Below are 121,896 nucleotides of genomic sequence, written 5' to 3' on the forward strand. Positions count from 1 at the left end.
ACTTGCACCGACTACTCTGTTCCAAGGCGGCAGCATTAAGGATGCCGTTCGGCTGAAAACCAGGCCTGGCTGTCGGCACAACAATAAACTCTGGAATGGTCGAGAAGGCCGTGAGCGTTGTGTGCCCCACTATGTATCTGCAGCCAATACGGTAAGGAATTGAGGAAGTTAACATAATTAATCAATTAATTAAGAGGAATAAAAAGACCTGGGGTATGTTCAACATCATGAGCCGATTCAATTCGTGCCCGAAGTAGATTTCATTTCTGAAATTTTGGCTCAAGTTACGTGGGACTTTCATGGTAATGCGCTGTTAGTACCGCCCTTAATCTAATCTCTTCACCTCAACATTATACAATACTTTATAATTTTTTTGACGAAAGGATAAGACATTTCACAGCACGCAGAAACGTGCTAGGATATATGGAATACACGAGCCTACGTTACAGGAATTCGTATCACGTTATACCGAGTGTTTCAGAGACGTCCGCCACTAATTTTTTAAATTAGGCATTTGGCGCTACACAGGTAGCCTTTCTTTTTTTTTTTTTTTTCAAGATATGTGGACGTCAGAAAACAGCTTATTCATGTTAACTTGTAAGCTAGTAACTAAATTATAATAGTTGCCTTTTAGCTATTATCGATAAGTGTCTGGCTGCAATTACAGATTTTCGGGTGACCACATCCACTTTTAGAATTGGGAAAACGCGATGGCACTTGGCGCTCTAACCCAAAAAGTTTGATAATTTATCGCGCAAGAAGAAAAATCGCACGCCTGCTCTGTGCACACAGCAATGTCCATAAATCTGCGTCACATTGTGGCACGTATGGCGTGGAGTGAAGTTTCGACCATGGGCATTGCTTTGCGCCCAACGCGGGGGCGCGGCTTTCGAGTCTTGCGACTAGTGGCCGAAATACGTGCAGCCACAGAACCTAGGGCAATTGTGTTTCCGAAATTATAAAAACTGATATGGCTACCGCTGGCGGCTGGCTGTATATGTGTAATTGCAGCCAAGTTCTCATCTGTAATACTTAAACAGTAACTATTAAAATTTACTTAACCGGCTTAATTAGTGGTTGACAACACCCACGTCTTTCCTGGCGTCCGCCAGCACTTGTATTGCTACGCTGTATAGGACACATTTTTATATTAAAAGGCGTAGTGGCAGACTTCCCTGAATCACATGGTATACAGAACACGAGGAAGCTACAGAGGTTGCCCATTCCCGGCAACAGTATTGATCCCACTCCGCAACTCTGGACTACATAGCGAGAAAACGTTTGTCCCGCCTACTTGCGAATGTAAAAACGTGCTTCCCACTAACGCGCAACGCATCTGTCTGGGTTCTTCCGCTCCCACGTGGATGCTTAAAAGGGCTTCCATTTTTGCTCCACACACTGATAACTGAGCCAAAGTTATCTCATTACTTACAACAAGTGTTGTTAGAGCTTACGCTAATGATAGTACGTATATTATCGTTCGTCCAGAAAGAGGACAACCTATAAAAGAATATTCACTTCATGTGATTACTGTTGCATTCACTAAACTTAATACTTAGCGCTGTATGAAGAAAAAAATCACCTTTTCTGAATGTGCAACACAGAAATTTTGGTGGTCGAGTTGCATGGTCTCTGTGGGGGAAAAACAGTTGCACGAGTCCTAGCGGACTTGCTCTTAGCTCGCATCACTCAGAGGCCACAACGTCTTCATTGTGTTGTACGCTGCATGCCTTTCATGCATGTTGTGTCGTATGTTAAGCGTGGCGTGAGTAGACGGACTGACAAAAAACTACTTAACTCGACCAATAACTGACTGCCCAAAGAGACAACCAAACTTCCAACTCAGCACCGTCTTCATCGCTCAAGCTTCATAGTAACGCAATGATCGCATCTGTTAGAGCTCCAGTGCTGCATTTTATCCATTTCCTGGTCTTCCTCTAGCCCGACAGTGGCAGTGAACGAGCTCATGAGCCTTTCACGCTTTACATGAAGCGGCGTGTTGCCGGTGCTCCCATGGATCTCTTACGGAGTGTTATCGAAAGATGTGCAAGACGCACCGTAGTCTCCGCTAAAACTTCCTGATGGAGTCCACACGCAGATCCTGCTTAAAACGGGGATACAAAAAAAAAAAAAAAGACACGCAGTGGAGTCTTTTTGTCACAGCATTCAGGCTGAAATCAAAAGTCTGAAGTGAAATTAGTTGGTTCAAGACTGTTTGCAAGCAGAAATGCATTTTTCTTATGTCCGTCTAGCCACGCCAGCCTCGCAATTCGCCGTGAGAGTGCACCTCACAGTGTTTTGTCAATCGCATCTTTAGAGGTTAAGGTGTCCCTCACACTGGCACGGTGTATGCGACATATGCTGAGATTCACTGCACCAGTGACGTTAGCGAAGTCCCGTGCCACATCAGTAACACAAGATGAAGCGTTAATGAATGTGGGCCTTTCGTGTAAAACCCTACCCTCATACTTGCGCTGAGCTGTCACCTCTGGTATGCCTTGTTTTTACCCAAAAGGATGAAGCTTCCAGTGTCCAGTATGGGCATTAGTTGCTATGGTAAAGACCATTACCTGCAACGGGCCAAGAGACGAATTAAAATTACAGCGCACAAAGAACGCAAGATCGGTAGAAACACACGAGCGCGACGAAGATTAGCGTCGTGTTTCAGTCGTGCCCAAGAAGTTCTCGCTTTTTCTGCCTGCTTCGTCCTGGTAACTTTCTCCTACGAACAGTCCGCAACTGGGTGCCACCAATACGTTCAGTAATTAGAGTCGGGGAGAGGACGACGAGTGAGGCGTGCATTGCGGCTAACCCCTATGCCGGCTACGTACAAGGGCGGACATAAGAAAACGGAGCACTCTGTTCTAAGCCAAAACATGACTGTCCTAGCAGAAATCACGAATCACGGCGGGTTAGCAGCCACGCTAACAGCAATGCTAACAGCCCGTGCAGACCATGTCCCAGTTTATATCACGTAACGTGGTCAGTTTACTTATGCGCGCACGTGTACATTCGTAAGTTAGACCGACTGCGTGCGAAGAGGTGCAACCAGCTCTCAAAATCTGGCTCAGAAAATGGTCATATGCCTCAGACTTGCTCACGCATCGGAATAATTAGCAGATGTCTTTGCAATGATCATGCTTCCGTAATCTTTTCCCCAGTGCCATACTTCCTCTATCCCCATTCTGTGCTTATAATCTCTCGCAAGCAAGGGCCACCGATCACCAAAAACTTTAATACTCCAGAGGACACAAAAGGATTTACTAATGCTTCCTAAGCGAACGTTATTACTGTCTGTATTTTAGGCGCTGCTGTAGAGACAGTGATACTCATGCTCGCCGCCACAAAGCCAGCTGCCTAAATATAGAAAGCGGAGAATTACTGCAAAGGAAATAAGGGGCAGCCACATTAGTTGCCGGAGCATCAAGGACCTGATGAGTGCAAAAATTAGAATGGTGTCCATATACCTGTAACCCACTAAGCATTCGATAGGTGCCTTCTGGATTGCCCGTCTCTACTATTTTCATTCGTATTTTCTTTACGCTGATTGTTGAGTCGCTACAAACGGAAAAACCGTCAACAATAAACGTTAGGAAAATTTGGCTCACTCAAAAAACCATATTAACGCACAGAAGCTCCTTACTGCTCAACGCAAGCATCTATAAAGCGAGCATCATACTTGATTACAACAGAGAAAGCGCATGGCACTCAAGTTTTTTTTATTCGTTCATATCATCAATGCGAATATTGTCATTCGAATTGACGAAACTGGTGGCCGGGTTGGCGCAAGTCGGGAGATCAGTAAGTGAGGACTTTGTCCTGGCCGCTGCTACCTATGACGACAGTCATGATGGTAGGCTGTGGAAGTTGCTTCAGTGAAAAGTTCAACAGCAGAATGCTAAAGGTCGATGCCAATGGTTTCGTTTCACAGACGTTATGCAGAGTAACCATCAAATGAAGAGACAGCACACCTGGATGTATTATGTAAGTGATTACTTCTCAGTGCTAGGACCTCAAACCACTGTCATTTCTAAAAGCTGTTTTATGCAGTGGTAGTTTCAAAAGCATGGACGAACAGTAAGTTCACGGCAGAGGTGTCAGAGCACACACAGAGCACTGTTATTTTATTGCTAACATGAACAAACCAAGTTAAATTATGCACGGGGTTGATGGCTCAAATATTTATCAGAATAGTTTGCGATGAGTTGTTAAAATAGCACGTAAATGGCCATGACAATATCCAGGAGATACACCTCGCTCCACATGATTCTGATCAAACTTTTAACCGAAAAGAAAATAACTGCATTAATAGTATGTGAAGTTTAGTTTGGGCTGAAGAATTTTCGTACCGCTGCTAGTAAATATTTACGGTAAGATTACACAGACGTCGTCAGAGAAGGGGAGTATACCGAAGCGAAACTATTGAAAGCAAATTGTTACCGCATATGAGGGTTACATGACCTCCTGTGTAAGGCTTTCAGCGATTTTTCGCTCCCGACACTTGCTTTTCTTTTTTCTTCTTCAATGAAACTGCTGAAGCCATAAACCTTCTTGCACATTTCGCTTCTGCGGGTGCACATTTGGCGGTCCAAAACCAGAGACTTCAAATTAACAGTGCGTGTCGGTGATTACGCGTGGTAGATCAAGCTACGATTTCTTTCTCTTTTTTTATTTAACTTCGCCATGGCACACTGAGCCTCGCTATCGCGCAATGAAGCAGGGCTAGAAAAGAAGCGTGGACGTTCCTCCTCTTTGAAATAATCATCCTCTTCTTTGCTTACTTCTAATATATATTTAATTTATTTATTTTTTTTTTCGTTTTTATCCCATATGCTGGCTATATTCGGCTGGTGGTTATTACGCTCCGAGTGAGGAAAATGAAATGAAAAGATTGCTACTCGAATATCACGTGCGTTTGACTCTTGGTTGCATGTTTATTTACTTTCATTCGGCAATGGCAAGCAAGCAGGTTCGCAGTTCATGTAGATCATAGCGTTTCTGGACACTACACTGATTATAAAAGCACCGAAACAACACGTAGACACGTCACGCTCATATTCACATATAGTCGCAAACCCTGATGGGGTGATATTTTGGAAGAGTCTCTAGAGAGGACTCCGCGGCGCGTCAACCTCGCTCAGCCAGCGCTCCAACGATTGCGCGCAGAGAAATCGCTGCGACCGTGGACACTCGACATTCTGCTGGGGACCCCTTGTTTTGCGTTCGGCTGTGCCATGTGCCCTTCCCTTTTCTGTGGGCAAGTAGAAAGAGCGCGCTGACGTGGTCGCAGGAGGGCATCCCCTTCGCGGAGTGGTCCCCAAGCGGGTGCTGCTGAGGGGAAACCTGAAGCGGGAGCAGTCGTTCGACTCCTTCTACTGGGACCTGCGCGCCCAGTCGCCCAAGCACGAAACAGCCGCAGACGACTTCCGGGCCGCCGGCAAGCCGCTGTCTCCGTTCGGCTCCCGCGAACACCTCCAGCTGACGGGTGGCGCAGCCGTGTGGAATGGCGGCCTGGGCCGGGGACCGCGTAGCGCCGCCCCGCCGCATGCCGGTGGCGCAGGCGACCTCGGCCTACAGCCCAAGCCCAAGCTGCCCAAGCACAAGATCCTAAAGAAGCAGCAGAGCATGTTCGCTTGCTTCCCCGAGTTCACGCAGCAGACTCCGCCCACGCTACTGTCACCCGTGGCGCCCAAGGAGCTGGTCGAGAAGAAGGAGCTCGCCAAGACGGGCCGCGCCACAGCCGTGCTCCTGCCTCGCACTAACAGCGTCGAGGAAGCGCCTGAGCCGGCCGCTCGGGACCCAGGCCCCGAGAACACGGTGACAGATTCGGCCGTCTGCGCGCTCATGTGAACGCCCCCTTGGCGTACCTTGTTCTTGGCCCGGACGCCTCGTGAACGAAACAAATTGGTGTGCAGCAGCCGTGAAGGCTGCGCCTTTCGATGGGAGTGAGCTCGGCCCGCTCTGAATTGTACTACTCGCCCACCTTCTACTGCGCAGCACAGTGCTTCGTCGTCACACGCCGGCTGCCGGAAATCAAGCTGTCTGTCTGGCCGGCGTAGAACATAAGCAATAGAGTTCCCCGAGGACGAGCAGTGGGAGCGTCCGCCTCATTCCTCCCGCAATGCCGACAGGCAGCTGGGCACTTGGGCTCTCGCTCGCATTTCTGTTAGGAGCCACTGCCAAGAGCTGTTGAGAATAGCGCCTGCCGTGCGCAGATGTCACGCTGCTATAGATCCTACCTTAAATGTATTTTTTTAGGCAAAAGAAGCAGCAACTGAGAGCAATTCGAGCCAGGCACTAATCAACAGGGGCGGGCTGAGGTCACTGTTCCGAAAGCAGTTCTCTCAAAATAACAGCAAGGCACTCTCTTCTCGGGCATTTTGCTTATCGAGTGCGCATTTCGCTAATAATCAGGAGGGTATTTTGTGACAGTGCGATTGCAGCTAGCTTCATTGACCTAACCTCAAAGTTGGCCTCTCCTGTACCCGCCTAAAGAAAACCACGCCCTTGTGTCCAATTCCAGAGCCTTCAGAACAGACTTGACAGTATTCTCAAGCAGATCTGAATTTAATGAAACCTTTCGGAAATCATTTTAGTACTTCTTGTGCTTAGTTTCTTTTTTATTTAGTTATAAGATCTGAAGCAATGAGCTTTAGCAAGTAGCCGCAGCCTCCGTGTGAATGCCAGGTGTCAAGTGTTCCAGTCGCCGCTTATCGGAGTGTATCCAGAACTCTCCAGTGAATCCCATCTGACACGTTGTTGGAGTGTGATAACTATATTTCGGTGTGAGCACCTGACCTTGCACAGCAAATGCTCCGGCTCGAGCACATTTTCACTATGCACACTCTGTTCACCACTGCACGCTGTACGTTCCTTCAACAGCCTAAGCACAAATTGTTGTCAAGACAGTGTCCTGCATGTTAAAAGAAAGGGGGGAGGGGTACTTGCTATCCAACAGTAACCCATGCTGCGAGCTTTGACAGCAGTGTAATGTATTATAGACAAGTGAAACCTTTGTACTCGGATGCCTTCCACGTTCCTGAAGATAGACATTGTCACACTGTAAAGAAGAAACCACACACACTGACACAAACAAGTGATGCAATTTTATAATTTCAGCTTCATATGTCAATGCCTGTAGACAGATGGTGGCCAAGTTGTTTCCCGAAGGTTATTTGATTTCCACGGTGGTTGTGTTCTCCTCGCCCCACCTCTTTGACCACTAGTCAAACATTTGCTCAATGTTTGTCGGGCGCTGAGCTCCACTGAAAGCGAACCTTTCCAGCAAGTACTAAACGTAATTTTTACACTCCTTCGCTCTTTGCGTAGACAATAAATAGTTATGTTTCACATAAATACGTATGAGCTTCGGTCCACTGTTTCTTTTTTGCGTTATTACACGCGAGAGTCCTAATCGGATTAGAGGTCGGAGCACCGTGATTCTAACTAGGGGCCGGAGGCCAGTGTTTTACCTCTCTCTCGCTTTCCATTCTTTGTGCACAACGCGCAAAAGAAGAGAGTATTACATGCCCTCGCCTTAAAATGTATACGTGTCCATTTTATGTTTAACTAAATGCTTGCATATGTTAATCCATGTGGCATATCATACTTATTGTGCAATTTTGTGACGTATCTGTGTCAAGTGGTACAACTGATCATGCTATGTGAATTTTTAGGGCTGTGTGTGGTGTGAATTGGTCGCCTGTGATTCACAAAGGTGCGTTGGAGATGTTCCATTTCCGAAGATAAAGGAAAGCGCATATGCGGAGCAACGAGCGTCGTACGTTGTGTTGCAGTGTACGTAGCGCATTTCTCCGCAAGTGCTTGTTCTCAGCTAGCGTGCTTTCCCCCTTGTGGACAAATTTGTCCCTTTTGTTTCGGGCTTTGTTTTTGGAGTTAACCTGAACAGCCTGTTCGCTGAGCGTGTTGTACTGCGGCCCTGTGCATGGAGCTACCCTAGCCGCAGCACGAACCTTCCATGTCCTGCTTTGGGAACCATTGCAGTAGTCGTTTGCATTTGGTTGTTTCCCCTGACAGTACCTGACGTTTTTCTCTTCCATTAATGCGTGTGTTTCGATACGAGTGTTTCGATGCGGGCAGGATATTCGTGCTAAGAGGCTCCCGGCCCGTTGTTGGATACGGGACAAACCCATTAGCGATGCCACGTCGCCGACGCCGCACGAGCAGGCTTCCTCTACCTGAGTGCCCCGTGCACAGCCTGAGGAACGGCGCCTTCAACTAGACGCGTCCTCAGGTTTTCTTCCAGCCTTCCTTTTTATTGCACCTTCTTTCTAAGTGTATTTATCTCTTCCTTTCCTTTTTTTTTCTTTTTTTCTTCTTTCCTTTGCCACTTCAGTCAACGTTTGCCCCTAATTACTGGAGATCATCAACATCATCTGATTTTCTTCAAGTGCGTGTTCATGTGTGCGTTTGTGCCCTTCAGTCGCCCAGGTGCCCGCCGGCGATTGTAGGCCCTGTGCATACGTATCTCTTCGTCACACAAGCATCTTCCCGTGGGTGCCACGACTGTGACAGGCAAAATGCCCAAATCTACGCGCAGGATGGTACCCCTTCCACATCGTGCCACTATGCTCCCAGTGGTGGTCAGATGTCTGCTGTCGGGTGCCATGTGCCGTGTTCCGTAGCCTGCGGGCCCAATAGCGTACCTGCGAGGATTTCCGCAGACTCGCAGATTCTAGTTTGCCAGACCTATCGTTCTGTCACCGCCCTCTTTGCTTCTCGGAGGCACGGCACGCAGCTTCCTCGTAATCGAGACGCTACAGCCACGCATCCCGTCATGAACCGTTCTCCCACACAATGCCGAAAAGCCACTTAGACCAGTAAGCCCTGACAACCTGTGATCGCGCCTTAGAGTTGTCCTTCTACTTTCTCTCTGTCTGTCTCTCTCTCTCTCAGCGGCCGCACCATGGGGAAGGAAGCGGCGATTAGCCAGTACACGGTCACTGTGTACCACGCGAAAGGCCGCATGTTGTTCGCGCACGCCACTTAAATGAACATAATTGTTTCCCCACCTTCCCGTTTTCTCTGTCGTGTTTTCGTACATAGGAATGAGCAAGCAAAAACAAGAAAAGAACAAGCGGCTGCGTTTTGCTGGTTTTTAAAATGCTCAAAAGCCGCCGGAAAGCTTATAATCACGCGCTAAATTTCTAAAACGCCTTGGGACCACCTGCGAAGTAGGACTAGCATCTTGAATTGCTTACAAGACACTATTTAGATTCTTCCTAATCAGTCCGTGCACAAATCACTGCTGCGTCACGCACATGCGCAACCACTGATGAACACGCATTTAGACGATTTGCAGTAACACAGTATTTGGACCACGCCATGATATCACGTCGCTAAAGTGGCCCCGTGGTTTACAAGGACATTCACCACGCCACTGTAATGACTTCAGCGGTCCGCAAGGACGAGGTAATACCCTCAGCGTGGTCAAGTTTACGACAGCATCACTCATGAGGCTCATTCAATACGTGGCTTAATTCTACCATAAGTGTTTCTTTTTACCTTCTCAGCTGCTTGAGGCTGCGCGCCGCAATCGCTCAAAGAAACAACATGTTCACCTGTGCAAACCACCCCAACAAATCTGCCAGCTTGGTGAGGTCCGATGTAGCTGAAGAGGTGGGTATCTGGTAGCACTTGTGCATGCACCACAACACTAATGTGTGTGCCTTTACTGCCAACCTTCCGAACCGCATGGACACCGGTGTAATTAGGTTACAAAAATAGCGCAGAAATCTGACGCACAAGACGACAGCATTTCACAGAGCACTGAGCTTAAAGTCGGGTACATCCGCTTCTTTGCCTCAAATATTTCGTGTTCTTTTTTTTTTATTTTTTACGGCAAAATGCTGTTCTACGGAGCTCACCTGTGATGGCCACGAGAGTAGAATCCTGTATCACACGCATCTTTTCTTATTTTGGTCGTGCAGCTGGCATGTGCCGTGCATTGCGGCATCCTACGTAGAGAGCCTACGCAGCACGGAAGCGTGGCGCCCTATGTGCACAGCAGCGGGAGCTAGCGCATGCCTCGTTTATAGCGAAAACAAATGATGTAATGTTACGTCCGTTTTCCGTCAATGTAATGGCTCTAGTTTCTCGTTAAAATTGAACGCTTTGAATTCGTTTGAAAGTAGGCTTGAACGGTCAACGCAAAAGCTAGAATTTCTATGGTCTAGGTCTATTTACAACGCGTATTTCTTTCTATAACTGGCAGCACTAAGCAGCGAGCTAGCACGTCCGGGATACAATGAGAGTGAACATGTCGGTTTTTTTAATTGACCTGGCTGAAGCACTACATAAAACAGTACTTTGTGTCTTCGTAAGACTTAGTAACGTTGTAAAATTGATTTTCTTTTGTTTGTTTGTTTTTTTTTTATACCGACAAAAGAGGCGCTTAAGTATGCTGCCTCAAAAACGGCATTTCAGCAGGCTCAATAGATTTTTTTTTTTTTTTTTTCCTGAAGAACTGGTCCTAGTGACGTTTATGATGTCACAAATTCCAGCAGTGGCACGCAACAGCCGGCACAGTGAAATGCAAGGTGGTCGCTTATAGCCTACAAACATTGTAAATTATATTCTTTAGTCTCTCATCGATTGATTCGCTTCTTCATGAAAGCAGTAGCGAATATACGACCCCATCAGCCTACGACAAAAACCCATCACAGTGTTATTTTTTTTTTCTTCGGCGTTCACGCTGTATGTGCGTTCTGTATTGTGTGCTAGTTTTCTGCGTTGTGTCTGTCACTGAGGTCCGTCAGTTTACACAGACGTCAGGCTTTTCCTGCGCGGTATACGCGAGCCAGCTGTTGGGCGGCGGCGCTGGTTTAAACTCTCATAGCACGACTTTTTGCTAGTTCTACGCGCGCGTAAAATATGCTTTACCAATTGACAGACGTAAAAAAAAAAATTAAACTGTTGCCTTTCAAGTAAGGGCTACAAAAATGAACCGTATGCGAAAGGCACTCGAATAACTGTGGTGGAACGTCTTTTGGCTCGTGGTCCCGTCTTTTCTGACGAAGCGCGTCGATAGTGCCCGAGCAGTGCCCTACGGAGCAAAGAAGGCGACACCAGAGCGCATCCGCTGGATTCTGAGCCGGCCGATTGTATGATTTCCGTGTTTGTGCGGCTGTTCTCGCACACGAGCACTTTCCGTGGATACCAACCAGATGCGAACCGATTTCGCCTTCATTGCTCCCGCATCTCTCGCGCGCACGTTCCGCAGCAGCCAGCACGGGAGCTGTCGCACTCAGTGCAACCTGCAACGCGCACTTGGTGCCCGCTCGCAGATTAGAGCAATTGAATACTATATAATAAAATACATCCAAATAGTAAAAGTCACTTTACGGGAACTATGTTCTCCGTGATTCGCTACTATAGATGCAAGACTTTAGCGCGCGAGGGAGCGTGTACTGCTTGCTCCCAGAAAATATTGTGCTGCAGGTTATACTAAATGCGACAGTGTACGCAAGCTTGAAGGCTTGCTTAGAGGGTTGCAAAGCAGGGTGTCTGGTCAGCTTAGACGAATATCCCAAAAGCGGACTAATCCAGCGCATTGTTTCTCCGTAAATGGAGCGCATGATGTAACCCTTTCCATGGAGCGACGTGTTGACCGAGAAGTATAAAAAAGGAAAAAAAAAACAGTTTGTATCCAGCCAAACTGCGACACGGCAAACAGCTATAATGGAATTATAAAATTAGCCGGCGATTATCCGAGTTTAACCATAGTAGGCTTCTCTTTTTGTTTCGTTAACGCTGGCTGACACGCGATGCACGGACTTCTCTATGCAATGTTTGTTACAGCAGTGTGGCTTTTTCGAATTAACTTTTTCGCACTAGAAGAAAGGTCGTATTGCAGCTGTTGCTGGCCAGTAAAAGAATTTCGATTTACCTAATATTGTCATTTCAACTGGGCACCTGACATCGCAGTATATAAATTTCGCCACATTTCGCAGCAATAGACTTTGCCACTATCGCGAAGGTCGCTGTATAGCGTGCAACGTTACTTCTCGTTTTGTTCTGCATAGCGGAGGAGCCGCTGTTTTTCGCAGTATATATATATATATATATATATTATATATATATATATATATATCCTTTTTTTTTTTTTTTTGGGGGGGGGGGGAGGGGTTGTTATCAATTTGCAAAATCGTGGTCGCCTCTTTGACGCGGAAAATTCTACGTAGCTCCGTGTATTGTTTATAGCTGTTTTCCCCCTGAAATTGTGTATACAAGAAATAACCAAAAAAAAAGTACGTGGCTTTACGGTTGAAAACCCGCGGTTGTTCGTTTCCCGTGTATGCGGTTCGTTAACCCTGATGTAGCACGCACGATCCTTAAACATTCATACGCGACGCATAGTAGAAGCCATTGAAATGCACCTGAGAGCCAGGTGGTTGACATTTTCCACGTTTATGTATAGCTGAACCCTTGGTAAATGGAGTAATAAACAGGATGTTTCTACAAAAAGTGGCTTTTGCTGTTTCATTTACTCTAATTATGTGTACGTGAGCGCACATGCGCGCACGCGTGCGCTCGTGTGTGTGTGTGTGTGTGTGTGTGTGTGTGTGTGTGTGTGTGTGTGTGTGTGTGTGTGTGTGTGTGTGTGTGTGTGTGTGTGTGTGTGTGTGTGTGTGTGTGTGTGTGTGTGTGTGTGTGTGTGTGTGTGTGTGTGTGTGTGTGTGTGTGTGTGTGTGTGTGTGTGTGTGTGTGTGTGTGTGTGTGTGTGTGTGTGTGTGTGTGTGTGTGTGTGTGTGTGTGTGTGTGTGTGTGTGTGTGTGTGTGTGTGTGTGTGTGTGTGTGTGTGTGTGTGTGTGTGTGTGTGTGTGTGTGTGTGTGTGTGTGTGTGTGTGTGTGTGTGTGTGTGTGTGTGTGTGTGTGTGTGTGTGTGTGTGTGTGTGTGTGTGTGTGTGTGTGTGTGTGTGTGTGTGTGTGTGTGTGTGTGTGTGTGTGTGTGTGTGTGTGTGTGTGTGTGTGTGTGTGTGTGTGTGTGTGTGTGTGTGTGTGTGTGTGTGTGTGTGTGTGTGTGTGTGTGTGTGTGTGTGTGTGTGTGTGTGTGTGTGTGTGTGTGTGTGTGTGTGTGTGTGTGTGTGTGTGTGTGTGTGTGTGTGTGTGTGTGTGTGTGTGTGTGTGTGTGTGTGTGTGTGTGTGTGTGTGTGTGTGTGTGTGTGTGTGTGTGTGTGTGTGTGTGTGTGTGTGTGTGTGTGTGTGTGTGTGTGTGTGTGTGTGTGTGTGTGTGTGTGTGTGTGTGTGTGTGTGTGTGTGTGTGTGTGTGTGTGTGTGTGTGTGTGTGTGTGTGTGTGTGTGTGTGTGTGTGTGTGTGTGTGTGTGTGTGTGTGTGTGTGTGTGTGTGTGTGTGTGTGTGTGTGTGTGTGTGTGTGTGTGTGTGTGTGTGTGTGTGTGTGTGTGTGTGTGTGTGTGTGTTTCTGTGTGTTTCTGTGTGTTTTGTTTGTTTGTTTGTTTGTTTGTTTGTTTGTTTGTTTGTTTGTTTGTTTGTTTGTTTGTTTGTTTGTTTGTTTGTTTGTTTGTTTGTTTGTTTGTTTGTTTGTTTGTTTGTTTGTTTGTTTGTTTGTTTGTTTGTTCTACCCCTCCATGGCTCAGTGGTTCCGAAAGTGGAACATATTTTCAAGTGTTTTTGTTTACAATGCATATGTAAGGAATGTTCAGTCATGTTTCTGGAAATCACTGTTGCCCTACAAATTGCAATGTTGCCTGGCCACCATTTTATGTCTCACTTTTCTTCATTTTCCAAGCTTGATGGACTAAGTCAAGTGTGAGTATATTTGCAATGCAGTTCCTGTGGGCCTACTTGGCGACGTATTCTATTATTAGAATGTAATTTTTTTTATTTCTTTTTATACAGGGTACACAAAATAAGCCCTCAGGTGTCATACAGTTTCTCGATGTCTGTCACAGTCTAGAAAAAATTTGGAGCGATATGTACGCCGGATACAACTAAAAAAAAAAGCGACGTGCTCTTCAAAGGAGACCTTTCAGCCAAAGGCGTCAATTGGTTTTCATGATGCCGCAGTTATTTTTCACTTGCACGGCCTGCGTTGTCACGCTTGCAGGCATAAGTGAATTATCCAAGAAGTGCTAATCGGTCCACGCCACTGGAATCAATGGGGTGGGGAGGTAAAGGATATGCAAGAACTGCTTTTTTTTTTTTTGCTTATGATCCGAGTATAGTTTAAAATATAAGGGCCGAGCTGCCTAAACATGCCAAGCTGCATGTAATCAACTTTTAAATCAATGTAAGAACACTCATTGCGCTTTGCCTTCCATGCAGTGAAATATGATAAAAGTCTCGGTAAATGAAAATGTCGCAAGAAATGATGACTTGTCGAACCGCAAACTTTCCATAACTAGAATGAATAAAATATTAACAGCCACTGTGGCAAAGAAAATGCATGCCTATAAGAGTACTTGGCAGCTTTAGACCAAACGTTAACGAGCACAATCTCCTTCTTGAGAGCTTGCAGCCCTTTCTTCTGATTAAAAAAAGCGGCTGCTTGAGGGCAGCGAGGACCTGTCACTCAACAAGTCTCGCAGTACGGCCTTGATTCATGGACAGAAGTGGCGCTCTAGAAAAAAAAAAGAATAAAAGTAAAAATAAAACAGGGAATGCGAATCAAATGTTCGCAATGAAGACAGTGCGTTTTGAGCGTGCCTCTCTGTCACGCGCTCGGTAATCACCGGAGGTCATCACCGAGACGTGACAGAAGAGGGGGGGGGGGGGGGGGGTCGTTCGATGCCCGGCGCAGCCGGTAAGCAAACGTGGAGAATGAGACGAAGACGCGTTGACTTGAAACAACAATAAGAAGACGTTTATAGGCTCAGAACGAGGAATACACAAAACATTTAGAGAGCAGCAATTAACATTCTAAAAGGCAACGACATGAGTGAAGAAACAATCTAATTAAATACTTCGAATTACGTATACAGGGTCATGCTTTTCCGGGATGGAAGTAACAATTCAGGTAACAGCAAGGGAAAGAAAGTTCAGAGCAGTTTCGAACATGCAATTGACCGGGGAATGCGACGGCAGTCCATCACTGGGGCGACGCCGACAGGCGGCACTCGAAGGCGACGGTCCTTCCGGTGCAGCTTGCGGTCTGAGGATGCTGGTGCCGGCGGCGGCACTCGGGTACCCCCCGGGAGCACGCGGCAGCTCGGGTTTCCTTCTTCAGGAGCGAACTGGGCGGACTGACTTTGGTGCCTCGGCGGCTCTTTTTTAAACCCTCGTTGACGATGCCTTGTGCGCAGAATCGGAGTCCGAAACAAAACACACAACTTAGAGCGCACAAAGTAGTTCACTCACAGAGGAAGGCGCGCGTAGACACACCACACTTTAGCACTGCATGGCCGCCATCTTAGGTTTGAAAAACATAACGCACAACAAAAACAACAGTCACGTACACCCCCAGCTTCGGTTCTTCTGGGGGTCACATTGCCAGGGAAAAAAGAATATACGGTTATACAAAGGAAGCTCTATACTTTGGACATAGTAGGGGTGACTTTGAGTGAGGTACCTACGACAGAGGCAGCACGTACCCTTCTGCTCGAGCATGGAGAGAGTTGGAGCTAACACAGGGAAAGCTATACTGTTCCGAGGCAACGTGCACGTAAGCGTTCTTGCGCGCCCGACCGATGGTCACATATACAGGTCCCGTGAACATATGAAGTTTACAGAACAACAATTCCGCGTATGTATAAATGCAACATGGGCACATTAATGGATGTCGCCTGTTCTGTGACATTGTCTCTGCATGCGGATGAGTGCCACAGCTTGGCGAGCAATGCTTTGGCACATGGCGCTGCCGCTCGTGGCTTGCCACTGGAAGCACTCTTATAATGCAAAAAATCACAAGAAGCTAAAGCTTGCCAAAGCATTTTTAGACTTTCCTTCCCCTCCCCTTTCCGCGCCTTCGGGAAAAACGTACTACACTGGTCGTCCGACCGGCCGACCAGCTAAAGCTGATGGACCAGACCCGGCGCAAGGCAGCATCCAGAGGATTCTTGGACCAAGCAGTCCTCCCAGGAACCTGCCGTCAACTTCCACTTTATTATAATAAAGTTTATCCTTCCTCTTCCTCCATTATTACAATGTGTGAAATGATATCAGGCGCTGCCCTCAAACCTGTGAGTGTGCCGAAGCTTCAAACAAACCAAACACTGACCAGCAATGGATATTTCTTGAGAGCTCGCAGCCCTCTCAGCGCGGTCCAGAATGCGGTGGTGGTGAACTCTTTTATTGCGCCCAAAAACAGGGGACCAGTCAAAGGGCCGGTTGCGCTGACTTAGAGGAGGTCGGTGGGGATCCTTTGGGATGCCGCGGCCTCCACCGCGCGTTGGATAAGCCAGCGTTGGTCTGCTGGCTCGGAAGTACACAGGAGAGACTCCCACGTCTCTGGGGTGTTTGTGTTGTCTGTGTTGTAATGTGTACAAGTCCACACCATGTGTATGAGTGTGGCCGGAGTTGAGCAGTGTTTACACGTGGGGGCTATCTGATCCGGAAAGATCCTGCTGTATAAGAGGGGGTGTGGAAAGCTGCCAGTTTGTAATTTGCGCCATTGGACGGCCTCGCGTCTTGTTAGATCGCGGTGTGCGGGAGGATATGTGCACCTTTGGAGTCGGTAGTGCTGGAGTATGTCCGTGTAAGGGGTGAGTCGAGAAGCGCGTGATATATTAGTGTCAGCGGAAGCAGGGTGGCTGATCATACTCTCGGCTCGGCAGCTGAGATCTCGAGCGAGAGTGTTTGCCTGGGCGTTTCCGCTGAGCGACTCGTGGGCTGGAGCCCAAAGAAGTAAGCGAGATGTGGAAGAGGGTGCTGCAGAACGTAGAATGTGTAACACCTGGCAAGAGATACGGCCAGCATCGTAATTGCGAATAGCCTGTTGAGAGTCACTGATGACGACTTTGGTATTAGGGTCGGCTAGCGCTAGCGCAATGGCAACCTCCTCAGCTGCGGTGACTGTTTCTGCATTGCGCCGCAAGTGATCGCCCCGAACTAATATCTCTCCAGGAATGCGAAAAGAACACGAAACTTGCCGGTTACAGTACATACCTATCGGAACGAGTAAAACCTCGAATAGCTACTCTCGTCAAACGTAATCTCACTGTCCTTCAGCACAATTTAGATCCAACTTTCCCCGAATACGTCTTCTTAGAAATATTACCTCGACCCTCGCGTAAACGTTGCACTAGTCTGTTTATAAATAATGTCTACAGCCCTCCCCGAGCTCATAAGGATATTTTCGGTCCGCTTTTCCTCAAAGCCCAGCAGCTGGCGCAGGGGCAACCTCTCCTCATTCTCGGTGACTTTAATGCGCATCACCGCGCTTGGGGCTACCACTATGACTCTGCTAAAGGTCGACGCCTTTGGAATGACTGGCATACACACCAGCTGACCCTTATCACGGACGTGTCCTACCCCACTAGACACGGTACGGGCCTACAGCGTGATACAACGCCGGATCTTGCCTTTACGACCTCCGGAGTTAAAGCGACTTGGTGTCACACTCACGAAAACTTTGGGAGTGATCACTTCGTACTCGAAATCGTAGTACACGAGCCCACCAGGCAATGTACGCGGCCGGCTCAGGTGATTGACTGGGACTCCTTCCGGACGCACAGGAAACAGCAGGACAAACCTCCCGCTATTACTGACATCAAGGCGTGGACAACCGAAATTGTCAAACAAGTGGCCGACGCCACTCAAACCGTCGAGTTAGAGGACAGTATCCCACACTGCGACCGCTACTACGCCCATCTGTGGGAGCGCAAGAAGTCGCTCGAAGCTCTACTTGCCACTCGAAAATGGGACCGCAATGTCCGGCGTAGACTGGCGCGCGCACATACGAATATCGAGAACTATGCAATAGAACTCACTCGACAGAGCTGGCACAACATATGTGACCAGATGAACAAGACTCCAAACGCTCGTAAGACGTGGAACCTCCTTCGACATTTACTCGACCCAGCAGGAGGCAAGCTCCAGACACGCCAACAGCTCGAGCGAATCTTCCACCAGTATCCTGGCACGTCTGATGAGCTCAAACAAGAGCTTATAAACACTTACATCCGCCTTGAACCAACAACCAACCTCCCCTTCTATCAGGGCGCGGACAAGCTCTGTCTAGACGCTCCAATCACTTTTGCGGAGGTCCGAGCAGAACTCAATCGCCTCAAGACGACTTCGGCGGCCGGCCCTGACCGCATTTCAAATAAAATGCTTAGGAATCTAGACGACGCATCCATTCATGCTCTTACCGACTATTTTCAAGAATGTTGGGCCAGCTGTACCATCCCTCAAGAGTGGAAATGCGCCAATCTAGTCCTCATCCCCAAGCCGGGCAAACCACCAACCTTGGCCAACCTCCGTCCCATCTCTCTCCCGTCCTGCGTTGGGAAGCTGATGGAACACGTTATCCAGACCAGACTCTCACGATACCTTGAAGACAACCATCTTCTACCAGACACAATGTTCGGCTTCCGCCCTCATTTAGCGGCCCCGGACATTATGCTTCTTCTCCATCATCAGGTAGTCATGAGACGTACACTAGACACGAAAGTCATCGTCGGCCTCGATGTTGCCAAGGCATTCGACAACGTCCTCCATGAAGCGATTCTTCAACAACTTCAAGCTCTCGGTGTTGGACATCGCATGTATGCGTACATACGAAACTTTCTCACCGACCGCACAGTGCAACTTAAAGCCGGCACTGGAGATCCTTCCATCATCTCTCCGGGAAACCGTGGCACGCCGCAAGGCGCCGTACTTTCGCCGATGCTTTTTAACGTCGCACTGATAGGCCTGCCGAAGCTACTGGCCGACATCCCCCACCTGCATCACAGCATTTATGCTGACGACCTCACACTTTGGATCACGCGCGGCAGTGACGGCCAGATTGAAGAGACTTTACAGACCGCGATCGAACGGATTGGAGATTATCTAAGTACAGTTGGCCTCACTTGCTCGGCGACAAAGTCCGAGTATATCATCATCCCATCCCCGGGACGACGCCCTTCAAATATACTTCAGACATCAACCTCCAGGTGCAAGGAAACCCGATTCCTCGAACAGACAACATCAGGATCTTGGGCTTGCATCTACAGGCCAACGGTAGCAACAACATCACGATCCAACGCATCGACCAGTCGGTTGTACAGATCGGACGCCTCCTTAAGCGAATCACCAACAAACATCATGGCATGCGAGAGTCCAACCTCCTGCGCCTCGTTCAAGCTTTCATCTGCTCCCGCATCACCTACTCTGGACCCTACTTACGTCACACTCGTGCCGAAAGCGAACGGCTAGAGGCATCACTTCGAAAAGCATACAAGACGGCCCTAGGTCTTCCCATGTCCACAGCTACCCATAAGCTCATGGCTCTCAGAATCTCCAATACCGTGAGCGAACTGATCGAGGCAACCCTCACCGCCCAGTATGAGCGGCTCTCACTCACACACGCTGGCCGAGCAGTACTGCAGCAAGTTGGGATCTCCCCGCCGAGATCGGCCCCAAGTTACGCTGAACTTACACCGGAATATCGCCTAAATCTCCCCATTCCCAAACTGATGCACCCGGAACACCACGCCGAGAGACGGGCCGATCGGGCTCGTCAATTTGAGAAACGCTTCAGTGGACGTCCGGACGTCACGTATACGGACGCCTCTTACCATCCATCGAGGCCAGCGATGGTGGCGGTAGCTCTCGCCCCTCACCGCAGCTGGTACACAGCCTGCAGCAGTCCAGAATGCGGCTGTTTGGGAACAGCGGAGACCTGTCACTGATCAATACTATCGTGGTACAACCGTGCTGCATGTACTGACATGAGGCTGCAGGAAGAATCAGGAAACATGAGATAAATATTGAGTGTTAAGATTCCACGCATATCAGCGCGCACACCTCTGCATGCGGATAATCCTCCTTAACAAATACTGTCGAAGGTTCAGCAGAATAAGAAATCATTGTCATAGAAACAAGAAACTAAAAATCTGAAGTCTGAAGATGGGAAGTTCCATAAAGAAAAAGTATGTTCTAGGCGTCTATCCTCCTCAAGTCTAATATTTCTTAAGGCACAAAAATCTACATGCCCTGGCCAGTTCGTATTTCGCACTTAGGCACACATTTGCTACAGCTATTTTTGCGAGCCATGTGTGCCCATGCAAAGTCCATGAAGTAGGTAATACACTATCGGGGACAAAAGTCTATGGACCGTACGTCTGGCGATTTCAGACTAGAAGCACAATGTAAACGAATTAGCGCCTTATTTTTCTAGCACACATGAAAGAACGAAAGTCCAACTTTCACATCGACAAGTATTGTCCGAGGCTACTGGCCAATACAGAAGTTATGCGCTTTGGTTTCACATAATTTTGTCCCCGATAGTGCAGTGCACTGGCAGAGCTCCTCAAAAGGTCGCTTCACTGCTTATGCCACATGTATGGTACAACTGCATACGTGTTTAAGGCGCTGAATAACTGCATGCTCGACTAAAAGCATTAAATGCTTCAGTAGCGTTCAAACAAAAGTTTCTACTAGCGCGTGTGTTGACAGGCTATCATATATATAGTTCAATGGTACAATAATCTAATCTAGGAAAGTAATACAACATTGGTCGAGCTTCTTCCGCATCCCACGGGTTTATTGCACTTTCAGTTTCTAGCTTGCTGTTCCTTGTGATTTTATGTGAAGACAGTCATGTGAAGCATTACCACACTGGTTTACTTTTATCCAGTCAGAACAGTGTATTGATAGGCATGAAATAAATGGTTCTGACATAGTAGGACAAATAGAAATACAAATGACTATATTCAGATTTTCACAAAAAGATCCATAATAATGCGACCATTTTTATAATGGAAATATAATGCGAGATAGTTGTGTATGTTTCATAAGCCTTTAGTGTTTGTATACTGGGTAGGTTGCACGACCTGCGCAATAGTTTGAAAGCCAACGGAGTATTGTTTTTCTATGTACAATTATTGTACCATTCCACTATTGTACCATTCCAATTATTGTACCACATGACAGCCTGTCATCTCAAACTTGCGGAAACCGTACAATAAAAAAACGTGCTGAAAGAGCGAAGGGTGTGGATTTCATTATGGGCACAATAACTAGCACCCTACTATCCCTCTGTGATCTATCCCCTTAACCTATAGAATCATTTCATTCTAAAACGTGCCAGTTATGGCACAGATGTGACTAGAGCTATGGATCACAACCCCACATTCACAGAATGCTTCCTAAACACTCCTAGAAGCGCACTGACAACGGGTGTTTTTTTTTTTTCATTTTTTTATTTTTAATGAAATAATTATATACACTTTATTATCTCGTCATGGCCTATCATACACCAAACAGCCATCAATCACTAGAACAAAGCCAGCACTGACCAACGTACAACCTGTGAATTTTTTAATAATACCGGGCGAGCGTCGACTGGACGCAAGAGATGACAAGGCAAGCGAGGGCAAGATATGCCCTCAATTCCTGCTGCTGCAGGGAGCCTCGCCTGCTAGGCTGCTCTAATTAGTGCAAAGCAATCCCTGCTCACAATCGGCTGGTAGGCATCGGTGCCCGAAGAAGCTGTCACTGCTTGTTTTCGTCCGCCATGTGTGCATATAGTGCGAATAGTATTTTGAACGTACACACATTTGCAATAAAAAAACTTAACATGCCCAATAATTATTTGCAAATCGTTACCTTTGCCAAATTATTATCGAGAACATTCAACTTTGCTTGCCGCCGCACGAGCATTTGTTGCCTTTTCTGCATGATCCCACGAATACTTTGAGGCTCTTTATATATATATATATATATATATATATATATATATATATATATATATATATATATAAAGAGCCTCAAAGTATTCGTTTGTTTTTTTGCCTTTACAATTTGTAGTGTTTGTGTTGATTGTGCCTGCCTTCATCAAGATTGTATTTACCCCAACTGTAGCCCCTCCTTATGTAATGCCCTCGGGCCCTTAAGGATGAAATAAACGAAATGAAATGAAATGAAAATATCGTCACCTTGGTTACTTCCAAAAGAAGCCTTCTCGAGACAGTAACCGCAGATGGAACCAAGGACAAGTAATATTAGGAACGTTACAAGTTAGCGCCAGTCGGAGCCACAAGCATAGAGCAGTTAGAACTCGCAGAACACGGGCATGAAACTCGATCATGAATAGGCGCATCATAAATAGGCACAAGGGACTGAGCGAGGACAACGCCATTCATATGGTCCACGATTTTTTGTACTCTGTCACATCACATACGTGGCTGCAATGCTCAACTGAAAAAAGGAACATCAGAGAAGGCTTGAGGTACACATACGCCGAGCTTTCAAGACAGCGTTGGGGCTCCCCGATAATGCCTCCACTGAACTACTCTTACAGCTAGGAGTGCACAATACCCTTGCCGAAATCATCGAGGCACAGCACACGGCACAGATTGCACGCCTATCAAGCACCAAAGCGGGCAGAGAGATTCTCGTTAAGCTCGGCCTGAACACCATAGTAGAAAAGGACAACGTCCTGCAGTTACCTAAAGTCGTGCGAGAAGCAATCAAAGTGTCCCCCTTCCCAAGAAACGTACACCCGATCCACAATCAAGGAAGAAGGCTCGCCCGCGCCAAAGCCCTCGCTGCGGACGCGGCACAGTTCCCCGACCAGACAGCTTTCGTGGATGCAGCGTACATACCGGGAAAGCATGCCTACTCGGTAGCAGTAGTCGACGGACACGGGCGTACGCGCAACTCACTCACACTTTACACCAAGAAGCCAGAGGTAGCTGAACAAGCAGCGACAGTATTGCTAGCTCTAAAAGACTCGAACTTCACAACTGTATGCAGCGACTCTAGAGCAGCCACTCGAGCTTTCGCCAAGGGCGGGATAGACAAGACGACGCTACGGATCTTAGGCGGAAGTAACATCACCGATCACTCCATCGTATGGTTCCCGGCACACATGGGCAGCTTAGGGGGCGGACTGCGGAACCTCAATGAGATCGCACACGAGGCGGCGCGAGGACTCGTCGACCGCGTCCCTCCGGTTTCCCCTGATACTCCACATATCGAGTACAGAGATCAATTATTCACGTACAACGAGCTCACTAAGCACTTTTATCTAGGCAAACGAGCATTTCCCCTTCCGGATAAGAAATTAACCCGCAGCCAATTAGTCACGTTACGCTTGCTCCAAACGAACTCATACCCCAACCCCTGGCGCATGAAGCACATCGACCCAGACTACGATGGACAACATGTGTGTGAACGGTGCAGTGACCGTGTGGACTTAAACCATATGCTGTGTGGTTGTGCATCGAGCGACGCCTACGCCAAGAACAAGGAACATTGGGACAAAGTGTTAAAAAGTGCTTCACTACATGATCAGCTTCGGGCTGTCCAGGAGTCCCGCGCAGCGGCGGCGAGCTTCGGTCTCTCTGTGCCGACGTGGGAGCTGCCCTCTACACCTGGCGCCTAGCCGAGTGTCCTCCAGGACCCCTACTGTGGAAAATAAAGTTTTACCAAACCAAACCAAACCTCCAGCCGTACAGCAAACAAAAATGACGCGATGCTTGGACTAGAGGACGGTGAACTAGAGACACGCAGGCGCTTTTTCAGCGCCGCTTGTATACGAGCTGCAGCACCGCAAAGCAGCAGCAGAAAGCGACGCGTTACGTGACGCATCTCATCGCAGATGGAAGCGGGGAAACTTTGAAGAATCAAAACTACATAACTACCGTCGTAGACGATAATTCACAGAGTAACGGACCAAATGAGCGGGCGTGCAGGCCACGAACTGGCCGTCATCGACACCGATTACATATGCGCTTGCGCTTTGGCCGTACTTGTCACTCTGCCGCGGTTCAACTCACGTAAACCTATCATCATGCTATCACGTAGTCTATCACCCATTCTAGGCTACATACGGCTGCTGCTACAATCACACATCCGGGGATCTCGGATCCGTACGGGGTTTCCCACGTATCCCGGAGAAAAAACGCATCGTGTCCGTCGAACGCAAACACCGCCGATCGGGTCCGTCCGCCGCACCAATAGAGCTAATACAAAAACTCTAGAGGGAAAGCTGCCCGTTCAGCCAATGCATTCGAGTGGTGACCGCGTGATTGCCGCCATCATCAAACTGTTTGATGGTTGCCAGATGACTTTTGCTTGCTAAACCTGGCCGATGAACGAGGTTTGAACCTGGCAACATAGAATGTTGGAAGATGGCGGCGCGCAGCTAATCGAAGGCTGCAGGAAAGTAGCTGCTGTAAACAACGGCAAAATCTTCGCATCTGAAACTTTTGTGATAGTATGTTGTGTCGCGTATCTATTGTAAGGTCTTATAGGAGTCAAGATTGTTCTGTGTTGCTTTCTTAAGGCCAGCTAGCTCTGTGATTGCTACGCGCTTAGCGTGCATTTTGGCCGTCGAGCACACACGCATCTCACCCTGTTCCTGGCTTATTCTGGATGGCCAGCACTCCGCACAGCAAACGTCGGAGTGATCGCGTGTGTGTGTTTACTATTCACTTTACCTGCCCTGTGTTCTTCTATAAATGACGGTTGAGAATGCTGTGAGCAGAGCAGCGTGTTTTGGTCTAAATGAGACGGGGGTAAACCCGTAGCGTTGAACCAGTCCAGAGGTTCTCGCAAGGAAATCGGCAAATAAAAATAAAACGCTCACTTCGCTTGCTGTCATTTCTCTCGGAATGTTTTCGTTCACACGCCTTGCTATCCATAGTTCTGGTATAGCTCTCGTAGTGGAAAGAAAAACTTGCCATGAAATTTCCAAATGTAAGTTCAATGCGGCGCGTTTGCTTACAAGAGCGTGAGGCGATATGGCGAATCTTTTTAGAGCTTTGGCCTTCCATACAACGCATGAAAGTTCTATCAAGATGCATGAGAGCGCAAGCGCCCCTTTGTTACGAACAGCTTCTTATTTTGAATGCTTTGATCTTGCAACTTGAAGCTGAAGAGGCAGCAGAAAACCAAACCGAAACTCGGAGCGTCTCTTCGGGAATATGATCCACAGTTGTCCTATATCAACTCCTTAAGCCCCAAACTTTGTCTGAAAAGTGTTCCAAAACTTGAAAAAGCGCGTGAATATTTTGTAAAGATGCATTATCTACCGCAGTTTTTAATAATAATAACAATAATAATACTTTATTTTTCCTTTACTACAAGGAAAGGAAAGGAGCAGCCGCTAAAAAGCTGCTTCGAAGAGCAGCTTGACGGGGCGGCTGCCCCTGCATATGACGGCATTTCACAGCAGAGAAAGTCACGCCCACACAGTGAATAAACAATCAATGGAGAAATAATTCGACTACAAAAAAGCACTAGGTAAATCAGGAAATATACATGAAAATAAAACAGAAATGCCGCAAGACAGAACACCTGACTTAAAAATATGTATTTATAGAAACATTTCGCGGATTAATTTAATGGGAAGAAGAGAGAAATCTTATTAGCAAAGTATTGATTTAATATGGCAGGAAGCCTGAAGCGAATCATCTGCCTGCCATAGTTCGTCCGGCACGCTGTAACGTGCCAGTGCTCCGGGTTACGGGTGTCGTATGTGTTTATGTTGTCTTGAAGCGCTGCTATGAGTGTTAGTGTGTTGTCCTTTTTACTGATGCCTTGTTTATATAATCGCAAAAGTCTGTAGTTATACAAAGATGTTACTTTAACTATTTTTAGCTGCTTAAATATTGGTCCTTTATGTTCGAGGTAAGAAGCTTTAGTAATATTTCTTATTGCACGTTTTTGAAGGAGTAGTAACTTTGTAATGTTTTCTGCTGTTGTTGTTGCCCATACTAGCAAGGAGTAGTTCAGAATAGACGAAAACAGTGAATTATAAAGCATAATGTTAATAGTAAGTGGAAATACGCGAAAATGTCGGCGTAGAGAACCTATTGTGCGCGATAATTTGTTGACTAAATATTCTATGTGAACGTCCCATGTCATGTGCTCTGAGAAGTACACGCCTAACGTTTTCACAGAGTGAGCAGTTTCTATTTTCGTGCCACTGAGTACAAGAGAAGGCACCTCGAATGCTTTATTTCTGGGATGGAAGAGAACTGCTTTTGTTTTACTGACATTGAGTTTTAGACTGTTTTGACACGCCCAGTGTTCAATTTTTTCCAAGGTTATGTTAGCCCGACTGGATAGCTCTCCAATCCAAACTTCGCTCTTTTTTGACATCGCAGGGAAAAACTGTGCTGGCTACAGTGATTAGTTTGATAATAGCGGCACTACAGTGGCGGCACTACATGAGGGAACTTCTTTTTCGTCTCAGCGTTACCCCTCTGGCCGTATCCCTGAAAAATATTTCCCGGATCCGTCCAGCTTTTCCGGCGTATCCCGAAGAAAAACGCACCGGTTAGTATCTTTAAAATCTTTGATCGGGTCCGTCCAACGTACATTAGCCACAGCCTTTCAGAAATGCTCAGGGTGAATATCTTGTTTGTTCTGTGGGGAGTCTGCAAACAAAATAAATACAGTTTGTAAAAAAACTTACACATACAAGGAAAACACTACTCATCTTCGTGAGGCGTGGAAACTTTGCTCTCCACCTCATCCAGACCTTACCAGAAAACAGGCCAGAAACCTACGTAGAGCCCAAACTGGGACGGTCATGACCCCCATTCTTCGATCGAAAATTACCAAACAGCTCATCGATCGCAACTCCTTACTCTACGGTCACAAAACAGTCGAAGAACCCTTCCTATGGGACTGTAAGACCTCCTACCAGTACCCTCACAGGGAGCCTGGCAGGCTACTGAGGGAGCCGGACAAGGACACACAAGCCGAACTTATGGACTGGGAAGGAGAGGTCGCCTTTTGTTAGAGGGCCACTAGTCCCATCGTATTGATCTGCTTGATCAATAAAGTTTCTCCAATCCAGTCTTATATGTTTCTTTTTTTTTTTTTTTTTATGGGCTCGTGATGACATCTCGCGCTGCGCATCCGTTCCTGTCACTCCGTTACAATTCCGCGCGCTGCCTGTAAGGTCACGTGGCGCATAAATGACGCTAGCTACCACGCCAAATCCAAAATACTTACATTGATTTGATCTAAAGCTTCTTATTGCACATTCAAGTTTGCAACACACGCCATGGCGGAAGCAGAGTGGTGAAGGTTGGATTTAGCGGTTTAGCGGTACCGCAGCATAGCCACAGGTCGGGGGGCCAATCTTTGAGATTAAGAAATTATACTACTAGAAATAAAAAAGTATCAATCAACATAAAAAGAATGGACATTTTGATAGCTTTGCTTGTGAATACACCGCTCCCCTGCCGACTTTCACAGGTGAGCTGATCTGGGGGTTGCACACAGACTCAATGTATGCTCTGTGGTAAGCACGTTTGTTGAGGCTAAAGTTGTCCGGACTGGTGTAACCTTGAAATTGCCTTGAAATCTGCTGTATTATTTCTGCCAAAGAATTTAAATGTGAAGAGTAATCCCTGTGCTCTATGCTACACGTGTGCCTTGGTGCACCTACTTTCATGATATTTTTATTTCAATTGCAGCTGTCATAACTTTGTTTTCTGCACATGCATGTTTCTTATCTGGTGATGTTTTGTGGCAGGCAACGACGGTGGTTTTTTCATCATTTTGTGTTTTTAGCTGAATTACATTCCTCGGCATGTCCTGACTCCAACACAAAAAAAAAAACGTCTTTTTTTTTTTTTTCAAAATTCAAATTACAAGTATTTTTAAAAAAGAAAACCAGTAAATCGAAACCGAAACTGCTTTCACGGCCAGAAACGACGTCCCAGTTGACGAAATGGTGATGTCCCACTCAGTATTACAAAAACACTCGTACGTGCGTTGGATGGTGAAAATAAAATATTGAAATCATGACTCACTGCATAAAATGTCTCAGGTAGTTCTATATAAGCCTCACAATTTCATAATCACCCGGGAAGTGAACAGTAACGCCGGTATTAGCCGGGGGCCCTATTCTCGACCACGACCGGTCTCGAGGTACAGTCGCTAGAATACTATTCTCGCCAGTGTACTCGAGGGAGGGCGCGCGCTCTTTCTTACGGCCTTCTCAATCACCTCGGGAACAATAGGAACGTTTCTCCTTGAGTTACGCTCTCCGCCACCGCAAGGGGCGCGACCTGCTCACTGTTCGCTCCGCGTCTGCTTCAGCGGCGGCGGGTGGCTTTTGCCTGGTTTCGCGCTGTCGCTCGCAAGTTTCGTGGTGAGTGCAGCCCCGAAATTAAAGAGCACAGAAGGTAGATGCTGCAGCGGCATGTCGTCAACGTACTACACACGAGAACGGATATAAAAAACACTGTCGTTCAGCAAACGTTCGACAAGCATGACATACATTGCGGCATGGTAGCTACTTTTGTTCATTTTAATCCGAATTTTTCCCAAGCCTGTACAAGATAGGAACAAAAAAAAAAAAAAAACTGAATGAGCAGTGATGACATCGAAGCTTCTTTAAGGCTAACATGACAGCAATTCGTCTGCAACAGCAAAACCGTCTTTCAGCGCTAGATGCGAAACCATCCATGTAGCACCGAAGATGAAAATAATTTCATAAAAATGTAATGTAAATTGTACAATGTTTGTATGATATAAAGTATTAGTATAACAGTCAAAGTAAACGTTGTAGGGTTGAGTTTTAAATGACATTACAATTCATATATTAGCCAATGTGTGGCATTATAAACATTATTTTAATTTTGCAAATAAACAGTGTTTTAATAAAATTTTTACATGATATTTAGCTTATTATGAAAACAATCAAACATGATTTGGTATTTCTGACACCACCTGTGCTCGAAGTGGTAAAAAGAGGCTAAAAAATGATGAAGGTGATACTCGATGCAGTGACTTACACATGAGTTCACCTGCTATATCGAAAGTATGCAAGAAACTTCTAAAGCGTTAAAGGACACACTCACTGAAGACGAATTTCAAGCCCTATATAGCGTTCCATTGAGGCTCTCTTCGGGAAAGTAAGGTTAATGTGCGGAAGGGAATGACATATGCTAGACGCGAGGGCCGTAACAGCTAGCGGCACATGACTACATTGTCAAGACTGACGTTTCATCTGAGAGCAAAATCAAGGCACTGAAGGAAGTGATGGCATCTCCTACCATCCCATTTCCCCCTGTCACATATTCCGGTTTACCTTACGTCGCTGGATATATCGTTTAGTTAATCAACTTTGGGTGTGACGCTTGCGCTATTCTTCTTGAAACTAGCAAAAGAAGCTGCCCCATGTAGTACACTCTTCTACGAAGACAATATTCTCGTGGACTGCATTATCCGAAACCAGAGCTTGTTGCCCTATTGGACAAGCCTTTTTTTTTTTTTTTCGAAAAAGCTGCCGTGCACCTACTACACACAAATGTTCTCAAAGTACTTAAGATCCTGATTGTCAGCATTTCAGAATTAAACACTGAGTTGCCCGAAAGGAATTGACAACAGCTATGTTATTAGGTCCGCTTCTTTGATATTTGAACAATTTCACAGAATTCTTCTTCTCAATTAATTATACCAGGAAAGTGACGGAGAAGACCGAGACGCCAACTCATTATGTGCAAAAGCCGTGCAGGAAGATTTTGAGACTGAATTTCCTAGACGCAGGTCGCATTTTGATGAATTGACGAATATCTAGTGCAATGTGTAACTTTGAAGAACAATTTTTTTTATTGTCTGCCGCTCTTTTCAATTCTACTTAACTGTTTATGCCCATTTCTTTGATTAAAAGTAGTCGTGAGACTGCATATACATCTTCGGTCTTTCAGCCGACTGATATGATCTGAACCAAGCTAGAACAGCCCACTCCACTAGAGAAGTTTAATTTTTACTATATGAGTAAATTTTTGTTCTTTACTCTGAATCTGAGGCGCGCCATCAATTGTTGCCGATGCCTCTTCTGATCTAAACGAAAACGGTAGCGGTTGACAGAATCTCCACCCAACAGTTCACCATGCACTCACGTCAGGTCACACTACCCCTGCTTAAAACATTCAAAGGCACATTGCATAGCCTGGTAAATTTATTTTTGTACAAAACTTAAGGGTAAATATGTTGAACTGTACCCGAAGCTTCATTCGACCGTGCACGGCCGCACTGACGAAGGCACGCGCGCGTGAGCAGATTGTTGACTGTATCTTATTCCTCGTACACGATAAATGTTGGATGCTGATTGCGGCCTTTGTATTAACCATAAGGAGCGAAATGTCAGGACCTACCGGTTGCAACTGACGCGGGCGAAGCTAAAAGCGAGCGCGTGTTTCCCTTGCGCGGTAACGGCTGTAGCGGAGGAGCAGCAGTGGGGCGGTGGCGACCCCACCGAGGCGCGGCGGGCGGTGGAAACAGACCCCATTGGAGAAGCCGTAAGAGAAGAGAAGCGCGCTCTCCCTCGAGACCGGCCGTGTCTCGACCACGGCCCATCGAGCGGTGGTCTCGACACACTTGGCCGCTGTTCGGCTCCATTTTGTTTCTCTGATTGGTTCTCAGAACAATCACGTGTTTCAATTTGTGGCGCGAAATTTCGGTGTGTCGAAATGGATGATGATGATGATAACAACTTTATTTTGCACCAGATTAGGAGGCGCCCAATTCCCGCCCCCGGCACGCAGGCCTAAGGGACGGGAGCAGAGACCTCCGCGATCAGAAGCAGGCAAAGAGGTCTTGGCTCTTCGCGGCTTCTTCCACCAGGCGGATGGTTTGTAGCTCTGGAGCAGGGACCTCGCGCCGCAGCAGGGCTTCCCAGGCTTCTCTACAATTTATATTTGTTTTAGCCCCTGGGGAGCTAGTACATTATCAGATTATATGGTCGAGGGTCCCTCTCTCCCCACAGTGCTTGCATTTATCGTTTCTCCTATCTTCCATTTGGACATAATATGCCCAGACCGGGTTTACAAAGTCCCCAGCTTGCAGGCGGTAGACTTTTATCCGGTGGTGGCACCAGTCTCCTGCTTAACCTGTAATTTTGAAGAATCTCCGTATAATTTTGCAGACGCTCGTCCATGTTCCGGCAATCGGGCGGCTCCACAGTTACCCGGAAGTAGAGAGCTCGGGCTAACTCGTGGGCCGCTTCGTTGCCAGGAACGGACGTGTGTGCAGGGGTCCAAACTAGGCGAATTTTCCTGTTTAGTCATCTACTGGCCAGAATCCTTGCCGCTTCCGGCGAGACCCTACCCTATCCAAAATTCCAAATAGCCGTTTTGCTATCGCTGATTATGAAATTGGCTTGTGTTCCGACGCAAGCTAGCGCTATTGCAACTTGTTCAGCCGTTTCGGCGTTGCGGCCTCTAATGGTGGCGGCTCATACCGGGGCACCTCGGCCGTCGACCACCGAGGCGACCGCCGCCCTCGTTTTGCCACTTGCCGCATCCACGTACGCAACCGACTTGCTGTCCATCGAATCGAAGCGTCTGATAAGTGCTTCTGCTCTCTTCTCCCTCCTCTCTGTGTTGAATATGGGATGCATGTTACGAGGGAGGGAGGGGGGGGGGAATGATTAGATTTTCTCGGTAGTCCTGTGGGATACTTGATTTTTCTCGTAGTCCCCTATATGTCTGCAGGCCCACCATTTCGAGTATAGCTCTGCCCGTGGTCGTTCGACTTTATCTTTCCAGCTGCGAAACTCTGACAGCCTCCGCTATTTCGTCCCAGCTATTGTGCACTCCCATAGAAAGGAGCTTCTCTGTGGATGTGGTAATTGGTAAGCCCAGGGCCCTCTTTATGCACCGTCGAATGAGAGAGTCTAACCTCTTCTCCTCCGACCTGATATTTAAGAACGGCGTGGCATAGCTCACGCGACTTATTAGGTAAACTTGGATGAGTTTAAGCAAGCTTCTTTCCTTCAGGCCTCGTCCTTTCAACGCGATTCTTCTAAATATTCCAATGGCTTGTGTGGCGAATCCCTCTAGCTTTCTGATTGTTCCATCATTATATCCGTTTTCCTGGATGAATAGTCCTAAGATTCTGATTTGATCTACCTTTGGAACTGGTATTTCTTCTACTTTAATGTCAAATTCCCAGCTGCGCTTGCATCGGATTGACTTTGGGTTATAGACGAACAATTCTGATTTTTGCGGCGAGCATGATAGACCCCTACTGGCAGCGTAGTCTACGACAGTGTCCGCCGCCGCCTGCAGGCGCTCCTCAATGCTCGCATCACTACCCTGGTTAACCCAGAGATTGATGTCATCCGCATAAATACTCAAATTTAGCCCATTTATGCTCCTCAGAGCTTCTGGGAGGCCCCTCATCGCCACGTTGAAAAGGAACGGGGAGAGAACCGAGCCCTGCGGTGTCCCCCTGCTCTCTACCTTCACTGTGGGGGACTGAATGTCTTGAAACTTTATGCAGGCAGTTCTGTTTGACATGAAGTCCTTGATGTACTCATATGTTCGCTCACCTACTCCGATTTCTTGGAGACCGTGGAGGATCGCTTCATGTTTAACTTTGTCAAAAGCCTTTGTCAAGTCCGGGCCGAGAATCACTTCTAGAACGCAAGTCGATTATGTCGTACTTGAGTCGGGGCATCACGTCCTGCGTGCTCAAACCCGGTCGAAAGCCGACCATCTCGTGCGGCCACAGGTCGTGTTTCTCCATAAAGCGCGTCAGTCGTGTCTGGACTACATGCTCCATCAATTTTCCCATGCATGAGGTTAGAGAAATAGGTCTTAGATTTTCTAGTTTCGGGGGTTTGCCCGGTTTTGGGATTAGAATTACGTTTGCCGACTTCCGCTGCCGAGGCAGGTGCCCTTTAGTCCAAATTTCTTGCATATACTCAGTTAGAGCGCTGATGGAATTATCATCCAGGTTTCTTAAAATTTTGTTAGTTATCCCGTCAGGGCCCGGGGCCTATTTTGTTTTTAGTCCCAATATTTCTGCCCTGACCTCCGCCTCAGTGATGGGTGCGTCCAGCTCCTCGTTGGGAGCTCAGTCATACTCTGGAAGGGGGGCACTATGAGTATCGCCAATGTACATGTTGACTAGTGCATCCATAAATTCCGCGTCTGTACCCTTAAACGCGTGCCTGGCTTTTGATAATCTAATTCCTGACTGGGATTTTGAGTTGGTCGGATCTAATAGGTGTCTCAGCAGACCCCACGTTCTGGAAAGGCTCATGCCCCCTTCCATCTCGTCGCATCTGCTACACCAATTCTGTTCGCATAATTTAACCGCATAATTTTCAATTTCGTTATTATGTCTAGCTATCCTCCTTCTAAGATTACGGTTCCACTTTTGCTTCTAGTCTGCGCTCCATACCATGTTTTGCCTCCCACATGTGAAGCCGTTTGCTATCAGCTACCTCCGGGGCATCGTCCCCTTCAAGATTCTTTGTTGCCTCTCCAATGTGACGCATGAAGGTCTTCGTCCATTTTTCTATGTTTGTAATCTTCCTTTCGGCAGCCTTCTCTCGCTTTTCCCTAAATAGTTCCCATTGCGTAACCCTCGGTTGACACACACGGCGCGTCTTTACTCCTTTTTTAAGGATCGAGGCCAGAATAAAATGGTCGCTGCCAAAATTTCGCTCCGAATTTTGCCAGTTCAGATCTTTCACATTTTTGGAGAAGGTCAAGTCAGGGGAAGTGTCTACGCAGACGCTGTTACCCACCCTGGATGGAAAACTAGGGTCCGTGTGCAAGGTGAGTCCCAGCTCGTGTGCGTCTTCCCATAACTACCTGCCTTTAGGATCTTGTTTAGCGTAGCCCCATTCCGGGTGCGCCGCATTGAAGTCACCGACTATTAGCAAGGGGTTACTCCCGGCTGTGATTATCGCTTTGCGAAAGAGGGCCCTGAATCTCACCTTTCTCTGCTGTGGCGTACTATATAAATTTAAGAGGAACAGGCTTGGTTGCTCTTTTCGTCCCGTAAGAATTTCCAATAGCACTGCCTCAATTTCTTTTCAATTGATTTCGTGCATGATTGCAGCAATGTTGCTCTGAACCAATGTTGTGACGCGAGATTTCTCACCTCTGTCACTTGAAAAAGATTGGTATCCCGAGAGTTTTGCTGCTTTACCCGTCTCTTGCAGGCCTATAGCTAGTGGTTTCTCATCTAATAGCGTCAAGTACTGTTGCACTAACGCACGCTTGCGTTGGAAGCCGCGACAGTTCCACTGCCAGATTAAAGACTCACTTGGTGCGCCTCTGGCCATTATGGAGCTGATCAAATTTTTCCTCAGCTTTTTGCTGCCATTCTCCGATGGCACCTAATTCTGCCCTTTGAAGTTGTGCTTCGCCCGTAAGGGTTTGGATCTGGCTTTGAATTTGGTTTATTGCTCCCATAATTTGGGTCATGAAAGATTCAAATTTAGCTTCGATTTTGGCTTCTAATCTTCTTTCTAGTGCCACCAATGGATCAGCGTCTTCACCTTTGCGTTTCATTGAGGGCGGTCTAGCCGATTCTACAATCGTCTTTTCCTCCTCCGGTGCCACAGGCTGCGTGGAAGTCGCAGCCTTAGGGGTCAGGGCAGTTGGTTTCGATACCAATTTCGGTGGCGCTCTATGGGGGGAGAGGGACCCAGTACGCGCTTGCCCTTTTGGTCTATGCAACTCTTGAGTGAGCTTATTAAGGATATCTTTAATCTCCCCAACTTCTTTCCTTAATTTATAGATCTCCTCGTCCTTCTTGTCATTTGCCTGGGTGAGTCAAAAGCTTACATTTTTACGGTCCCTGCTCAGGCTCCGCTTCTTAGTCCACGGGTTCTCCGGGTCCCTGGAACTCGATCTCCAGCTGCGTCTGGATCCAGAACGCCCCCTGGAGCTGGAACTCTACCGGCCGCGCAGCTGTCGTCCTTCGGTAGTCTCCTCCAGCCTCGGGAAGGAGTCGTTTCTGGCGCGAAAGTCCTCGTTTCCACGCTTGACCTTGGAACGGTGACGTAAATATGACGTGAGCGTGAAACTGGATATTTAGCAGCGGTATTCATGATGCATGGAGGGTATATATAAGTAACTGTGGAGGGAAAGCAGAGGTATAAGTTAAACTAAAACAGGTGCGAAGGGCGTGGGGGATAGATAGGCTTCCCTATTGGCCTCGAGATCGAGCAGAGTCGCCCCCTTGCGGCTCAGCGGCGAAACCTACTCAGTGTGGATGTGTTTTCGCGTCGCGTGCCAGCCCGCAGCGATTTACGCGCGCGCATGCGGCGTGTACAGGAGTGTTTTTGTTTGTTTCATGGTTCCTGTGCGCTTTTGCTTACCTATATGCCTCTTGCAAAATAAATATGAAGACTATTACCCCACGCTCCATAAAAAAAAAATACTTGTCCGCATTGAGTATGCCATGCTGGATAGGGACATCATCCGTCGCGGTCTTCGGCGCTTGAGATCCTTTGACAGGCAATGTGTCAAACGAAGTGGTACTGTCGTCACTCGTTAGTGCCGTATCAAAGCAAGACAGGTCGCTGCCGTCAATAAAAGTTAATGCAAACGCTCAGAAATCGCATATTCCCGTTTCTGTTTGGAATACCGCAGATACTGAAACATATGCCACCACAGACTGCTTCATAGCAGAATGCAGTTTGAACAGGCCACTCTATGCCTGCTATGCCTTCTGTATGCATGATAGAGTTGCGTGAGTACTTCCTTTTTTTTTTTTTTTCTTTTGAGCCTCTGTCGCGGTATCTCAGTGGTAAGGGCGCTGGACGGCTGATTTCGAGAACGGGGGATTCAATCACGATCGTTTTGAAAAGCGCTCCTCTGCTGTGGGATCTGACTGCACATTAAACAATCTCACCTGGTGGATGTGGCGGTAATAAAAAAAAAAGAATGACACCGAAACCAGCCTCTGCAATCATCCGTCATAGCCGATGCGCTTTCATGCGTTAAACCCCGTGCTATAATACTTTTTTTTTTTTTTTTTGCTGTTGAAGGCTTTTGCGCATCCGTAACAGTGCTAGTGAGCACATTTTTCTTTAGAGGAATGCTCGAATGTTTGGGAAACATCTTCTCAGCACCTAATTGTTACACTAAATATTAGAAAATACACCCAGATCAATGTACTTTACTGGTAGCCTATTATAATCATTATAATCCCTTTTCGTCTAAGTGCTGTCTTAAGAGCAAACTCGTCGTTTCTGACAAGGGAAGTAAAACAGCTTCATGCGGGCTTAATTATCAGTGTCTAGTTCGGGAATACATCTTTACAGCCGCATGATAAGATGACCTCCATTTCGTTCTAAAAAGTTTTATATCCGGCACCTGTTTTGGAATTAACCCAAATATTTTACTTTGCATAATATTTAGTCACTGCTCAATAATTAGTGATAAAGAAATCTTCAGCCTTTAAAATTGCTTGCCAGAACATGACAGTGCCCATGCGCAGTTTATGACGATGTCTTTGAAGCGAGTGATTCGTAGCTTGCACTATAACGTTACTGAAAATTGCTGATTATCGTCAATTTTGTAAAGTGTGTAAAAGTTATCTCACACGGTGAAATTTTTGGCATTGAAAAACAAAATAATTACACTACTAATTTACTATTATATATCAACATCACACAGAGCAGAAATCACTTATATTTTTTGCTCGGTTTCAGGAAATCATTTAGTTAGTGGCGCATGCAGTAATACACTATCACATTCTATGACAGTGGCCGCAAAAAGCATCCGCGTCTTTGTGAGCTCGGAAAATTCAATCCACTCAGCGCTGTAGATATGAACAATCAGCTTTCCTGTACGGCGAGGTTTCCTATACAACGTGTCGGCGTAATCTCATTTTTAGGGAATACTTGTGCGTGGTTGTCTAGCCAGAGTTGATGTGCACTCAGTCTAAAGCAACTCGCCATACAGTACGCTGTCAGTGCTACATTTACCTGCGCAGTCCTCGACTCAAGCACGATATAATAAACCAGGCTTTCTCGGTTCATCCTAAAGTACTGCAGGTCAGAGCACGAACCTTATCTCTGCTTGGGCTTGACACTAAATTCGCCTATCTCACTCGCATGAGACAAGCGCACACTGTTTAAATGTCGATAAGAAAAACAAAGCTGTCATTAGGCGGCCCAAGTATTAGGCGGGTGAGCGTGGTACAGCGCAAGAAACGTGCAAAGTAAATCTAGAAGACTGGTGGTTGCATAACTTGCTTTCCTAAAATCCGCGCTTCTTCTGCTGCATTGGCGAAATCCTTGGATTTTTTTCTGCAACATTGCAGAAATACTGCAGAAGACACGTTTTCATCGCCAACAAACCCGCCGTAAACTGAGAAGACCTACGCCGCGTGTGCTTCTGCGAGCGCCGCCGGCTGCCGATCCACACTACCGGAGCGACGGTGGCGCCACCTCTAGGTCGACCTCGCGGCGAATACGGCAGGTGTTCTTGCTGTTTCTTCTGCTGCCTTCGCTCGTACCGAGTGGTGTTGGTGACCACCGCTGCGTCCGTGGCTCAGTGACACATTGCGGTGCGGAGATGACGACTTCTCTTCTCGGACTGTACACGTTTATTTACACCTTTTTACAACTTAGTATTTACAGTAATGTCGTCGGGTGCGACATCAAACGTAGAGGGCTAACTGCGACTGGTGAACGATCTGAGGTCAGAGGCTAGCAGAATCAGGCCTTGGCCTCCTGCTACAATTTAGGCCGGAGTCCCTTGAGACCTCCGTCAGCCTAGCCTCCCTCTCGAACAACCCGTCTGCCCTCGACCCTCGTCCGAGCCCAACTCCCTTCCGAGCCCCACTGTCCAACACTCCCTTTCTTAGCGCTACCCAAAATTCCAGTTTAGTCCGTTGACCAATCAACGTACGCCACTCTGTGGCCAATAACATGCAGTCCTTTAAAATGGGCTGGCCAATCATTGTGCCACATATACCCTCTCCTACGCATGTCAAATAAAACACACACAAAGCACGCACTAAGCGGCGAGTGGTTGCGCACACAAACACATACATCTGCAACTTTTCCCTCTCCAAAATCCTCCTACGCAAGAGGCGCCAAACAGTCGCAAAGACTAACGGCGTCGACGGTTACACTTCTGAAAATACATAAAAACACACACACGCAAACCTCAGGCCCAAACATTCCGATCCCTGCTCTTGGTCGGTAGCGCGCGGGCGGCGGATTCAAAGGGACACACAGGCGTCTTCTCGGGAAGACATGTCAACAGCGCGTTCTCCCCAGGTCCGTGTTACGCCGCGTTTCGGGATTTATGGTCTCCGCGCCCTCTCCACTCGACCCGGGAGACACTGCAGTTAGCGCCGAACCCGCAAACCACTGCGCTTATGCTGTGCGCTCTAACTGCACTGTTCTGCCTCCCTCGCGGCACGGGACGGAGAGAGCCGGCGGCGTCGCCCGCTGCCATGTGTTCTGGGCTCACTTCCGAGAAGCGGTCGCCCGCGCGACCGTCATAAATCTGCCCGCGTCAAACTGCCCCTTGACCTTGGTCGCCCCTTCGGAATCTCGCTTACGCCCGGTTGCGTGGAGAGTGGTTGTCCGAGGAGGGAGGCTAGGCTGACGGAGGTCTCAAGAGACTCCGGCCTAAAGTGTAGCATAAGGCCAAGGCCTGATTCTGCTAGCCTCTGACCTCCGATCGTACACCAGTCGCAGTTAGCCCTCTACGTTCGATGTCGCATCCGACGACATTTGTGTAAATACGCCAATTGTAAAAAGGTGTAAATAAACGTGTACAGCCTGTTACGTTTCTCCACCGAGAAGTGGGACAGCTGACGCGACCACCGCATAGCAACAGGCAGAACCGCGAGCGGATCGGCCATTTCGACGCCGTTCATCGGCCGCGCAACGCTTCCTCCCGCCGACAAGTCTCAGCGTGTTCCTGCCACGCGCCAAATGTGTGTGCGTGCGTGTGTGTGCAAAAGCTGGCCAAGCCTGGAGCTCGAGGGAAAGTGCGTCGCCCTCTCCTGTCTGCAGGAGGTGGAGGAGATGAGGTCGGAACACCTGCGATTGAGTCATTCGTCGTGAACCAACATGTTTGGCTCTCTCTTTCCTGTGAGGGTTTACCCTTTCCCTGTGATCTGGAAAAACTATAAAAAGCAGCGGCCGACTCCGCTGAGACAGAGACTACTTTGACGCGCCGTTGGCACGACGCTAGACACCAGCTGTGTGAGAGTGTCTGTAATCTCTCCGGGTCAGCTTCTCTGCCCGTATCTTCACAATGTTGCAGTAAAGGTTGTTTCGTTAGAAGACGCCTCGTCTTTGCTGGCACCTTTGATGCCGTCCGCCGTCCACGGAGCCGCCAGGCCAACGCTACCGAGGGGCCGCGCGCCGCAGCGGTACGCTACCCCGGCACTCGCGACACCCCCAAATGCAACAATTGGTGAACAGCGGTGGGATGACGACGACCAAGCCGTAACCGTGGTTGGAGGAGCCAGGCGATACCGTCGTCCAACGTGAACAGCGGAGAGACGAGGACGACCAAGCAGTGACCGTGGTCGGTGAAACGAGCCAGCCTGACCGAGGTGCAACATCTGGTGGGAAGAGCGGAGATGACCGAGGCGTGACCCGTGAATCAAGCAGCTTAGCGGAAAGTCGGGAGCAGTGCAACGAGCCCTGTGTGATGACTGGTTGCCTGCAGCGGAACGACTGCGTTGGATTCTTGGCTGCGAGGTTTGGTGAGTGCGGGACTTTCTTCTACTGAGTTTTGCCAGGCTTTTGTTAAGTAGAGAACAGAGCTGGTAATTGTGTTGTCGTTGTTGCTGGGTTAAGTGCAGCAAGGCAATAGTGGGCAGTAGAGAAGGCAGCATTCGGAACAGCCATGGATTTGGATTTGAAGTCGTTGCGCAAACCGAAATTGCTGGAGCTTGCGGAGGAGTTGGGTCTGAATTTGTCAGACAAACTCAGAAAACTAGAAGTGTTAAAGGCTATTCTTGAGTTGGAAGCTGAAGATGACGAGCTTTTGGAATGCCTTGAGATCATTGACGAACGTCAAGAGGATCGTGTGCGTAGGGAACGTCACGAGAAAGAGGACGCCCTCGTAAGGAAACTGATCCAGCTGGAGATTTCAGCACATCGAATGAGCGTGGAAAAGTTTGACGCTTTCAGTGCCATTCAGCGTAACGGTTCGATACCGCGAGACGGTACGCCACCATTCCTCATCGCCGAGGATATGGTAGATTATTTGGCAGACTTCGAGAATGTCTGTAGAAGTAAACGCTTCGAGCGAGGTAGTTGGGCGCTGAAGTTGGTAGCTCTTCTCTCCGCTGAAGCGTCGGAAGAAATGAAGCGATTAGTTGGCGACCGGTTGCATAATTACGATGAACTAAAAGAGTCATTGCTGATACGATATCAGATAACGCCTCATGATCTTCGGAAGAGATATGAGAGCGAGAAACATTGTGACAAGTCATACTTTGATTGGGCCTATCAGTTGAAAGCCGCTGTAAGTGAATGGCTAGACAGTGCGGAAATTCCGAAGCAAATCGAACTTGCACCGGAGTGTGAGACACAGCTTGGGGAAGCGGCCGAGCAACGTGACCGCAGTAGTGAGCCGACCGATTCTCGAACAGAAGAGCATCGTGTTACCTTGGTCGAGCCACTAGCTGAGACGGTTAGCACATGCTTAATCGGCTGGAAGTCCGAAGTGACGCCGTTAAGCGAGGTGAACTGCACGCCGACCCAAGTAGCTGTAGGAGATACAGTTCCATCAAATGAGTGTGGGGAACTGATAATAGCTGAACCGCCTCTCGAGTTAAATGCAGAAGCTGGTCTAGAGCGTGGCGGAGATGGAAATCAGCTAGGAAATGAGAAAATCAGCTGTGTCATAGAGCAGGGCACGCAGAAAAACGAAGTGCCGATCAGGGAAACTGCGCAGCCCGCGAGTTGTGATCAGCCAGGGCAGACCGACGAGGAGTGCGCGTCCGCTGTACAGAGCGAGACTTGCGAAGGCGACAGCGAGCGACCAGAGCAGAGTCAGAATCGTTCGTGCCCTGATACCACGCTAGGTTGTATTCGCGAAAGCAACCCCAGTGCGAACGCGGACGTAGCACACATGACCCTCACGCTATCCGAAGCGCCCCAGCTGTCGAATGAGCTTGATCGTGCGCCGGTTAGCGCTGAGCAATGCGGCTCATCGGAGGACCCGTGTAACGTGAGTGGCGAGTCAGAGGAAATGCCTAGCTTGAGGGCTGGCATAAGCGGTTGTTCGGATTTGACTAAAAGTGAGTCATGCGATGCAGCCGCGGCGCCGCCAGAGGAAATGCCTAGCTTGAGGGCTGGCGTGAGCAGTTGTCGTTCGGACTTGACGGAAAGTGAGTCATGCGCTGCTGGCCGCGATGCAGACGCGGCGCCGCACTTTGACTGCTTTGACCACTCAGACGACACCGGTGTCCTACTAGCTCCGGTTACCGCTAGAACGTTGACCGCTAGCTTGCCAGAGCTCGCGCCGAAAGAAAGTAGGACTAGAGTATTCAAGTCCTGCCACCGAAAAACGCGGAAAGGCAGGCGCGATAAAGAATGCTGCTATCGTAAGGAGAGCAAACGATTGCAGAAAGAAAGCGGAAGGCTAGTATTCCTGTGCTGCCGACGAAAAACGCGAAAGGGCAGGCGCGATAAAGAATGCTGCCATCGTAAGGAGAGCGAACTCATACGGTTGCGAAAAGGAAGCAGAAGGCTAGTATTCCAGCGCTGCCGACGAAAAACGCGAAAGGGCAGGCGCGAGAAAGAATGCTGCCATCGTAAGGAGAGCAAACTCCAAAGATTGCGAAAAGAAAGCACAAAGCATGTGTTTCAGTGCTGCCGTAGAAAAAAACGGAAAGGCAGGCGCGAGAAACAATGGAGCAAATTGAAGCTATCCCGGAAAAGAAAGCGACTATCCCAACGGCACAAATGCGCCCGTGCCCAGAAAATGCTTGACTGGTGCGCAACCCGTAAGGAGAGGGATAGGTTGTTCCGAAAAGCGAGTGACTCGTGCTCATGCGTTTCTCTGCACAGAAACAGGAAGGTACGGTTGTTCCGTGAAACGGACAGCCGAAGTTTTAGTGAAAAGGGTGATCTCAACGGTAACGCCGATGGCTTAAGTCGGAGCCCATAACGTGAGAAGAAGCCTTTATTCACTTGTTGTTTTTCTTCCTGGCATAGGATTTTGAACATTTGTATTGTATTATCTTTGTTTGAAGTGCTGTTTTGAAAATACGATTTTCAAATTTGTGGACGCGTTCCAAGTGCTGCTGAGCTGCCCTTTAATATTGATAGGGGCGTAAGAGGGAAATAATCTTGCAAAACTTAGTGAAGTTCGTGCCGTGCTTGCTGGCTGACCAGTTGAGTTTTTAGCGTGGTTGTGATGCTGTAGGTTGTCAGAAATCTCTCCTGAAGACAAGTTGCAGAGTGCCTTGGAAACCCGGACTTGCCAAGGAATTCTTCAGGCTGACTGGCTCAAGAGAAACAGAGTCGGATGATCCCGGCTAGCAGCAACATCCCGATCCCTCCGGACAGCGGATGCAGTCCCCTGCCCTTCGGGATCTCCCTTCCCCGGCGGGACAGTCTGTTACGTTTCTCCACCGAGAAGTGGGACAGCTGACGCGACCACCGCATAGCAACAGGCAGAACCGCGAGCGGATCGGCCATTTCGACGCCGTTCATCGGCCGCGCAACGCTTCCTCCCGCCGACAAGTCTCAGCGTGTTCCTGCCACGCGCCAAATGTGTGTGCGTGCATGTGTGTGCAAAAGCTGGCCAAGCCTGGAGCTCGAGGGAAAGTGCGTCGCCCTCTCCTGTCTGCAGGAGGTGGAGGAGATGAGGTCGGAACACCTGCGATTGAGTCATTCGTCGTGAACCAACATGTTTGGCTCTCTCTTTCCTGTGAGGGTTTACCCTTTCCCTGTGATCTGGAAAAACTATAAAAAGCAGCGGCCGACTCCGCTGAGACAGAGACTACTTTGACGCGCCGTTGGCACGACGCTAGACACCAGCTGTGTGAGAGTGTCTGTAATCTCTCCGGGTCAGCTTCTCTGCCCGTATCTTCACAATGTTGCAGTAAAGGTTGTTTCGTTAGAAGACGCCTCGTCTTTGCTGGCACCTTTGATGCCGTCCGCCGTCCACGGAGCCGCCAGGCGAACGCTACCGAGGGGCGCGCGACCCCCAAACCTAACAAGCCCGAGAAGAGAAGTCGTCATCTCCGCACCGCAATGTGTCGCTGAGCCACGGACGCAGCGGTGGTCACCAACACCACTCGGTACGAGCGAAGGCAGTAGAAGAAACAGCAAGAACACCTGCCGTATAGTGAAGACCATCGATTCCCCAAACTTCGCACCGTTTTGTTTAACTGTATATATGATAGAAAGGGAAGCACTTACACTTGTATTACGAATGGGGTGAAAATAACCGCCCACTGTCAAGAGCCGACTCCTGAAATCTGATTGGCTGACGTTGTGTGGCGGGAAATACGTCACGCATAAACATTTATAGGTGACGTCAAAATGACGTTTTATTACGCAAAGGATGTTCTGCCATTGCTGTTAATGACGAAAGTTGGGCGCCGCATTTTGAACCGAGGTGGCTGCGAAAAAAACATGGTGAATTCGACATTGAGTGAAGGCGACTGTTAGCCCTCCGCAGTTTGGTAGAGAGTTTGGTGGGTGGTGAAGTAAGCTGACACATCTTGTTGTAATTGCAGAAAGCAATGAAACGACGACATAACGGAACTTTCCAGCTGCGTCATCTTTTAGCGGATTAATAATGATGACGCAAATTTACAGCCGCACGAGGGTCTTAGCTACCCTCCCGTTGCAAATGCTTTGCTCTCCTAGAGAAACGAGAAACCATCGATCCGCGCCGTCGATAGCGCAGCATTGCGGCCCGCTAACTCAAGCGGTTGATCTGCGCGCGAAGAGGCATTTCAGAGAGCAACGAAAGGGGAAGTTGGACGAGTTGTAGGTTGTTCATGATGGTTTTGCGGGCGCGATTTAACACAGAGACAAAGAAAAAAAGATAAATATAGGCGCCAATACCGTGTTTTCTTCTCTTTGTCTCTGTATTAAACAGCGCCTACCAAACCATAATGAATATATTTCAGAGAGCACTGCGATGCTTTCTAATTATCTGTCTGATCGGTTCGTGAGTACAACGTGAGGAGTCATATGGTTCGATGGCTGTGCAGGAACTTCGCGCGACTGGCAGCAAGGGGTCACCAAAAACTTTCCGAAACATCGGCCCTAAACACTGTCGTTTTGTCTTGCACTATGCACTCACTGCAATATTAATGAATTGAACAGCATTTCCACGATGGGAAAAGCAAGCAAAAATACTCACAACTTGTATTTCACTAAAGGAATGTATGTTCCATGTACATGGCACGTGTTTGCTTGCTACATGTGATGTGTTTCATATATAAAGCTTACTTTTAATATGCATGCGGGCTTACCATTTGCTTATTTTTTAGTGAAAAAAATAAAGTACACCGGAGCACGTTATAACGATACTCTAATCATATGATGTAGTTGAGTGACATTTTGTGCTGATTGCTTTTTTTTTTAATACAGCCTGAAAATAATCTCCCGTATTGATTTGCATTTTACCGTTTCGACAGTAAGGAATACGCGCGCGCGGAGCCGCCCTAGCTTCATACAATGATTTCTGCAGTTATCTTTCGCTTTCTTTTCTTATTGTCCGTTTATCCCCCTCTGCACATGTACTGTAGCCTGAGAATCGCCTAATTAACCTTCCTGCTATGCTGTTCTTCTGTTTTGTTCTCTTTATCGGACATATTTTGCATTTCTCAAGAGCTTTTCGCACGCCAGCGCATGAAAATTTAACTGACTAGGTGTAAGGCCCAGCGTATGCCTTCCACTTCGCGTGTGTGCGTGTGTGGAAGACTCTGTCTCTCCCTCCATCTTTCTCTCTTCTCTGCTTTCCGCGCTCTACACAACTCAAGCCGACACAATATGATAGAAACTTAAGTAGACTTGGTGACCTGACGGTAGCTGGTCATAGCGATCGAGGCTTTTCGAAAAAGATGGGTAGCACAGCCAGTACCCAACAGTAATTGATACTTTAAGACTGCGAGCGTTGTACTCAGAGATGGACATTACCGGCTGCGCCGGCGCCTCTTCGTCAGTGCTAGAGCTACTTTGGAAATCTGTCGATTCCTTCTGTTTACGACCAAGTCCTTAAACGTTTTAGTTGCTTGTATTTAAAAGCCGCTGATAAGTGAACGTGAGAGGTCATCGGCGCTTATGAACAGCAATGCTACTTTCCGCTCCCATTTTGCACCACTACAAATATTCCATTGCCGTTCTTGCTCTTCAGCGGAAACTCACGCAGCCTTTCCGTGCATAGCTGCTGTCGAATGTCCGACCGCAAGTATGTCATGACACACTAATACCGCAACGCCACAACATACTTCACTCGCCTCACTGCAACCCGAGGCTTCCGAATCACGGAATGCACCGCAGCGTATCGGTTCCTGCAGGAGCACCGTCGTTTTTCATACTTGGCGCCAATATATAGTAGCAGACGACAGCGCGCTTTTTTCTGCCACTTTATTTCTCTTTTTGTTCAGAATGCGTAACCTGATATTGTGCTCACGTACCCTGGCACCGTTCTACCACACACGTCACGTGTACGTCACAATTTGAACAAAATGGCGAATTGTCGAGAATGGTGGCGCTGCGATCGGCAGCGGCATGGGGTGTAGGCAAAAACGCAGCGTGCCTACACAGCGCCAAGCGATGCTGCTTTCGCAACCAGTTCGCGCGTGCGAATATTCTGAAGCGTAAGCTTCGTTTGTGCGTAGAAATAGTTTTGTTTATGCCCGAAGAGTAGTTCAGCACCTTATCAGCCGATTACTTCTGGAATTACCTGGCGAAGAGCGCTTAATTGGCTTCCTTCTCCGTGGCCTAGCTCAGCAGCGCGCGGCTACGGTGGGTGACTGTAGGGACTGAGTTAAATGAAAACTAGAAAGCGCAATGTATATCAAAAACTAAAAGCCAACATTGTTCAACTCTCGTGCCTACTGATAGCGCATGCAAGGACGATGAATGAACGACTGGAAGTGTGTTTTTCATATGACAACTCTTGATGGGCTTTGTGATGCTCCAAGTAACTTCACTCTAAAGAACAATATATTACCGACAACTATAGTGAACTAGAAATCATATTTCTAGCTCAGTGTACCGGCAACTTAAGTCAGAATTTCACTGAATAAGAACTCAATGTTTTAGTTCTTTGTAACATATTCGCCTATAGTGCGCGCTGCCAATGTTCTATCCTGCTCGATAAAAAGACGTTTCACGTCTGTTTCATCGTACAGACGTAGCCAAGGTCCTTCACAGGTTAATAGATACATTAAGGCCCGTAAGAATGTTCTCCTTTTTTTTTTTTGTCTTCAGAAGGGGTGCGCGAACGTAAATTCAACGATCTCCACAATCGCTTGCAGCGAAATTCGCACGATCTGTTAAGCTTTTATTAATATACTCTGAAACTGTTCATTCAAAAGTGCGTCATCTTATCTGCTTATTTTGCACCCCTCATAGCCGATTAATTATAACTAACTCTTTTGGACATTAAATTGCATGTACCATATATACCATACTTAAATATATCCTGCTTGATCAGAGTTACGTTGTACGTGGATATTTAATTCGTTCTTCAAAATCTTAATGACCTTCACAAAGAAAGTTTTGAGGTGACGCTGCGTGACTGTGCCCGGATCCTAGCAATGTTTACTTGCTTTCTATAAGGCCGGGCCGCGGTGATGAAAAGTCACTCGTTGAAACTCGCGAAAGTGATATCAGAGAAAAGCTGCTTCGCGTGAGTGACCGGTCAAACGTACTAACAGCAGTTACCTTCGCAGCAGCTTTTGTGTCCTTTTTAGTACGAATATATGCACGGGCACAAGTGAATTAATGGAACTCACAGGGCGGCGTCTTAACTTGATATATTATATACAACAAAACGTGCACGAGCTGCAGGCAATTGATATTGAGCTATTCATCGTGCGGCCGAAAAGCAGTCACGACAATTAAGAGTTGCAAACGAACTTATGAGGTTTCAGTGCAAAATTGTGCAACGCACGTTAGCCGCGAAGGCAATCCGTCGCCGAAGGGTCTACTTGTCAGGCTCAACGCTGCTGCCCATCGCTCTCATATTTGTCCGGCAGCAAGAAACATGTGAAAACAGGTGCTATTTTCCTTTGTGTGCCTCGTGGCGCAACCAACCACGCCACAGCTTGCAGGAATATTGGGAATTATGCCAGAAAGCACAGCAAGCGCCGCGCATCCAATGCAGACGACCCGAGCTTTTGCCTACACCACGAAAGTCACTGCTGTCGCCAGCGCCGCCGCATCTCCACTGACGTCATGGGCTGACGCTGGTCTAAACTCAATGTTGCCCGCAGAAATACTCTCAACTTAACCCATGAAAACGGCATATTTTAAAGTCGTGCTGCGCGCGAACAAATTATTGTACGGAGCCCAAATTTTGTAGAATGCGTCAGGACGGAAAGAAGAACCTACAGTAAAATTTTCACAGGAATATTCGAATGTCAAAAAACCTCCGGAGTTGCCCTTTCAAGCCTTTTCCATGTCTCGGCTGTGATCATTGAAATGATTAGCCCGCTTAAACAGCGCTACTGCTTGTGCTGTCTGCGACATGCATTTTTTTATTGTTGTGCTTTATTTCTGTATTTGTTGGTTGATGCAATAAACCATGAATATGAAAACCATAATTGTTCACTTGGTGCACTCTGCTGCGAACTGGGCACGGCTGCCCTGTTGCACCAGTGTTTCTGGACCACACCTTACTGTGCTGAGGGACAAAGTACATGGTCAAAGTACTTGCATGATTTGCAACAGTATTTGCATTATGAATTTGCATGCGTGGTCTATGTTTGGAAGTGTTGCTGCCTTTCTATGCCGCCACAATACCCAGAAATGTGGCGCAACAAACACATGCGAAGAGACACAACACACATTTGCCAATCACATTCATTGTGCTGGAGCAACTGCTTATAAACAAGGGTGCAAACAACAGGAACTCGAGTTCTTTTAGATGGCAAAGGTTGGCGCGAGCTGATGTAGGTAGTGAGCTAGAATCTTTATAGTTCCCGCAAAGTAAATGTGTGCGTGACGTCATTTGATGTCATGCCCCCCCCCCATTTTCATTGGTCGCTGGAACCCGCGAGCCGCCTTGTTTTGTACGTATGGGCGTCTATGGAGCCTTCGCTATCATAGCATACCATAGTACTTATTATAGTGAACTAGAATACTTTCTAGTGGCGCGACCGGCAGCGGCTGGGGCCAGCTGGGGCACGGCCGGTCTCGGGGGAGAGCGCAGAGAAGCGCTCTCTCCCTCGAGACCGGCCGTGGCTGGGGTTAAGCGAGTTGGCACTGACGGCCGGCAGGGGCGCCGCTGCGCCTTCTCCTAGCCTCCGGCGCGCGCGTTGGCAGCACATAGCAATGCGATGTGGAATTTTTCTCGCTTTGCGCGCGCGCTGACACGCAAATAATTGCACTTTAGCGTTCGTATATTTCTGTTAAGTAGTGATAGCAGAGAGTAGGAACTATGTAGCACCAGTGACAGGGAATGTAACGAAGCTGTGGCGAAAAGAACTGATTCCCACTGTTTTGCTTCAGGCTGCAGCACCGGCTACCCGAGTCCGGGTGCGCCAAAAGCATATTTTTTTTCCGCACCAATAGACGACAAGCTGGGAGGAAAATTTGACTGGAACTACGCGAAACATGCGAAGGGGGGATAAGAGCCCCGTAGAACTACCAGCAGTGCGTGAGCACCGTTTTGAAGCACACCTCATATTGCGCGACTACGTTCATGTAATCGACGGCGTTGAAATCGTTAGCTCCCGGTGCCATACCGACGATGCTTCCGGGGTGTCAAGCCCAGCTCTCTGTTAAAACAGTTAAACGGAGGAACGAAAGGAAAAGATCTGCTTGTGAAACAATTCCACCGCGAAGCAAGAAGCCGTGTCAGGATATGAACAGCGCTGACAACAAACATCAAGAGCAGAGATAGCTGACTAGCTGCTACAGATTAATCGCCTTTCTCGCTTCAGGCGCTTCGTGGCAGTCGCCGAGCTGGTGCCGCATCGAGGATGAACGTTGGCTATTATTGCTACGTCTTTGAAAATGCAAGCAAGGCTTGTGATTACGCATGAGCGAGCTGTGGTTTTCAAGCCTGTCGGAGACAAAGCTGAGTGATATGCACAGAAAAAACACTTGTCTTTGTTAGTGACGCTGCAACTGTACTGCAGGATGCCGAAGCAGCTTGTATTTGCAAGGGATCAATGACGGATGATAAATATAGGCAAATTTTGCCGCACTTGTGTATACCTGCAATGGACAATTGCAGGCAATAAAAATTAGCATTAATTACATAACTGTGAATAAAAATTCAACTTGCTACAGCATCGTCATGTAGCTTTTAATTGCTCGTGTCAAATACAACTGCACCGGACAGATTGTAGGTTATAATTATTTACTGTTAATTAGTAATTGTGAATAAAACTGAACTTCCTCCTATGTAATCAAGTCATATTTTATTAGTGCAGGTTTAATTCAAATACTTTTAATTAGTTAATTAGGAATAAATACTTAACTTTATACCCCAACATCGTCATATATGTTGGATAGCTTCTAGCTGTTGAGTATCACTGCTGCGGGCAAACTATAAGTCTTAATTAGTTGCCAATAACAAGTTGGCTGTGGCTAAAGGTACGTCGGACGGACCCGATCAATGGTCTTAAAGGTACGTCCGACGGACCCGGTGCGTTTTTCTTCGGGATACGACGGACGGATCCGGGAAATATTTTTCAGAGGTACGGCGGACGGACCCGATCGGTAGGGTTCTCCCGACGGACCCAACGCATTTTTCTCCGATATGGGCCTTGGGATCCGTCGGGAAAGCCAGACGGATCCGAGATCCCCAGATGTGGTTGTAGCTACCCAAGCATCCTTGGCCGACCATTTACGTGTGGCCGACGTTCGGAAAATGGTCGGGAGCCTACTTAGTCGGCTAGTAAACCACGGCAAGCGGTCGGCCCGGAGGTAGCCGCTAGCCATTTCGGCAAGTAGTTCGCAGCGGGCTTTGGCCCGACTTTTTGGCCGGACTAAATGCCGGGCACGGCGCCAGGTTAATGGCAAGAGTGCGGCAATGCGTCGGCCCGACTGTTGAGGCGGTACATTGAAAAAAGGTTATGAAGAGCATGACTGCTACTTTTTTTTTTTTAAATTTGCCTGTTACTCGGCTTTGGTTTTTCGCGATGTTATGTAATTTGCGCTTAGTATGGAACAAAATGATACATGCTATTTATTGTAAATGTTTTGTTACATTAATTAATGCTATTGTTTGTTTAACTTGTCGCTCACATTTTTAGTGAACCTTATAGCTGTTAGTAAAATTATTTACCGAGTTCTGATAAACAGCACGCCACAAGGTGACCGCGATTTCATGTGTAGATCATGTCATTATACATTATACTGTTTGCTTATTACGAAGCGCAGCTGTAGGTGATGTAACATCAGTTATATTTTTGGCGCACAAGCTCCCGTACACCCCATTTAGCCCGTATCACCCACTGAAATTCGCTATATGGCAGCTGGGCACTTGAGTAGACGCAACTTCGCATTGTAAGGGAGGAGAAGGCTATTGTGTAAAATAAAAGAAGCGGACAGAAGAGAAAAAGCACACGGGGGGCAGAAATTATGCGTAGGGCACTGGCAAGCCTTGGCCGCGGCGAACGCTCCAGCAGGCAAGCAGAGACAAATTCTAAAAACACTACTTCGCAGCAGGAGAAGAGAAATGCGTACACGGAGGGAGACTCGGACGAAACAAAACCGACCTCACGCTCGGACGTTTCGAAGGAAGGGCGGAAAAGAGGGGGAAAATGGGAAGGGCGGGGCAACTGTGTCACCCCCGCAGCTCGAAAGTTGGTGGCGAGCGTTCCTGACTGGGCGAGAGAAGAAATGTATACACGCCGACTTTGAAGAGAGCATGCAGTTTTGTGGTATTTGTATACTATTTTTGAAGGAGCTCTTTTCGAACAAAGTTGTCTTACGATCAAATACATGAAGAAAAAAAAAACGAAGGAAAATGATTATTGTCCAGGTTATTAATTGCATACTGTTTTTCTCAAAACAGTCTGGTAAAGCTAAGAGCCGCGAGAAAACAGGCCAGCGTCCTTGTCATTTGGTTTTGTTTCTTTGCGTGTGGCCCATTCATCCTCTTTTACGACCTGCCGGGGTGGGACGGGCGGCTCTTTTCATTTTTTTTTTTTTTTCGGAAGTCGGAGGGGCGCATTTTCGCAGCGAGCGGTCCGATTCTACACCGGAAACTAACCCCCTCTCCTCCCCCGCTTCTTGTCAACAGTTCTTGGAAGACTCGGCAGCTTGTGCTCGTGGGTGCGTGCGTGCTTTCAAGTTCGTTGCAGAAGTGTAGAGCGCGACCAAGAGACGATCTCGAGCGCGCGAGGACGCTGTACGTGCGAACGAAATGTTGGAAATGCAAGCGCGTTTTCCAAAGTTGCGCGTTATTAGTTAAAATTACAAGACAGTCAACTTTGTTACCTTCAATAACTAGGCGCTGGACAACCAGACCTCTTTTTCATTCGCATTTATATATTGTCAGGACAAGTGACTGTAATAGTTTTCAACCGCTGTATCCTTTCAGTAACTCCGCCAAGCCATCCTGAAGTAACGCGCTCCTCCGGCGCGTTTGGACAAAAAAAAAAAAAATCGAAGATGCTCCGCTTTTTCTGTTTTTCTGTTTGTTTGTTTTTTCCTTTTTTCTTTTTGCTCAATAATGGGAGTGTGGTTTCATAGGAACGATACAGTTGATTTTTATTTATTTTATTAGTATTTCGCTTTTGTTTTACAGATTGTTTTGAATTATGGCTTCTATATTTTCTTGCTTGTTACTGTCCACTCCTGGTCCGCGAGAGACATATTTTCTCAACGCATCCTGCATATCAATATGAGTTTGAGACCCCTATGTTATACAGAGTGATTGAAAATTAATAATATTTATTGAGAGCTACACGAGGTACGCGCAATAAAAGAAGCTAATTGAAAAGAATTCTTTCCTGAAGCAGCTGCCGCAATTTCGGGTTTTTGTTGTGGCTTCAGACTAATAATATGGAGAACTTTTAGTTTTAAGGCGTGAACATGTATCGGAAGGGATTAAAGCGAATTATCTGTCGTACGTACTAAGCCGAGAGATCGCTTGTAGAATAGCCCTGCATGTGGAAGGAATGCTGCATAGGTCCAGAAACTTAAGACTTCTGCTTGAAAAGTACCGGGATAAGAGAGTAGAAACGATCATGACGTCATAGGCGTGAACTTCAACCATTTACTTAGCAGGGAACCAAAGAAATCTTATTGATAAACATGGAAATAGCAAAGCACACTGGGACAATAAATAATGTTTCAGTAAAACAGCAAACAGTACCGAACATATAAGGTAGCGGCAAGAAATATATAATGCAGTGAGTTTCTGGTCACACGTTGTATATCAATAATGCGCAGCTGCAACAGGACTCCCTCGGGAGCTCTGACCACCTAACAAATTTCCAGACAGTCGATTGCTCGATCCTTTGTGCTCACACATATACGCGTGAGCCGCAGGCTTGCGTCTTTCAAGACAAGAACCGAGTTCAAATCACTTCGATGTACAAGTGACCTTCCTGAGTTTGATGTGCCGCGTCAACAACCTCCGGATAAAGCTTTGCTCTCCAAGAGCTAACAGATGGCTATATCTAGGTGAGACGCACTAGCATGGGGAACAGTAGACAACGGGGTCACCGAAAGAATACGATCGACCGCGTTCCTATTCTGCCAAATGATCAATCCCACGGACTTCACTACACGTTGTTCGAACGCTTCGCGCGGCCTTCCACTGTGCGACGAAAAAGCTCACGGCGCTAGGCAGCGGAATGTCCAAGCTGCGACACAGTCCTTAAGGACACGTGTGTGAGACTCGACCTGACCAAAGTTGATACAGTGCAGATCAATATGCCAGCTGTAAAGCCTGTTTAATTTGGTGGGGATCGAATACGCCACACTCAGTGCGCCACCGAAAGTCTCTTACAGCATGCGGGAGATTGGGTGCAACAGGCGTCTCCCACTTCGCATACCTTTGGCACATATGTGTAGGGGCGCAGAATAGCAGAGCGCTTCGCAGAGATTAGATACTGCTATGGCTATCCATGCTCCGTCTACGAACATCTCCTCTAACTATGCGAACACGTGCGCCTGCTTCCCCTGACCATGCACTACAAACATCTGCCTTCTACTTCCAAGCCAGTATAAAAGTTAAGGCCGCCCAACGTAACCTATGTGATCCACTAACTCGGATACCCAATCAGTTCAGTTCAGTTCAGGCGTTCAGTCGTGTCCGACTCTTCGTGACCCTATGGACCATGTCACGCCACGCTTTCCGGTCTCTCACTATCTTCTTAACATCACATAGCTTCATCTGCAATGCCTCGAGAATGCCATCTAACCATCGCGTTCGCTGCCTACCCCTTCTCCGGCGACCCTCAACCTTTCCCAACATCAAATCTTTCTCCAGCGACTCCTCTCTTCTCATCAGATGACCAAAGTAGCTGAGCTTTAACTTGAGAATTTTACCCTCCAATGAGCAGTCAGGGTTTATGGTCGACAATATCGACTGATTTGATCTTCTGGCAGTCCAAGGAACTCTTAAGAGTCTTCGCCAGCACCACAATTCAAACGCGTCAATTCTTCGGCGGTCAGCCTTTTTCACAGTCCAACTCTCGCATCCATACATCACAACTGGAAAGACCATAGCACGGGTTATACGGATCTTGGTTGCCAGACTAATGTCTCTGCTCTTTACTAGGCGGTCAAGGCTAACCATTGCTCTCTTTCCCAGAAGCAGGCGTCTCCTAATTTCATGGCTGCAGTCTCCTTCCGAGGTAATCTTGGCGCCCAAGAACAGAAAATCTGTCACAGCTTCCACTTCTTGTCCATTGATGCTCCAGGACTTGATAGGGCAAGACGCCATGATCTTCGTCTTTTTAATGTTCAGTTTAAGCCCAAACTTCTCACTCTCTTCTTGTACGCGCATCAGAAGTCTCTTGAGTTCCACTTCACTTTCTGCCATTAAAGTGGTATCATCCGCATATCTAAGGTTGTTGATACGTTTTCCAGCAATCTTCACTCCAGCTGAAGACTCGTCCAGACCGGCCTTTCTCATGATGCACTCTGCATATAGGTTAAATAGGCAGGGCGACAGTATGCAGCCTTGCCTCACCCCTTTCTCAATCGGAAACTAATCAGTAAGACCATGCCCAATTCTGACTGTGGCCTCTTGCCCTTCATAAAGGTTCCTGAGGAGACAGATGAGGTGAATTGGAACTCCCATCTCTTGGAGAGCTTGCCACAATCTGCTGTGATCTACGCAGTCAAACGCTTTCGCATAATCAATAAAGCAGAAGTAAATGGGTTTCTGGAACTCTCTTGCTTTTTCCATGATCCAGCGAAGGATACCCAATAGCGCACAACAAAGGGCATAATGAAGACAAGGCGGAACCCAAATAGGCGCCACCACCTAGCTATAGTGAAAATATAATCAAAGTAGATTGACTTTGCAAGAGGAATACACAAGAAAACACGTGCTAAGCCATGCAGGGTCGTATCATTGGGAGGCTGGATCAATAAACAATCAAGGAACACAGATGTGGGAAAGTTGGCACCTGTGTGCACTAGGCTTTATCAGAAGTATCGCGCATACGTTAATTAGCTATAACTTTAGGATGAACAAGATGTCCGAGATTATTGAGTTAATATCTATCCCTAGTGTGACTATTGTGACTCATGCACGTACGCACGCACGCACTTACGCACGTCTGCAGTCGCACAGAGTAAATTGTTCCACGACCTTACACAGTGGTACGATGGAATAGTTAATAATAATTGAAAGAAGGAAATAAAAATTAGGGGGACGCTCAAGCTTCCCCTTAACGTTTGACGGGATACAACGCCTTCTCATTCTTCTCTCTATCTCTCTATTTCGGTGGACAACCGCAGTTAATTGCAAATTGGTTATAGGAAAGTAAAGGCGCAGCATCTGTCACAGATCCCGGTGGGAACCTGGACCGCATCTGCATATTTACTACCACATTCCGAATATTTCAGACAAAACTCGACGATACTCAAGCGAAAACCGGGTTAGCGAGGTGGCTTTTGGACCAAATGAGCTGTAACGCTTCGCATATATATGCTGCACTCTCGATAGACGAAACTCGGGTATATTGCCGACATGAGGATAAATGGAACAGCTTGGGACAAATATTTGCCCGCCTCAGTTAAAACACGGGGATTAGGAAAGCTTTATTCCTTATATATCAATATGCCGAGGCCGACTGTGTTTATCCAGAACACAAATGTGGTCCTGATAGTTTTCAAATAAAAATGAAAGGCACGCAAAGAGCCGATCGCCCGGACGATTCGCCTGTCGAACGTAACTTCCTGCGAACACAAGCATTGTGCAAAAAGTAACATTTGGTTCTTTTGAGAAAATTCAAAGGGATTGCGTTTTGAGAATCCCGCGCAACATGACGAGGATCGATCGGTTCCTGCACCAGTGGCGGTCTACATTGTTAAATTCTTCAACGTCAGCCTCACACGCAGAAATATGGTATGAAATGCCAGAATATATATAAAGTTCCTCGAATCCCCTTTTCCCCAGCCGCGTATTCACTGCTGCTATAATATATCATTAAATAACATTGTCCATATCAAAGTAAAGTCTCCTGCAATACCGCAGGTTTCCCCTCTACATTCCATGAGGCAGTCGGCTTAGCAGGAGAAAAGTGGAAAATTCGTATCATTGAAACAGCTATTTTTATGCAACATTGAGTTATACCGCGTGCATGATATATATTGACACTATATCATTTGAGCCTGCTGATAGAAATATACATTGCGCAACAGGAGGTGAAATTAACTGTTATTTATACATATTTTGAAATAACGCTTTAACCGCGCGCTAATTGAGCCGCGGCGGGTATGGTACACTCTGTGGTTGATCGCGAGTTGTCATGAACTTATGCTTGAATTTGTGAACTGGTAGGCGCTGATTGTCTGTTTGAAGCATACTTAGTATTAAGTGCCTAAGATTTGCGCGGTAACTGCTATGAACCTACGAATGTAATTGTCCATTTTTTTTTATGGTTAAATGGTAACCTCTGAATTTAAACAACCTCATCATAAAGTTAACCTATAACATAACTCTAAGCAAACCCACGGTAAACCGAAGAGATCACGTGCCTTTAAGGTTTATATGTTAACCGTCAATTACTTTTGCCAGTGCCCTCGAAACCTATCAATCCTAAACGCCCTTAAATTCGTTTCGCAGCCTCCGTGAGTTTACATTTCGTACGGGGTCAAGAAAAGAGGCGGTGAGCTTTTATGAGCTTTCATCCGGATCCGGTGCACTTCGCCCTGCGATCTTCTACTGATTTTCATGCATCCCTAGAACAAATGGACAAAATATATTTTTGTCAGAAACTTGCAGCAGTTACTATGTGATTCAATCGTTATTTACCAGCTTGAGCTCGAAGTCACGGGCTTTAGTCGAGCTGCAGAAGCCGCATTATGATGGAAACCAAACGCGAAAACGGAAATGTGGTTTGCGATTAATATGACAGCCCGAGGGACTCTAAATAACCCACGTACTGCTTTGGGAAGTATAAATCCGCATGGACTATGTAATCTCTGCAAAAGCACTCATAATATACAGTGTTCTGCAACTTAACCGTCTTGGAAAAGTTTCCAAGACGGTTCCGATAAAGTTACTGAACACTATATACGTAGCCAGGTCTTGCTATTTTGGCTAAATGAAGCTGCAGGTGTTCTACTGCCCCACACTTGGTTTATGTGGAAGATATTCGGTTAAAAGAACATTACATACATTCACTCCAAGCCATATTTTTTTCATGCAAAGAACTACAGCCGCTGGTATCAAGACGGGGGTTCTACAGAAGCCGTAGAAAAAAGAAAAGAAAAGAAAAGAAACTACCTCGACGCTTCTTGAACGACGAGAGAGGGGGGGGGGGGGGGGGAGGGGGAGTACGTGAAAAAGAAAGAAAACTGCTTCTCGCTGCGCGGGACCCCGCTGCCCCCCATCGGCCCATCTCTTTTCCTTGCGGCAAAGCGGAAAGAACCACGGGGAGGCGAAAGGCATCGAGGCACCCTACCGCGGGGGCGACAGGAATGCCGAAGCAGAGAGAGATAGCGCGAAAAAAAAAAAAAAAAAGAATTGCATGCACCGCACACAGGGAGATTCTCGCTGCTTTTTGCAGCTTCTCTCCCCCCCTCCTCCCTTCTTGAGGTCACATGTCCAAATGGCGGGAAAACACATCCCGCGCGAGCTAAGATGCGCGGCCGCGGCGTCACTCAGTCGACGGCCAGCCTCCGTGTGGGCGCGATGCGTACTGCCTAATCTTATCGTCCGCTTTTATTTCGCGCAAATTCAATCTGTCTCAACCTCCTGGTGCAGTCAGCGTTTGAAAAGAACAGCCCATATATGCAGCTGATGATTGCAGCCGCTTGTACAGATTCTTCGTGCCGAAGTTCACCAAAACATGCGTAAGTACATGATCTTTCGGTCTTGATCAGAGGAGCTTTTTGCTAGATTCGATATTATACTGAACATAATAATGTATTGTTTTGGAGCATATGTTCGTCTTGTTATATACCCCTTGCATCTTTCTTCATATATATATAAAATTGGTGTGGGCGCTGATCGCGCAGGAAGACTTGCTGAGCCGTTTGGAAACAAGGCTGCGGCTGGCTGCGGTGGCAGAATTGGCTCATTTTGCAGTCTGGGTCCTTCGGTATCTCCTGCCCCAAAATGCTCGCCTTTTAACATGGAGGGACACTCACTATACCGATCAGGTAAGTCCAATTAGCACATATTTTGTTCGATACGACAATATACTGCAACTGTTTCTGGAGCGCGTATATATATGCGCATCTTGTTACTACGTGCATTTTTTTTTTTTTTTTTATAATCGATGTGTGCGCATTTCGCTCTGATTGCGCAGGAAGACGTGCTGAGCCGACTTGGAAACGATGCTGTGGCGGTGGAATTAGCTCTTTTCGCTGCAGTCCGAGGTCCGATCTCCTCTGCCCCAAAACGCCCGTCTTTCACTTCATATCGAAGTGCATGCACTGACATGTATACCCATCAGGTAAGTCAAATTAGCGCTGATTTTCTTCTATACGATAATGAACTGCAACTAATTATGTATTGTTTTGAGACTTATGCGCATCTTGTTACTGTAAATGCATATTTTGTAATTGGTATGCGCGCCTTGCGCTGATCGTGCAGGGAGGCGATATCAGCTGATCTGGAAACTGGCTGCGACAGTGGAAGCTCGTTTCGCCGAAGCCCGAAGTCCTTGATCTCCTCTACACTAAAACGCTGGCCTTTCACTTCTTTATGGCGGTGCACTTGCCGGACAGGTATTAGCGCTGATTTTGTTTGAAAAATTCGATTATCCGACTCACATCGATGGGACGCATGCAACCCAGTTAAATGTCAAATGCTATCACTGATATAAATATTGCAGCACCCCTCGCCATAGGAGCGATCAGAAGCTGTACAAGCATCATCGCTGCTGCCAAGCAAGCTCGTGCCAGGACTGAGTACAATGTTTATGCCGTGTTTATTATTATTATTATTATTATTTTTTTTTTTTTTTTTTGCTGCTGTAATGATGTCTATACGTGAAAATTGATGATTGAGTGATGCGGTATGCTGGCAAGGTAAGTGAGCCAGTGCGTTCATTTTGTGGATCTTGGAATTATATATGTGATGCACACAGATCTGAGCCGTTTCACATTGATTTTGCTCTGTGCGCTTGCTTTCTGGGCAAGCAGTTGTATTTTCATCGTGCGGATTATTTCCTGGTGCTTACATGCTCATGAGGTGTTCAGCTAACCTGTTTCAAGCTTTAAAAATTTACAACGGGTTCTATAAGCTTCTAAGAGTTGGGCTGTCTAAATAGCCGAATTTTTAAAATAATGCTCGGTTGTTAAATAACGAAAATAAATCAGATGACTTATCGTTAAATATCCGGTCGCTTTTGCTGTAAAAGTTCCATCTAGTTTGAGAAAATTAAGCTGTATTCTACGGAATAAACTTATTGTAGGTTTCATGTAAATATCGCGGAAACTGTTTGTTCAGCCGCGTTGGAATCCCTCATACGCGCTCTATGACAAGCGCGGACACTTGGTTTTGCTAGAATTATTAAATTGCAGCATTAGCATTCAAGAACGCGCTTCGGGAGGATAAGGTTTGACTGCGCTACGGTTTCAAATTGCAACATCATGACTCCAGCAAAACGAAGTGATCGCGCCTTTCTCGCGGATTCACGGATCCTGATTACCTATTGCGGCTTTGCGCTAATGCGTTTTCAGTAGGGTCGCATGAAGTCAAGCGCATAAAATATATTGATGTGATAGTGCAGTTGGTGGCAGTGAGCAGACATTATTTTTTCTACCTTTCACCCTATATTTGCCTGCAATGTAAAAGTCTAGGCGAAAAGGAAATATTTCATTAAAACACTTGTCTTCGTACAGCTGACCAAGATGGAACCTGCCGCAGATCCGACCAGTCGCAGACATCAAGTGATCGACAGGCTGCCAAAAGAAGGAGACCAAGCCTCAAGCCCATCTTCCATATGTGGCACACGCGCAGTCATATATCCACGCTTATTAAAAAGCAAATCGCGAGCTTTTTCTGAACGCTGTTGACAAATAAATTTTTCACCAAATACTGCAGCTTTTGTTTCTTCATGGCATCAGAAAAGCTACTGCTTTTCTTGATGCATTTGTATGTGCTACCCCGTTATATATGCATGGCCCACGATATATTAAATGCATGGCATGATACCTGCACGAGGGGCGATGCCGGCCACTAACCGGCGTCGGGAAGCAACCGGCCGACGTATGGTCTTTCGTCAGCAAAATGCTAGGGCAGACGAGCGGCCGACCATTCAGTAACGCTGGCAGACGGCAGGCCCACGTGCGGCAGGTGGTCGGTCACGTCGGGCCAAAAGGTTGGGCCGTAGTCGATTGCCTAAAATCGGCCAACGTTAGGTCAGTGTCAATCCCCGACGCCGGCCCTCATTCGGGTGCCGAAGGTCGGCCGGCCACTTTTTGGTCGGCGAGAAAGGTCGGCCCTATCTTTTGCCACACACTTTTTTTTGCTTGGGTATAGTGCCTAGAATATACTGATAGTGCCAGTATATTCTAGGCACTATAGTTGTAGCAACAACATGGTAGCCATATGTAGCCAAATCGAAGTTGGTATGAGGTGTACGTGCGAGGTGCAAGTATGCACTACATACTGCATGCGTGAAATGTGAAATTACAAAGAATAGTACAGTGGCAAGAATAGTGCCTAGAATGGGTGATATACTACGTGATGGCATGATGATAGGTTTACGCGAGTTGGACCGCGGCAGGGTGGCAAGCACGACCAGAGCGCAAGCGCATGTAATCGCGGTGTTGACGGCCAGCCCGCGGCCCGCACGCCCGCTCATTTGGTCCTCGTTATCATGTGGATTAACGTCTACGACGGTCGTTATGTAGTTATGTAGTTTTGATTCTTCAAAGTTTCTTCACTTCCATCTGTGATGAGATGCGTCACGTAACGCATCGCTCTCTGCTCGCATTGAGGTTTGGTGCTGCAAGTTCTACGTAGTACATATACAAGCGGCGCTGAAAAAGCTGGGTGCCGCCGGCGTGTCTCTAACCCAAGCATCGAGTCATTCGTGTTTGTTGGAGGTGTGGTTTGTGCTTACCGTGAGATGCTGTGATGTACGGATTACGTCCTACTAGAGTGCTGTGTGAGACTACGAAGAGTGCTGTGATGAGTGCGCCGATGTCCGGACGGACATCAGTGTGTCCGTTTATGATCGGCGATGTTGCACGTGCATGTCAGTGTTTATTAGGTGCGGTGGTAATTTATTTACACGCGCTGTGCAACAATCAGACGAAAATAAGTCATCGACAATTTGTTAGCCTGCACTACAGAGCTCAAAACTCGGAAAATGGGAATGCACATGATGCAGTTTTCGCATGTTGGAGTGGACCAAAAAATAAGTGCCCAGATCACACCGCCGGGATGCGCATTACTACAGGTGAAATGGTTCAGGTTTCAGTAAAATAGCTGCCTGGCACAGCACCTTCCTAAATGTTCAGTCTTTGTACTATTGTTGAAGGCAACTTTATCATTAATAAAGGAACGAATATGCTTTATGTGTTAATGACTAGTGCTTTTTCAACATATGTTCGTTGTTTTTTTTTTCGTTTTTCCTTAGTTTCCTTTGTTTTTCATGCTAGACAAATACAAATAGTACACTTTTAAATTTGTCAGTCCAAAGCTGAACATGAATATCTGCCATGCATGTGACAGCTTTAATGCTAGAAAGGTTGACGTGTATAGCATGTACGTAGACGCTGCGACATCTTAGTGGCACGTTCGGCTACTTGCCCCAAGGTCGTGATGTTTAATGCCAGTGATGGCAGTCGCACTTTGGTGCAGGTGAAATTCAAATGCTTCTGTTTCCTGCAAGATGTCAACGCAAAGTACAAAGCCCGGGCAGTCAAATTAGTCTGGAGCTCTCCACTACGGTATTTTTCATAGCTACATATGTCACTTTAGGATGTGAAACCCTACATGCCACAGGCAGGCTGCATTGTTTTTTAGATTTTGTGACCTCTCATCTATGTTTTGCAACATTTGGCTAATTTTAGTTCTCAAACAGTTGTTAAAAATGAAACCGAAGAAGTTCTTGGCATGGTTTCCTGCTTGGATTAATTTGCTAATTGCAGTTCTTTGAAACTTGCATCAATGCTGGACAGTTCAAATAGCAGGCAGTTGAATTACAGAAATGATGTGAATCGTGTATTTCAGTTCTGACAAATGGAAAGTAACGGCCGGCCCCCTCCTTGCATGCATAGGTGCCTTTAGACAAATACATACTCGGGTGTGTGATTGTGACGCATATCAAGGGTCAACAGAAGGCCATGTGGAGCCAGTGTGATATTCTTCATGAAGGCTAAAGTAAAATTGTGCAACAGCTGCTGTACCATGCAGAAAAAAATTGATCATTTAGTGTATGATTAACTGACCATGAATAGCATCTTACTCAGAGTATGATGTGATATATATCTGGTTTAGCATCCCAAAATAACTACGGCTATGAGGAACACAATAGTTGAGGGCTCCGGTATAATTTTGACCACCTGGGGTTCTTTTACATGCACTGACACCGCGCAGTGCATGACGGCCTATTGTATCGCCTCTATTGAAATGCTCCTGCTCTGGCTGGAACCAAATCTGCATCTTTGGGTTCAGCAGCCAAGCACTCTAACTACTGAGCCAGCACAACGGGGCCAAGTATCAAAATTCATGCCATTACATTTCCTTCTAGCCTGTGGTTTTCTTCACAGAACTAATGTATACAAGGAAAAGTAAATAGCAAGAAAACACTAGTTTTATTGCACATTATATTCACATTTCAGCAAACATTCTCTAGGAAAAAAATTCTCATAATGTTTGCATGGAAACCATGAACATCTTACAAAAACAAAACAATGCACTTACTCCACTCCAATTATTAATGGGCAAGGTTGCATCTATGCTACTACACTGCACTTATCACAAAACCACAAGCGCCATCTGCTTTGGCCAATGACTTGATGAAACTAACGGAGACAGATGTCGCACACCACAGACTCGTCGTCTCGCAACATATCTCTGCATATGTTGCATTTCAATTTCATGCCTTTCCACTTAGCTTCAACTTTCGCCAGCATTACTAGTCACCCATCTTTTCTGAAATTCCTTTTTACGCTGTTGGGATCAGCATCCTTGTTAACGATGGTTTCTGGAATTTTCGATGCTATCATTTTCACATCTTCCTCATCTGGAAGAACGAAGGAAATGACAAGCTTTGAGCAGAAAAAAAATTAGGGAGACTCCTAATCTCCACCTGTAAGGGCATGGCGTGCCAGCGTTAATGGTTCTTGTCTGCAGATCCCACTGTGGATTCCCATTAATTTACATGCCCTTTGCTACAAAAAATTACTAATTCCTTAATTCATGTTTCTGTTATCTCAGATATACTCATTAGCATACGGTCGTAGGCTGCCCTGTTAGGTGATAGACAACCTGGCATAGACCTCTGTAAGCCTCAACCTTTCTTAATTGGAGCTGAAACGTCCCAGAACATATTTCAAATATAACTTTGTAAGCTTGAATTAATAGCTCCTGCCATGTCTTGTGGCCTCGTGACATTTGGCTCGTGGCACTTTTGGCTTGTGCACAGGGATCATCTGTTAAATACTGGTTAACATGCATGAAAAATACATTTTCACACAAACTGGTGGCAAATGGTCAAGTGGTGCACTACAGATTCTGAAATGTATACCTATATGCATGCAAGGATCGCATCATCACATAACATGATCAAGAGTTCTATCAGTACCTGTAGTTACATAGCATTTCAATGCCCATTAAAGGACCGCCTCAGACAATGGTTGTTGTTACCACAAGGCCTGTTCTAACAGTGTACTGACACCATTCCACTGAGCGATGGACATGTATATGCATACCCTAGATAGCTCATGATTGTGGATCTCATTTATTTCTATGACTTCCAAGGAGTTCCTGCCGTCAGAAACCCTACACTTTATGAAATCGGGACAGTTGTCTTGAAAGGTGATGAAAAGAAATAACCAGGTTACCTTGTCAGTCAGTTCAGGCGTTCAGTCGTGTCCGACTCTTCGTGACCCTATGGACCATGTCACGCCACGCTTTCCGGTATCTCACTATCTTCTTAACATCACATAGCTTCATCTGCAATGCCTCGAGAATGCCATCTAACCATCGCGTTCGCTGCCTACCCCTTCTCCGGCGACCCTCAACCTTTCCCAACATCAAATCTTTCTCCAGTGACTCCTCTCTTCTCATCAGATGACCAAAGTAGCTGAGCTTTAACTTTAGAATTTAACCCTCCAATGAGCAGTCAGGGTTTATGGTCGACAATATCGACTGATTTGATCTTCTGGCAGTCCAAGGAACTTTTAAGAGTCTTCGCCAGCACCACAATTCAAACGCGTCAATTCTTCGGCGGTCAGCCTTTTTCACAGTCCAACTCTCGCATCCATACATCACAACTGGAAAGACCATAGCACGGGTTACCTTGACGCAATGCTAAATTACAGAAGGTGAATATGCTGCATGAAGATACCAAGAAGCTTGTACAAAGAAAAGTGAGAGTGAAATGGCAGGATTTTTGAAACATTTAAATAAACTACAAACTACACTTGTCAAACCTGTCATTAAGGAATAGAAATCATGCAGTAATCAAAAACACAACATGGAGGCCATATTTTAGGTCATCTTCACAAAACACATACCCACACCTCACACACAGCTTCATACTTATGAAAGAGGACAAACCAATATGCAAGGAGTGTGGAGATGAACTAACAATAAACCATATCTTACATGTGTGCCAGAGTCGAGAAAATAAGAGGAAACATTTAGTACAATTTTGCAGCAGATCCCTTTCCATTCCAGCATGATCCTAGGAGAGACGTGCAAATTTCCTGCATTTTTGGTTTCCTAAAATGTTCCTAAACAAGCTACATCCTAAAGAACATTTTAGCCATTACACACAAAATAAATGCATTAAACCTTGTTCTTGGTGCATGGCAGCATTAGTCGCTTATGCACCATAAAAATCAACACAATGCTGTAAGGTATACCTTGGTTAGCTATGTTATATGAGACAAGCTTTCGGTCTGGTGTGGTCCTTATTCACGTGAAAGCGCTGTCATGAGGGTCTATGTCCCAGCGATCGGAAAGTGACCTATTCCAATCATTTTACAAACTGAAGGCGATTCTACAGATTTCTGAAGACGTGGAGTGCTCAACTGTTTTATCAACGTCCGCCTGCTTTGACAGCCTGGAGTGAAACTGTTGAAGAGAATACATTTTTGAACATTTAACGCATTTCTGAAGGCGTTGCTTTCAATTACGGGGCCCACAAAAAGCAGCTGAATGTCAAACGCCGCCTAGGTAGGCTTTCTAGCAAGACAGCGGTGTAGCGTGGAAAAGCGCTCCGCCGGTCCAATACTGGCGCCGCTGACTTGACAGGCGAACTGTTCAAACTTATAGCTACTGACCACACCTGAAACACTGAATTGCGCATGATCAAGGCAGAATTTCTCTAACACTGAGCACTGGTAGCTATCGATTTCGCGCCCAATATTGTGAAAATCTGTCCTCTCTTCGATCATTGATACGTCCACGGTTGAACATTTATGCGCCTCAGGGTGGGCCAGCCGTTGGAACATGGATGCGTGGTTGTAGCAACGATCACTTGCATGGCGCACTCTGCAAAATTCCAAGAGTCAGCTTCTGCAACGAAATGTGCAGCGCACATTTTCTACCGCGTACCTAAGTCCGGCGATGCATGCATATCGATCCCGATCGTTGCAAAGCTGCGCGGCCGTTTAGTCGGGTCACGCCAACCTCGAGCATGCGGGGGTTTAAACTACATGTACGCAAAATTCAACGACAAGAAAAAGATGCAGGCTAAGCACTTTAGTCTAGTCTTCCCCTAAATACCAAAGAACATTGCTGTTCACAGGGAATTCGGTTCATTCGCGCTTCCGGCTTTCCGGTTGTGCACTCTTGCGGTGCAGTAGGTATTCGCCTCGACGAGTCGATGTGAAGCTCGCCGCAGTAGCAGCGCAGGCGTCTAGTAGATTCGGCATGTCTTTTGCCACGGCTCTGAGGCAGAATTTAAACGAAGAATTTAGCTAGAAACATCCTGTTTCCTCGGTCTACATGTGAGGAACGAGCAAAATGCGATTTCACATACATACTTTGGACTGCCGAATGTTCTGCACGGCGAAGTGTGTGTGTGTTGTGCCACGGCCGCTCGATGGAAGCGCACTGGGTGCGCTTCCATCGAGCGGCCGTGGTTGTGCCGAAGCTAGATCTTCGGAGGTCGATGCAGGACCTAAGACAGCGTAAATGCTAGGAATAGCTCGCTCGCATTACGGGCAGATCGAGGTGATAGCTTAGTGCGAAGCGAAAGCTGCTCGTGAATGTGCGTATCTCGATGCCAGCTGGTGGAGCTGGTGCAGTACGTAGCATCGCCTGCAGCTATGTGCGTGACAGCGATGCTTGCCGTACACAACCCTAAGTGAAGACCGTGATCTATGTTAGAACGAATGCACTCTTCGTAGCACCTCATCGAGAGTGGCGGCTAGCTGATATCATAGAGGATAAGATTCATTCGCGTAGCAAGCGGAATGTGGCCGCGTTCGACGTGCATATAGCCATGAGCCTGTATATCGACGTCCGCCGTATCTTTACGAGAATCGAATGGATACGTCGGACGTACCTTTAGATACTTCGTAAAAAGTTACTAGTGATTCGATATTGAACTTTATGCTGCAGTTTCATGTCATATATCGATGGATAGCTTATATCGATTACGATTGAACTACGCTAATTGCAGGTCCTAATTAAGTGCCGTTAGTTAATTGTATCTAAAAAATAAAAAAATAATACTATGAGTAACTCATATCGTTTAAAAGGTCTCAGTGAGTAATCCAAAAACAAACGCTATACGGAGATATCGCTCATCTACCTCGGTTGAGCCATAATTAAACTACTTCCACTTTGTATTTTAGCTATAGATGTTGTATTGGCCACGGCCGGTCTCGAGGGAGAGAGCGCAACGCGCTCTCCCTCGAGACCGGCCGTGTATTGGCGTAACACTTTGAATGGTTCTTAGCTGTACGTGCATCTCATATTGTAATATTTCTCTTGCAGGATCATTCGTGGTGTTATACAAGTAATAAAATCACGATTCCCAGCTATAGCACTGCGTCCCAACTTTGCATTAGTCGACAAGAATTCTTTTCTGTCGTTTCTGTCAGAGTGGCAACGCCACGCAAATGGGCAACGGGGCTTCCTAAGTCCGTCCACGGTAACTGGACTGCGTGTAAGTTGTAACACTATGCAGTGCGTTGTAGCTGTTTTAGTATAGTGGTAAATAGCTCATATTATAAGCTCATCAACTTCACTAAACCATTTATGAGCTCAAAATGCGGCATAAAATTTAGCTTAAACGCTTTACTTCTGAAAGTGTGTGAATATTAAATGGCTGTGTCTACATACATGGTATTACTTGCGGGTCTCGACCTTCAAACCGCAGTAATAGTCGCACAGATAATTTGATCTGCATGTCACGCTGACGGGTTGTCGTTCTGCGATGGCATTTCCCTCCAAAAACTCACTCTGCAAGTCGAAGTTTGGCCGACGACGCGACAGTAGGAATGTTTATCTTTGCTTAGTTACTATAGGCGTGGTTTTTGGACAAGCGTTTTGATCTTTAACAAGGCTAGTCATTGTAACTATCAGACGGAGAGCAGCCAGAAGGAATAAATGTGCGATTCTAATTAGTAAATGAGATAAAAATCCAAGATAACAGACGAACTTTTCAAAATTCCGCGAATTCCTGTGACTATGAATGGATGGATGGATGGATGTTGTGGCCTTCCCCTTTGCAACGGGTGGACATTATAACAATATCAATATCCTGGCCTGGATCACTTTCACCTACTGCACACTAACACTTACAGGTACATAGATACAGATTAACATTTTCATCTACTATTTTGGTCGCACTATCTTCCACCACTCTCTCAAGCGGCACTTGGTCTTGGCCACCTCTTTGAATTGTCTTGCGCAATCAGAAGCGTCGCGTATACTGAAGCCAAGTGCCTGTGGGAGTGTAGTTCCCTCTGTCGGCGCTGGTGTGAGGCCCGCACAGTCGAGAACCAAGTGGTCAATAGTCTCCTCACTCACTATGAAAAGTTGCGGTGGCGCCATCTCATGGCGTCAGTTAGAAAAGGGCTCGCCTGCGCCTCGCCGCTCACGCCACTAGTACATATACCGATATACCTTGCAAACGCACTTTGGCGCGCTTTCTTTGTGCTGTGTGGTGCTGCGTTCGTGGGCTCGCTGTGCAAGTAGCGAAATATACTAAGTGTGATTTACGTGGAACGTTTGCTCCGATGGCAGAGGCGATGGATGTCGATCTGGAGAGCGCCCAGAAAAAGAAAGACTGCATACCTTGGGTGGAAAAGTACCGGCCCGCAAAATTCTCAGAAATTGTGGGCAACGAAGAGACTATCGCGCGCCTAGAAATATTTTCTCGAGAAGGCAACGTGCCCAACGTAATTCTTTCCGGTCCTCCTGGTGTTGGTAAAACAACGACAATCCTCTGCTTGGCACGAATTCTCCTTGGGCCCTCTTTTCGTGAAGCCGTGCTGGAGCTGAATGCTTCTAACGACAGGGGCATCGATGTTGTTCGGAACAAGATCAAGATGTTCGCACAAAAGAAAGTGACGCTTCCACCAGGTAAGCACAAAATAATCATTCTCGACGAAGCAGACAGTATGACGGAAGGAGCGCAGCAAGCGCTGCGTCGCACGATGGAAATCTACTCTAAGACTACTCGATTTGCTCTGGCATGCAACACTTCGGATAAAATCATCGAGCCCATTCAATCTAGATGCGCCGTTGTGCGCTTCAGTCGCTTGACTGATGCTCAGATCCTTGCGAAGCTGCTCGACATATGTAAACGCGAGGATGCCAGCTACGTAGAAGACGGTTTGGAGGCCCTGGTATTCACTGCCCAAGGCGACATGCGCCAGGCAATCAACAACCTCCAGTCGACTGTGGTTGGTTTCGGACATGTGAACAGTCAAAATGTTTTCAAGGTATGTGACGAGCCGCACCCGGAGCAAATCAAGGACATGTTGCAGCACTGCGTTGACGGTCAACTGGACAATGCGTACAAAATCATGTTGCACATGTGGAAACTCGGCTACGCCGCCGAAGACATCATCGTGAACATATTTCGTGTCTGCAAAAGCCATGACATGCGAGATGATATCAAGCTGGAGTTTATCAAAGAAATAGGCTACACCCAAATGAGAACCCTGCAAGGTGTACACTCGTTGCTTCAAATGGCTGGCTTGCTTGCCCGGCTGTGCATGAAGAGTAGCCAGTGCAAATCCGACTGAAATTGCTTCAGTGGTCATTTACTTATGTTTGGCATTTCCTGTACACTCATGCTTCGTCCTTCTGCAGTGATGTGCAACCAGCAGTGACTACATGAAGAGCTGCATGTGCCAAATCATGCTAACACACACCTTTCTTACTTTCATTTATTCATGTCTCTGGATGGAAAGGTGAATAAATGTATACTTATGGAAACGTTTGTTCCAATTTGCTCATAATTTGAGAACAGGAATGTGCAGTTCCATTTTCGAATACGTATTATTGGAGACAAATGCACTGTCATCTTTCTTATGCAAAAAGAAAAACAACTGGAGCAAGAAGTCAACCGGTTTCGCCCTTTCACTGGCTTTTACAAGGCAATGATTCAGGTTATCATCTTGTCTTCGTAGCAACAGTATGAAATGAATACTACTTTAAAGCTCAATTTTGCATCAGTTACACCTACTTGCACAAAGATATACAACCATCATTCATTCAAATCCAAAACCAGGCCCATGGGAAGCCAAAGTTTTGTCCTCTATTTACATTTTAATGTTAACAGTGTGTACTCTTGAGAGCACTTACATGAGTGCATAGGAATATAACCCAATCACCACATCATTCCAGACAAAGCTTTCAACATTAAAAAGTTGCCTATTACTACTAGAAGTGAAATTTCAGTATAGGGTATGACTTGTTATGCAAGGTTTAAATTATCAAAGTTGCACAAGAGTTATGAGAGTTGTGATAGGAAAGGGCACCAGATTAATTCTGACCACCTAGGCTGCCAATCTCTAAATGGAAATACTGAAAGCTGCAGTTCCTTGCATTTCATGCTTACATTTGCTCAGTAACGGACTAGGCTACATTTTAAGTGTGAAGCTGTTGAGTTGGTCATGTAAGTTTTGTATAAGTTTTATGCAGAGAACTGCACTTCATCTGCATACAGAAATATAATGGGGTTTTTGGGATAGCAGTTACATTAATAGAAAGTAGCTGGGGTTTACATCACTTAAACCTACTAAGACGTGCAAAAGGACCGTTTGGAATGGTTTTAATTGGCAGTTTGTCAATGACAGACTGGCACAAAGTTTGGCAAAGTTTTAAAAGTCTTTAAATGGTTTGATTTCTGGGAAAAGGAAGGTGCAGTATCTGTCTCTCTTCTCGGTGAACACCCACGCTTACATTTAACTGCGTACAATTGGGGCTACATATATTGTCTGTCCGAACCTCTGTCGCAAACTAGCCCACAACTTGACTAGCAGGTGGATGCCAACTGGGAGGCGGAATGGTATGACTCGACCCTGAACGCTGCACAGAGAATGGTCGCGTCACAGTTTTGATGCCAAATCACAGTATTTTTGGTCGTACAGAGAATTGTTATGACTTTTCTAGCCTCTGAGCCTCTGGTTTAGTGCTTTCGCACTAATGAAGGTGATAGAGACGAGGTGACCCAAAATAAACTGTTTTAAAACCATAAAACTGTTACAGTTTTGACTGATAGCTATTCAAAATAAGTGTGATGCATGTGGCTATGCAGATAACCGCAAGTCAAATTTAATGGGAGACTGCGAATGCCATAATATGTTAGCTTATAAAATAAGTACTACCATGTAAGTTTTAAACCCCTGAAGGTGCTTTTTTTTTTTTTTTTTTTTTTTGCAAAATTCAAATTTTTGTTCCTGATGTCTCAACTATCCTTTTATTCAGAAATCTTGCAGAAAGAATGCCTTTGCCATGCTTCATTCAAAACTTAGTTTTTTTTTTTTTCTTTTGCCACCTTCAACTGCAGCTCGACCGATCACACTCTAGATGCAGCCTGTGCCTACTCAGCCCTAAAGTTGATGTGCATTCAACAGAATGAAAGCACTGGGTACAGAGTGCAACATGTGTAGGGGTGGCATTTCAAATAACATCGTCAACAAAGTAAAACCAGTGTATAGTGACATCTATTCAGAGTGCCTGCATGGGAAAACCCAAAATGTCGAATGTTTTAATGGTATGACTTCAGAGCAAATTTGTAAAAATGTCCATGTGCATTTGCCCATTTTCTTGCTTGGACTCTATCATTCTATAATGCTGCATGTCACTTCAGTGATGGAAACAGAGGCATGGCAGATATTTTGAGGAATGTTGCAGTTGAACCTAGCTACCACATCCAAGTAACTTGCATTACAAGGGGCCATCAATATTTGAAGGCAGATGATTGGCTGGCTAGTAATTAGAAACAAATTGGAACAAAAGGTATACAAGCTGCAGGGTAAGGAGGTTTTGGTTTGGTTTATTGAGGCTTATCGTACCAAATCGATCCAGGCTATGAGAGCTGCCTAGTAGAGTGCTCTGGAAATTTCGACCACCTGGGGTTCTTTAACTTGCACTAACATCGAACAGCACACGGGCCCCTTGCTTTTCCCCTCCGTCACCAAGCGGCCGCGATTCGACCCCAGCTACGAGCCTGATAGGTTTTAGCTGCACATGGCTTTGCATAGAGGCCAGTAGGTTTGCAACACTTTTGGTTTTTCAAGGAGTTCATATTTCAATGTTAGTCACGTTTGAAACTTTTGAAAATATACAAATATTTTTAATGAAATTTGCTATGCTTTTTTCTAATACATTAAGGTGCACAGTGAAACAAGATATTTGAAAGCCATTAATAAGTTTTGATACTATGGAGGTTTAACTTAATTGCGTACATCTGAAATGATAACTCTCGGTTTCTTGGCTATAACAAGCCTCAGACATGGGGAAATGAGTTTACTGCATAGGGTGCTCATGCACCTGCATTACTTCTAAGCCATTTCTGATTCATACGCTGCACAAGAGGGTTACGGTTGTTGTTTTTGCACATATATTTGGGCTCATTTCATTTCTTAGCAAGTTTTTTATTTTTTTTACCACCCAACACCAATTGATTGACCTTTGAAATAGCTACTCACAAGGCTGGAATGAATAAGGTTTTTTATATATGCAAATTTTAACTAACTCTGGCATAACATATATCAAAATTTAGCTACTTCAATGCTCCTCCATACACATAAATAATATTTATTTACGCTCTATACGTAACATGAAAAAAAAATATTTCTAAATTCACGGCAGAAAAATTTACAGAATGTTGAAAAACCATGCATATAGAATTAAGAAACAGTAATAAAAATGGTCAGATTATACGAAATATAGCGTAATGCTTTTTTCTTTTGAAAATATGGGTTGCGTGCATGTAACTTTCCTTTTTTATGTTGTCTTTCAGGATCACAGAATAAAACACGCGCGACTTTGAAGTGTTGGAAATAAAATATTATTGAATGAAATAATTGCATGATTCTGCTTTAGAATTCTTTAAAATGTAGTTAGACTGCCTTTCAACTACACACAAAATTTGTTTACCTTTATAAATAACGCAATAAATGCTGAAAAAAACCTCATGAAAGTAAGGAAAGAAAGCTTGAATAACAAAATAAAACATCGCAATAAAAAATTTCAGGATCCAGACAAAATGCTACATTGTCTCATTTATCAACTGTAAAAATTTGGTATGCCTATCTCCACATTTGGTTAAGATGCTTAGCTACTGAACCAGAGTACCCGGGGTCGAAGCTGGCGGCACCAGCCGCATTTAGATGGAGGAGAAACTTAATGCATCTATGTGCTATGTGGTTTTGATGCACAATAAAGATATCCCTAGGTACTTGACACTATTCCAGAGGCCTTCAATACAGCACTTTCTTCCTTCAATCCCACCTTCTTAGCTTCCCTTAGAGCACAGAGAAGTGTGGCAGTTACTGCGCCTTTCCTATAAACCAATTAACGTTTACTGCCTGCAGATATTTTAGTGCCGTTTAGGAGCAGTGATCACCAGTCGCCTCTTGCAACGGGTACTGGGAGCTTCAGGTATCCATTCTCCCAACTCAAATACAGCGAAGCTGAACTACCAAGGAACAAACTTGATATGTGATAAAGTGCATTTTGAAGGTTTGCCATTCTTATAATCGCATTGCTAAATAGATAATAACATTCCTTTTCACCTCAGCCTTCCTCCGCTCATAGTACTGCTTCCAGTTTTGGGTTTTCAAACATTTGTGGTTTATGTCTGGTACATTCAAGAGTTTGCAATCAAAAATTGAGAATCTGCTCTAGAAGCTGTCCTCTGAAGGTTAGACGCTCAAGCCCTAATCGATGTGTCTAAAAGAGCTTTGCACTTGTTGAAGTTCTTCTGCAGGAGGCATCTTACGTGCCTGAACTTACTTTGTTGCTGAAATCCTAGGATAGGTTGCCAATTCGTTGGTACCGACGTTGAAGTTCCAGCCTAATATTTGCCTTATTTATCATCTAAACTACAATAGGGGCTCGCAAAGTTGTCTTAGTACTCTTTGCTGCTGCTGTCATAAAAAAAAAAGTTCCCCGGTAGAAGCAGCAGAAGCGCACGAAGCCTGCCAAATTCGTAGCAGGTTCTGGCACAAGTTCAACGGCATTTTGTTATTTTGTTGATATTTAAGAGCACTCTGCTCCGAATAATTACTACTTCAACGTCGTAACCTGCGGAAAAAGTTAACTACATGGAAACCAATATTATAGCCGTCATAATATCTGCTAAACGTATTTCACCATACGAAAACTCATGTTTGGCAGCACATCGAAAACCATTGGTCATATATGACTTATTTCCCATAGCGCGGTCCCCAAAAGCATTAACCACCTAACACAATTAAATGGACTTTGAAACAGCCCTGCACAGGGCTGAAATGAGTAAGAAAAGTTTATGCTCAATTCTCTTTTTCATTCAGAAGGGCGGCAATGTATCATAACAGGCACAATTAGCAAATTTTGATAACTTCCATCATCACGCTACAGTTAAAAAAACGTAAAACTTTGAAGCCTCCAAATTCGTAGTCTGCATCATTCAGGACATAAACAGTGATTTTCCTTCCAAGACACTAGGTTTTAACTTGGCTTTTTGAAGGGTTACATATATAATTTAAAACAACTCGGCAGTTCAAGTCAATTTCTCTGTCTCCATGTGTTTACATGCTCTTCATTTTGCTGCATTCTGCTAAGCTATGCTTACGCTTAACCTAAAACTTAGCCAAAACGTGCTATGCTGGTTGAGTGTGAGAACCGTGCTGTCAGCACTACAGCTTCAGTAAAGCACAACAAGGTCTGTCATGGCACCACACAAGCTACTTTACATTCACAGGGAATAAATAGGAACAAAAAAAATGTTTTGTTTTGTTTTGGTTTGGTTTGTAAGGTTTAGAGTCCCAAAGTGACTCAGGCTATGAGAGACACCGTAGTAGAGGGCTCCAGAGATTGCACCTACCTGAGGTTCTTTAATATGCACTGGCATCGCACAATAAGAAATACAGATATGTAGGCCAGTTTATTTTACAGAGATATTGGCATTACAAGTTATGCTGCACACAAAGTTGGTTAGTGGCATTTATAGTTCTTGAAATTTCATGCAGTCAAGGAAAGGAGACAATTCATAAAGCAGTACTGCGCTTCTTAATTGCAAACTAGATTACAAAAAAATGTGTATACAACTTGTGTTTGAGCAACCCTATGTACTGGTTGCATTGTCTCTCATAATGTACTTGACTGCACTGTCAAGGTCTTAGCAGGCGATGGCACAACAGGTGAGCTTGAGACATTAGAATAACAGTGCTCTTTCAAGTAGTCGGGGCCTTTTTCTTCATAGTCTGCCCTCTTGATGGCAAACTTGTTGAGGAAATCTCTCTGAACAGCACACTGCCTAGCACCTTTCCAGCTATCCAAGGCTGGGTTTTCTGGAAAAAAAAATTATATATACATTTAAGCATCTGCCAGCACACATACAATTATAAACATACTCAGTAATAAAAGGCACCTAAGACATTTTAAAACAACGCTGACGATAAATTCAAGCTCGCGTGTATAAACAGAGTACAACACTCTAATGATAAAAAGTCTGCTTTCACACAAGCTAGAAGAGGCAGAGGACATCACCATCACCAGGTATTTTCACACACAAGCTGTGATGCCACCATTACCCCTTTTTTTTTTTTTAATGCAGATCTTTGAGGCTTGACTGCATTGCCATCCACATTCAAATAATCATGGAGTCTAAAATGTTCTGGATGTCTTCAACAACAGGCCACGTTTGAATTCAATGGTGGCAAAAAAAATATTCTATTTCCAACTCCACAGTCCTTGGGCAGAAAAAAAACTTCTGCTGCCAAACAAACGCTGAACAGTCACAAAAAGCCAAACAGCTATAAAATACAGATGGAGGTATCCTGCGCCCTAAGGTTTCCTTCACTTAATAGGCCACTATAATGCACTCCAGTTCTATGACTAAACAGCCTGCATGAGTGGGTAAGTAATCGTGAGCACCAAAAATATAATATAGTTGGCTCAGACTCACACCTATTACAGCCACCTTATAAAAGACTGTGGTCAGAAGAAGGAATGGACGAATACAAATATGTTAGTGCTTTGTCACTAACCAATTTAATCAATGCACACATCCAAAGTTGTACATACAGTGTGTTAGATTAGGCGTACTGGGTCAAGGGAAGGCCTGCGCCAGTGAAGCACATGAAGTAGGCAGCACCGAAAGCCCGTGTCACTGCGCGGCATCTCTGCTGCACCTTTTACTTGGCATTGGCACCGCATCGATCCACCTGGCCACACGCAACAGCTGCCGACCAGCAGGGATACGAGGAGCGCGCTCTGCCTTGAAGTAAATGCACTCTCAAAGACTCTTAATGTTCTTCAGTTGAAAGGAGAATTCATGCTGTTCAGTTCAGTAAAGGGAGAATTATCTCAAGAGCGGGGAATCGCCATCGGGTTCCCATTGCTCATTTGCTGTAGCCACATGGTTATGGCGACTGGACAGGGCGCGCGATCTAAGCCCTCGCCTCCCTCATAATAGAGCCCCATCATCAAAGGGGCATTCTAGCACACTATCTGGCTATGTCCACTAGTTGAACGTACTGGCCAATGAACTGCGGACATACAATGTAACCTTCCCCGCTTATATGTGATCAGCGAACCTCTCAAGTTTCTCCAAAAATTAAGGGTTCTCCGCTGTTCGTCAGAAAAACTGAAAACTTTCACCCTGGACTTGAGTCACAAATCCTGCGACAGGACAATGTTGACCAATTATTAGCATCAGAAATTTTCTCTTGAATTCTGTCTGTGTTATGAATATTTACTTACCTCTCTGGCTTTCAATGCGTATGAAAAAAAAAAATGCTAGTTTTGAGCAAATGGTTGCATTGCATGCATCGTAATAACTATGTGCGAGATGTGCGCAGCACGCTGTGGGGAACGATCTCCCATCGTCCCCTTTAAAGTTGGCTTTTCCCCCTGCGGTAGTTACTTTAACTATCGAGAGATCGCGGCAGCACGAGCGCCACCCCTATCTTCTCAATGCGTCGCGCGGACAAAGCCAACTCTCTTCGGCATCGGGAACTGGACGCGAGCGGACGTCTCCTCGCGGCACTCTGCAGTCACCGGCGAGGTGAAGCCTCGCGGGACTTATCCCGCTTGCCAGTCTTGTCCGTCCTCGGAGTTTGTCCCCTGCCTAGCGTGGGCGAACATTCGCATGTAGCCTTGCTGGTGAGTCAGACGATCTGTATTCATCAGTGTGTTTTATTGCTAGCTGGCGTTGTTGTTACTGCAGTAATAAATGCCTGTTTGTTGTCAGCACGTGTTGTTCCTTTGTTCCCAAGAGCACGGCCCGCAGTGGTCAGCATGCGCTCGGTGGTGGTGGTGGTGGAAAGCATTTATTACAAAAGGAAAGGTTGCTTGGAGAGCCACCCCTAGTGGGCCGCTCCCCTTACAATACTAGGTGGAGTCCCTTATTCCGGGACTCCATTGGTCTGGGCCGCCACACGAGCTCGCTGGACCAGCGCTTGTTGTGCCGCTAGATCCAGGCAGCCGGTAGCACACGCGATCACTGGGTGGGGTCGGCGGTTTTGACTGTCAGCCGTGACCAAGCGGGGAAAACGTATTTATCCCCCTATTAAAATCCCGCATGTGGCGCCCAACGTGGGGCCGCTCTTGGAACATTGGACGACTGTTTGTTCGTGGCAAGGGACGTTCTTTGTTCGGACATGACAAGTGCTATGCCTAGAGTGAATTTTGATTGCTAGGCCCTGTGGCATGCTTTCTTGAGTGCGAGGTGAATTTTGCTGCAGCATGTTTGAACTTTTCGACATGCTCAGCGCATTTTTTTTTTGTGCCCTTTGGAGAAGTTTCTTCAGTTTGAAAACCACATCAAGGGAGCGCAAGGCCTAGCGCCCGCATAGTCGCCAAGCCTGTAGCGAATGAGTACGGAAGCCGCGTGAGTGGTCAGAGTTTTCTGTACGTATTTTCTCATCTGTCTCTTTTGCGACTCCGGGAGTCGCAGGCTCTGGGAGCCGAGTGGCCTGGGGCCACGGGTGCCACAATGAGTTTGCTGGTATTGCAGCTCAGCACCGGGCGTTCCGACACCGTCCGCGACGGTGGGCGCCGATCACAAATCCGCTTTGTGCGGTGAGCGGAATAGGACCAACCCATTGTGCTGATGTCTCCTCGCTCGCGGCTGTGTGTGTGTAATCCTTTTCCGGGTTGTTTTCTTCTTTTTTTTGAAGACGGTCTTTGTAATAGTGGTCGTTAGGCCTAAGGCTTCCGTAGCTGCCTGCACCACGCCAGAAGAAAGGACCGCCAGGACCGTGGTGTTGTAAAGCGGGCGTACATTGCTGCCCACTTGTTTTCTTTTTTGATTTTTTTGTTTTGTTTTGTTTTTTTGGTATCCTCGCACGAACTGAGCAGTTTCGTTCAACTCAAGAAAGGGCTTTGTTCACTTGAACTTTGCATTTTACAGCTGCATGACACCTTTTTGCTAGTGAGCTTTGCACGGAGCCACGAGGCCCGTGCGGACGCCGGTGCTCCCTCCTACGACTTTCTTTAAAGGCATGTGGAGAGCGTTCTGGTTATGCAGGTTCACCGGAGCCACCCAGGCTTACTGGCCTCTGCACATCGTCTCGCTGCCGCCTGTTGCGATAGAGCTGCCTGTATCCTGTTCGGCACATTCACCCGGGGCAGCCGTGGCGAGACCAGTCAGCAGTCACATATGGCTGCGGCTATCCTGGCCTGCAGGTTTCAGCCGGACTCGCGGGCCCTCTGGACACGTGGTCCACTTCCCGCGATCCCTGGTGTTGTGCCATACCAGCACCTGACTCGATACTGTCTCTGGCGCCGCCTCTGCGGACTCCCAGCCACAGTTTTCGGCCGGGCCCCGCTGCGTACCGAACTGTACCGAATTGTTTTGCTGCTGGATGTAGAACCAGGCACAGTAAGTGAAGGATGCTCCGAAGTTATCAATATCTGGGGTACCTGATATTGATAACAAAGTTAAGCACATGGGAGCTCAACTTGTGCCACAAAGACAAGCCACTCTGAAATGAAGGATGCCATGTGCGGACTGCATTTTGAAGAGAAGTATATATCAAGAGACTATGCTGCTGTACGTAACCAACGAGGACAACCTTGACGTCGCCGCGTATTTGCAGCGTGCAGAGGAAGCCCGACGGCTCGCACGTCTGCGTATTAAAGACCAACAGCGCACCGACAGCCGACAATACAACTTACGACGACGCCGTGCAGAGTACAACCCAGGAGACCAAGTGTGGATTTGGACACCAATTCGCCGTCGCGGACTAAGTGAAAAGTTGTTGCGTCGATACTTTGGGCCATACAAAGTCATTCGCCGCGTCGGACCACTGGACTATGAAGTCATTCCCGACGGAACGTCAGCATCACAACGGCGACGCGCACGCCCAGAAATTGTACATGTACGAATGAAGCCATATTACGCGCGTTAAAGAATCTGTGGTGTTTAAACTTTGCAGTGTTTATGTTTAAGTTGCTTTGTTTTGGAACATCGAGGCGATGTTTTTTTTAAGGGGGGAATAATGTCGCAAAACCTTAAAAACTGTATTTTTGTTTTTTAACAGCCGCCGCCATACAGCCTTATCACTCTGATTCTGGATCGCGTATTAGTTCTGTACTCTTTGTTTGTTAATGCTCGATGTCTCGAGTCACACCTTTATCAGTTTCGTTGTAGCGCAAGATGCACCGAGATCTGTCCTGAAGATTCCGGCCACTCGTGTGTCTTTCTACAATGTTCCAGCTTGTGCTGGTAGCTGTTTGCGACGTTATCTAGATTGCTCTGAGCAGCCTTTAAATTGAGCGTTGACGAGTGTGACGGGCATTCTTTGTTTGACGACCGACGAGCACGTTTGTCGCTATCGCCGCTGCCGAGTTGCTTAGTTCTTTTGCAGGCGCGAGTCAGCCCCAATAAAGAGTACCATTACGCCTGTGTCTTCTTTTGGCATGTACGGCCTTGTCACCACTACGTGACAGTATTCATGATTTACTGCTTTCTGATTCTGCATTAGCCTTGCATCCAATGTTCGTGTTTTTGCCTCCTTTTCAAGAAGCTAAGCAAGTTGATAATGGCATCTGCTGAAGCTCTCGGACCAGCATATTTAACAGCTGCAATCTTGTGGACTTTCTGGTCTATACTGACAAATGAAAAGCTCGCACACTTGGAAAATGGACCTTACTTTGTAAATGTGTCCACAGTGACTGAACTTAAAAGTTACCCTTGCTAGCACGTTGCCATTGCGGCAGTACTTGAGTGAGCTGCTTGAACTGAGTACCTAATGACTTCGCATTTTGCCCCGCCGCAGTGGTTCAGTGGTTAGGGCGCTCGATTGCTGCCATTTTTTGATGGAGGCAAAAAGCAGGGCACACATTTCTATGCAATGTCAACGCATGTTAATGAACCCCAGGGGGTAGAAATTTCTGCAGCCCTCCACCGTGGTGCCTCTCATAGCCCATATTGTTTTGGGCTGTTAAATCCCATAAACCAAACCAAGCTTCGCATATGAGTGCAGACCCTGTTGAGCATTTAGTTGTTTGGAATCATCCTGCTGTCCAGCGAATACAATCCCCATCCTTCTCCAGAGCAGTTCCTTATCATTGAAAGAATTTATTTTATGGCCTTCCCTGGAGCATTGTCGGTGCCGCCACTCCCGAAACAATAACTTCACTCGTCAATGAGCATGACAAGGACAGAACTATAACCCCTAAAGCCACAGATAAGCTTCTTGCTCAAGATAAATTAGACAAAGGTGAGACTTCTCTCATAATGAAGAACCACTAACACAAAGCATTTGCCATTAGTCATTAAAAGAGTGATTCAAGACTTATTACATAGCAGGATACGTGGCTGGCACTGTGCCTTGAAATTTAACTGTGCCTCTTGCAAAGATATTCTAATGTGGATCCAGATAAGGCAGCTGCACACTATATCTTCCATATGAATGTACAACACTGTGAGCGGGGTGGGCTTTTGTGTCCCTTAAAAGATTTATACTGCTTCATCGCTACACTAGAAAATTTATATACAGAATGTTTCAGCGTTGATCAAAGAAGTGCAAGCCAAAAGCATCTCCGATGCGACATCGCTTGTGAAGCAAATATGTATTCATTCTACTGCTTTTGAGTGCTGTGTGCACAAAGAGGTGAGCATGAGTCATCTCCTTCTATGTGCTTACAACATGCCTGCACTTCCTTATCCAAGGACTAAACAGCGAAAATAGCGCATTGTGGAAGACAGCAAAACTTATTAAGCTCTGAAAGACTGTGTGAAGTCCACAGAAGTGATTCCAAGCAATGCATTTTTTTTTCACTTTCTCGCAAATATATGTGAATCATTGCAAATAAGACCTTTTTCTGTCTGTGTACGTGTGTTTCCTACGCAATCAGACTTTCCGCATGCCTATGTGAGGTGCAGCGAATTTGCGTTCATGCCGTCTGTAGCACAATGTTTTGGGGTCCACAAGAGAACACAAACTGTTTGCATTTCTTACATAAATATCTCGTATATACGTCAAAGAGCCCAAAGTAACTTCAGGCACGTGCCTGCCTTATGACCAACTACTCGATAAACTGCTATAAGCAAGCATGTGCATCCCAGGTAAAGAAAGCGCCATGTGTTGGCATCGGCGTAAACAGCCTTTAATGTGTGCCGCCTTTTCTTGACCCCATGCCCCTAATATAGTACACTACAGCTGTAACCAACAAACTAGTACATGGCACATATCTTGCAACCACGGCGCAACACAAACTTAACCTTTTTATGGGAGAACAAGATTTATGTTTACGCATCTCTTTAAATATACAGTATACAGAGACAGTTCTGATTGCTATGTTGCATCTGTCCTAGACCTGCACATGGGCTCCAAGATACTGTAGTGGAGCGCTCCATATTAATTTTAACAACCTGAGGTCCTTTCTGCCATTCACTAGCATTACAGTACAAGGGTGTTCTAACGTGACAGCGTTAATGGTCTTGAGTTCCAGGAATTCCAGCACTGTCGGCATAGTGAGCGAAAAATCATAAGCATGACCCCAGCAGGTTGGCAAGTGACATGGTGTGGCATCATCCATTACATCGCCTCATCCATACCAGCAACTTTCAAAACTTTGTAGTGTAAGGGTACGTTGAAGCTCAGGTCGGTGTTCTGGCCGACTGTTTAACTAGCGCGTCAGTCTCTTGCGTCTTCTTCTTTGTCTGCCGTCTTCTTTGTAGCATGTGCCTTTCAACACACACTCGTCGTCTTTGTCATCGTCGACAGTCACCGAGCGTTGGTGTGACACTACAATTATCACCGGGAGAAAAAGGAGGCATCCTGCCGACTCATGGTGTGGACACAACAGGCGGGTCATAACAGGGCTTGAGGCAGTCAACGTGCACTGTTTCATGCCCGCGGTGACGCATATCCGGTGTCGATACAAGCGGTTCTATAACGTAGTTCACCGGAGAGGTCTGGCAAATAACCCGATATGGGCCATGGTATTTGGAAGCAAGTTTGGTAGAGAGGCCGGAGGGGGTGGTAGGAACCCAAAGCCACACGAGGGAGTCTGTGCTGTATGAAGAAGCTGGACAAGACGGTGCGCGAAGGAACTGCTGGTGACCTTGGTTCTGGGTTGTAAATGATCGGGCGAACTGGCGACATTCTTCTGTATATGCTGCTGCTTGAGAGACGGTGGTCACTTCGGAGGTGTCAGGGCGATAAGGAAGTATCGTGTCCATAGTTGAGGTGGTTTCACGGCTGTATAGAAGGAAAAAGGGGGAGAAGCCGGTCGTGCTTTGTATGGCAGTATTATAAGCGTACGTGACGAATGGGAGAAGCCGGTCCCAGTTTGAGTGGTCAGACGCGACATACATGGCCAGCATACCACTTAAGGTGCGGTTAAAACATTCCGTCATGCCATTTGTCTGCAGATGGTAGGCCGAGGTAGAATGGTGGACAATGCGGCACTGCTGAAGAAAGGCTTCAATGGTCTCGGAAAGAAAAACACGGCCACAGTCACTGGGCAATTCTTTAGGTGAACCGTGGCGCAAAACGAGATGGTGCAGGACGAAAGACGCAACGTCTGGCGCCGACGCAGAAGGTAAAGATGTTTCTGCTGCGTAGCGGGTACGGTGGTCAACAGCCACGATGACCCAACGGTTACCAGCTGGAGTGACTGGTAGTGGCCCGTAAAGATCAATACCAACACGATCGAATGGTCGGCTGGGGCAGGGCAAGGGCTGCATCGGAACGGTGGAGTGGTGTGGAGGGTTTTTGCGGCGTTGGCATTCCTGGCATGCGCGAACATAATGACGCACGAAGCGGTACATACCCTGCCAGTAATAGCGGAGGCGAAGACGAGTGTAAGTTTTCAACACTCAGGCGTGGGCACAATGAGGATCAGCGTGAAAAGCGGCGCATATTACCGAACGGAGGTGCCGAGGAATGACAAGGAGCCACTTGCGTCCGTTGGAAAGGTAATTTCGGCGGTAAAGCATGCCGTCGCGGATGGAAAAATGACGAGCTTGGCGGCGAAGCGTTCGTGAAGCTGGGCGCAGAGAAGGTGTAGACAGAAGAGTGAGAAGAGAAGCGATCCAAGGGTCTTGCCTTTGTTTAATGGGCATGACGCCAATTTCTAACGAAGATGAGTCACTTATGGTGATAGCTGTCGAGTCAGAGCTACATTGAAGAGGTGACCTAGACAGGGCGTCGGCATCAGATTGCTTATGGCCAGACCGGCAGGTGACCTGAATGTCGTACTCTTGTAAGTGGAGGGCCCAACGAGCAAGGCGGCCGGATGGGTCTTTAAGGGTGGACAACCAGCAGAGTGCGTGATGGTCCGTAACAACAGAAAAGGGACGACCGTAGAGATATGGGCGGAACTTCCCAAAGGCCCAAATGATGGCCAAGCACTCATTTTCAGTTACAGAATAATTTTTTTCAGCCTTTGTTAAGGTGCGGCTGGCATAAGCAACAACATACTCTGGGTTGCCGGGCTTTCGTTGTGCAAGGACAGTGCCGAGACCTACACCGCTGGCATCAGTGTGAACTTTGGTAGGCGCCGCAGGGTCAAAATGGCGGAGAATCAGAGGAGATACTAGAAGGTGCCGAAGCGTCGAAAAGGCCTCATCACAGTCGGATGTCCAAGACGAAAGAATGGCGTCACCGGCAAGGAGATCAGTCAGCACCGAGATGATCGAAGAGAAATTGCGGACAAAGCGACGAAAATGCGAGCACAGCCCGATAAAACTATGCAGCTCCTTTAGGGAAGTTGGGCGTGGAAACTCAGCTACTGCACAGAGTTTCGCAGGATCTGGACGAACACCGTCTTTCGAAACAATGTGTCCCAAATAGGAAACTGACGAGCCCCGAAGCAGCACTTTTTCAAATTTAGTTGCAGGCCGGCATCAGTCAAACACTTTAGCACACGCTTGAGACGGTCCAAATGTGACATAAAATCTTTCGAAAACACGACAACATCGTCCAGGTAACAAAGACAGTCATGCCACTTGAGTCCGCACAGAATTGTGTCCATCATGCGCTCGAAGGTGGCCGGCGCGTTGCACAATCCAAACGGCATGACGTTAAATTCATAGAGACCGTCAGGTGTCACAAAAGCGGTTTTTGGTCAATTATCAGCTGCCATGGGTACCTGCCAGTAGCCCGAGCGAAGATCCAGAGATGAAAAGAATTCGGCACCTTGACGCAATCGAGAGCGTCATCAATACATGAAAGGGGGTATACGTCTTTTTGCGTTATCTTGTTCAAACGCCTGTAATCAACACAGAACCGTATAGAGCCATCCTTTTTCCTCATGAGAACAACTGGAGAAGCCCAAGGGCTGTGCGAAGGCTGGATGATGCCACGCTGAAGCATTTCATTAACATGCTCGGTGATAACTTGAGATTCTGCAGCCGATACCCGATAAGGGCGCTGGCGTACCGGGGCGTGCGTACCGGTGTCAATGCAGTGAGTGACTACGGATGTGCGCCCCAAAAATGTCCGAGGAAGGTCGAATGAGGAACGGAAGCACCGCAGCAAGCTGACGAGCTGATCGCGTTATCTGCTGAAAGGCTGGCATCCAGACAGCCAGAAAAAGCTGCAGTGGAGTCGTCGTTCTGTACACAAGCAGGCAAGTCAATAGTATCGAGCTGAAGTGGGGTTGAGTCTTCTGAGACGGCAGATGTCATAGCGTCATCAAAGGACTCGACATGACCAAGACGTTCTCCACGAAGCGTTGACGGACAAGGCGACGGGTTAGAGACGTATATGGCGCTGTAGCCACCACAGAAAGTCAGAAGGGCAAAAGGCAGGACTAAGCAATGGCGACGATTAGCGGCATGAGTCGGAGTGAAGAGAACTGTCGAACCAGAAAAGCAGGTGCAGGAAACGGGCACGAGGACGGTAGAGCAGGCGGGGATGTCAGCATCTTCGGCCACGGTTATCTTATCCCATAAAGAAAGGTGTTAGGCAAGGAGACACAATCTCCCCAGTACTATTCACAGCTTGCTTAGAGGAAGTATTCAGAGACTTGGAATGGGAGCAGTTAGGGATAAGGGTAGATGGAGAATACCTCAGTAATCTGCGATTTGCTGATGACATTGCCTTACTAAGCAACTCGGGAGATGAACTACAAATAATGATTGATGACCTAGACAGAAAAAGTAGAAAGGTAGGCTTGAAAGTCAATATGCAGAAGACTAAGGTAATGTTCAACAGCCTTGGGAAGGAACAGCAGTTTACATTAGGTAGCGAAGTACTGGAAGTAGTAGGCGAATACAGTCAAAACTCGATTTAACGAAACCCGATTTAACGAAAATCTCGATTTAACGAAGGTATCCTAATTCCCCCTCAGACGCCCATAGGGTTCAATGCTTTGACTAACCCGAAATAACGAAACCGATTCCGTGATCTGTGCCGATTTAACGAACCTTTTTTCGAGAAATAAGGGTGAAAAAGTGTTAATTTTTGGTCTATTTTGTAGACAGCACCCCAAAATTTACAAAGTTCACCGACTTTGGCAGAAAATAAATTTGTAGTCCCCTCGGGCCTTTCTTGTCGAGTAAGAATTTTTGTTGTTTCTTTTCGTACGCGCTAGCGGCGCCGGTCGTGGTGTTGGCGCTACCCACTCGAAAGTAGCGCGGGGGGTCATGACGATGACCATACGGACCCCCAAAGATTGCGCTAGTTGTATGATTACCAACTTTGGCGCCAATTTGTCATTAGCTGTGTGGCTTGCCGTCCCGTCGGCGGTATTTAGGGAAGATTGTTGCGCCGCTAGTCGAACCGTCCTTTGGGTCGGTGCTACCGGCGTGAATTCGTCACGCGCAAGTGCGACGAAAAGTGAAAATGGTACGTGCTAACCGATACGACCGCGATAAGCTGGTACGGTTTATGCGGATGCAAAATGCATTATGTTCAATGGGTGCTCAGTCGCGGACTTGACTTTAACACTTTTAAAACTAAAGTACTGTTTAAGCGGGTACGTTTTAACGAGGTTTTACTGTAATCGAATGTACTGAATTATGTGCCCAAGAAATGCCTCATTCAATTTAACGAAGTTCTCGATTTAACGAAATAATTCACGGCTCCCCTCAACTTCGTTAAATCGAGTTTTAACTGTATGTCTACTTAGGACAGGTAGTAACCGCAGATCCGGACCATGAAAAGGAAATAACAAGAAGAATAAGATTGGGATGGAGCGCATTTGGCAAGCACTCGCAGATTATGTCTAGCAGCTTACCAGTATCGCTAAAGAGGAAAGTATATAACAGTTGCATCTTACCTGTACTCAACTATGGCGCTGAAACGTGGAGGCTAACCAAGAGAGTTCTACTTAAGTTGAGGACAACCCAGAGGGCTATGGAACGAAAAATGGTAGGGGTAACATTAAGAGATAAGAAGCGTGCAGAGTGGGTCAGAGAAATAACTCAAGTTACCGACATTCTAGTGGAAATTAAGAAGAAGAAATGGACATGGGCAGGACATGTAGTGCGAAGAGAGGATAACCGATGGTCGCTTAGGGTAACAAACTGGATTCCAAGGGAAGGAAAGCGTAGCAGGGGGCGGCAGAAAGTTAGGTGGGCGGATGAGATTAACAAGTACGCAGGGGTCAAGTGGATGCAGCTAGCACAGAACCGGGTTAAGTGGAGAAATATGGGAGAGGCCTTCGCCCTGCAGTGGGTATAGTCAGGCTGATGATGATGATGATGATCTTATCGACGCGGAGCGGTGTGTCAGACGAGGCAGCCGGTGAAAGCGGAGACAATTCGATGCTGGCTCGGGCACAATCAATAATCGCATGATGACTGGTGAGAAAGTCGCAACCCAGAATCAGTTCGTGAGAGCAGTGAGGCAGCACAAGAAATTCGGCGACGTACAAAAACACCCTGAATAACAATTCGAGCTGTGCACGCCGCAAGAGGTTGAATGCGATGTGAGCTGGCAGTTCGAAGAAAAAATTTCGAAACAGGCGTCGTAACTTTACGAAGTCGGCGGCAAAGGTTGGCACTTATAACAGACACAGCGGCGCCAGTGTCCACAAGCACGAGAACTGCGACGTCATCAACAAACACTTCGATAACGTTGGGCGGGGAAGACACAAGTAGAAGAAAGAAGTAGAAGACTTGCACAAGTAGAAGAAAACGCAGTTCTTGCCTCCGGAACTGCAGCTGTTAGTTTTCCTCCGGGCCAGCAGGAGAGCGACGGCACAGCGGCGAGAGGGAACGACGGCGATCGGCGGGAGGAGTGGGAGGAGCGGTCAGGATAAAATGAGTCCGTAGAAGTGCCAGCAGGGACAGGGGGAGGGGAAGGTTCATAGTTTGAACTGTAGTTGTAACTGTACAGGCGGGGGCCATTGCGGTATGACTGCGCGCACTGGCGACAAAGCCGGGCGACGTGGCCAGGAACGCCACATGAATAACAGATTGAGCGGTTGTCGGAGGTCCGCCATGGATTGTTGACTGGACGTTGAGGAGGCAGATAAGGGCGGGGCGGAGGTGGTGGCGGTGGTAACGGCGCAGCATACGCGACAGGGCAGGGTGGTGGTTTGGCGGCGATAGCGGTGTACATCACAGGGCTGTCACAGGCGTAATTTGAGAGCTTGGCGGTAAAACTTCTGCAACTTGCTCCTGGATGGTGCGTCGAAGTGCAGAATCTATCGATGGGGTGGTTGCGGCAGAAGCAGGGAGGAGCGACAGTTGGCGAGCCACTTCCTCCCGTATAAAGGCCTTGATCTTGGAAAGGAGGGAAGGTGGTTCAGAAGTGAGACCGCATGCTGTCGGAGGCACGAATAACCGATCATTCACGAGAGAACGCCGGGTAGAAGCTCGTTGCCTCTTGAGGACGTCATAACTCTGACAGAGCTGAACCACTTCGACGACAGTTTGCGGGTTTCTGGCCGTCAACATGTGAAATGCATCGTCGGAGATTCCCTTCAGGATTTTGGTGATCTTGTCAGCTTCGGACATAAAAGGATCAACACGTCTACAAAGATCCACAATGTCCTCTATGTAGCTGGTGAATGTTTCATCAGAATTCTGAACACGGGCTTTGAGGCGTTGTTCGGCGCGCAGTTAGCGCACAGCGGGGCGGCCGAACCCCTCGGAAAAGCTCGTTTTGAAGGCCAACCAGGTGGGCGGGTCGGGTTCGTGGTTGCGGAACCATAAATTTGCTACATCGGTCAGGTAAAAGAGGACGTTGGCTAACTTGGTGGTGTTGTCCCACTTGTTGTAGGCGCTTACGCGTTCGTAGGAGGATAGCCAATCATCTACATCTTGGCCGTCAGCGCCACTGAAAAAGCTGGGGTCACGCTGGCGAAGCCCACCAGAGCACAGGATGGTAGGGGAAGCGGTGGGATCAGTCGAGCATGGAGTGGCGGTCTGGCTTGTTGCCTCAGGCATAGCGGCTGCGAAGCTCCAGCGCGAGAGGAGGGAACGAAGAGCAGCCTCCACCAAATGTAAGGGTACGTTGAAGCTCAGGTCGGTGTTCCGGTCTACCGTTTAACTAGCACGTCAGTCTCTTGCGTCTTCTTCTTTGTCTGCCGTATTCTTTGTAGCACGCGCCTTTCGACATACGTCCGTCGTCTTTGTCACCATCGACAGTCACCGAGCGTTGGTGTGACATACAGTAGGCTTATGTTACGAGGGAAGACATAGTGGAGGGCTCCAAAAATTTGACCATTTGGTTTTGTTTAACGTGCACCGACATCACACAGTACATGGGCACCTTGCTTTTCCCCTCCGTCAGGAAGCGGCCGCACTGACCTGGACTGAACCCGTGCCCTTGGGATCAGCAGTCGAGCACCCTAACCACTGCACCACTATGGTGCGACAAAACTCAGTTCTGATTGATAGCACAAGTTCAAGCCACACATTCTGAACATTAACTATTTATAATATACAATTGTCTGGACCAAACATTCTGCTGGCACAGCTGCAATGTGGCAATTATATAACCACCTCATTTTGTAATCACACTATTCTTTCACGTAATGGCATCAGCATACACGCCACAGACAAATAAATATTCCCTACACGTACTTGCCAATGTTACAGAGAATGCTGACTGAAAAGGACGCATGGCCAGCAGTTCAGTGCAGAGTCGATTGCGAATGCCAGGAAGCAACGCTGGGCTGCCTGTTACAAACACATTCTGTAAAATAAAGAACAGATCCAGTACTTAACACTCAAAAATGACACTTAAAATGTAGCTTTCATAATTTCGTGGAAGCACTCGTCAGGTGCTTACATAACTTGTAGCCACCAGCAGAATAAGCATGAGTGTGCCACAGCTTACTCAGTGGCTTCACAGAGGACTTGCACTAAAGAAGAAAAAGTTTATAGGAGCCGAGCTGTTAGCATGAGTCTCCTGTGTTTGTGAATTGAAGTAAAGAATGCAGCATGCAATACCAAATGACTCAAATTAACCAACAGAATTTCTCTAAAAAGGTCCTATTATCCACGCTATTAATAATGCCAGCAAATTTCATAACATGATAAACTGAATAATGATCTGGGTGCAAACTTTGCCAATAGCAAGAGCATTCCCGTTTCTGAATTCAGGCATTTGGAGCCTTTCTTCAATCACACTTTTTCTTCGTGCTTACTATAAAAACATTACCTTATTCCCTTCCAGAAGTGATGGCTGTTATGACATTTTATAGGCTAATGTAGTCATTACTGAAACTAGTCACCTATTATTAGCTAACCCTCAGATCTCTATCAGCTGATACAGACGTTTGCATTGAGGGCTCCCTGGGCGCTGCCATATTGTTCACTGGACAGTCGGGTGCACCTCGTGCAAGCACTGTGGAAGCTGCAGCGAAACCTGTTTCCGGCAGTCCAGAGAGGAGGAATTTAAACAACTCCCTCACCTGATGCACATAGCTTTGATAACAAGATACTTAAAAACAGACCACAATCAATCTAGCCTTGACCACCATTTCCTCAATCATCAACTGTTTACATACCAAATTACTGGCATGCAACAAATGAGATCCTTGCCCTTAAATCAGATTACTGTTTTTCTTTCCTCGCTTACCATCCTACCTCAAAAGCCAAAACAATAAGCTGAAACAGACAATTCACACTCAACTGAATAATTTCTTGGAAGTGTAGAACTTATTTGAAGCCTGCGAAGTACACCCGTGGACAAAAGTGGTATACTCCACGCGCTACGAGAAAACTGCCCGCCAGAGTTTTCCAACAGAGAAGGAATTATTTCTGAAATATGCATAAAGTACCCTCCTCGATATACTTGCCATCCTGTCCAAGCAATTTTGTGTGGCACATTTTTTTATACTGAAAAAAATGCATGTTGCAGTTCGTGTGGAGTATACTACTTTTGTCCACGGGTGTACATCTTTCGAAGTGGTTTACCGGCCTTCTTCACAGCTCGCATTTTGAAGTTTAGACTTGTTTGCTCATCTGCTGAAACATTTGATTGATCTCATTATCACAAGCTTAGACACAAACGAATACATCTGAACAGCCACCTATGTGCTACTTGTTAGGCTAAAATCTTCACATTAATTTATTTACTTTTTCCATTTAAATCTTCCCTTGAGTTTCCCTTGGAAGTTTCCTTGATCCTCTACTCTACACTAAGGACTTAGACAATGAAGTGCCATGTTGAGTTAGGCTATCTGTTGTTGATGACTGTATATAATACACTGTAACATTAATTCTGTCATCAATGGCATTGCTGCATGTGGAAAACATGCATTCATACTTGCCAATATCACTTTGTACCTCTAAAACAAATTACAGTTCTTCTTGCATGCCAACAGCTCACTTTATAAATTAACAGTTCAGTGAAATCTGTCGTTAATTATATACACTTGTGTCGCCTTCAGTCTGAAAGAGCAGGCTGTTCTTTGATTGTAACTAGCACTTTAACTTTGCCGCTCTATTTTTCCATTTAGTCTTTGTTCCAAACAGTATTTTGTTTCTGCTGTTTTCAGATTGTTTACACAGTTTCCATAAACAGAACTTCGTTTTATTTCTTTTTGATGTTGTATGGATTTTGCTACGCTAAGCCACTTCCACCTTTTTTTTTTTTTTTTTTGCCTAGTAGTGTGTAATCTCTTGGTTAACTCACTTCAAATCTCTTGTTTTCAGTGCCACACTTATTGTTTAGTGTTACTAAGCACTTAGCATGATAGAATCAAATGCCCCCTTTTTAAGAAAATCCAGCACTGGCATTGTGAGCAAAAAATCATGCGCATGCCTCTGCCAGTTGGTAGATGGCAGGTGACATAGCCTGGCACAAGGCTGGCCGGCGGGTTGTGTGACGTCACAAGAAACTTCCAGGAACCTTGGTTAGCAAGTCAGACACGCTAACCATAGGCCATGCAGGTATGTTCATGCAGCCCGGTTAAAGCGGAGTTTTGTATCTAGGTCGGGTGGTCTTTCACATAATGTGGTAGCCAATGACAGCGCACTAATGACTATAAGTGAGATAAAGGAGGCACAAATTAAGAGGGTTAGTGTTTAAGCGAGCAGCAGTATGCATGTATGTGGACAAGGACCTGCAAGGGGAGCTGCCAGGTGAGAACCACCAATGCTGTAGTGTTATACCCTTAAAAGGTGGAGCTTAATTGCAATACAAAGTACCCTATAGCATGCTTGCGCCACAGCATGAGCACAACACACATCACCCTCATCAATCTAGCTACTACTCCACTCCATGGCCAAAACAAAGGCAATTACTTTCTCGCTTTCCTTTCCCATTAAGTTTTTTGTGACACTCTATGAGTGCTGAAACTGCAGACGTCTACACACACACACTTTGTGAACTTATGTTAAGCACCAGTCAAGGCAAATATAAATGTAAATTCCCATTGTTCTGAGGGCAAAAATAAGACAACAGTAAAGGTTCTAAGTGCAAGTAAGTAGCAGTTCAATATAAAAGATGCTCCATTACCTGAGCCAAGAAAGACTGCTGTTCTTTAGTGTACCTGGAGAACACAAACTCTAAGGTTTCAGCAACACCTGCCTGTTCAACACCAATTATGCTGGGCTGGAAGAGAATTTCTGGGGCTCTGCATATAAACAAAAAAAGAGAGCACACCACATTACGCAACGCAGAAGATTCTAGAATTTTTTCATTAACATCACCTATGTCTAAATGTCTTTAGTTAGCTAGTCTCTTTTCATCAATAAAGAAATGTTGTTGTATTGTGTTGGGTTTTAAGGCACACAGGCAACTAAGGTCATCATGCGCCAAACTCGGGGTAAATCAGTTCCTGTTAAAAAATAAGTCAAGAGTTTGTTCAACAGCTTTATTTCTTTTAAAGAACTGAAAACGGAAGAAATTTCTACAATGACGTTCTCTCCTAGCAAGAGGCTTGGATTAAACGAGATGTTTTCACTACAGAAACACATATAATGTTTCTTCCTGATTTCCTCAAATTTCATACATGATATTAAAATGTAGTTTGTTGTCAGCTGTTCACTGCATGCCTCACATGTAGGCTTTTCTTGTCCGAGGAGTATGAAGTTGTGCGTGAGATGTGTATATCCAATGCAGAGGCGACATAGGATCACTTCGTAAAAGCGCTTTTTATGACTGGATGACTTCCATTCTTGAACTATGGGCTTGACCAAGTGTAGCTTGTTGTTTGTTTCATTATCCCACGAAGCCTGCCATTTAGCCCTTAGTTTACATGCTGTGCATTTCATACAGTTTTTACGGGGCACATTGATGCAATATATTAGAGCGTTACGAGTGCGGGCAGCACATTCATCTGCTTCCTCATTTCCACTAATTCCCACGTGGCTAGGGACCCAGCAGAATTTTGTAGCCCGTCCATTTTTTATCAGCTTTTACGACAATGTATTAAGCATGACGATCTAAGGTGCCCAGTCAAGCTTCCAGCATTTTGATCAGAATTGTAGTTAATAATAGTGCATCATGCATTTTAACTTCCAGTACACAAAAGGTGCCTGAGCAAACCTGATCCTTTCAGTTCCCAGTTGAAGCTGATAATATTCGGCAATGCTAGTGCCCACTTGATCAGCTCCAAGTTGTTTCCTGAAATGCAGCAAATGGATATCGTTGTAGTATTACCAATGCTTTTCGTTTCATTCAAAAGGTCATGCTGACATATCATTCAAGCACTACAGCAAAAGCAATGGCCACCACCTACTTCTTGAATTCCCTTTCAAACTCTGCAATAATTTCTTCCATCTCTTCTCCTTCCTCTGCATAATCTGCATCATCAAACTCATCTGAAAACTGTGGCTCCTGCAAAATGAAATGGTCACATGAAAAGCACCCTTCTAAGGATATGCAAGAAACAAATATGACATTTTTAGCATAAATTGCCATCATTACAGTATACCTAAAGCATACCTTCTTTTTTGACTTTCCCTTCTGACCTGAAACAATAACAATAAAGCACGTTATACAGTGTAAACGCCAAGTTTACACATGCAGGTGTTGCATCAGTAAACTGGTAAAGATTTACTACTCTTCCAGCAAAAAAAATTAAAAAATGCCCACATAAATAAATATGAACTACAGCAAAATTCAGGATTTCCTATACATGCCTAGAAGCCTGTTATCAATAAAATAATTCTGGCTTTAGAAAGCTGTCATGCCTGATTAAAAACAGCAAGCTGGCACAATGTTCATTCAAGGCAAGGCTCACATCTGCAAGCCTGTCCAAATAAGCTAGAAAAGGCAGGGTAGAAATATGGCCCTCAGACAACCTCACCACACAGAACTAGTACACAGAAAAGCAAAAAGCAAGCCCAAATGAGCTTATAGAGATGTTAAAAAAACTTCCATCCACTAGACTTACCCATGAGCTGCAAAGGGCAAAGAAAAAAAAAATGTTTTCCACCGACTCATTTGTGTACCTAAACTATTAATTTGCCTTAGCTTCATATGAAGGAAGAGCATACAATATACAGTAATTGTAAAACACAAATAAAGCTTTTCTATGTAAAGTTCCAGGACTGCGTCCATAAGAAAAAAAAAAAGGGGCACTCAACATTTAAATCATTTATGCACCATTCCTGCAATATAGCCTCACTTAGGTTCTATAAATAGCTACTTATGTTCCTTGAGGTCTTGAAAGCAATCAGAAAAATCTTCTTCTGGCAGGGTTACTGGTACTGCATTAAAAAATTCTGGTGCCACTTAATGCCTCTTAAGAGAAATAAATGCAACAGTGGAGTATTCTAGATTCAGTGCACATGAATGGCGGTTGATGAAGACATGCCAAGCCCAGTGAGAGAGACTGGCAGGTAAAACACGTGCCACATTCAGCTGCTGCGATGCCACAGTCATCCAATGCAGTGGCCAATGAAGCTGATCTGTGCACAGGATCAAAGACCACTTGCGGCCATAAAGTGTTCCAGTTTTTTTTTTCAGGCTCAAGGAGTCGGACAAATAAACATTGGCAAAATCACTGACTACATACAGTCTCTAGTGCTGTGCACTAAAATAACAATCTGCATGGCACCTACATAAACATTCAAAACTTCATTAAAAATTATCCTGATAGAGTTACCGAGGCTAGATGACAAGCAGACAAATTTTTTTCTTTAGCAACAATAATTTAAACATGCACTCACAGTCATAAACCCGCCAACCTCAAAAAAACTGCACAATTCTGAACCATGCCTAGAGCAAAAGATATGAAACAGAGAAAGCATAAATTTAAGCTACTTGGATACCGTGCCAAACAGCAGCAGCTGCAGTAATGAGGTTGCACCAAGGCAAAAGTCAGCAATGCACGGCGCCAACTGCAGGACCTTAAAAACATGTTCACACTGCTAGAATTCCACACCTTTCCTCTGTAGTTCAACGATATCTAATGGGCAGGGCAACATTCATAGAGATAGGCTCATAAGAAACTTTGCAATGCACGCAATCATCCTAAATAAAAATTCTAACGTCTATACGCAAATTTTCTGGAGGCAAAAAATTATTTTGTAACCACTGACAGTTGAACACAGTACTACAGAATCAGATAAGCAGATCAAGTTATCATGTCGGAAATACTAAAACATTAGAATTGAAAAATGTGGCCAGTCAAACATCACTACATGATTATGTGCCGCCATAAATTGCTTATTACCATGTGTGTAGACTGCTGTCAACAAGCAAATAAGCATATAAGAAAGAGTTGTCATTTAGGAGTACTGTTTTTCACTTTTGGGGGTGACATACTAGTCCAAGCTGCCAACCACAACTTTCAAACTTCCTGCACCAGCAGAATTTCACATGAAGGCTTCCATACGATGCAATACAGTGATAGCACATATGTTACACTTTACACATAATGCTGACTTGTGAAATAAAAAATAACATGAGTGAATACGAGACAGAAGAAAACTTAGAACAGGTTCATTGCAAGAGTACATGGTGGCTGAGGATGAAAGCTCAAGAGGCCACCTGTGTGACAAAAGCAAGCTGGCAAGCATGCGAGAAATAAACGGGAGTAAAATTGCATGATGTGCCAGAAATAAAAGCCAGCATATGTAAAAAATAATAATGAAGATTTTTTTTTTTTTTCAAGGAACAGCAAGGGCAAACCAAGCTGGTCTACACCAAAGGATTACTGCATCTTAATGGCAAAACTGCAAGTTTAACTGAAAATGGATATTTTTAAAGTAGGAAGCGTCAATAGAACACAGATATTGTCATCACTGGCCATCTCGCAGAGTCACTGTGGTGCAATAACAACTTTCTCGGCCAGAGCACTGCTGGGGAATGTGGGGAATGTCCCCCGTTTTGCTTTCCTGAAAGGCTTTTGCTGCGATACTCTTTCAAAGCCCAGAAAGTACTTGCGAGTTCACTAACTATCCTTACAATGAAAAGCCGGAGGAAGCATGAGAACAGTATTTCCAAGACTGCACAAAAACATTTTTTTCCCTCTAGGAATTGAAAGCTAGCAAACAGAGCCTCGTTAATATGTTCCCGGTTCACACAATCTCGCATTTCGTACGCAAAAAATTGTACAGTAAAAAATCTCTCATCGAGTTACACTATTTTTCTCCCGGTTAATATGTTTCCAGATAGCACAATTTTCTGGCCATTACATTCGAAAGTTTGACAAATTGTGGTCGTATAATACGTTTTGCGATCAACCAGACACGTACTAAAGAGCACAGCCAGCAAGCCAACATGCGAGGTGCTTCTTTGAGGTGCCTTAGGGGCACAGGGTTAACAATTTGATAACTACAACTACTCGCTCTGCATGTGAATGGGCTGGGTCAGGGGGGACGCAGCATCAGACAAAGCACAGCGACTGTATGCCATCGCGATGGCTTCTCCGCATGTCATTGGTGTAATAAGCGAAGCATCTGGAAGCAACCAAGAAAGCTATCTCTGCTCATCATTGCCTTCTACAAACTGGATTTGTCACTAAATCTCTTTCGTGTTTAGGACAACGTAGGTAAATATGGACGAGAGCTAAAGCAGGAGCGGTTCATATCTGACGTCTATATGCTAATCTACACTTTTATACAGTGAAAGTCTCAATATTAGATGCCTTTGTACCTCATTCCACAATAAAATTTTTCAAAATCAGACAGTTCGGATCATAAGTTTTCCCAGATGATAACCCCCCCCCCCCCCCCCCCCCATGCTAGAAGCAAGAGTAACGTTTCATGAGACTTCACTGAAAGGCATGTTTTCATTCAAACACTTGTCATATCAATGCCAGATTCTGCACTCACCAACTGCTATTCATCATAACTGCATCCTTGTGTACCACTCATAAGAAATGTTGTACAGCATGTTCCATACTTATTAGTCCATGTTGTGAAAAATTGTCCTGCACAAACTAGCACTGGATAAATTGGGCTTAATCATCGATCACAAGGTACACATAGTGGTTCATGCCTTTTAATAGCCAATTTATCCCTTTGCTTACTGCAGGAAACCAGGCACTTTTGGGGTGGAATATTTTCATACTTAAATTAAAAGTATTTTTTTCTACTGAATCATATCAGAGTGTAGTTGAAAAATTCTCTAATGACATCAAAACAAAACCAGGACACACCAAGTGTCCCGGCTAACTTTAGACAATGGTTAAAAATTAAAATATTTGAGGTAAGTCAGGAAAACCAGTTGCATACAGCTGCCATCTGTCTTGCACACCCACAGGCAATTTCTTCTTCTGCAATCAATTAATTAGTTCATTAAGTGAATTTCCCTAAGTTACTAAATGCTGACTATAGGCAGTAATATTATTTGTAAACTGGAGAGCAACTTCAAAAACCCCCGTTCCACTATGCGATAAGAAAAACTGCACGTGCAGCTTTTTTTTTTTCCAATCTTGAAAGAAAGTAAAAAAGAAAAAGATTGTGTGGCTTGAGCATTTGCATGCTACGAATGTGGTGCTCTCAGACATGGCTTGAGTGAACAAAATCGCTGCAGCCGTGTACCTCCGGCCCCGTTGCAGCGGCAGACCAATATGTCTGCGATGGTTTCTTTGCCTGCATCAACTAGTTAGCACGCGTGACAGTGCAAGCTTGCTTCAACCATCACCAACATGTCAGCTTGCCACTGCAATGAGGCCATTGAGTCACTACCCCAGCTGATTTTTTGCTGAAACCACGATTGGGAGGAGCACAATCGTGGTATGTGAATGCATTAGTCAAATGATTTCTTTTTGTATTTTGAGAATTTCCTTTAGAACTCAGAAGAAAAGATACATGTGAGGCTTTCTTTATCGTAAATAATGCGATGGGCATTTCTGAAGGTGCTCTCGCTTTGCATAATTAATCTACTGTCCAAAGTCAATATTTAGTAATTTAGAAAAATTAACTGAGTCAGCTAACTAATTGCAAGACAAAGAATTAGCTGTTGTGTGCAAGATGGCTGGCAGCTGTATGCAACTGGTTTCCCTGGCCTACCACAAATATTTAGTTTTAAGGCGAAAGCCTTTCTAGGCTCATGGAACGAAATACCGTGTGAGAGAGTCGTGTACGAGATCTGCAATATTTCACAAGACTAGTTCTTGTCTAGCGTTCCTGCCATCTGCTATACCATACCAGCGCCTCCTATATTTTTTCAATGCCCGGCAGAAAGGCCTCCCGCCGCCTTTCTGCCGGGCTGTTACTCTCTCCCGTTCGCTTGATTTCGCCACCCGCGGCGCTTCTGGCTGACACTACGCTGTCGGCGGCCGTCCCGTGTCTCTGCCTTCTCGCTCTGTTGATCAAGGCGTCGCTGGATGGGCAAGCTCTCTCCTTGCACGAGAAACGTCCACTTTGGTGCTTATCGATCGCGTTCACCATGCGGTACTGCTGCATGCCGACGTGCACATCGAGTGCTAGGAAGAAAGATGCAGGGGTATCCTTTCACGAGATCCCGGCTGACCTCGAGTTGCGACAACAGTGGATCAAGGTGATTTCACGTAGGGATTGGGAGCCAAATTCTACATCGAACTATTCAGTTGTGTGCAGCAAGCACTTCAAGATCTCCGATTTTAAAGACAATACCAAAATCCGCCAGTTAAAGAAGGGAGCAGTACCGAGTGTGTTTCCCTGCTACCCATCTTACAAACAGCCTGCACCTTCGATAGTGCGCAGTGACCCAAGCAGTCGCAAGCGCGCTTCGGGGCTAAACACCAGCGGCTGCTCTGCGAAGAAAAGATGCAAAACGACACTTTCGTCTGACGCGAGTGGCTTAAGACCCGTTGACAACGCTGCGGAGCCCGAAGACATCTCAACAGCGGTCGCAGAGCCAAGTAGCATGCCATTTCGTGACAACGCAGCCCCAGCTTCGCCGGCCACAGCTTGTCCCCAGCTTGATGTCACCATCAGCGAGGAGCACACAACACCGGCTTCTCTCCAGCCATTTGTGTTCGCAAGGCGGGCGTTCGGAACGCAGACAGAATCGGCCAGAATTAGCGCCAACAGTTTTTTGCATCACAAGAGGTGCAAAGAAAAGGAGCGTGCTCTTCGTCTCCAGGTCGCAAGACTGAGGCATACAGTCGACAAATACAAAGAGGAGCTGCGGAAATTGAAAGAGGATTGTAATGTGAGCTCTTTCCTGGTTGTCACTGCAGACGCCGAGCAGAAAAGTGTGAAAGCTGCAATTATTGTGGATCAGGTGAAAAACTATGCCAAGAAGAGAGCAACATGGGGCGAGACAACTGTAAGGTATTGCATTGTTCTCAGGAACCTATCCACCAAAGCCTATGAATACATACGTTCTGAAGGGCTTCTTCGTTTGCCATGCAGGAATACTCTGCACAAGTATATAGGTACATCAACTGGTGACGTTGGTTTTAGCCCTTTGGTGCGTTTAAGGCTTGAAGCAGAGCTGGCAAACTTACCTGCAGAGCAGTCAAAAATGTGCAGTTTAATTGTCGACGAGATGCGCATAAGGCAGAGGTTAGAATATAATAAGCAGCGTGATTAATTCATCGGGGATGTCAGTATGGGCTCCGATTTGGAGCACTTGGAACCAAGTGACAAAAATGACCACCTGGCAAACTCGCTGCTGTGTTTCCTGCTGTGCGGCCTAGCTGCGAATTTTAAAATTCCAGTTGGTTATTTTTTCACGAAATGCTGCACGGGGTCAGACCTCGCTTCGGTAATCACACATGTTGTGAAGAAAACTGAACAACTAGGGTTTGAGATTGTTCGTCTTGTGGCCGACAACCACAAGATTAATGTGGCAGCAATGGACATTTTGTGCAAAGGGCAGATGCAGATATCAGCCCCACACCCAGCTGACCCTTCTAGACAGCTCTTCTTGGCATTTGATCAGTGCCATATATTGAAGAATATAAGATCGCAGTTCCTTGCGAAGTGTATAGGTGGGAAGAAAGAAATTTCATCAGCACCTTTGAAAGAACTCTACAAAATGCAGAGTGGATCCACAGTGAAACCAGTAAGGTTTTTGACACGTAAACACCTTTATCCTTCAAACCTGGAGAAGATGAGTGTCAGGCACACTGTGCAGATTTTCTCACCCCCTGTGACTGCAGCACTGCAGTACATGAAGGATCAAGCTGGACATACATGTGATGTTATGTTTCCAACAGTGGGTCCCACTGTAGAATTCATGATAGCAGTGCACAGATGGTTTGTCCTTATGGATGTAAGTAACACCCAGCAATATATTCACAAGAATGACCCAGACACTCGACATTTTAGTGACCCGGATGATTCAAGGTTGCAGTGGTTGGAAGACACCTTCCTTGCATACTTCAAGTCTCTAAAAGATGCAAGTCACCCGGATAATTTTTTGAGCAAAGAAACATATCATGCACTTGTTCATACAACAGTATCTAATGTCATGTGCATTCGATTTCTTCTAAAAGAAAAAAAATTCATTTTCGTCCTCACCAGAAAATTTTCTACCGACCCCATCGAGGCGTTGTTTGGTCTTCTTCGAAGGACAGCCAGGTGCAACGATGCAAAGGACATGAGAAGTGTGCTCAGTGGCCTGGAAAAGATGCTGAAGACTGGTATTGTTTCTTCATCAATCAGAAGCAATGTCAATGCGTCGACATCGTTTTGTGCTGCCAGAGCAGTTTCGGGCCCAAGCACCCAAAGCGTCAACCGCCTGGAGAAGCCATTTTTCCCATCAGCAGCCGAAAATAGGCTGCGAGAGGTCTGCACCTGGCCAAAGCAGTGGCTTCCCAACCCAGAGATCGCAAGCATAGCCCTGATTGGAGGGTATATAACCCGTGTCATGACGGAAAAACTGAGCTGTCAAGACTGCATTGACACTGTAGAAAAACCGAAAGGAAATGCACCTGTGGATGGACTTATAGCGTATCAGGATAGGGGAGGATTGAAGTACCCAACAAGAGAGCTAATTGATGTGTTGTTGAGTCTCAAGAGGTTTGTCGACATTGTTCTGTACTACAGAAAAGCCATTGAAAAACCTCTGGAATCCAGTGTGGAGCGCGCTGTTGGCATTTTGATGGACACCCCTGTTTTGCAGTGCAAAAACAAAGATGCAGATCACAGGAAGCAGTTCCTGGAACTTTTGTGCCGCAAGTTCATTAAGCCATTGCTCACCAATCATGCAATGAATATTACAGATAAGAACTCTGTGATGAAAATGTACGCAAAAAAACCACTGTCGCGTAAAGTTCTGAACTGTAGAGTGCAGAGTGCTTTTGTTTTTGTTCTATGAATTGCTTCAATGTGAAAAATAAATGCCATTCCCTTGTTGTCCATCATTCAAATTTGTTCTTAAATTCCTAATTTCCTTCTCATATCGTAAAACCCGATTTCTTACTTGACACAGAAATAGTCGAGTACTGGCACTTAGCAACACAAGTTAAGATGCAGTAATTGTCCCCCTCAGTGAAAAATATGAACCGTGCCGTTGTTGAGAGGATTCAGAGGGGTTATTAAACAGGTTCAGTAGTTAAGGACTCCGGAATAATTTCAGGCATCTGTGTTCTCTTATGTGCAAAGATGTTGCACAATTCATGGGCGCTTTTGCATTTCGCCTCCATCCAATTGTTACCGCCGCATTTTCAGAATTTGGTCTCGCGTATTTTGGCTCAGCAACTGCCATATCCACTGAATTACCATGACGAAAGAAATAACCGCTATTTATCGTCTTCGATAAACAGAAAAGTGCAGCACCGAGCATCATTGCGCTAACCTCTGAAAGCGCTGCGCGTATGCTGCGCGAGCGAAGAGCGCAGCCTGGCCGGCCTGGCGATAGTGTCAGCTAGCAGCGCCAACCTGCGGCCAGCGTGCGAAGCGCGGCGGCTTGGGAGCTCCCATTGTTCGGCACCCGGTCTGACGGGCATTGAAAAAATATAGGAGGCACTGACCATACTTGAACGCCAAGGAACGCCACGCGACAGAAGCGATAGTATACCGTCCAAACTCACACTTGCCGGAGAAAGTGTGCCAGATACTGCGCCTTTCCTTTCCTGTAAACCAACTATAATTATATGTAGCACTACAATGAACGCCGATAAGAGGCAAACGATGAGAGGGGGAAGGTAGGCTTTCGCCCTTTTCCTCTTAAGAAACACCTAAAAGACCCTCTAATTTTTTAACCCTTGGCTCAAGTTATTACATACACCTGGTATACTGGCTACGAAGGAAAAAAGAAATTCTGATTGATGAAGTTTAAAAGGTTTGCAAAACATTTCCGAAAATTATAAATATATCTGCCTTTATGCATATATAGAGAACAGAAGAAAATATATGCCATATGGATTATGTGCAACTATGTAATGAAAAAGAATTCAAAGTTACAGTACCTTTCAAACTAAAATTTCAGTCAGCAAACAAATGCTAATCATGTTTTGGCCTACTAAGCCTACCATACCAAGGACAACACTGGGACCTTGTGCAAAAGTTGAATCCACTACACTGTTGGTGGCATGGGATCATTCAGGTCACACCTGATATTTTCAGAGGCCAGAAAGTAGTGAATCACCTGGGCAAAAGCGAAATGAGAGAGAACAGGCACCTGTCAGGCTGGGAAGAGTAATCATTTCTGGCCGAACTAAAAGGACAAGATTAGACGTCATCTTTTTGCACAAAGCTGTCGCCTGCACCTACAAAATCAAGCATCAAGACTGCAGAATCGTTGGAACACCGTCATTGCCCGGCAGGGTCAGTGCAAGACGAGGACTTCACCTTGAATACTACACTTGACTGCTCCACGTTGGCAGGTTTCACAAGAAATTTAAAAATACTCCCTCATGCAGATGACAAAAAAGATTGTTTCTGTTTCTGAAGAACTGTCCTGTTGCAACATAGTGAGGGGCATTATTATTTGTCCAGAAGTGGCTTGGATTGCTCTCCGAACAAGGCATTTCATACCATCCATCAAATTGAACAATCTCAATAGGAGTGTGTTAAGTGCGCGCGCCCTGATCTTGGGCAGAAAGAACGAACGAATGCAATGACTGCGACGTATGTGTGTTGGCGTTTGTGTGTATGTGCCTGCGTGTGTGCAAGCGAAGCGGCCGTGGATGATGCCTCCCTGTGAAAGACTCGAACTTGGGAGGAAGTCTGCGGGCTGGCGCCGCACGGCCGGCCGGCGATGTCGGCCGAAGAAAAGCGCCGCTCCCGAGAGGACACCCGATCCTCCCTCAACCACCCCCAGCCGTGCCAGCGAGTCGGTTTTCCAGGAATTCGGAGGAGAGCTTGAAACTGCTGCTACGATGACGCCGGAGGAGGGGGAAGAGGAGAACCCGGAGAGGGGGAGAAGCTCCGAGGTGTCCGATCGACGCGGGAAAAAAGAGACTTGTTTCGGGTGCCGTGACGAGAGGCCGCACCCTGACTGAAGTGAAGTTGTGCTGCACTGGTGTATATAGTGTAAATAAATTATGTATTCTGAAATTAGAGTGAATTCCGGTCCAGGTTAATCGGGAGAGGAATGAAAATTTGAAGAAAAGAAGAAGAAGAAAGAACCTGATATTTAACTGAGTGGTAAGCAAAGCGTTAACATTGAAGCTTGCCTTCATCTCCTGAATCGGAGAAAAACTGCAGTTGGCTGCGGTAGCACTTTTCATCCAGGGACGCGAAGCAGATAATTCGATGGGTTGCACCATTTGGCGAACTGCGAGAACAAACCCCACCCTGATTATGACATTGGCTGCCTCATAGTTCACCAAAAGGTGCAACCTTTAAAGTCAGCTGCTTCACTGGCCTTGACAAAAAGTTCTACCTCAGCGGGCTGCGGTTTTCTGCCGATTCAGAAAAGTGCAGGCAAGGTCCGATGTCAAACTGCTTATCACAAAATGTGGAACATCATAAGCTACCTTGCGGTCTAAGTCTGAGCCCAAATAGTCAAGCAACTATTTTGAGGAGGATAATTTGTTACAATCAGGACCAATAAATATGGAATACACTGTACTACAACAAAAAAGACCTCACAAAACACAATGCATTTTAAAGAGGTTTCTCAAATTACCAGCATTGTGCGCTCGCTCCAAAAACCTCTGCTGCTGCAGCATCTTTTTTTCCTTCAGTTCCTGCAAACAGTGAAATCATAGACATTAATAATGGGGCACCGAATACAAGACTGCCAAGGCAGTGCCATATCATGCCTTCTCAAGCCATGTTTGCCACTACGAGACATCTAAATTCACTTCATTTCAAAAAACATCATAACTCACGCATGGCGCAACTAAGGCACGAAAGCAAGTCAAAGCATCTTGGACATAGTACTAGCAGAGACTTCGTACTGAAAAGTGAGAGCTCATGTTACCGAAGCACCACAGGGACCCCATGTTAGAATATCATGGATGTAAAGAATCAAAAAATGTTTCTTTTCTTTTAATATTGGTGTTCGTCAACAGAAAACCATTAGTGCAGTCATTTTATAACTGAAACGTAACTGGTTAGGAAGTAGACGAAAAAAGAACCGCATGCAGCAGGTGGAAGTCGTGGGCTCAGTTCCCACTAGTGGCATGTGAATGTTTGTTTTTCCCTACTTTCTAATCAATTACTTTTCAGCCATGATTACATCAATGATTACATCAATAATTTCCAATAAGTCAACACCCCTATATAAACGAAAAAAACATTTCCGTAAGCTCTCCTTGATTTCAGACTGTTGGCTTCCTTCGTATGCGTGTCATAACAAAACCCTCATTTCTCTACCCTTACCTATGCATTAAGTTGATGGAGGTTGACAAAATACATACACGTGTGCTTTCATATCTGTTGCCGTGCCTGTCCATTAATGCCCTTGCACTGCACAGCAAGCAAGAATACCCAAACATTCGGACCCATAAGTGTGCACTGCTGGTCACAGCTAACAACAACTTTTTATAGTACCCGGAGAAAAAAAGTGCTACTGTGGGATGAGCAGGCAGCATCCACAGTCAAGCCATTATGCAAATGTTACTCTTACCATGTTCATACATCAAAGACAAAATATGCATGTTTATTGAACACCTGTTAAAAATTGCAAGCAAAAAATGCAACAATCAGAAATTCACTTAGTTTCCAATGCTGCCAGAGTGCACTAACATGACTATTGTTTGTAGCTATAAATGCAAGCATTGAAGGATGCTGCTAGAATAAAATAAAATCAGACAGCCGTACCAAACATTTGTAAAATGTAATATTACAGCTGCACGAAACAATGTTATAATGCACTCACTTCTCTTCTTTTCCTGACAGCTGATATCCAAGCATCAGGTTCTGTGAAGAAACGAGGATCTAGGTCCAAGCAGGATCGCTTCAGAGCACTCTCCTGTAATACCAGGAGATAAAGTAAGCTGCAGCAATACTCACATTCCCGCTCTCCCTCACTCACATGCACACACACATTTCAGTACCTCCTCAAACCGCTGCACTTCCCCCTTTCTAATTGCACTCGGCCACAGTGATGCACATAAATAGAGGCTAGCCATAAACCACACAACAAAATGCCAGTCATATTTGCCATTGCCACTTCTAGCAACTTTGTTCTTTGTCTTGAGGGCACAAGCTCCCACACTGAATAGCTTGCGCTTTAGTTGTATGATAGACATCGATTACATGAAATGCAATATTTATCATAGCACATACTGACAGGAGCAACAGAGGTATATAAAAGCCTGTACTGCAAGTGCAGAACTAAAATTGTTCTCCCCAGCAACTTGCTGCGACTGACACGGCAAACTTCAGTGCACATTGCCTATACTATGCAAGCCTTGTCCAATCTGCTTCGTTAACACCTATTCACAGCCACATGTGGTGTAAAGAAAGCTGAAATGGGAACCGCTTTTATTATCTACAGGTACATCAGCTTCTTTGCTTTGATTCTTTGCACAGCTTCTATTGAAATCAAACACTGGAATAGATTCGCATTGTCCTACATTAATGAGGCATCTTTTCCTTTTTTTTTTTTAAGAATTTGCTAAGTTTTCACTGGGCAAATTGGCCATGTCAATTCCACCCAATAAATGCAGCAAAGAGATCTGTTGCCAAATAAAGAACAAATGCCCCAATAGAAACCCTGAAAATCCACTACATCCACGAACACAGCTAAGTCAAAGCTAAACATGAACAAGCTTTTCAAAATAACTTTATTTCTTTAGCCTCAAAACAAAGCAGCTGATAAAATGGTACAAGTAAACAATGTCTATAAATAATTTCACAAAGAAAACTGCTTGCCCATTCTTGGCGTAAGCAACTTTTCTCAACTATAAGTTCCCAGCTACAATCATAAATAAAAATAGGCACCTTAATTTTTGTAGATCACCACATGGCATTCATACAGAACCAGTAAAAAATTTACCTGTATTTCTTCTCTCATGCTATTTCCGTTTCTACAAACGACGGATGCGACGTGTAAGGTGTGTTTAGGTCACATAAGACATGAAAGAAATAACTGCTAACACCCTCATCTGTTTTTAATCCAGCTCTTGATTGGATTGGCTGGATTAAGCATTGTAGTGAATTAATACTATGTACAGTTTTTGTCAAAAGTGTACAGCCCAGGTGGTCTGCTTCTGAGCCACTTCGTGCAGCTTGAAATGCATGTCCAGTATTGCGCGTCACTTGATGGTAAGATTTTGTCCTACCATCTACAATGGAAAGGACCTCCACTAAAGCTAAATCAGCACCACTACACGACTCGGAAGCAGACCCCCTGGGCTCTACAGTTTTGATAAAGGCTGTACCAGCGATTATACAGCAGTTATTTTTATGCCTCATATGACCTAAACACACCTTAGACGTCACAGCCCTTGTGCAGTTGTTTAAACCAAAACAGCATCAAATTTCAATTATAAATTATTTAATGGTCGTAGGAGAAAAACAAGGGTGATCCATGTATTCAAGAGCCTAACACACTATTCAAAAGAAGTAAACAAGCAAGCAACAATTTTGTGTAGATACTCAACTGTTTCACTACTTCATCAACTGACCTTCGTTACCCCGCTAACAATCGGAGCAAATGCCAATTTCTAATGCTTCCTAGTTAAACATGCTGCTCTATTTGCATTGAAGCTAGAAAATAAATTAAAATTTCTTTTTAGCTCATCTTTTTTTTTTTCAAGTGGTGGTGATGTTTCAACTGCTTGTGAAAGCAATGGAGTGTTGAAGTTGAGAATGGCTGTCTCTGCCAGAACGACAAGTACCCTGAAACACTGCAAACCTCACAATTTAGCCACTATCTATATGGCAGTAAATCAGTGGGTGCTGCCTCGTTATCAGACTTCAGTTCATAGAGTGTAGACATAGGGACCAGCCCAAAGCATTGGCAGCACCTTATTCGGTCCTCGTTTTGCTCAGCAAAGTAACCATTTCGAAAAGGGTATCGCCGTTCGTGATGTTATCTGTTTCGCATGCAGGGCTTCAGCATCATTTGCGCAGGATTTGATACAGCCTGTGGCTGAAAATGGCCTGGAAGACTATTTTAACCTGACAGTTTTTAGGCCCCGTTCTGCAGAAAATCTGGAGTGGGTGTTGTCGCTGTTGCTGTTGAGAGCAAAAAATCGAGGTGCTAGCTGGCCAGTGACAAAGCTGGGCATGGACTGGTTAGCGGATTGTGTGACATCAAGAGACCACATGACATGGCCAAGCTGGCTAGAGCTGCCAACTTGGGCAACTGCAATGAAATTAGAGAGTGAGATGGCAAACGAAGCTGGGACCCTTGGATCCTGACACGTTACTTCTAGGCCACACAGGCACATTCGTACAGCTTGATTAAAGCTTTATATCTATGACCGGCGGTCTTTCACACAATGTACCAGCTTATGACTGTATGCTAACGAAAGGAAGAATAGAACTGGACTGCCAAGACAAATGCACAAAAACAATAAGAACAGGGCATGTCCTGTTGTTCTTGTGTCTTCGCCTTGTTAGCAAAACAATATACTTGAGTCAGGAGCCAACACCACCTCGTCTACCTTGCTGTTTTACTATGCTAATCAAATCAGTATGAGTGAGATAAGAGAGGCACAAATTAAGGGATTAATGATTAAGCAAGCAAAGAAGTGCAGGTATGCGAATGAGGATTCATAAGGGGAGCCACAGATGGAAGCCATTAATGCTGTCATGTTATACCCTTAAATGATGAGCTTGAGTGTAGAGCGTTGTCCCAAAATTAGGTTTCATTTTTTTTAAGGGGGGATGCGGAGCTAAAGGGTCAACTTTGAACTGTTGAACCAATAGCGATAAAATTTACTCAGGGACGGCTTATCTTCCTCTTATGAGAACATATCCCTAGTTTCACCACCTTACCACAAATAGAAAAAAACGTTGTAGCTGTCATAATGAGTAATTAAGTGTGTCAGCTTAGGAAAACTATCACTTTTAAAATCATGAAGCTGTACTAACCGCTTCTGCTCAGATAAGGTAGTTTACTGAGCAAAGTAAGGCAAACTGCTTCATAACAGTTTTGTGAAAATCTGAGGACTTTAAATAGGAACTTCATTTTTTTTTGTCAGTATAGGTCACATAATAAATAGTTTTTTTCTTTTTAGAGAATAATTAGGAATTCAAAAAGTACCTTATCTTGTTCCCAAAACATTTTTAGTCCACAAATCACTTTGAAAGCAACCTTAAGGGTTTGGAAATGGTAGTTTTACTGATGGTTGTGCTCTTACCGAGAAAAATGAGTTCAAAGATTTCAAAACATGCTTTTCAAATTTGGGGCCTAAATTAACAAATCAAAGTGGCCTGGTGCACAGCCTGGGCTGTCCTTTTCAGCACAACACTGCTCTATGGCGATCGCTTCGAGTTGTTGTTTTTTTCTTTTTCAGATTTACAGGCATACAATGCCCTTATCTGCGCTCGTGGAATGCTTTCGTTGGTTTCTCACTGGGTGTGCCTCTTCATCTGGGCCCCATAGTGTATCTTCAGCTTGTCGAGCACTTTGATTAGCCAGGCTCCCAGTGTGCAAAAACAGCGCTTAAAAGTTATGTGCAGCATTTTAGTCAATCCAAGCTTCTACTTCAGTTTACCAGCCAATCTGGTGTTCCCACGGCCCGAAGTTTGCCTTTTCTGTCTGTTTTTCATTTTAGTTGTCTTCTGTACTCTCGATAGCAGGTCCTTTTTGAGTAGAGAGCACAAATAACAAACACTTTAATTTGGAGATACACTCCACATTCAGTTTCTTGCCTGCGCGGCTACGTCTTGAAATCAGCATTCATAGGCGCTTTCGATAGAGAGTACCCACCATCTCGCAAAAAAAAAAATTGATTTTAATTTTTTTTTTTCACAGTGTGGATGACAATCAAACTTGTTAAAAAGTTTCTTTAATACATGCACAATCCTAAACAGCAAAAAACAAAAATTTAAAAGCTATTTTTGTTAGATTTTAGCCCCACATCCCTCCTTTATGGTATCCTGACCCAAAGTGATTTTCTGGCTGGAAAACTGTATGCACTACAGCTTTGATTTTTCTTTTTTTCCACAAGTATTTACTATAGGACAGGCAGACTGTGTATATTTCAAAGTTTCTTTAAAGTTTGTTTTTTTTTTTTTTTCTTTTCTCTTAGAATACATGAACACATTTGCAAGTTCTGCTCTAATTTTATCTAAGAAGTTCAATTTCACAAATAAAATTTAGTAATAAGACATGAAACACTTTAATTATGCTCATATTACTAAAATAAGTGTTTAATTGGCCTCATCTTGATGTACCACATTAAATTTTAAATGTCACAGTCCTTATGCCAAAAAATTCTTAACTTGAAAGATCCCCATTTTTCTCATAAGGGAAGAGTTAATTATTAGTACTCAGGCGACAAATTTTAACACTTTTGTTTCCTGGTTGTAAATGGCTGGCTATAACACAACTCTGTACAGAAAGATGCGGTATTTAAATTTACACAACTGTAACATCCCACAGTAGTCATGAGCTGCCTATGCCATTGTAATGAAGAAAACGGCAAAGTTTAGCCAACCATAGGACTGTCACATAAGAACTTAGAACAGTTCCTGATAACTAATGAAATTAACTAACATCAATTAAAAACCCAGGCAAAATTTTGAGCTGCTCTTAAGCACCAAATTTCGGTACAACCCCATACCTAGCACGACCACAGCCAACTTGGCAACACTGTTCATGAATAGCATATGATCATCGGACAAAGCAGGCACGCACAAATTAGAATTAGGGTGACCACTGCTACAAACATGTTCGTTAACCACACAGCCTATACAGCACTTGACTTCTAACAAAGCACTCAAGCTGAAACAACTTTCACACCTCAGTGCACTCAACCTTGCCTCTCCAAGATTTCACATTTATCTACATAAAATGCAAACACATTTTGATTTTGATCATCTTTTTCTCGGGTGCATGACATGAAACAAAAACTGGGTGCTTGAACTCAAGGTTTAGCATAAATATAGTAGTAAGAAATTTTGACAACAGAATGATACACTAACCATTAGGTCAGGGTCTGCTGCACTACTGCTGGCAAATGAATTCTTCACTTGTTGCACTTGTCTTCGTAGTTCATTGATCACCAAACTGAGCTCTTCAATGCTAGAGAATCCCAACTCTTGCAAGGTTCTCTAAAAAACAAACAAAATAATCAAGTTATTCAGAAAACAATACAGTATAAGAGGAAGTACAAAAAATACACAGTCGATCATAAGATATGGTACAACAAAACAGCATTAACAGTATTGATAGTACTCTTCACTTCTAAACAGATCGCCTTCCCACTGCATCTTTGCACTTCTCCTGCCATTGATTTCTCATTCCCCTGCTGCATGGAGGCTCTGGAGGGTGCACGCAGATGAAGCTTCTGGAGGAAGGGAGCAGGTTGAGGCTCTTAGGTGGGCGATACATTTTCACTCGTGGACTCACTGTGCTGGCTCAATGGTTAGAGCACTTGTCTACTGAACCGAGGGTCCCGGGTTCAATCCAGGCTGAAGTGGCCATGCTTTGATGAAAGCGAAATGCAAAACATGCTGGTGTGCTGCACAACGTCTGTGCATGTTGAAAATTTCCAGGTAGTTAAAATTAATCTGGAGCCTTCCAGTAGGACACCCCTGATAGTACATGTGCCACTTAGGGACATTAAACCTCGCCATTTATTTTTACCAGTGGACGCCCACACCCACCAGTAAACCTCTTGGGCACAAGCCGGTAAATCTCTGGCCACCCACCAGTAACCCTTCCAAGTACCAACCAGTATGCATTCGGGCACCTTGTGTACACATTGGAGGATGCCCATAAGGTTCCCTAATCTGTTCTGATTTGCTAAGTGTACTGGGGGTTTAACACACACACCAGCATTTCCGCCAAATGTAGACATTGCTGCTAAAATAAAGTAAAAATATTGTGCATCCCCTCTTTTTCTCATATTATGCACCCAGACTTGTCAATGCACTCAACTTGTCACACAACATCAGGCCTACTGTATTCCATCCCACCAGCTCCATGCAGTACTGTAGAAGCTACAAAGTGTGCAGAGGTGCCAGCAAGTATATAGCAAAATGTGCATTCCTTGCCATGCCTTGCCATACCACTTTAGCACAAATGAACTAGGTAGGAAGGTGGTTCCCTACACACAACGTAAGAGGGTGTAATCCCTGTTTTTCTGAAAGCCCCCCATTAATTTGTGCCATTTTTTTCTTTTACAGATGGCTGCTAAAAATGACTATTGCTTCCTTTTCCCTCAATCCACCCCCTCCTCCAGTAGGACACTCTCTCCCCCACCCCTGATTTCAATTCTAAGGGAAACCCCCGATTTTATGGCTTCAACCTAAATAATCAGTAACATGTCCCATATGTATTAGACGATGCCAGAAATTTAATAACAGGGGCTTATGTTACATCTGCACATTTGCTTTACAAATCAGCTGCTTCAATGCATAGTTATGTAACGCCCGTATGCTTCTGACTTCAGTAGTACACCTCAAGCTCACTTCTGACCTGAAACGTTGCCTCGTCTTCAAATTCCAGCAGCTCTTGGATGTTAATCAACTGTTGCAGTTTTTCTTCATCATCTGCTAGCTGTAAAATGGGAAAAGGTGAGATGTAGAAAATGCTTGCAGTGTTTTCACTGCAGACTAAACATTTAGTACTCAGATTATAAGCAGCATATGCACTAACAGTATCCTGCTTCTTCTTTGCTATGGACTCCTGTACTCGCTTCACAATGTTGAAACAGATGTCCATTTTTCCGACTCCAGAACCAATGACACCGCTCGAATTCTGGAAAAAAATAAAAGGCAAATTGTAATCAAGGGGCCCCTTTAGTCACAGATGCAATATGTAACAGTGAACACATCTCACTATCTGATTCATGCACTGTCATTGCAGTACAGAATTATGATATCGCTGCTTGCCCTTTACAACAGAAAGACCTGACATTGTGAGCCCTACCCTTAACTTTAATGTCTATAACAGTCCAAGTATCAGAAACATGCAGTCATAATGGTGTCTAAAAAGGGCAGCATGGGCAATATAAACTTAAAAATTTGTCCAGTTACTTAATGCATCAAATTAGGCCTGAGACAGCTAGTTAAGAACACTAAAATCCACATGCACCACTACAGCCAAAGGTTTACGAAATGGCGAATCAATGAAAAATCTTAACAGTTACGCTGCCCAAGCAGCCTCGAATCAAATGGTTCAATTTGCCCTCCTCAGTGTTGCTATGCATTAGGTTGCATTTAACTGACAGCAGCTTATAAAGCACTGTGCCTATTGGTCTTAAGTATTACTATATTTTGCTAACCAATTTTCAAGCAAAATAGAACATGCAATGGTGTCACCCTTTTGTGTGTTACTATGCTCTAACCTCAACTTCCGCGCTTATAAGTTGGCGCACCAAGACAGTGCAAATGTGCACAAGCCATGCGTAATGTGAACCAAATACAATTAAACCTTACCTGCACAGCAAAGCCTGCCATACTATGAGAGACAAAAAATTCCACTTCTTATACTAGTAAACAGAATTTTAAAAATATATATATATATATATATATATATATATATACATATATATATATATATATATTATCTTGCTTTTGTATTAAGCAAGTTCTCAAACTCCCCCCCCACACATTTTTGTCGCAGTCAGGGGGTGCTGCTAGTGAATGGACCCATATTAATTTTTTTGTCCAGTTTAGTTCAGTTTTGGTAGGCATTTGTTTGTTTTCTTGCTTGTGGCAATCAACTTTTTATTAAATTCCTGCTTCTCACTCATGCTTCGGCCTTTAAATCTAAAACAAGAATGTAGAAAACTACAGTCACAAGATGAACATTCCATCTTATTCGAGTGCTTGGCCAGTGCCGGTGACTGAGCAGCTGGGCTGCATAAAAAATCATATGACTGTGTGCCCTGTTTTCATTAGTGACCTGCCGCTCCCTGCCCTGGCGGAAGTGCAGCAAAAGCGTATTTTTCTACTCTGACACGGACTGGCGTTTTGGGGCAAATGAGCTTGCCGGTGGCAGACATCGCCCCAGCACTGCTGACGTCATCGAAACACCTAGAAAAAAGCTCAATGCAAAGCCCACAGTTTTTTGTCTGGCTTGGCTGAGCTAACTTGGCTATGCGGCCTACACCTTCAGTCGCCACGTGCACTAAACACAACCCGCATTGCCTTGTGCACCACGGGCAGTCTACATACATGTCCCCTTTACATTTTTTTACTAGCGTTTTAGATATATACGTACGATGGAGCAACTTGGAACACTGCAAAGTCCGAAAGATAGGTCACCACTATCGTCAAAATATAACTCAGCGGCACACAGCACCTTGAATGCAGACGGTGTGGTGATGCGGACATTGCCTATGCTGACGCCGTGAAACAGAGGAAGAAGGTAAGATAAAGAAAAAAGCTAACGCTCTAAAATGGGTTTAATCCAGCAAGGCTCTGCATCTGATCCCGTAGCAATAAGCGAGAAGAAGAGGGGGGGGGGGGGGGGGGGAGCTCATGGAACCCAGTTTAGAACCCCTGCATGAGTCTACTACAAAAATAAAACCTCAAAAATGTGCAATGACTATACAAGCAATTCTTATGACAGTCCCTTTGAAAGTGCACTGAGACCATATTTTCGAAGTGCACTAGTTTTCACCAGAAGGATGATACCATGACGATACTTTTATTAAGTTGTGACTAAGAAAACTTCAAAACTAAAAGCTCAGGAAATTCAGGGGACATGCAGATGTCCTCAACAGAAATGAAGCTCACCTATCATAAAACATGTATTTCTAATGCGCAGCACATTAATTATTGCAAAGACAGAAAGACAATGGGTAAAAAAATAAAGCACATTGATGATTGCTATGCTAAGCAAGGGTTCTCAAACTCCAATAGCCTTCAATATGTGTCAAAAAAAACCTCCCCATCACAGCCGGCTGTCACAAGTGTTACAATCAGGTGGCACTGCTTGCAAATTGACCCTTTTTGCTTTTTTCTACAATTTAGCTCCCTTCTGTAAGCATTTGTTTCTTTTCTTGGTTTGAGTAATCAGTTGACTTTTTATATTATTAAATGTCCATCTCTCACCCACGCTCAAACCTCCAGGAGCACAGAAAACTGCCCCCAGTCACAAGACAGACATTTCACCACATTTGCATGTTTGACTGGCTGGGCTGTGCACAGAATCACACGACAGCTCGCCCATCACTATTGCCAGAAACATGAGAAAGAAAAAAAATTCTCACCGTATTGTACGGAAGCTGGACCAAGTGACAGTGCTCATCAAAATAATCGGCATCTGCCCACTTTTCGAGCTCTTCCATATAATTCTCCGCAACATAGCAGTACTGATGCATTAAATGCTGCAAACATTTCCACGTATTAAAACTTTTTCAGGCACTTTGAACTACTTGAAGCTTCAAAAGCAGCTTGAAGCTTTTTGCATTCCAACAAAGCTGCCACAGACAAGAGAAACACATTACATGTGTAGACAATATTAACCTAAATCAGATGGTTTAACATGCACAACACCTATAGAGATAAAGACTGCTCACAAAGAAGCCATTATGCTATTAAACACAAGCATTTGACAAGACAGCAAGTAACAACAGAGAAAATGATTTCTACTGTTTGTCATTGCTAAGAGATTACTTTCAATTAAGGGCGTGGAAATACTGAATTTTAAAATATGAATCGAATAAGAATATGGGAAAACAAATGCCTTCGAAGATCGAATATCTGATCAGTGAAAAAAAAAAAACATTAAATAGCAAACAGTGTTTGTCTTGTTCATTTCAGAATTCACATGGAATTTACAAATAAAATTAAACTATAAATGCATAGAAGTGTGCACCCGTCTGAAAAATTCAAAATAAATTTTATACAGAGTTCCGTATACCGGTTTTTTGCACAGGAAGGACCTGCATGAAATCGTGTGGAGCCATCATATTGCTACTGAATACAAAAAAGTTCTTGTAGCTGAAAGCTCGAATTATCAAATGGGGCCTGAAAGAACTATTGAGAATCATTTGCGTCACAGTAATTGTATATTATGAATACCTGCACGATAGCTGCCTGCATATGAGATGAAAGAGAACTGGGAATGATGCTTTTTTGCGGTTCCGTCAAGTGCTTTGCTTTGTGAACACTGTCGAGAAGGCCCTCTTCACAAGAGGGGAAGATCTCATGCCACAAAGTGACCCCGTCTCGTATTGGGGAGGATTCACTCGAATAATGCACATATTTGATTTGTACTCAGAATTTCGAATATTCACACACCCCGTAATTTCAAGCTGAACTTTATGATCATCAATGGTGGGTGCCATATAGAGAGCTCGCACGAATGCCGGCAACGCTATGCATTCTAGGTAGTCTGCCACCTTGCCGTCCTAGGCAGCACCCAACGCAGACGCCGCAGCAGTGCTAGTGTGGCCCCACCTGCACTGCTGCGGCGTCTGCAAGTGCCCCCTCTGTTACAGAGCATACACTGCATACAGAGCATACCACATCCGCCTGTATGAACAAGGGTGGCGCTGGTGAATATGTCTAAAGATAGGTTACACACAACATAAATACTTATAAAAGTAGAACATTGAACAGCCATCCCCATGGCTCAGTTGATAGACCACTGGGCTGTATGTAAAATTCAGAGGTCACAGGTTCGGATGTCACCAGCAGCATCTAATTTCTAATCAATTATCTTCAGGATTAAATTGCTACTTCACATTGATCAATACCACTAAAAGAAATACCCTCTACTTTCCTTGGTGTTGATGGCTGTTGGCTCTTTGGTATTTTAAATAAGTGTTAACAATACACTATGTTTTAAGAAGGAACTACGAATTGCAACAGGGGTCTGTATTTACTGCATAGAAGGAAAAAGAGTGTTTCCGCTCTGAATCCTTGACTCCACTAGCTAGAACTTCGTTGCTCAGTATAGTAAAGGATTGTATACGTAACAAAAAAAAAAGGCTGAGAGGATGAGGCAAAAATGTGTTCCAGGCATACAGTAATTCCCCATACCAGCAAAGAGGGCAAAAATTGAGATCAGTATGTCATGCTTGCCCCCTACACAATATTCACTAAGAGCAAAATTACAGTGAACCTGGCAATTTATGAAATATACAAGTTTGCTATAAAAAAAAGGAGCATCCCAAAACATATTTCTCTCTTACAAAAGCAAAGTACAATGGTTTGACATGACACTATTCATTTTGATTATGGCCCACTCCCCAACAAAACTTGAGAGACAAATTACTGCAAGGTATACAACATCCGAAATTGTTGCGAAAAATATGCACCTAGTAACTTAAATTTTTTAGAATAAATGGAGATGCCTACCATGTGTGTGTATTATATAATATATATATATATATATATATATATATATATATATATATATATATATATATATATACGAAGGAGAGAAGCCAACAGTTGGCGAGGCCTATGAAAGTGTTTTTATATATATATATATATACACATTAGATGCATAAATTTATTTCTACATACTGTGGCATTTCTGAGCTCCTTTTGAACTGAATTTGTAGGCCATGGTTGGAGGTTTTTCTTTAAAATGCCATACCTTCTGCAAACCCATGGGGCTGTCTAATACCTCTGCAACACAGCCATTTTTAAAGGCAATTGGGTTGATAGCCTTCAAGATTTTCAATCGCGATTGAATTCGAAGGAGTTATGCCGCTGCTACACAGTAAAACTAAAAGGCTGTTGAAATAGTTCTGGTGTTTGGCACCAAACTTTTGTGGCACCACTATCGTTGCTTTCGGTTTTGCTTAAAGAACTTAAATCTTTCTATAAATGCAAAATAAAACTGTTACCTTTTTTTTTAATTAACTGTAGGTTTTTATTGTCATTAAAGGACAACTTTGCCATTTTTTTTAACGCATTGACATTCATATGGCTGTTTTTTATTGTGCTTTCTTTTCTCAGCAGTGCGGTAAAGTGGTAGAGACTACAAAAACAATGCGCCTTAAAAAAAATCGATGCTATATTTAAATTATTAAGCACACTAGTATTTTACCGTGTAAATTAAACATATGAAATAATAATATGTGTTAATATTTTTGTATCGTAAACGCAGTGTGCATGAGTGTGCGCATGGTGCTCCTCTGGTCAATGCTAGAAACCTTGAGCGACGTTCAAAGGCCTTCAAATCTCGATAGAGTTCTGAGCTGTTCCGATGACTCGATAGACTATGACTCAATAGCCAATGAAAACATCCATGTGGCAGCATTCGAAGGCCTTCGAGTCGATAGACAATCGGTTCGAGGGCCTTCGAAATGTCCGTGTGACAGCGGTATAATATAGCCTGTAGGTGATGGTAGTGGTTTATTAAAAAAATAATAATCATCATCAAAAATAAGATAATGAATGCTCCAGCCGTAGCTATTGCTATCTAATATCTTAAGCACCAGAGCTACGGCCCGGCCGGTGGGAAGAAAAAGGACAAGGAGAGGATAGCGTTCAGAGGGGAGCAGTAGTAAGAAAGGGGAGATTTGTACATTATTTACAAAATACAAAAGGTGGACGAGTTTGCAACGAAAACAACTGTACATTAGCGGACACTGCAATTATTAACGCAATATATAAAAACAGGTTGTAAATAATAGCTGGTTCTAACATAAACGGTGCAAATTACCTCTGCTCTGCTCAGTGTAACTGCAGCTGTCAGATGTGGATGCTTCAATTGCAGCAGCCTCTGCAAGTAGGCTGTTATGTTGTTTCCACCAATGCTTATCCTTTTACAGTTCTCAATGTCAATTTGCCAATTCAAAACTGGGATGACATGCATTGTATGGTGCCCAAAAGACAGGACCAGTGCATTCTCTGAAGAAAAGAAGAAATGTAAGACACACAGAACATTAATGACACTTATTTAAAGAAAGCAAATGCTTCTTCTGTCTATTCAATACTGCAAGAAAAGAAATGCATGCAAACTCAGAAGTAGTATCCTTCACTAGATGGCTTGCATTATTGTCAAAGCAGCCGACAGCCAGTAGCACAGCATGAACCCAGCCAATTTCTATAATCCAACTATCACCCTATGTGCTGGTCTGCACAACTGAAGCTATGCATCGTTAGCCATTATGGCATCCATAACATCATCTGCAAGCCACGTAAATGCAGCCTGTGCTTAACAGCATAGAAGCCAGACAAAAAAGAAACAAAAAAAGGGGGGGGGGGGGGAAGAAGAGTAAAATATATAGTTACCAGCCTTCTTGGAGCAGTTATGGTGCAGGCTGAACAGTGCATCTATGCCATAGAGTATTTGGGGCACGTGGTAATGTTCAAACAACAGTTCTGACATATCTGCAATTCAGTCAGCACACGATTATAGCCACTGTCACTCTGATCAGCTAGCAATATCCACAAAACACTTACTCTGGCGATAGTAACTAGGATTGCCAACAACTTCTGTCATCACGATCGGGTGGTCCACCCTATTTTCTGTGGAAATGCCAAGGTGGCTGAATATATGGTCAAAAATATGTTCCTGCATAGCAAGAAAAGAGAAAGCTTTGTCAAAGAACAGGAAGTTCCAGGAACATGGCTGGAACCAATCAGTTGCAGGTGCATTTTCTAAATTCTGTTTCCTTTCTTTCTTTTTTTTCCCCTGACTCGGGAAAAGGAAAGACAGTGGCACAAAGGCCTCTTTTATCTTAATATTGCTAGTCTTACATATGCATTATTCACTTTACTAGAAAAATATCGCAAATGGACCTGTATGTCGAAGTGCGTAACAACGTTTCGATCAAACTGGGTCTTCAGAAGCCAACGAACAGCCTCGATGTTCGCTATATCATTTCCAACTTGAACTTCACTTTCCTGCCGAAATAAAAAGAAAGATTACATATTAGTTCGTAGGTAATAAACCATGCTAGCCAGACATTGACCCTGCATACTTGCCTTTTTGCCCCTTTGTTTAGCTGTGATGTTTTTAAATACCATACGAGGTGCTTCATCGGAAGCCCAACCAACTCTGCACTCATAAGAACCTGGAGTCGAAGAAGCAGTAAAATTAATAAACGTTAAACTGTGATTAAATATGCACTGAAGCACCTACCGTTATCAATAACAACGGGTGTTTTCCGTAGCCGCAGTCCATCGCTGTAAGTGAAGAAGCTGTCTGGCTCTTTGCCGAGATTTGGAATGGTGTAAACATCATGCGAAGACATGACAACAGCTAGAGGTCCACAGTCGCACCACGGTCAAGTCTGTACCTGTTGATCAGGTGACAGTAGTTTCCGCCAGATTTCCGCAGCACAAGAGGAACGTGAAGCACCGTGTGTATTTACATTTCCAACGCAAGTTTTCGATTCCCGCGTGATTCGCGGCAACCATGAAGCATTGCGGGGAGGATGCAGACGACACTGGAAAGAAACGGTTCAAGCGGTGCCAGGCTTTGGCAGATTCTGCTTATCACGAAAGCACAAACCAGTCCGAATTTACCGTACCAGAAGAAAAACTCGCGGACCACGGCTCTGCCGTATCTGCCTTGAGCGTTGTTCTGCCCGCTGCCAGCCCGCCAGTCGCCACTTCGTCGAGTTTCACGAGTTTCTATGCGATGGCGATGGTGATAGTATTCGACCACTTTACGATACGAATCAGCAAGCGCATAGAATATGGAGGGAAAAAGACAATCGTTCGGTTTTTTTTTCGGACAGCCCAATCCTTGGACGATCCCCCCATGTGGGTATGTGCCATATGTTATTCGGTAAACAACAACAACGACAACTCCATGGACAACTCCGCCCACCAGTACAGCTCCCGAGGAAATAGCGCCGTGACAGCGGCCATATTGGGTTAGACTGCACTTTCCGAGTACTTTTCGTGTTCCTGCAGACGATATATATCGTGCGTTGGGCCTCTATAAGGAGCTGTAAAGCATTTGAATCTTGCATCTTCGCTTTTTTGTCTTGAAATTCACTACACACGGACACATTCAGAGCTTTGAGCGCGGCTTGTTCACTGCAATGTGTTGATTTCATCGTCCGCGCTGCACGTGGGCCATTCGGCATCCAGGCCATCGGCATGCTTGGCATGGGCCGTCTTGAAACGCTGAGCTGTGCGTCGCAAAGCATATGGTCACTCTGCCATAGACTGCCTGCGGTGGCATGCTTGACGCCGGACGACACCACTAAGAATGGTTTCATGAGTGCTTCGCTGCGCTTTGTGCTTCTGCTGGCCGGATCTGGTCGGGGGCATCTTCCACGAGGGCGAGAGTTGTTGACAGGCCGGCTTATTTTACTCCATACCGCTCTACCTCCGCGTCGAAAATATCAGCTGCGGAGTATAATGTACTTGTACACCTTTCTCTGGTCCATCAGCAAAGCCGGCGCTTGAAAGCAAGCTCAAGTCCAAGAGACACAGACAATGGTTCCTACAATATATTCCGTTGCAACTGGAATGCCCAATGCATGCATGGTCTTCTAAAGCTGTTGCCATTCTTCCGGCGTCACCTCAGCACTGGTTACAATGCTATGCTGGTCAATGGAATCATATGCACATGGGAGATCTCGAGGAAACCCAGAAGTAGCTCTTTTTTTGATACAATACATCGGGAGGATTGGGCGATGAGAAAAGAGGTTGTCCTGATGCTACGGCCATTGTCTTGGAGATGCTGACCATAGAGAAAGAGATTGTGCCGTTTCGCTATGATGGTGCTGACTATGATGCTGATGTTGATGAGGCTGTCGACCTGACACCGGCAGGTCAAAGCATGCATCCAAACAAGAAAATAAAAAAACAAAAGCAATCATTTATCGGGCGGACTAAGCTAAATGGTTAAATTGTTCAGAACGCCAGTAAGCTGCCAAAAAAGATAGCGTTCGGTCCGGGGCTCGGCTGCGAGCTTGAGACTGTGCTTGTCAAAAGGAAAGACATCAGAGACGGGTCTGTCGAAATATAGACAAAAGGTGCGAAGTAGAGATCGAGGCATGTATACTGTATATACATATTCTCGCCGCGTCTGAGTGGCTCCATAATTACAGGGTCTGATATTTTAAGGCGAAAACCTTAAGCCTCATCGCTGTCAGCATGGAGCTGTCGGCAGAGGCTGTCAACATTTGAGAGCTCACGTACCATGTATGGGGTAAACAGTAACTAATTGAAAGGTAGTTAACGGGTTAATTTGTTGAGTAGTAATGCGTAACATATGGTAGTTAGACAATTAGATAGTTTGCTAATTAGCCAAGTAGTAGTATTTATTAACTAATTGAATGTTTAGATAATTAACTAAGCAAATAGTAACCAACTAATTACATATAATTACCTAATTAAACCTAATGGCTAACTAATCACTAACCAGTGCTAACTAATTATGGCTAACTATCCAGTACTAATGATTAGCTATATAGTCACTATATATCTAGTACTCATTAGTCATGACTAAATAGTCGTGAGTATAATGATACGGTGGCTAGAATATTGGGAGGTGAGAGCATCCAACACCGTGTTTACAAACAAAGGGGGCGCTCACGGCGCCGCAGCCGACTGGGTGGGGGGGGGGGGGGGGGGGGAGTAGGGCTAGTGTCCATAGGGATACATGGAACCGAAAGATTCCAAAGCAGTTTTCTCACTTCACGGTGCGCCTGTGATGTCGTTATTCGGTGCAGAGTAGCCATGAACATCCCAGAACAGAGCGTGAAAGT

General features: G+C 45.4%; 4 protein-coding genes across 6 annotated transcripts in view; 3 read left to right on the forward strand and 1 right to left on the reverse strand.

Annotated features, from left to right (window-relative positions):
- LOC146203500 (protein qui-1) overlaps nt 1-12,085 on the forward strand; it is a 587,371-nt gene extending 575,286 nt beyond the window's left edge. Inside the window, exon 27 of the mRNA XM_084588801.1 lies at nt 5,291-12,085. Coding sequence (XP_084444927.1) covers nt 5,291-5,850 — 560 coding nt within the window. The 3' untranslated portion in view covers nt 5,851-12,085. The remainder of the gene's footprint in view (nt 1-5,290) is intronic.
- Nucleotides 12,086-57,179: 45,094 nt separating this feature from the next.
- LOC146203502 (uncharacterized) lies at nt 57,180-59,716 on the forward strand. Of its 3 annotated transcripts, none has more exons than XR_014703888.1 (5): nt 57,180-57,524; nt 57,690-57,833; nt 57,983-58,129; nt 58,270-58,403; nt 59,523-59,716. XR_014703888.1 is itself a non-coding variant. In XM_084588802.1 (5 exons), the coding sequence occupies exons 1-4, from the start codon at nt 57,521-57,523 to the stop codon at nt 58,285-58,287; spliced, it is 309 nt and encodes a 102-aa protein (XP_084444928.1). In that variant the 5' UTR covers nt 57,180-57,520; the 3' UTR covers nt 58,288-58,403; nt 59,523-59,716. The 3 variants fall into 3 exon arrangements, 1 of the variants encoding a protein (XP_084444928.1); XM_084588802.1 differs by having other exon boundaries at nt 57,694-57,833; XR_014703889.1 differs by lacking the exons at nt 58,270-58,403; nt 59,523-59,716 and having other exon boundaries at nt 57,181-57,524; nt 57,983-58,245.
- An 8,180-nt stretch (nt 59,717-67,896) lies between these two features.
- Nucleotides 67,897-69,279, forward strand: RfC4 (replication factor C subunit RfC4). The gene has a single exon (XM_084588804.1). The coding sequence runs from the start codon at nt 68,055-68,057 to the stop codon at nt 69,066-69,068; it is 1,014 nt and encodes a 337-aa protein (XP_084444930.1). The 5' UTR covers nt 67,897-68,054; the 3' UTR covers nt 69,069-69,279.
- A 5,078-nt stretch (nt 69,280-74,357) lies between these two features.
- On the reverse strand, nt 74,358-120,042 carry Arp5 (Actin-related protein 5). Its single transcript, XM_084588805.1, has 18 exons — nt 119,310-120,042; nt 119,153-119,241; nt 118,967-119,071; nt 118,628-118,739; nt 118,457-118,555; nt 117,885-118,072; nt 114,472-114,588; nt 111,909-112,010; nt 111,729-111,809; nt 110,231-110,359; nt 105,006-105,098; nt 103,809-103,869; nt 93,291-93,316; nt 93,085-93,182; nt 92,892-92,969; nt 91,860-91,977; nt 88,976-89,087; nt 74,358-74,828 (listed from the first exon to the last, which is right to left on the reverse strand). Exons 1-18 carry the CDS (start codon nt 119,419-119,421, stop codon nt 74,626-74,628), a joined length of 1,923 nt encoding a protein of 640 aa, XP_084444931.1. The 5' UTR covers nt 119,422-120,042; the 3' UTR covers nt 74,358-74,625.
- Nucleotides 120,043-121,896: the final 1,854 nt, after the last annotated feature.

The sequence above is a fragment of the Amblyomma maculatum genome, chromosome 1 (assembly GCF_055883805.1).
Source record: "Amblyomma maculatum isolate TAMU_Amacu chromosome 1, ASM5588380v1, whole genome shotgun sequence".
Classification (NCBI taxonomy): Eukaryota; Metazoa; Arthropoda; class Arachnida; order Ixodida; family Ixodidae; genus Amblyomma; species Amblyomma maculatum.

Bases quoted from the DNA above. Each gene is read 5' to 3' on its own strand.
- LOC146203502 (XM_084588802.1), top strand. The intron at 57,834-57,982 runs GTAAGTCCAATT...CTGATTGCGCAG, and splicing joins ACACTCACTATACCGATCAG to GAAGACGTGCTGAGCCGACT.
- RfC4 (XM_084588804.1), top strand. From the start codon at position 68,055: ATGGCAGAGGCGATGGATGTCGATCTGGAGAGCGCCCAGAAAAAGAAA.
- Arp5 (XM_084588805.1), bottom strand. From the start codon at position 119,421: ATGTCTTCGCATGATGTTTACACCATTCCAAATCTCGGCAAAGAGCCA. The intron at 118,073-118,456 runs GTAACTATATAT...TCTTTTCTTCAG, and splicing joins TAACTGCTCCAAGAAGGCTG to AGAATGCACTGGTCCTGTCT. The intron at 93,317-103,808 runs GTAATTTGAGAA...TTATTGTTTCAG, and splicing joins GGAGCGAGCGCACAATGCTG to GTCAGAAGGGAAAGTCAAAA.